This window comes from Malus sylvestris, chromosome 13, assembly GCF_916048215.2.
Source record: "Malus sylvestris chromosome 13, drMalSylv7.2, whole genome shotgun sequence".
NCBI classification, from domain to species: Eukaryota; Viridiplantae; Streptophyta; class Magnoliopsida; order Rosales; family Rosaceae; genus Malus; species Malus sylvestris.
In genome coordinates, this window is record NC_062272.1 from 25,768,384 (window position 1) to 25,904,678 (window position 136,295).

Here is a 136,295-nt window from a genome sequence, read left to right on the forward strand (position 1 = left end):
GCTGTGGCTCAGATCTGCAAGCCCAGCCGTTCCGCAAACCTTGATAGAAGTAGGCAATGACGAGGTACGGAACTCTTGGATGATTATTTTGTCCGTAACAGTGCATTCCCTGATACATACTTTAGACGTCGTTATAGAATGGAACGACATTTGTTCAACAAAATCATGATTGCCATTTGCAACCATGATTCTTACTTTGTGCAAAAGAATGATGCTTTTGGTGTTATGGGTCACCTTCATGAGCAAAAAATTATTGCTACCTTTGCGGATGCTTGCATATGAAGTATCTGCAGACCAAGTGGTTGAGATAGCGAGGATGGGGAAATCAACCATTCTTGAGTCCCTGATGAGGTATTGCGGAGCAATCGAATCTATCTAAACCGCAGAGTACCTCCAAAGACCTACTGAGATGGACTTGCAAAGGCTTCTGAAGAAGGGCGAGATGTGAGGTTTTCCTAGGATAATTGGAAACATCGAGTGTATGCACTGGACCTCGAAAAACTATCCAAGTGCATGGCAAGGAGCTTATGGGGACAGAAAATGAGCAAAAAGTATCATTTTAAAGGCAGTGGCATCTTTTGATACATGGATTTGGCACGCCTTTTTCGGGATTCTGAGAGCTCAAAATGACCTCAATGTCCTTGCCCAATCCCCAGTGTTCAATGATGTCCTGCAAGGAAAGGCACCAAAAGTCACATACTGAGTCAACAGACATAAGTACGATAGGGCATATTATCTAGCAGACGGCATTTACCCAAGGTGGTCATCGTTTATCAAAACAGTGCCATGTCCACAAAGTGCAAAGGAAAAACACATTGCAAGCTGTCAACAGGGGTGCAAGAAGGATATGGAGTGTTGTTTTGGTATCCTCCAAGCTCGCTGGGCAATTGTCAGGAGTGTTGCCAGAATGTTTGATTTAGAGTCGCTTCGATCCATCATAATGACGTGTATAATTCTTCACAACATGATTGTGGAAGATGAGTACGATTATGATGCCGTTGATGAATATGAGCCAGACACAAAGAATAATTCCAAAACATAAATATATTGTGCTCATGACGCCACCGAAGAACTCTTGCAACACGAGCCATTAGAAAAGGATGGATGTAACAATGAAAGGCTCATTCAACGATATACTACACTTCAAAAGGCATATATGCACAATTCCTGGCAAATTGACTTGATAGAGCATCAGTGGGAATTGAAACAAGCTCAAGATACTTAAGTTCATTTAGTGTGTTTGTTTTTATTTGGTGTGTTTATTTAATTTTATTTGGTGTGTTTTTTTAGTTTATTTGGTGAGTTTTTTTATTATTTGGTATGTTTATGTAATTTTATTTGGTGTTTTTTTTTAGTTCATTTAGTGAGTTTTTTTATTATTTGGTATGTTTATGTAATTTTATTTGGTGTGTTTTTTTTAGTTCATTTAGTGAGTTTTTTATTATTTGGTAAGTTTATGTAATTTTATTTGGTGTGTTTATGTCATTTGAATAAAGATTCTCTTAGTATAAATAAATTACCAAATTAAATAAATTTACTCTCACTTTAAATAAAGTATTAAATTCAATAAATTGGAAACAACATAAAATACTCTACTCAATAAATAATAAATTACAACTCAAAGTGATTGGAAAAATATGGGCTCCGATTACAAAAAGTACTCTATTCATCGTCACTTAACCAATTTGTGGTGCTAGGATGATCTTCTCTTGTCGTGCTAGGATCATCTCCTCTTGCTCTCGCTTCTCTTGCACACCGTCCACTTTCTCCAACTTCCAAAAATATTTAAAATTTGGAGACTTCCCTTCTAAAGGCGTGTTTATAATGTCACGATCTCGTTGAGCCATTCTTTCTTCTCTAACATGTTCCCTTTCTTGCCTAAGTAGCTCTCTTTCTCTCTCATTAGCTTGAAATGCTCTCTCAATAGCTGCAGCTTTTGCCTCCTCTCTAGCCTTATCAGCCTCAAATTTTGTCATTTCCCGCACCAAAGTCAATTCACCTTGGCTGCAAGTTCTTCCATATACTTTGCATAATCATTCTTGGAAGCACTCCCTTTTCTCTTTGAAGCCTTCTTACCTTGAGGCCTAATTGGATAATGGGTCGACCCCAACGCTTGTTCAGGGGGGCGTTTCGGGCATTTCTTCTGTATCATCTTCATGAACATGCGAGGCATGATCAAGTGTAGAGTGTATAGGGGTGATGTTCATGAAAACTTTTGAACCGACAAGCACAACTCTGAATTTAGGACAATCTTTGACAATATTCCAACATTTCCACCGGTTGAATGATTTGTTTTTGCTTTTGGTTTTGGCATTATACCAAACTTGTGCTTGAAGTTCCTACACAATGCGGGAGAAGATATAATTATAATGAAAGTAGGTAACAAATAAATAATACAAACAAATAATTATAATGAAAGTAGATAACAAATAAATAATACAAACAAATAATTATAATGAAAGTAGCTAACAAATAATTATAATGTAAATTTGGGTATAGTACAAACAAATAAATAATATATTGTTACCTGATCCGCTAAATTTTCCCCACTTCGAAGATTACTACTAGCTTGTGCCAACGCATCTCTCCACATACTAAATGATTGGCTAAGTAATTTCCAACGACTAGACATCGATTCTTTGGTTCTTTTTCCACCAATTTTCTCAAGAAAATTGGTATGAATAAGACTCCATATTTATCGCAACTGCATCTCATTACCCGTAATCAGATCATGAGTAACTTCAACCAAGCTAGTACACAATGCAACATCTCCAATAAGCGTCCAATTCGTACCTGCATCAGTAGTCATTTTGTTGGAAAAAAATTGAATTGAAACTTTGAGAGAAAGACAGGAATGTCGTTGAAAGTAGTTGAGAAAATATGAAATTGTGGTGTAAGGTTGAAGATAATGAGAAGGTATTTATAGAAAAGTAAAATCTTTTTTTTTTTAATTTTTCAATTTCTTTTCAGATTTTTATTCATTTTTTACATTTTTTAAAATTTTTTATTCACCTAATTAATCTCTGTCGTTGGATTAAAAAAATTTTGAATTCCAACACTCCAGATTGTGCCATGTGTGACACACCCTGACCTGGAATGTCCACTAAGACTTCGAATCGAGCTGGGCTGGCCGACACCTAGAAGGTGACGAAGTCATAAAGTGTGATGATGTGGAAAAATGTGAATAAATTTAAACCTAAGAGTGCCTAAATACCAAAGTGCGCTGGTGAGCGGGAAGAAACCCACTTCACACGTGACGTTAAAGCATAAGTAATTACAGTAGAGTGGATTAAGAATTGTACCCTCGAAAGAATCTCCAATACTAAGAATCGCCACAAATCTTCGACGATAAGAAAGCTCAGCTAATAAAACCTTGAGGGTGTAAACAAAACAAGGGTGAGTGGCCCTAGAAATGGAATTTTAATAGAAACCATCTAAAGTATTATAACCCCTCGCTGCAACACCTGTATAGTTTTCATAAAATCATACCATGTATCAATATGAAATCAAAAGTATATCAACAGTAAACCATAAATATACCACAACACAGCATCTCATCAGCAATATCAATAATCATGTGATTAATAACCCATACTAGCACGCACGTCAGAGTCACTTTTGGTGACCTGTACCACTGCACCCATAACTTATCAATCAATGCTACCTCATAAGTCGAAGTCACCTATAGTGACCTGTACGACTTATCCATATCTCATCACATATGCTAACTCATAAGTTATGAGTCACCTCTAGTGACATGTACGACTTATCCATATCTCATCACATATGCTAGCTCATAAGTCGAGAGTCACCTTTAGTGACCTGTACGACTTATCCATAGCTCAATAAGTATACATGCACATGAGTCGGAACCACCTAAAGTGGTCGGTACGACAGGACTGGTGTAATTAAATACGATCACGTGAATACTGTGCTAATAATCGCGGGTCACCTATGAGTCAGAACCACCTATAGTGGTCTGTACGACAAGACTGTGCACCTACCTTGGATTCAAGGTGAGTGTAAGGTGCGGGAGGTGAACATCACGTGAAAGACTGTTCCCTGACCACGAGCGGGAGCACTAACACCGGGATGCAGGTTTATGAGCTCTAAATGCATCTCATATGACATATACAACTCATAGGCAACATGTACGACAATGTCGGAGTTGCCTAAAACATAATATAGTCATGCCATCACTCGATCATTTCAACTAATACCATAAACTCACCTGAACTTACCTGGGTGTCCTGCGTTAGCCTTTGCACTTCAAAGTGTTTACAATAATTATGTGCAGGTAATATACATATAGATAAACCATGATACAATCTAATACTCAACCATGTTATAACATTTTCCCAATATATACATATACATATATATACATATACATATATATATAATGTGGCATAAAATGCACAATCGATAACACCCGACTGCCGAATTATTTATTTTCGAAAATAATTCTAGGGGATAAGTCCAACTAAACACTAGTTTAATTAACTATCATTACTTACGTTTCCTTATTTCAATTTCTTGATTCCTTCCACATTGATTATGACCAACATCCAATCACTAAAAACATACGGTTAAATCTCATATTTTCACCAATTTCCTTCACTTTAATCAATTCCCAAATAAGGTTTTTGTCTCAATTATTGTATGGCTGCATCTAACGTCTTGTTAGACTGCCTACGTACCCTAAACAGGGATCAAGCCATTCGTAGTTCACAATAGTATTTCAAAGCATTCACATTAATCATAAGCAATAATCGATTTATAAACATTTATGGAATTGTCTACCATATATATATATATATAAAATACACGATAGAATGGAAAAGACCCACTCACCTGAGGTTCATGCCACGACTCCCTAGCATGCATGTCGAGACATCACGAACCATCGTCGCTTATGACCAATTATCAAATCACATCTCAGAGTTCTAACCGATAAAATACACAATTTACATAAAACACATCCCTACGTAATTTAATTTGGAAGAGCTGCACCACGGATTTCTAATCTGTTGCTTCCAAAGATCCACATTATACCTCTAGAACAACATCCTAAAATTCCATTACGATCCAACGGTCGGATCTCCGCCAATTGCCAAAACTGAGTGGCGGTTAACGTTTTATTTCATGAACTTACAAATCCAATTCGGGAAGATCCATATATCGTATTCCCGATCCGTAAGTTCCTATGGTCCACAAATATTATGTACTATAATGTATTAAAGTTTGGTGATGATCCAACGGTCGGATCGTCGATTCATGTTTTTACCAAGTAACATATCATAAAGAATTTAGGTTCAAACGATCAACCAATGTCATACTAACATCAAAACTGAACTCAATACATCTAATTTAGCCTAAAAATAACATCGACGACCCCTTAGCCACGCGCCGCCGCACACACTGTCGTGGGTGGCGGTCGACCGTCCCGACTTGCCGGAAAAATCAACTATTTCTAAAAATTCTCAAACTTCACAGAAATAAATATCTCATTGAGTGGAACAACTTTTATACCTTCCACGAAGTCCAAAAGTGGACGAAAGATGATCAATTTTGCCCACAAAGCCGAAGGGTGCCTAAAGCTTCCCGGTGTCGATTCGTCGTCTACGGTGCTCCTCAAGGTTGGTTGGGTTTTTCTCTTGGGATGATGGGCTACAAAGCCCAAGTGGTGGCATCGGCCATTGCTTTGCCGATTCGTCGGAAATTTGAAAAAGGTGGCTGGAGTACTATTGATGTTCGTCGACTTTCGTGGCCTCAAACCGCCACATACCGTGGTTAATCAAGGTGGTTCTTGGGTGGGTTTTGTAGAGGGGAATGAGAGCTTCAAGATGGTGGTGGTGGCATCAAAAATCTCTGCCGAAGTTGGTCAGAATCGGCCTTGGATAATGGGAGCTTGCGCTGGGTGTGGGTCGACGAGAAGGCTACTTCCTCCCCTTTTTTTTTTTTTTTATTCTTCTCTCCTGATTTCTGATTGGGCTTCTACCTTTTTTCTACCTTTTATCCAATTAACTAACTTTAAATAACCAACTTCAAACGTTCGTAACTATATCGTTATAATCCGAACTCGCAAACGCTTTTCGCCTATGCGTTCGCACCAACGAATACTACTTAAATACGACAAAAGAATAAGTCATACATTCCTCTAGACGATGGTCAACAAAAATCAAAATCTTTGCCTCTAGACATTTTTGTCAATTCCCTCGATTAAAATAAATTTAAAAAAAACGAAATTTTAGGGACGGGTTGTCACAATGTGGCACAACGGTAATATTTCAGAATTTATAAATTGTTTTTTCTTTTTCTTTTTAAATTTATAAAAGCGAATAACGTGGACCGTTGATCTCAGTTCCAACGACTGAAATTAAATAAGGTTTTTAAATTTTTGTTACTGTTGGAAATCCAACTGTCCACAAATTGTTGTCGTTGAAATCCAAATGACAAGGGGAAGCCACATGGCCTTCCAACGGTAACATTTTCAGAGTGCACCGCAGGCCCCAGCTTCTGAAATCATGTCGGACGACGTGCGCCAACGCGCGCTTGAAGCCCACGCGCCTTATAGAAAAAAATATATAAAAAGTGGATGACGTATGGGCGACGTCAGCCTTGCATTACGTTGCCTTCGGGCTCTCAGGCTAGCAACCTGTGTCGGGCCTCTCCATCGGGCCCGCTCGGGCTCCATCGCCAGCACACGCTAGACCAAGTCGCTCGGGCTATCTGGCCCTGTTCCAACGCCAGTCAACCGGGCAATAGCCCACGGTGGAACTGCTCTAAAGGGTGGGAGAGTTGGCTAAGTACTGGTTTGATACTGAGGTGCTTTTATAAAAAGTGGGTATAAAAAAAGTTGAACTCAAAAAGGTATTTGGTAAACACTTAAAAACAGCTTATTTTCACAATTTTGGGTGAAAAAAAAGCTGAAAACGTGAAGCGGCAAAAATGACAAACCAGAAGCAGTTTTTTTTCAAAACAGAAGCAGTTTTTTTTCAAAACAGAAGCAGTTTTTTTTTGTGAGAATCAGTTTGGCTAGCAACAACAGAAGCAGTTTTTTTTCAAAACATAGCAATATCAAACCAGCCTCACAATTGGCTAGCAATAATGTGGTTCTAATTCGTCTTTGGTGAGAATCAAATCTAAAATTTCTCACTTACAAATGAAGAAGAATATAACTAGACCACAATACCAAGTGGCTTGTATTTTTTATTTACCTATGCACTAGGTTTCTGTGCATAGTCTACATGTAACACAGATTAATTGTATTTCATTTTTTTTTTTCTTTTTATAAACTACCTTTATAACAAAAGTTTGAATTTAAACTTTTTAAAAATGACAAAGTTGATTATATATATATATATATATATATAATTAGATAATTGATGCGTAAAATAACTAAACACACAAATTAAACCCTCTTTTTATCAATTGTAGTAAAGTATGTAAGTAGGGATCATTCTAGGCCGGGGATTAGGAGGGATTGCTAAATCACTTGGAAACTGACTTGAAAACGTAAAAACAAAGTTTAAAACACTAACTAGACTCAAAGAATGCAAAACTATACTTTAAAACACTAAAACAAACCAAAAGACTCAAAACAGCCCCTAAACACTCAAAACTACCTTAAGAACACAATCTGGGCAATTTTGGGACTCTCACACAAACTTGGACAAATTTTGGTTTTCTAATGAACTAAAACACTTAAAAACATAATCTAAGACAAGTTCTAATTAATATGACTCAAAGAAATAAGATGGGGTTGATTTTCGACGAAAATAATTAAATTAAGACAAGAACAAAGTAAACAAATTCTTAGACAAATTTGGGTGAATCAAAACACTCTAACACACAACCAAAACAGAAATTAAACACTTTGAAACAATAAAGTAAAAGGGAGATTTTGGTTTTAATGAATTTGAAAACAAAACAGATTGTAAGTGAATTTGAATGAAACTTATGGATGGAAGATTAGCTAGGAGGTTCTTCTCCACATATGTCACACTTGCATACAAAACGATTTCCAGTTGCTTTTCGATAAGCTATGAATACTCAACGCCCCAAATTAACCGTGAATTGCACTAATTAACCCTCAATTTTTTCCACAAGTTATTAGGTTGGATGATTGCATACGACAACCCAAAACATTCCCTACAAGTTCCCTACATGAATTGCATAATAGAGATACAAGCAAGAATCATTAAGTTCTATGAAAAACATAAGCATTGACGAGGCACTCGTTACTATGGTTTGCATGAAACTTATGCCAAGAGTTTACTTAACGTGATTGTGACTAGCAACCTTCACTACTTGTGAATATAAGTTTATAACGATTAGGTGAAACTCCCTTATATTCTAGCGTCAAATTCATGCATGAAAATTAAGCATGCACTCTTAACCAACATACATAAATTAGTTTTTATATGAACGGATAAGTAAATTGAATTCACAACTTATGAATCACAACTGGATGTAATCAAATCATATTGCAAGTATGAACATAGTTTCGAATCACCCCCTAACTAAGAGGGGTTTAGTTCCTCATACTTACAAAGCAAAGATACATAAAATTAGACATTAAAATCAAAGGAAAGAAAACACCTAAAATGCTCCAACTTGGTAGCAAGTGCATCCAAGATTCCTCCTTTCCCTTGCTTGCGGCAGATTGGGTTATGGACAGATTTTGGGTAGTTTTATGATGTAGAATGGATGGGGAATGGTATGGAAGGGTTTAGGGTGAGTGTGGAGGAGTGTTTGATGGTTGGAGGGTGGTGGAGAACTAGGCAAAGAGGGTGGAAGAAGGTGGAGTGGCTGTTATGTTTTCTAGGCATTAGAATGGTGTTTTTTGGGTGTTTTGCTTCCTAGGGTGTGTATGGACAAATTTTTGTGATAAAATGATAAATATGGGGGATTGTCCTTTGGCCAAGGGGTGTAAACATGTATTTATAGGCCCCAAAAACCTTAGAAAATCAGGTTAGGTTAAGGATGAAATGCATGGCAATTTGTGTGTGTGGTGTGCAATGGTCCAAGGGTGAAAATGAAGTAATGATGCAAAGTGTGAAGGGTAAAATGGAGTGGTGTTGTAGCTAGGGAGCATGAATGATTGTGTACATTGCATAGAGATGGAAAGGGAGGTGAAATGTGTCAACAAATGGGTCAAAGGTGCAACAACATGTGTTGCACATGGCATTGGATTCCAAATGTGAATGATGGAGCATCAATTGGTGCATGCAATGGATGTAAATGTTGTCTAAAATCTAATGAGTGAAGGGAACAAGAGGTATCAAGCAATTGAGTGTAATAATTAAATGAATTGAAGCATGAAATTAGAAATTATGTAGGGGACAAGAGTGATCAAGCATGGCATGGAATCCAAAAGGAATTCTATGTGGTTTGCATGGCAAGGAATGCAAGTTGGGGTGACAGATTTTTAGGTTGTTTTCTTCATCTTTTGGACCATAATTCTTCATATTCTTGGCCTCTTTAGTTCTCAAATTCGTCCATCCACTTGGCCCATGCATTTGCTATCCATTCCAAGCCCGAAACATGCTCCAAAGGCCTCCAAAATGCATATTCTTGCATACTTTGTCCATAAAATCTGAAAACATACGAAAATGACTTTAAACATTAAAATAACTAAGGAAACACGACATAAATGCACAAGAACAAGCCAACTAAGTCGCATAAATGTGCTCCTATCAATAATTGAATCTAGTATAAAAAATAACCTATATTTTTGAACTTAGGTCTAAAAACCCTTTTAAAATTAGGAACTTTAACGAAAAGCTCCCGGTACTGTTAACTTTAACGAAAAACCACATTTTTATACTAAAAAGTCAATATTGATACTATTTATTTTACCATTTATTTTGTCTTTATAGTTAATCCTTCCAAAAACTTATTCGGGCTCGAGACTAATTAAAATCAATGTTCCTCAACTAAAAATTCATTATTATTGGTCCCTCAACTCAACAAAATGCGCAACTATGGTCCCTCAACTAAAAATTCATTACCATTGGTCCATCAACTTTAATTTAACTAGAGAAATTGTCCCTTAACTTTAACCCAATTGTAGCAATGGTTCTTCCAACATAATTTGTTTTGACAAAATTTTTGATGTAGTTGACGAAAATGACCATAATTACACACTTTGATGAGTTGAGGGACCCTAATTATATAAATGGATATTCCAACATAACTTATTTTGACAAAATTTTGACGAAAATGATTATAGCTACACATTTTGATAAGTTGAGAGACCAATGATAATGAATTTTTAGTTAAAGAATTATTACTCTAATTTAATTAGAGTTAAAAATCATTACTACTATTTACTCATTATTATAAACTTAAAAGATGACTATAATTATATATGGAGTCTATCAAAACCCACACAGAAATGCTCTCCTCATCTCTCCTCTTATCCAAATCCAATCTCCTCTGGCCGGTCTTCAACTCCACACCCATGTAGCTTCATCTCCTCCACTGTAACAAAACCCAGATATCCCATTTCTCTGGAACAATGGAAGGTACTCTCTTTCCATCTCGACCTGTATATCCCATCCCAGCAAACAGACCAACGCAGCCAAACCCTCCTGTGAAATTCAACTCAACGACGCTGCCACCGCCTCCTCAGTCGCGAGCTCCGCCGTTTCCTATAGACTCTCTCCTGCAGCACCTTCTGAGCCTCTCCTCGCCTCCCAACACTCCCCACAAGCTCAAGCCTTTAAACCCACCTCACTAAACCAATGGCAGTCTCCTTTCTCTTCAAATTTCGGTGGATTCGACCTCCAAACAGCATCAAATGAAGAAACCCACCTCAGTTTTGGCCCCAAATTTTGAGGACGATCGAGAGCTGGTGGAATCGGGAGATGGGGTTCTTGATTTTGTTACTATAAAGGGTAAGTTGATGTTCGATTCCATTGTAGAGCAGCCTTTGCACGGTTTGGATGATTTCTTTGGTTCTGTGAAGTTTGAGTTATTTGAAGTTGATTTAATTTGTTGAAAGCATTAGATCTTTCTGGCAATTGGGAAAGAGCCCTTTTGTTGTTTGAATGGATTCTGTCCAACTTAAGCTCTGAAAATTTGAAATTAAATAACCAGATGATTGAACTAATGGTTAGAATTCTTGGGAGAGAGTCGCAGCATGCTATTGCATCGAAGCTGTTCGATGTAATTCCCATAGAAGAATACTCGCTGGATGTCCGAGCTTACACGACTATCCTTCATGCGCACTCTCGTAGTGGTAAGTACGAAAGTGCAATTGACTTGTTTGACAAAATGATGGAAAATGGTATGTCACCAACTTTGGTGACTTACAATGTCATGCTTGATGTATATGGGAAGATGGGTCGATCTTGGGATAAGATTTTAGGACTCTTGGATGAGATGAGGAGGAAGGGATTGGAATTTGATGAGTTTACTTGTAGTACGGTGATATCTGCTTGTGGGCGAGAGGGTTTGTTGAACGAGGCAAATGAGTTCTTTGTCGGGTTAAAGTCACAAGGCTATGTACCTGGAAATGTTACCTATAATGCTTTGTTACAAGTTTTTGACAAGGCAGGGGTATTTACGGAGGCCTTGAGCATATTAAAAGAAATGGAGGATAATAATTGCCCACCTGATGCTGTTACTTACAATGAGCTTGTGGCAGCTTATGTGAGGGCAGGATTCTTTGAGGAAGGTGCATCTGTCATAGAAACGATGACCCAAAAAGGAACAATGCCAAATGCTGTTACATACACAACTGTGATAAATGTATATGGTAAAGCTAGAAAGGAGGAAGAGGCTCTAAGGTTGTTCAATCATATGAAGGCGACAGGTTGTGTTCCTAATGTTTGCACATTCAATGCTGTTCTCGGAATGCTGGGAAAGAAGTCACTGCCCGAGGAGATGATAAAGTTACATTGTGAAATGAAGTCAAGTGGATGTGCCCCCAACCATATTACATGGAACACAATGCTTGCCATGTGTGGTGATAAGGGTAGGCACAAGTATGTGAACCAGGTATTTCGAGAAATGAAGAATTGTGGTTTTGAGCCAGACAGACACATTCAATACCTTAATCAGTGCATATGGACGGTGTGGATCAGAAATAGACGCTGCACAGATGTACGATGAGATGATCAAAGCAGGATTTACTTCATGCGTTACAACTTACAATGCACTTCTAAATGCTCTGGCTCGGATAGGGGACTGGAGAGCAGCAGAAGCTGTTATGCTAGACATGAGAAATAAGGGCTTCAAGCCTAATGAAACATCATATTCATTGATGATCAACTGTCATGCCAAAGGAGGGAATGTCAAGGGGATCGAGAGTATTGAGAGAGAAATTTATGGCTATCATATTTTCCCCAGTTGGATTCTTTTGAGAACTCTTATTCTTGCGAATTTCAAGTGCAGAGCACTGGACGGCATGGGGAGGGCATTCCATCAATTGCAAAACAACGGATACAAACCTGACTTGGTTGTATTCAACGCTATGCTTTCAATTTTTGCTAGAAACATGTATGATCGGGCCAATGACATGCTGTACATGATTCATGAAAACGGCCTTCAGCCAGATCTCGTAACTTACAATAGCTTGATGGACATGTACACCAGAAAGGGAGAGTGTTGGAAAGCAGAAGAAATCCTCATGGCCATACAAAAATCTGGTGGGAAACCAGACCTCGTCTCTTATAACACAGTCATCAAAGGGTTTTGCAGGCAAGGGTACATGCAGGAGGCCATAAGAATTCTCTCTGAGATGACAACTAGAGGGTTTCGACCATGTATTTTCACCTACAATACTTTCATCACAGGCTATGCAGGGCTGGGAATGTTATCAGAAATAGATGAAGTGATTAGCTATATGACTCAGAACAATTGCAGGCCAAATGAGCTAAGCTACAAGATTGCGGTGGATGGTTATTGTAAAGCGAAAAAATATAAAGAAGCCAAGGACTTTCTGTCGAAGATTAAGGAAATTGATACTTCTTTTGATGGTCAATATGTGCAAAGACTTGCTTCTCGCATTCGGGGCAATTTGCATTCATGAATTATTGATTGTTCGCTGATGGTTTCTTTTTGGTCTTTTTGTCTTAACACCGGCATATATAGGGTTTCCAAGGCTAATGTAATTGTAAAAGAATGTAAAATCGCCTATTTGGCTGTCCTGTTTCAAACCTTTGTTGCTTCGTTGTTGTTGTTGTTGTTTTTTTTTTTTTTAAATGAATTATGTTAGATTAGTCACCGATGAAGTTTGAAGTTCTTAATGTAAGGAATGGTGCTTTCATTGTGACAGCAAGCGTTTGTAAATACTATTTCCAAATTTGAAACCGTTCATAATGTGGTTTATAGGAATGCTAGCTACCTTTCCCATTTACTCTCTTCTTCGTGCCCTACCCACTTGTTTGTACCATACTTAGGGCATTCGTATTTAGATCTCATATAAATACTCAGAGGATTTAAATGTAATTATCTGATAAATGAAGGAGCAAATATGTAATAAGGGAGGAGCCATTATTCTATAAAATGACTGCTCACTCTCCTCATTAGGGGAGGTCAAGATTTAGGCCATGGGAGGGAGAAAATAGGCTAGAGAGCACATTGTCTTTAGCCTTCTTGTATATTCACCATTCAAAGTGAAACAATATCAACATCAGTGTGGACGTAGCCCAAACATTTGGGTGAACCACGATATATCTTGTATTCTTTACTTTCTTACAGATTCACGATCGGATTTACGTTGTTCCAAGACCCTCCGGTTTTGTGCATTAACATTTGGCACCGTCTGTGGGAAACGATACGAAAAGTTATGTCGGTTCTCTTTCATTTTTTCATCTCACCACCGTGAAATCTCACCACACTCCACCGTGAATCTGCAAAAACCAAGAAAACCAAACCCCAAACTCTGACACTTCTACCTCTACATTCCACATGACCACATACAGGAAGAGCCTGGCCTCTCTCTGCTAGTAAACATAAAAATCCCAACTCGCTCTCTCTCTCTAGACTCTCTGTTTCTCTTCCCAAGGGTTAGGGTTTAACCTTGCTCTTCTGCCAATGGACTCAACCAAGAAGCGAAAGATGGACGAGAACGGCGTTGTTCTGGACACGGATCCTACCTCCGCCCCCAAGCTCTCCCCCGAAGACGCTCGTAGGCTCATCGAATGATAAACCCCCGCTTATCCTCTCTTTTCCGTAAACCCTAAATCCCTAATCTAAGCAGCTGAATCAAAATCTCGGATATGGCGACGGTTCTAGGGCAACTGATATGGGAGATAATGAAGAAGAACAACTCTTTTTTGGTGAAGGAGTTCAGGAGGAGTCACGCCGGCGTACGGTTCACCAAGGAGCCCAACAACCTCCTCAATCTCCACTCCTACAAGCATTCTGGGTTGGCAAACAAGAAAACCGTGACCATTCAGGGTGCGGGCAAAGATCAATCTGTGTTGCTGGCGACAAGTAAGACCAAGAAGCAGAACAAGCCTGCTACTATGTTGCATAAGTTTGTGATGAAGTAGAAGTTTCGCAGGATGGCCAAGGCGGTTGCGAATCAGTTTTATGCTGCTGTGATAACTTTCGTCATGAAGGAGTCAGAGACTGTCCCGGTCCGCCGGGTGTGTAACACTGGGGATTTGGATTTGCAGACGATCAATAGCATGCATAGTAACGGGGGCAAGTGGTACATCACTTGCAATATGATGGTTATAACAGATCATCATAAAGTAGTCCCCCGGCTTCATTTACAGACAATCATCATAAAGCTGGTCTTATCACATCCATAATAGTCACAATGGCGGGAAAAGTGGTGCCTTTAGCTTCAGATTAGGTTTTTCAAGTCGTTCTTCTTTAGAGGCTGAGCAAGTCTCCGCCGGCTGGCCCTTTTGGCTCAGCGCCGCCACCGGCGAGGCCATATACGGGTAGATCCCCCTCAAAGCTAATGCTTATGAGAAGTTAGAAAAGAACGAACTCTTTGGCAACAACTATGGAGCTCTGTGGCCCTGCGATGGCATGCCAGGGCTTTGTGCATGACCCCATGCCTATTTTTCTGAAAAAAGCCACGGAACAGAACAAAGGGGCAGTTGTCAAATACTTGATTGAAAAAACTTTAAAGGTACCACTTGAGCTTGCACAACAAGAGGTGCCGACACCAAGTCTTGTTGGAGCTGGCAAATGACCCAAAACTTGATACTTTACAGTGCACCACTACACTGCACCAAGGTCCCCCATCCCACTTTCTGTTGGACCAAAAGATGCCCACTCTAAAACGATAAGTTGTCTTATAATCATCCTATTATTAATTCTATCATTATTCCGTCTGCCATCTGACAAAAGGAAAAAAAATAAAGAAAGCTTTACTTTTCCTTTTCAGCAAACATCATTATGTTTTCTCAATATCATTGTTTATTTAATATCTTATTATTTTATTTGTGTCATGCTGACTAATTATAAAATAATAATTTTATTATTTTTATATCATGATGACTTATGATTAAATAATATAATTTCTGATATCATATGATTACTACCACGTTATTGATTTATATAACATGTGATTTATCAAACAATTGAATAAATCATTTATTCATGATTATATATATATACACACATATTTAGGCAATACCTAATATATTATTGATTTATGCAGCATGTCATTTATCAAACAATTGAATAAATCATTTATTCATGATTATATATATACACACACACATTTCGGCAATACCTAATATATTGTTGATTTATGCAACATGTCATTTATCACACAACAAAATAAATCATTTATTCACATAAGGCACATAATACAATATTTTTCCTTGACAAACTTTATCATTTTGATTTATTCATTATACGGTCGTACTTATAATGTCATTTATTGTAAGGAATTATTGAGCAACTAGATCCACTGATCAACATTGTTGCTGATTAAAGAAGTCTACCAACTTATAGACTGATAAGCCATATGCTCATAGTGATCTCTTGTCTGACCGGACACCCACTTGCTTATTACTAACCAGGTGATCAAAAGTACGTCAAGTACTCCAAAATTATTATGCACCCTGCCGCTATTATCACCCACTAGGTGATCAAAAGTACGTCCAGTACTCCAAATTTATTAGGCACCCTGCCACTATTATCACCAACCAGGTGATCAAAAGTACGTCCAGTACTTCAAAATTATTCGGCACCCTGCCGCTATTATCACCAACCAGGTGATCAAAAGTACGTCCAGTACTCCAAAATTATTCGGCAACCTGCCGCTATTATCACCAAACAGGTGATCAAAAGTATGTCCAATACTCCAAATTTATTCGGCACCCTGCCGCTATTATCACCAACCAGGTGATCAAAAGTACGTCCAGTACTCCAAAATTATTCGGCAGCATGCCGCTATTATCACCAACTAGGTGATCAAAAGTACGTCCAGTACTCCAAAATTATACATGAGGATCACTCATGTCAATTATACATAAACATTCATGAGCATCACTCATGTCAATCATACATAAACATTCATGAGCATCACTCATGTCAACATCCATGAGCATCACTCATGTTAATCAACATAAACATTCATGAGCATCACTTATGTCAATCAGCTTCGAAAGCTTCATTTACAGAGTTCCAGCTTCGAAAGCTTCATTTACAAAGCTCCGACTTCAAAATCTTCATTTACAAAGCTCTAGCTTTAAAGCTTCACTTTCAAAGCTTCACCACAAAGCTTCAGTGCATGGTATACAAAGACAGCCTCCGAACAACCGCCACTTCGGCCCATACATGGATTGAATTTGAAGTCTCCAGCCAACAGACTCTATTGACTGAAGACTTGGAGCACTACACTATGTACCATATATTGGGCTTCCGCAACTGGGTCTCATGAAAAATACTTGGGGGACTTAGACCATCATTTATGTATTGAGGAGCGAACCCTTATTCTATAAAAGGGACTCCCTCACTTTTATTAGAGAGCACCCATTATTCATGTATTGAGGAGCGAACCCTTATTTTATAAAAGGGACTCCTTTACCTTCATTAGAGAGCATCGCCGCCAGCTGAGCAACTGCCTCGCCACCAGCATCACTCCTAACCCATCACTTATGTATTGAGGAGCGAGCCCTTATTCTATAAAAGGGACTTCCTCACCATCATTAGAGAGCATTGCCGCCTGCTGAGCAACCGTCTCGCCGCGAGCATCACTCCTAACTCATCACTTATGTATTGAGGAGCAAGCCCTTATTCTATAAAAGGGACTCTCTCACCTTCAACGCCACATGCCGAGCCAACCAATGCAACATAAGCCACAAGCCGAGCAGCCTCGCAACATGTGCTACTTCTAGTTGAGCATCATTTCACATTGAGCACCGCCTTATATCGAGTATTCAGTTCTAGACGACATCTAGTTACTTCGGCTCACACATGGACTGAATTTCAAGTCTCCAGCCAAAAGACTCTCTTGACTGAAGACTTGGGGGCCTACTGTTTGTACCATACTTAAGGCCTCCGTATTTAGATCTCGTATAAATACTCGAGGGACTCAAATGTAATTATCTGATAAATGAAGGGGCAAATATGTAATAAGTGAGGAGCCCTTATTCTATAAAAGGACCCATCACTCTCCTCATTAGGGGAGGTCAAGATTTAGGCCATGGGAAGGGAGAAAATAGGCTAGAGAGCACACTGCCTCTAGCCTTCTTGTATATTCACCATTCAAAGTGAAACAATATCAACAACAATGTGGACGTAGCCTAAACATTAGGGTGAACCACGATACATCTTGTGTTATTTACTTTCTTGCAGATTCACGGTCGGATTTATATTGTTCCAAGACCCTCCGGTTTTGTGCATCAACACCACTCACCTTTTTAAACATTTATTTTCAGATGAATGCGTAAGAGTAGACCCTATAGTTTCTGATACAACACGGTGACACGACACGAAAATAACGAGTTTCGGGTCAACATAACTAATCGGATCATTATCGGGTGACCCGCTAAGAACCCGTTAATAACGGGTACACACGTGAGTAACCTGTTTCGACCCGTTAAGAAAAAAAATATTTTGATAATTTTAAAGTTTAATTACTAAAAGATTTATTATAAAATACAATAGCCATATTAATATATACAATATATTCTATATTAAATATATAGTTTTGTATTATTATTCTATATAAGTAAAAAAAAAAAGTTTTTGTCATTATTTATTTTTATTATGAGAGTTCCTTATTATCATTACTAGGATAAATTTTACTTAACATGTTGTTGTCCAAAATTAAAATCAACTAGTATAGTATTTGCATAGGCAAGAACTAAGAAGACATACATACAAGTATAAAAAATGTGAAAAAATATATAAACACTCGTGATTTATCATTATTCCTCCACGAGCAGATAATGGTTACACTTACATTATCCTTTAGATTTTTAAAATCCTCCAAACCCTCATGAATAATGTTTTTTATTCGAGGGCAAAATTAATAATAATTATTGTAGAAGTGTAATGTAAAAAAAAATATACAACCAATCATAATGACAAACTTTACAACTTTCATGAAGGGATCAGCTTCGAAATCCAACACTATAACCCATAAACCCTACATTTATACCGTTAATTGTCATCTAGCTTTATTCTTTTTACTGAATTTCATTTTTAAAATTTTCTTTGTTTTTTGAAAACATGATCATTTGGCGGATGTAAGAAGATGAACGGTTCAGATCTTTGATATCACTTTTCAATATTTATGGTTAACTAAAATATGAGTTGATGTCATATAGTTTGTAAAAACTTTATAAACATTAAGCAATATTTTCACTAACCGTAAAACACCGAACGTAATATCAACGATCCAAACTGTTCATCTTCCTGCATCCTCTAATAGATCATGTTTTCAAAAAAGAAAATCTGAAATTAAAAAAAAAACAAAATTTGATGAGAAAAATGAAGCGTAAATGTAAACAACAATCAACGGTTAAATTTTGATCTATGATTTATATGATTGGAGTGACGAATTTCAAGTTAAGCTATTCACGAAAGTTGTAAAACTTGTCATTACGAGCGTTTATATATTTTTTCTATATTTTTTTACACATCTACATTAATTAAAAAACTATTAAATACTTTTACTTAAATAACAGTTGTAAGATAAATGAGAGTAAATATGTATGATTGGATTCTATTTCACTTATATTATTATAACTTTTTTGGACGAAAAAACCCCTTCTCTATTCCATTATTTTCCAATTTTACCATTTGTTCAAAACAAAAGCCCTAATCCGTCTCCCCACTCCCGTAACCCTCTCCTCTTCGGCAACACCACAGCCGCCGACGACACTGCTACCGTAAGTCTACTTCTCCAAAAATTGAAAAGCTGGGATTGGCTCCATTGGGATTGGGATTTGGATTTCAATATGAGTAGGCAATTTTGAATTAAATTGGAATTCGGATCAAGAACTGCGTTTTCAGATTTGGGTTTTTTTTGTTCTAGTTTTTGTTAAGGTTTTGTGTTAATTGATGCTTAAACCTGCCAAATCTAAACCTCTGACGTTAATTTATGCTTAAACCTGCCAAATCTAAATCTAGTCCTTCCCAAATTTTGCATTATTTCTTGTGCTAATTGTTATCTGGGATGGATTGGGATGTATGTAGTTTAATCTATTGGGAGGTATGTAATTCTATTGTGGGTTTTCAATTTGAATTGGACTGTAGTTCTTGAGCTAATTGTTATTTGGATTTCATTCTTCACCCAAGGCATTTTCTCATTCTTTTCATTTGAATGTCAATATTATACTGAAAATGATCATTTTTATCAAATAATTAGACTTTCTCTTATAATATATTTAGCATCAGTAACAAATTATAAGGGAAAAGTGAAGTACTTGTAGAGAATACCCAGAGAAGGCTCCAGGAAATTGCTCAGCCATGATATCCATGGCTGGAAGAAATGCCACAACCTATTCATAAATTCATACCAAACAACAATTAGGATATAGTAGGACAAAGCTTAAGCAAACTGAGGTAGACTGTGAGTTCTTGAAGAAGTTCTGTGAAACACTAACAGATTAAACCAACCTTTGTACATGCATATGCCAACAACCACCCTCACTATGTGTCCATCTTGTGAAAGAATCGGATGTGCGGAAGAAAATGTGCAAGGTTCCAATGTTCTAATGTTCCAATGTCCTTGATTTTGCAAATCTTTTGAATATTTGATATTTTATAATGTTCTAATGTTTTTTTATTATGCTCTTATTTTGGGTATGTAAATATATACTTAAAATAAAAATGCTATTTTATGTTTTAGATGTGACAATATGGTATGTATATACTTATTTAGTATTATGTTTTTCATTTGATTATTTATTAGTTTAAAATATATTTTCCTTAACGAGTAACGGGTTGGGTCATATTATCTGTTAATATTATCGGGTCGATTTCGGGTTGGGTTATTTTACCCGTTTATTTTAACGGGTGTTACACGACACAACCCGTTAAGATATCAGGTATTACACAAAAATGACACGAACACGGAAAACACGACACGAATGCCAGGTCTATGTAAGAGGAGTCCACATGTCAAAAAAAGGCTAAATCGCGAAAATGGTCCCTGAGATTTGTATAACACATCACTTTGATCCCTGAGATTTCAAATCAATAGAAGTGGTCCCTGAGATTGTCCACCATCCATCATTTTCGTCATTCCGTTAAAAATTTTGTTAAGTGTCCCGAAGCTCTTGGCCGGAAGTTTGGGCAATTTTTAAAGTTTTGTAACTCAATCGTTTCTTAACCAAATTTGACCCATAATATATCAAAATGAAGGTAGGAAAGTGTAGAATAAGATTACATCTATTTGAAAGCCCAATGGTTGCCGAAGATGGTCGGAAAATGGCCTCAAAGTTGACTGGTCTGAGGGAAAACTGGAAAACTTGCTGAAAACTGGGTAAATTTTAAACGTTCATAACTTCTTCAATACTCAACGAAATCAAGTGATTTAAAAATGAAAATCATACTTCTCGACGAGACGAAGATAATGGTGCCTTTTTTTTTTTACTGCTAACTCGTCGTGGTTTGGCCGGAAAACGGCTCGAAAGTGGCTAACTTGAGACCAAGACAGCCAATTTCGAGCCGTTGTCCGGCCAAACCAAGGCGAGTTAGCCATAAAAAAAGGTACCATTTTTTTCGTCTCGTCGAGAAGTATGATTTTTGTTCTTGAATCACTTGATTTCGTTGAGTATTGAAGAAGTTATGAACGTTTAAAGTTTACCAAATTTTCGACAAGTTTTCAAGTTTTTCCTCGGACTAGTCAACTTTGAGGCTATTTTCCGGCCATCTCCGGCAACCATTGGACTTCCAAATAGGTAAAATCGTATTCTACACTTTCCTATCTTCATTTTGATATATTATGGGTCAAATTTGGTTAAGAAATGATTGAATTACAAAGCTTTGAAAATTTGTCAAACTTCTGGCCAAGAGCTCCATGATAGTTTTTAACGGAATGACAAAAATAATGGATAGTGGACAATCTTAGGGACCACTTCTATTGATTTGAAATCTTAAGGAACAAAGTGATGTGTTATATAAATCTCAGGGACCATTTTCGCGATTTAGCTATCAAAAAATGAGTGGAAAAGGCACAAGGGCGAAGACAAATGGAGAAGGTATATAGCATACCCCTTACCGGATTTTACTTATCAGCACATAGCTGATAAGCATTGTACAATTCTGAAAGAGTTACACCGTTACATGATCAAATAAAGCTTTCGGAGGGAACTATTTGATCGAAAATTTTCAACGCAGATCAAGAAAAGGTTAATCTTGGCTGAAGCCGTCATTAGATACTAGGTACCTATGGTTATTTCCTAGTATAAAGGGCACTGGTGCCGTTTGCACTTGAAAGATAGTAAACTGGAGTTGCTATAATGTGCCTGTTAGTCAGACCACAAACTGCTAACAATTGGAATAATTAAGAGTGATAAAGATTTAATACTCTGAAAGGCATCTGGAACCCAGGGCTCAAAATTGTCTTTGGCTAGAAAGTGATTCTTCTAGTGTTATTTTTATTCTTCCGATCGACTGATTTTGATCCTCATTGGTCTCATTGCATGCAATAGTTTATTTGTTTGGACTGCATTTAGAAGATGACTTTCTTCGCCTCTCACATATGTCGCTAAGGAAATGTTGTTGAGGACAATTTTGTTAACATGAGCTTGTCCTCTCAAACTATGGTATGACATGATTCCCCTCCGTTGAGGATTCATCCTACTTTGTTTTCGGACTACGTTGACTTTCCTAACTTCTTCTCAAATTAATGTGCATCACATCAAATAGGTTTATCTCACTTTTTTGTTTCTTGACTTTGTGATATTACTTGATCTACTTTGCGCGCACTGGTGAAACCCGACCCGGCTCCCAACAACTCCAGCCGGTCCAGAGAGTTTCCATTTTTACGATCAAGGCAGTTAAAAGTCCAGCCGACCATCCGTTAGGCTTTAAGCTAATTTCCACAAACACTTGCCACCACTCGTATTTCTCAATCTTTACCCACACCCACACCCACACCCACACCTCCCACCTCCCACCTCCTCCGCTCCCCTTCCATCTCTGCCAACAACAATTCCAATCGAACTTTCCATTGGTTGAAGGAGGAAGACGACGATTCAAATTCTTCTGGCCGATTGAAAGCAATATCTATGGAGTGGGATAGCAATTCCGATCTGAGCTCCGAGGAGGAGGAGGACGAGGAAGGGAGCTTGATTTTCCCTGACGACGACGACGTTTCTGCCCCTGGTTCGCTTCCGCTTCCGTTCCCCGTCGAGAATTTGCTCCAAACGGCGCCGTGTGGCTTCGTTGTGACGGACGCTCTCGACCCTGACCACCCCATCATCTACGTCAACACTGTGTTTGAAATGGTCTCGGGGTACCGTGCCGAGGAGGTTCTTGGTCGCAATTGGTCAGTTTTCTATCTTGGGATTTTGATATTAGGGTTTTGAATGGGGGTTTTATTGGTGCGTCTTTGTTTTGGGTGCTTTTGGTGGGAGATTGATTTGGGGTTCTCAGAAATGCTTAATTTTTGTTGAGAAAACCGTGGGGATTGTATTTTGCGTTATTAAAGAAGCTGCGTGATGGGTATTTTGGATTGAATAGATTTTTTTCTGTGGTGATTGTGGTTGGTATTGGGCAGCTTATTGGGTTTGTGAGTTCTCGAGGGTTTTGTTTGTGCTCGGAAATTGGATGAAAATTAAGCAAATTGGAGCTGGAAGTAATTGTTCTGTTGATTCTTTGTGGTCATAAACCCAGTCATGAGACTAGTGGTGGCGTGTTGTGTTTAGTGTTACTTCCTGTAGGACCAATACAAATTTCTCATGGTGTAGATGTCAAAGCAAATGATAATCTCAGGATATAATTATAACAAAATTTGATGCGACAGGTTTCTGTTGAGTGTTTGGGTGTTGCCTTGTTGCTCTATTTTATTGAAGTTTTTAATTTTAATTTTTTTTCATAAGAAACGAGAAATTCATATAAAGTAGAAAATAATTGTAAATGGGATGGACAAGTAGCCCTTCTAGGTACCCCAATTAGAAAACACTACATAAAAGGAATAAAACAAGCCACACTCGATACAGGACTCCACTGTAGTTGATGAACCACACCAAATACATCTCTAGAGTGCTCCAGGAGGCCAAAAGTCTGGCTCTCCTAAATGAAAACTCTAATCATCCTCTGTATCTTGAAAATTTATTTTATTTTCTGAATATGTGTATTTTAATACAAAGTCTTCTCCGCCTCTAATCTAGGGTATAAGCTTGGGGAATTTGATTGTTGCTACTATAATGCTTGAAATCTATTAGTAAGTTCATTGACACGAGTTGTATAATAGGTTTGTTTAGCTAAAATCTATAATATTGTTGAATTGAATGCTTTTATTTTCTTTCCATTAGTCATAATATGAAAGATTATATTGTAGGGATGTTTTTTGGTGCTTTACCTGTTAGTTGAAATATTTTTATGCAAGGGGTTCATGCTTTTTATTTATTTATTTTTTTTTTATGGTTTTGTCTCCTGGTTGTAGCATCATGAGTAAATGTCATACAATGAATACATCAAATTGCAAGCATCAAGTTAACTTTTGAAGATTCATATGCTAGATGGTATCTAATATGATCCATCTATTTTTCTATCATTGTCCTAACTGGTTGAGTAGTGAAATGCCTAATGTCGCTCAAAAGTGTTTAGATTTTCCATGATTACAAGCAGATAAAGAAGAAAGAGCATAAGTCTCTTATAATATTACAGCCACCATAATTGGCCACTTTAAAGTAGGATAAAGCTTAAATATTCACCACTAAATTGTCATTTGATAAACCTGTTTGAGCATAGAGATTGTGTCAGTAGGGAAGATTACCTAAATTCTACGCCAAAATTGAGTTGTTGGAGGTTGTACATATCCAACTTGATTGAAGTAAATTTTCCCTCAAAAGATTCCCTCAGGGTTTTAACAAAGTATGTATAATAGAAACAGTTACAACAACAACAACAACAAAGCCTTTTCCCACTAAGTGGGGTCGGCTATATGAATCCTAGAACGCCATTGCGCTCGGTTTTGTGTCATGTCCTCCGTTAGATCCAAGTACTCTACGTCTTTTCTTAGAGTCTCTTCCAAAGTTGTCCTAGGTCTTCCTCTACCCCTTCGGCCCTGAACCTCTGTCCCGTAGTCACATCTTCGAACCGGAGCGTCAGTCGGCCTTCTTTGCACATGTTCAAAATCACCGGAGCCGATTTTCTCTCATATTTCCTACAATTTCGGCTACTCCTACTTTACCTCGGATATCCTCATTCCCAATCTTATCCTTTCTCGTGTGCCCACACATCCCACGAAGCATCCTCATCTCCGCTACACCCATTTTGTGTACGTGTTGATGCTTCACCACCCAACATTCTGTGCCATACAACATCGCTAGCCTTATTGCCGTCCTATAAAATTTTCCCTTGAGCTTCAGTGGCCTACGACGGTCACACAACACGCCGGATGCACTCTTTCCATCCAGCTCGTATTCTATGGTTAAGATCTCCATCTAATTCTCCGTTCTCTTGCAAGATAGATCCTAGGTAGCGAAAACGATCGCTTTTTGTGAGCTTCGCTAGATTGCTCCGGTCATTAGTGTGGATAAGTATATAAATGGATAGAGATAGGAAAGCAAACACAAGATGTACGTGGTTCACCCAGATTGGCTACGTCTACGGAATAGAAGAGTTCTCATTAATTGTGAAGGGTTTACACAAGTACATAGGTTCAAACTCTCATTTAGTGAGTACAAGTGAATGATTTAGTACAAATGACATTAGAAAATATTGTGGGAGAATGATCTCGTAATCACGAAACTTCTAAGTATCGGAGTGTGGTGTCGTCTTGACTTGCCTTATCTGTCTCATAGGTAGATGTGGCATCTTCTCTGGAAGTACTCTTCCTCCATCCAGGGGTGGTATCTTTAACTGGTGGAGATGCACAAGGTAATGTATCAATTTCACTTGAAGCTTACTTGTAGTTTCAGGCTTGGTCAAGCGCGATACAGACCATGTAGTAGGAGTCCCCCAAGTCGCCGAGCTAGGGGGTCTTCTGAAAGAGGTGACAGACAAGGTAAGCAATCAGAGCTCCGACTGATTGTTCACCTTCTCCCCATCTTGCAGCAGCATGAAGGATAAAGAGAAGAAAAATGAGAAGAGATGATATGAGATACTTTTGCTTTTGAAGAAGTAACTTTCCACAGGCTTATTCTTGAACTGAGCTGGAGGGTTTTCTGAGTATAAGGCCGACTGAAGAATTTGAGGGTCAAAACAAGTCCATCAAATCTAGAGTACGTTCCACCCTGCTGATATGGGATACTTTTGCTTTTGACAGAGTAATGAATGTATCGGCACGTGTGCTGTTACGCTTGTCTCCACATGCTTCCTTGTATCCTTCGCACTTGCCCTATCTGTTCCTCAAGCAGATGCGGAATCTTCCCTGGAAACATAAGATGTTGAAGATGAGTACTCGAGAGCAATGCCAGGTAAGTAATCAGGTAAGGGGTTCCAGGCAGTCAGTTCCTGGCTGGAAGCTTGATTCCAAGTGCTGACTGATTGCTCTCTTTCTCCTTGTCTTGCAGGTAAAAACAAGGCCAAAAGAAAAGACAGGGAAAAAGCATGATATGGGATACTCTTGCTTTTAACCCTGATGATATGAGATATTCTTGCTCTAGTATAGCTTGTTTGCAGAGGTATTATCGGGGGGAAAGAAAGCTGAATATTTCGAAAGGCTTCGTTGGGAGTGCCCTCTCAGATATGATGAAGGGTTGAGCATTTTTGCAGGTCTGCCTGTCCGTTGGGGATGGAGGTCGACATATATAGGAGTCTCCCTAACAACAAGTAGTAATGCTATTCCTTTACCCTGCTTGGTCATAGCACGGTAGTGGGAGCTGCCAGTTTCACATGTTTTAACTCTGTCAGAGCACTTTGAAAAAGTGGTCTGTGGTATCTGGCTCTCGAGATTCGGAGAACGATGCCTCTTCGATTTTTGAGAAAGCAATCATGCTGGGGGTATGACTCTCGAGATTCGGAGAGCAGTGTCTCTTCGATTTTTGAGGAAGTAATCATGTTGGGAGTCTGGCTCTCGAGATTCGGAGGGCGGTGCCTCTTCGATTTTGGAGCAAGCAATCTTGTTGGGAGTGTTGTCTCGAATGTGAGTAAAGGTTGGGCATGTTTGCTAGTCTACCTTGCCACGAAGCACAAAGGTTGACACACAGGGACTTTCCAATTATCCAGCAATGGTACTGTTCCTTTACCCTCTCTTCGATTTTGAGAAAGTAGTCATGTTGGGAGTCTGGCTCTCGAGATTCGGAGGACGGTGCCTCTTCGATTTTGGAGCAAGCAATCTTATTGGGAGTGTTTTCTCGAATGTGAGTAAAGGTTGGGCATGTTTGCTAGTCTACCTTGCCACGAAGCACAGAGGTTGACACACAGGGACTTTCCAATTATCCAGCAGTGGTACTGTTCCTTTACAGTTGTGGGTAATAATATGGTAGCTAGACCTTCAAAATTTATGTGTCTAAACTTTTGTTAGTGCTGTTTCTTTGCTATTCTTTTACCTTTCTTGGTCAGAGCGATGTAGTGGGAGCTGCAAGCTTCACGTGCTCAACTTTGGCAGAGAACTTTGGCAAAGTTATTTGTGGTACCCATGAGCTATTGTTGCGTGTGGGAAGTGGGTGATTGAACAGTAAGATTCATGTGCTTTCTACTTCACCAGAAGTCTTCGACAGAATGCCCATAATTTCTGCAAAGCTGAGTGTGCGTGTGACAGGTGCTGACAAGGCTAGAAAAGTAGGTGCCTCTTCGATTTCTGAGATCGGCCCTCGTGGTCTCTGAGCAGCCCATCTTTTGAGAAAGCGAGCGCCTCTTCGATTGATTCGGAGAACGATGCCTCATCGATTTTTGAGAAAGCAATCATGCTGGGGGTCTGGCTCTCGAGATTCGGGGAGCAGTGTCTCTTCGATTTTTGAGAAAGTAATCATGTTGGGAGTCTGGCTCTCGAGATTCGGAGGGCGGTGCCTCTTCGATTTTGGAGCAAGCAATCTTGTTGGGAGTGTTTTCTCGAATGTGAGTAAAGGTTTGGCATGTTTGCTAGTCTACCTTGCCACGAAGCACAGAGGTTGACACACAGGGACTTTCCAATTATCCAGCAATGGTACTGTTCCTTTACCCTCTCTTCGATTTTTAAGAAAGTAGTCATGTTGGGAGTCTGGCTCTCGAGATTCGGAGGACGGTGCCTCTTCGATTTTGGAGCAAGCAATCTTATTGGGAGTGTTTTCTCGAATGTGAGTAAAGGTTGGGCATGTTTGCTAGTCTACCTTGCCACGAAGCACAGAGGTTGACACACAGGGACTTTCCAATTATCCAGCAGTGGTACTGTTCCTTTACCCTTGTGGGTAATAATATGGTAGCTAGACCTTCAAAATTTATGGGTCTAAACTTTGTTAGTGCTGTTTCTTTGCTATTCTTTTACCCTTCTTGGTCAGAGCGATGTAGTGGGAGCTGCAAGCTTCACGTGCTCAACTTTGGCAGAGAACTTTGGCAAAGTTATCTGTGGTACCCATGAGCTATTGTTGCGTGTGAGAAGTGGGTGATTGAACAGTAAGATTCATGTGTTTTCTACTTCCCCAGAAGTCTTTGACAGAATGCCCATAATTTCCGCAAAACTGAGTGTGCGTGTGACAGGTGCTGACAAGGCTGGAAAAGGCTGGAAAAGTAGGTGCCTCTTCGATTTCTGAGATCGGCCCTCGTGGTCTCTGGGGAGCCCAGCTTTTGAGAAAGCGAGCGCCTCTTCGATTTTTGAGATCGGCCTTCGTGGTCTTTGAGCAGCCCAACTTTTGAGAAAGCAAACGCCTCTTCGATTTCTGAGATCAACCCTCGTGATCTCTAAGCAGCCCAGCTTTTGAGAAAGCAAACGCCTCTTCGATTTCTGAGCAGGCGCCTCTTCGATTTCTGAAGCTTCGTCGAGTGCAGATTTTTATAGGGGCTGGCATTAAGTTCCAAAGCACACTTGAATCTCCACCAGTAGAAGCTTCATTCTTGCACTTCTAAGATCTTGATTTGTCCGACCTCTTCTCTCTTCAACACCTTTGAAAATGTCTGGCCCCTCCGACCGTCGTTTTGACTTGAACCTTGTTGAAGAGGCAGCCCCGCCTTCTCCAGACAACATATGGCGCCCATCCTTCGTCTCCCCTACTGGTCCTCTTACCGTTGGGGATTCCGTGATGAAGAATGATATGACCGCTGCGGTGGTGGCCAGGAACCTTCTCACTCCCAAAGATAACAGACTACTTTCCAAACGGTCTGATGAGTTAGCTGTTAAGGATTCGCTGGCTCTCAGTGTTCAGTGTGCAGGTTCTGTGTCTAATATGGCCCAACGCCTATTTGCTCGAACCCGCCAAGTTGAATCATTGGCGGCTGAAGTGATGAGTCTCAAACAGGAGATTAGAGGGCTCAAGCATGAGAATAAACAGTTGCACCGGCTCGCACATGACTATGCTACAAACATGAAGAGGAAGCTTGACCAGATGAAGGAAACTGATGGTCAGGTTTTACTTGATCATCAGAGATTTGTGGGTTTGTTCCAAAGGCATTTATTGCCTTCGTCTTCTGGGGCTGTACCGCGTAATGAAGCTCCAAATGATCAACCTCTGATGCCTCCTCCTTCTAGGGTTCTGTCCAGTACTGAGGCTCCAAATGATCCCCCTCCGGTGCCTTCTCTTTCTGGGGCTCTACCGACTGCTGAGACTTCTCCTAAGCAACCTTTGTGAAGGCTCCCTCTTGTGTGCTTATTTTGACTCATGTATATGTACATATTTGTAGCTTATCGGGGATATCAATAAATAAGCTTTCCTTCATTTCAACGTATTGTGTTAAATACACCAAAGCCTTCTTCGCTAAGTTCTTTGAATTTTCTTTTGTTAAAGCTTGTATGTTGAAGCTTTCTGAGTGGAGCATGTAGGTTGGGGTAGTGTTCCCTTAATTTCCCGAGTGAGGAAAACTTCTCGGTTGGAGACTTGGAAAATCCAAGTCACTGAGTGGGATCGGCTATATAAATCTTAGAACGCCATTGTGCTCGATCCTGTGTCATGTCCTTCGTTAGATCTAAGTACTCTAAGTCTTTTCTTAGAGTCTCTTCCAAAGTTTTCCTAGGTCTTCCTCTACCCCTTCGGCCCTGAACCTCTGTCCCATAGTCGCATCTTCTAATCGGAACGTCAGTAGGCCTTCTTTGCACATGTCCAAACCACCGTAACCGATTTTCTCTCATCTTTCCTTCAATTTCGGCTACTCCTACTTTACCCCGGATATCCTCATTCCTAATCTTATCCTTTCTCGTGTGCCCACACATCCAACGAAGCATCCTCATCTCCGCTACACCCATTTTGTGTACGTGTTGATGTTTCACCGCCCAACATTCTGTGCCATACAGCATCGCCGGCCTTATTGCCGTCCTATAAAATTTTCCCTTGAGCTTCAGTGGCATACGGCGGTCACACAACACGCCGGATGCACTCTTCCACTTCATCCATCCAGCTTGTATTCTATGGTTGAGATCTCCATCTAATTCTCCGTTCTTTTGCAAGATAGATCCTAGGTAACGAAAACGGTTGCTCTTTGGTATTTCTTGATCTCCGATCCTCACCCCTAACTCGTTTTGGCCTCCATTTGCACTGAACTTGCACTCCATATATTCTGTCTTTGATCGGCTTAGGCGAAGACCTTTAGATTCCAACACTTCTCTCCAAAGGTTAAGCTTTGCATTTACCCCTTCCTGAGTTTCATCTATCAACACTATATCGTCTGCGAAAAGCATACACCAAGGAATATCATCTTGAATATGTCGTGTTAACTCATCCATTACCAACGCAAAAAGGTAAGGACTTAAGGATGAGCCTTGATGTAATCCTACAGTTATGGGAAAGCTTTCGGTTTGTCCTTCATGAGTTCTTACGGCAGTCTTTGCTCCTTCATACATATCCTTTATAGCTTGGATATATGCTACTCGTACTCCTTTCTTCTCTAAAATCCTCCAAAGAATGTCTCTTGGGACCCTATCATACGCTTTTTCCAAATCTATAAAGACCATGTGTAAATCCTTTTTCCCATCTCTATATCTTTCCATCAATCTTCGTAAGAGATAGATTGCCTCCATGGTTGAGCGCCCTGGCATGAACCCGAATTGGTTGTCCGAAACCCGTGTCTCTTGCCTCAATCTATGCTCAATGACTCTCTCCCAGAGCTTCATTGTATGACTCATTAGCTTAATACCCCTATAGTTCATGCAATTTTGTACGTCGCCCTTATTCTTGTAGATAGGCACCAAAGTGCTCATTCGCCACTCATTTGGCATCTTCTTCGTTTTCAAAATCCTATTGAAAAGGTCAGTGAGCCATGTTATACCTGTCTCTCCCTTCATTTTATATAACTTAGAATAGTGCAATCTTATACACATCATAAGGTGTTAGTCATCGAAGCTCAGCTGTAAAGCATAAGAAAAATGTTTTTTCTTATTGCACCATAGTATTGGCTCATATAAGTCATAAAATATAAGTGTTGACTACTAAGGAGCTGGGCATTCTGAAATTCGTGTATGTTTCTGTTTGTGAGCTTCTTGGTGTTTGTGGCTTAACTAGGTTATGAAGATATTGAACAAGCTCTAAAAATGATTTAATCCAGTCTAAGAATGTTTGATCATCACATTTAGGTGTAACTAAGCTATCAGGATCATAATCAAGAACGAGTTGGTGTGTATTTGACTGCTTACGAATATAAAAACCTGATATAAAAGGGATTGTAATTTTGGGTCCCACTTTACACTGTTGTCCAATGATGCAAAGTGTCTAATTTGGATTTCCATTTAGGAAGTATCCATGTGGAAAATCAACAAAATCAAAATTTAAATGGGAAAGTTATAAAGAAATCTAAAAATTAGTCAAGTTGGACACTTGGGCCACATTGCTGGGTGGCCCTACCAATGCAACCCCTTTTGGTTCTTATCGAAATAGATCCCTCTTAAGAAGAGGACTATATGTATTTATGTACAAGTGTATATATATTATATAATTATATATAAAGAAGGAAAAATTATGTGCTAGGGTTATTGTTTGGTTACATGTAACATTGCATTGAGGATAGTGCTTCAAGTTTTATTGCTAAATGCTTGTTTATTTTTCTTTTCTTGGTCTTTTTTAGTATTAGTACTAGACACGTTTAATTGTTCATCTACTGGCTATTTTATAAGGTTGGCCATCCATAGTGAATGCAACACATTCTTCACTCTTGTCAGAAGAGAACCACACTTGGATATGTGAAAAGAACAACCAAAATCAAGAAACCAACTACTAGAACACTCGATAGAATCTGAGTTGAATATTTTGACATTATGGGCACTGTATCAATGACTTGAGTTGAATCGATGGCTCTCTTGTACTGGATGCGACTAGCATTCAATTGAACCTGAGTTGAATCATTGAAATTATGGTCACTGTATAAATGACCTTACCTATTGCCTTTGCCCTGAGCTTAGGATAGTAATATTGTTTGGCCATATGTCATGACAATAATAATTTATTTGCCCTTGTGATTCCTAGTATTTGATCCATCAGGGGCCTTACGAATCACATGGAGTGTGTAGTCCAAAGTTCAAACCATGGGGAAAAGATTGATTTCATTATATGAGTAGCCGATTCACCTTGAGGGGAAACAAAAGATTGAAGTTTCATAATTTTTGGTACTTTTGACAGTTTTAAACTTTTATTATTATTTATTGATCTGATAAAATAGTTGCTTTCACTTTATAGTATTGCAAAATCAAGATTAAGTTAACAATGACAGTAATTGAGTCAAAATTACAATAGCAAAGCTGCAACATGCGAATTATTACAAAGTTTACTGCCGTAAGATATCCTGATTTTTGGGGAGGTAAGTATAAACTTTGCTACATCTTTGACATTTGGTTCTATTGTGTTTAAACCTGACCTTATTGAAGGCAAAACATAAATAAAAATATGATTTAGTTGCTATATACTAGAGTGTAATTTTTTATTTTTGTTTTTATATTTGGAGACAAACCAAATAGTCTTTGTGTTTCTTTTAGTTTGAGGGCTCTCTTTTGTTGGAGTTGGATGTTAGCTAAAGAAATAGTGCATCTTTCTTTCTCTTCCTTCCTCTGCTTTGTTCTGATGTAGGTGCTTTTTTTTTGCAGCCGGTTTTTGCAATATAGAGGACCATTTGCAAAAAGAAGGCATCCACTAGTAGACTCTGCAGTAGTTGCAGAAATTAAAAGATGTCTGGAGGAGGGTATTGAATTCCAAGGTGAGTTATTAAACTTTAGGAAAGATGGATCTCCAATGATGAATAGATTGCGGCTGACACCAATCTATGGGGATGATGATGTGATAACTCACATCATCGGGATTCAGTTCTTCACGGAGGCAGATATTGATCTAGGTCCCGTGCCTGGCACTTCAATCAAGGAGTCAGCAAAATTTTCTGATCGGTTTCGTTCTTGTCTTTCTGGTTTCCGTCCTGCTGCCTTCCTGGGGGAGCGGAATATGTGTCGTGGGGTTTGTGGAATGTTGCAATTGAGTGATGAGGTACTTGCTCTCAAGATTCTATCGAAATTGGCACCTAGAGACATTGCATCTATTGGTTCAGTCTGTAGGCGGCTGTATGAGCTTTCGAAGAATGAAGACCTTTGGAGAATGGTCTGCCAAAATGCATGGGGTAGTGAAACAACTCGGGTTTTAGAGGCCGTGCCTGGTGCGAAGAGGCTAGGTTGGGGTAGGTTGGCACGGGAGCTGACTACTCTTGAAGCAGCGACATGGAGAAAGGTGACTGTTGGAGGTTCTGTTGAACCCTCACGCTGTAACTTTAGTGCTTGTGCAGTTGGAAATCGTGTTGTCCTTTTTGGTGGTGAAGGGGTTAATATGCAACCGATGAATGACACCTTCATATTGGATCTAAATGCCAGTAACCCAGAGTGGCAGCATGTCCAAGTCAGCTCTCCTCCACCTGGTCGTTGGGGCCATACACTATCTTGTGTGAATGGGTCCCATTTGGTGGTATTTGGAGGCTGTGGAAGGCAGGGCTTGCTAAATGATGTGTTCGTACTGGATTTGGACGCAAAGCCTCCAACTTGGCGTGAAATATCTGGGTTGGCTCCTCCACTTCCTAGATCATGGCACAGTTCCTGCACTCTTGATGGCACCAAGTTGATAGTTTCAGGTGGCTGTGCAGATTCTGGAGTACTCCTTAGTGATACTTTTTTGCTTGATCTCTCAATGGAGAAACCTGTGTGGAGAGAGATACCAGTAGCATGGAAGCCCCCTTCAAGATTGGGCCACACCCTGTCTGTATATGGTGGTAGAAAAATTTTGATGTTTGGGGGCCTGGCCAAAAGTGGTCCACTTCGTTTTCGTTCCAGCGATGTGTTCACAATGGATCTGAGTGAGGATGAACCGTGTTGGAGGTGTGTTACAGGGAGTGGAATGCCCGGTTCTGGAAATCCAGGGGGCATGGCTCCTCCTCCTAGACTGGATCATGTAGCTGTGAGCCTTCCAGGTGGGAGAATACTGATCTTTGGAGGGTCTGTTGCTGGTCTTCACTCTGCGTCACAACTTTATCTCTTAGATCCAATGGATGAAAAACCTACATGGAGGATATTGAATGTACCTGGGCGGCCCCCAAGATTCGCCTGGGGACATAGTACTTGTGTTGTTGGAGGGACAAGGGCAATTGTCCTTGGTGGTCAAACTGGAGAAGAGTGGATGTTAAGTGAACTCCATGAGCTTTCACTGGCAAACTCTGTAATCTGATTAAGAGTATATGGGAACACGCTGTAACCACACATTAGCCTTCAAGTGCAAGATTGGGGTTCATTCGGAGGAATCGGCCAGGCAGAGGTTGCTGCTTCAGTCGCTAATAGCTCTTGACAAAAGTTACTTTAGTCGGGGCTTGTTTTGGGTGTTAGAGGTAGTGCACATTTCTTATATGGAATTGTCCTGGCTCGAGATGAACTTTCAATAATTTCATGAGTGACTTGAACCATGTTTGTTTTTTGTGAGGTTTGTGTGACTACCCTTCAGTACGGAGAGTGACTTATTCTTCCTTGGTCAGGTTAGTAGTACATAGTGGATAGGTAGGTTTATATATGTAGGCCTAGTCTTATTATACCTATGTGTTGTTTTACGTTCTGTAATTTGAACCAAATGTAAAAAATGATGCATGTTTATAGTAACGTATTGCTAGTCCTCTCCTCTATATGTAGTGAATCCTTGTTCAGCTATCCTTCATTTGAGTAAGACATGGCATCCAGCTTAGAAGATAGACAAGTAAGGATTGTGTGGCAGATTTGTGTAGAAGCCAGCCTTCAACTCTGCAGAACATGGCGGTCATATTTGGGTGCAGACCAAGTTTTCCGACTGAGTTTCAAGCATTTCCAGTCTCGAAGGAATGCGGCTTCTTTGGTTTGCTGCCCTGAATCTTTGCTCTTTGGTTTCTCTTTGATTCCGTGTTATCTTACATTTTCCTCGTTACCCGCAGCCAGATACATTTGTTATATAAAGTTGACTGCTGCTGTGACTTGATATCGTTTGTATGCGCTTACCGAGTTTGTGATTGGAAGGAATATGGCATCTGCTTTTGCTTTCGCTTTGTTTTGGCATATGACTACTTGTGTAGTGTGAGTTAAAAGAGTAATCTTGTATTTTGATAGCTTTCATTCCACATTCTTTCTCCCACTTCACAAAATTTACCGTAAAGTTTGCGAATTTACTGCTTCTGAATTTAGTTTTTACTTGGAGGTATGGACTTGATTGTATGTAGAATTACATGCTTAGTGCTCTCTCGTATCGGTAAAGTATACAAATACGCCTCAGTCGTGTATGTTTGATGATTGTTGATGCCTTGATGGTATGGAAAATGATAATCTTGGCTTCTTCATGCGGCAGTAGAACCGGTTACTTGGAAATTAGTTTGTTTTGTTTACGAGGCAAAACTTGATAGTTCATTTGTTAGAGCATCTTCAACAGGGTGGCGTCCTATGTTAATGAAATAAGAACATGTTAACAACTTACACGTGTTTATTTTATTGGCACTGAGACATCACCGTAGTATTATACTTGCTACGTAAGCCCTCTTACAGGCTAGCTATTTTATTAATTTTAGCTGAAAACTCGCGAAAATCAAGTGGAACGACTCTCTTTCAATGCTACAAATAACCTTTGGGGGCTATTCTTTGTATTTTTGCTACAATTCATATGCAATTATGTGTAACTAATACACTGACAGGTTGTTTGTAATATACTTTTAATTCTTTTGGTATTTCTCTGGCCATTGCAGGAATACAAAAGGCTATTGTTATTCACTCCCAATAAACTCTCCTACTTCCCACTAAGGATTGGTTTGGTATTGCTATGTTTTGAAAAAAAAATTGTTTATGCTGTGCTGTGAGAATAAGCTCATTTTTGCTACTACACATTTTTAGTTTTTTTTTTCACCCAAAACTGTGAAAATAAGTTGTTTTTAAGTGTTTACCAAACATATTTTTTAGCTCAGTTTTTTTTTTATACCCACTTTTTATAAAAGCACCTCGGTACTAAACCAGTACTAACAACTTCTACTTCCTTGAATAGATTTTGACTCTTTCAAACTCAACAATGACGAGAACCAAATCAAGGTTTACTTTCTTTCACGTGTAGTTATTTTGTCGAATGAAGTTTTTCACCGGGGAGTGTCCTCGATAATGTACTTTACCGGACATAGTGCGCCACATCCTTTTTCCTTTCGATCAAAATGTTATCCTACTCCGTTTTCATGTAAGGTGTAGATAAATTTTTTTAGACCCAACATGGTTCACCACCAGTGATATTGTTCTAACTCAACCATCTATTACTAGATGTTGAGCTTTATCACAAAAAGTCTCGGTGATATTTTGGAATCTCTCATATATTAGTTGTATGTTATTTTGTCATACAACCGATGTGAGATCTTATACTCTAACATGCCCCTTTATGAGTGGTCTCCACTGGGTCACAAGAGAAACCAATTCCCATATTGAGAACTGTTCAAGTCATTATACTAGAGCTAACACCAATCTTTTTGAGAGTCCGGTTAGTTAGTCGGTATTCAATCTTTGGAGTCCATGCTAATCTTTTCAAAGGCCCAATTTTCTCAGTTAGTATTCAGTCATTTGAGCCAATGCCAACTTTTTCAAGGGCCCAATTGTTTAATTAATACCCTTAAGGTGGAGTTAGTGCAACTTTTAAAATTTGAACTTGAGGAAGCATGATTCGTGCTAGTAACTTGGGCCCATGATGTGTTGAGAGAATAATCTGCTTTCATACTATGATAAACTTTTCAGGTCAATATAGTCCACCACCAACATCATTAATATTATACCTACTTAACAATCTATTACTAATGGATGAATTTTATCACAAAATGTTTCAGTGATATTAGGAGTGAAATCTCTCATATATCAATTGTATACTATTTTTCATACGACCAATATGGGATTCTATAATTCAACAGGTTTTAGTAGGGCCAGCTATAAGTGTGTCCAACACCTTATCAATTATTCACAAAGAGCTTGTAGTAATTTCCCTTTGCTTTGGTTTTATCCACTAAGTTTTCCTATCAAGGTTTTTATGATGCAACAACCCTTGACTGGTGGACATGGGGAGTCTTGTAAATATTGTTTTTTATGTGGTTGTTCACTTGGGTCATTATATTATAATATATATATATATATATATATATATATATATATATATATATATAGATGTTTCATTCTTTATGATGTAAATAAGGAAATTTCTTTATGAAATTATGATGTAAATAAGGAAATTTGAGCTTGTAATTTTTTATGTGGTTGTTCACTTGGGTCATTATATTATAATATATATATATATATATATATATAGATGTTTCATTCTATATGATGTAAATAAGGAAATTTCTTTATGATGTAAATAAGGAAATTTGAGCTTTGTGTACAAGTAAACCCCAGGGAGGATTTCTTAAAAGACTACAATGATGCTTATATTTTTATATTGATACTTGAATTATTGTACGTAGTCATGCATTATGCTATTGTAGGAGATTTTACATTGTTATATTATTGTGCTACTTTTCTATCTTTTAGTTATCTGTTGTCATCTGTTCTAAGCTTCTGTCATGTTTTCAATGTTGCTTAGCTCTTTTTCTGACATATTACTCCAAAATTGTTCATCTCCTTCTGAAGCAAAAATTTGATTTTACTAAGTTCATTTGAATAACATCTACACATGCAATTAGTAATTAAAGGCGGAACCATGCTTGTATGTACTCAAATTTAAACTTTACCCATTAAATTCAAAGCCTAGTAGTTGTGACTCAAGACTCAACTCAAATATTAAAGAAAGGAGTTGAGATTTATTATACATTTGTTGAATCCTCTATGCATAAGCAAATGTTAATCACCCATGAGAGATGGCATTTATTCATAATTTCTTTGCTCCATGGATTTCTTGGTGGATGATAGAAGAATGGATTCTCCAAGTTCCTAGGAAAGGAAACCTCTATGTATCCACATCCATGAGGTGAATGAAAAAGAGATGAGTGACTTGGAAGTATTTTGATGCTAGTTAAAATCCGCCCAAGTGGCCGTCCTCCTAGAGGTGGAAGGAGAGCATTTTTGTTCTCTCCAATTCCCTCATGTAACCCCAATGAAATTTGGCATACAAATTTTCTTTTATAGCCACTCACGTTTGAGTGGCATGAATGTAATTATCCTCAATGACCGGGGCATTAGGTGTTAGTGAGCCTTTTGCTCTTTTGTGATTTAAGTTGTCATACAACTCAAGTTATTAGGCTTGACTATTTAAAGCCCAATGAACCTTGGGGCCCGAAACTAACATGAGATCTAAAACGAACTTATCCATTTGATTAATTAACATATTAGTTAATTCTAGCAAAAAACAATTAAACTATCTAGTCGTCCTTACTCAACTCCGTTGTTTCTTCAATATCAACCTCACATGGTGTAGATCCATTAAGTTCTTATTACTAATACTCGCAAGTCCGTCTCGGCATGAAACATATCCTTAAGGATGCAACCAATATCTTCGATTCCTCCACTTTGTACCTCCAATAAATCCACTTGTTTACTTATGGCAATATTCATCTTTGCAATTTTTTCAATCATCACCTTCTTTGCCTATAAACATTGTTCAATCATCACCTTTTTTGCCTTATAAACTTGACGATAAGGTTTAAATAAGTGTGAGGCGCTTGCCATATAGTAGTTATGTCGCTCTTTGAAAACTGTTACAACAAACTAATCATGATCATTTGCCTTCGACAATTCAACTTTTGCCTTGCAGTCAATCCTAGTGTCTGGCCTCTTACCTTTTGGATTGGGTTTGGTAAGCATCCACCTTCTTTAACATGATTTGCAACTAACAAGGGAAGAGCAGAGGTTGCTCTTAAAACCCCAAGAAGTTGGAACTCAATCTCAAAAGGGAGAAGGAAAGTGCAGAGGTTGCTCCTAAAACCCCAAGAAGTGCAGCGCCACAAACAAGCACGCTCCAAAGCTAGACAATGGCCGTGACGATGACAAGGGAATTTTGATAGGCTTGGGCAATTTGGAGGAACCAAACTCGTGTGAGCAGATGGAGATGTACTCATGTACGTCACTGCCAAACGCTATAGGCTGCCTGTCAAGTGGAAGCAAACTCCCGAGTTATACGGGTACAGATGGGTACACTCCCACCGGTCCATTCCACATCTACCAACTAGGAAAATTACTTTACTTAAAAATATACCCACAAAGACAAAGATATGACCGCTTGGGGTTGCGTGCAGTCGACACCACTCCTCCTCCCATCCACCAGCTCACTACTTTCACTCGGTCTCTCTAACTTAAAGCAACTCCACTCCCCTTCTCAGTTCTCACTCAAAACCCACGAAGATCCCTTACCTTCCCTCTCTTTCTCTCCCATCTTCCTCCAAACCAAACACAACCCAGATGGCCATCAACAGGGACTCCACTCCCCCTCCAATGATCGGCAAGATTGGGCCCTACACTGTCTTTATGACGCCGCCCGAACCGGTTTTTGAATCTCCCCGGAAGGTGGCCGCGCCGGTCTTTGAGTCCCCCAAGAAGGTGGCCCCGCCCCCGGTCCAGCCGCCGCCTCAGCAATTGCTGAAGCCCATTGCCGTATCTTCGGATTCCTCGTCCGATGGCTCGGTGTTGGGGATTTTGAAGAATGCGGTCACCAAAGTGCAGAAGGGTAATGCGTGTCTTTGTTTTACTATGTTTTTGTGTGGTGTTTGGTTGTTCTGTGGTTGTGGGTGGGGGAGTGGAGGAAAAGGAAGGATAATTTGGGATTTTGGCATGAAATTAATCAAGGAAAGCCAACCAGATCTTATTGTGAATTGTGGGGTAAATAATTTTATTTGTTAGGAAGATTAAATTTCCATTGGATCGATGTTTTTATTGTTTTCTTTTTGCTTGCCGAAAGTATGCAGGGACCATTGGTGATCTTACAACCCCTGCTAGGTTTCTGAGAAACTAGATAGGAGATTATACAGTGTCTGGTTTGCAGAAACTTAAAACAAAAGTTCCGCAAGCTGAATTTTGTTTTGTAGTTTCGCCAATCCTGCATCTTGTGAAGTCTTTTAGGCAGAGTTTTGGTGAATACTTTTACTGATATGTTCTTCCCTAGTGAACTACAGCTAAGGGTGGCTCTTTGGTTATGTTGCAGCTCATTCAAGTTTGGACGACCATTTGGCACGCTGGTTTGGATTAAATCAGTCAAAATATCAGTGGGCGCTAGATGATTATTACCAGAGCAAGGGAGTGGTAAGCATTCGTTTGCTTGCATTCGTAATGCTTGTTTACTTTTCGTTGCGTTTTTATGTTGTACTGTTTAGTGGCTTAGATTGATATGTTGTTGGATTGAGCATTTAATAGATTGAAGTGTGCAGATGTTTATTGATGCTGATATAAGCAACTGAGTTCAATCAATGGATTATTTTTCTTGTCCTGAGTTCTTCGTTAATGTTCCGGTTTTGCATTTATAAATGTCTTCCTAGGACAAAGGTTCTAAAAGACGTTAGGCGCTAGTTGGGCGGTGGGCAGAGCCTAGTGCCTAGGCGGGGGCCTAGGTGGTTTTATTTATTTATTATTATTATTATTATATATTTTAATTAAATTTATTATATAACATATAATTAAATGTCTACTTATACTGAAAATAAATACATAATTGGATTGAGATACATAAATTGCAAAATTGAATGACATGTAGATTATCAAGTATTAGGACATATTGAAAACATGGGAACAAGCATATAATGAGTGATCATTCAAGTATTCAACAAGTTTCTTACAATTTATTGAAAAAATAGAATGCAAAATGAAAGTTATCTATTTTCTATCTAAGTGAGATTTATGACCTAGGAGGCGTCTAGGTGTACTGGGCAGGCGCCTAGACAGGTCTATGCGTCCTTTCTTAATTTTCAAACGCCTAGGGAATAATCGGGCGGTGACTAGTCGCCTAGGCAGGGCCTAAATGACACTAGGCTGGGATTCTTAGAACAGTGCCTAAGACCAGTGCCATGAAAATCAAGGGTTTTAAGTCATCTGGTTAGAAAAAAGGTTGTTATTTTGTTTTTTCAGAACGTCCTTTATTTTTTATTAGAAATTTACAACTGGGAGAGTATGCAATGATGAAAGAAAGGACATAAAATTAGGATATACTCACTTGTTGGACCAAGAGTATCCAACTTAAGACTAGCCTGTTCTAATAAAATGATTCAAATATACGATATAGAATATCAAAGATCCATTATAATGTAGTATCAGTTCCTCATACTTTCGATGTCGTAAGGGAAAATTAATACTCAATTGTAAAATATTTTACAAGAACAACCCCCACGTCCCCATTTTGTTTTGTGATGTCAGAACATGTCTGAGATGTAATACAAGTATTGAAATTGTGACCAATGAGTGATAAACTTGTGTGAATAAGACATTCAGCCTTATAGCAGCTGATCCTTAAGATTGTTCTTATGAACCTGTGTTACATTATTATTATTTCTGCATCATCTTCGGCATTGTTTCTCAACTTATTCTGATATAAATCCTGAGGTGACATGGAAACCCGTGTTTGCCATTGCCTACCGCTGAAGTGACATGGAAACCCGTGTTTGCTGTTGCCTACCGCTGAAGTGACATGGAAACCATAACAGATACTTGTCCTTGATTGAAATCCCTATCCTTGGTATAACCCCCAGAAAACTTACTGGGGCAGGTTGATAATGTAAGGGTGCCTAGTCTAACAACCATAACCCCTTGAACCCCAAACTTGTTTGGAAATAAGCATGTCTAACTCTTAAGTTGGTTTCCTTATCTCCAAGGATTTTGTGCATATGTTTTTCATTTTTGGGTATGTTTTTGCTAACTTGAGTACAACGGTACCATTTAGCTTACTTGATTACAAATGACCTTTGTTGCTGTTATCTGTAACCAACAACTTGATGCTTTTACTTGATTACAGGAAAAGGACGATGCAAAACCAAAAGAGATATCTAGCAAAATGCAGAGTGTGTAACATGGTTTCTGGACGGGTGAAGATAACATGATGTTTAAATACCCCCTTATGTTTCAACTGGGAATTTACGTTGGTTTGCAGAATTAATTGCAAGAGAGAGCTCGTGCAGACATCTTTTGAGTATACTATATATACATATATATGGAGTAGAAGTGCATCTGAATCTGTAGAATCCAACCAACTTCTGGGTTTCCGGTTAATGCAATTATCCGCCTGCTGCAACAGCTGAATTTGGTTGTCTAACAATTTATAAGCCATCTGAGTCCATGGTTTCAACCGAACTTTTCTTTATGTACTCCTTTAAGCTGCCAGCTGATTGTTGTTGCTGTTGTACTTGTGGGTTCTGCACTTTCGGCTTATTGGTGTATTTGTATTTTTCGTGAAAGCCATAATTTGTGGCTTGTGATTGTAGGAGATGCTTTTATTGTGATCTATTTGTTGTTTGTCATCATTGATTCACTTCTAAACGTCAGTCACATAAGAGCTGGGTCAGTCCCTGGAAATCTCGTTTCCATCAACTAAATCAGTCCCTGGAAAGCTCGCTTTCATCAACTAGATCATAACCATGCACTGTCTTAAGTCTTTTAGGAAGGCGGGGGGCGGGGTGTGTTTCGTTTTTCTTGGATCAAGCGATAGATTTTGTAGATTAGATGTTATTAGATGGTCATTCACAGGGTTTGAACTCACTCTCATGCAAAGTGGATGAGGTAACTTAGTGCATGATAGAGTGGTGAAGGTGATAAATTATTCCGAAGTATCACTTTAATCTCGGGACCTCTCTGAACATCGGAAAGAGAAAAATCACTAGACCAAATAAATACTTGGTTATCAAATTATCAAATATTACGCTTGGAATGGCTGTTTCTCAGTTGCAGTACTTGTATTTTTTTTTGTTTTTGGTTTTCCCCTAATGGTCGTGGCCCCTTCCCAAGAATCCTTTTACAACATCAATCGTGGCCTATGACAGTTGTTCATATGCTGGTCTGAGTCTGACAATTCGTGTGCTTCCTGAAACTCGCATAACGCTATTACTTTAGTCTAAAGGAGGGGACATTGCACTGTACAAATGAACAGTGATTTGGAGTGAATTTCACTTTATTTACGAAGCTGATAATCGTGGAAAGGCAGGGGTGCGATGGTCGTTTTAGTCTGCAGGGTTTTGAACGGATTGGGTGGGTTAGGGAGACTTTCATTTCCCTTCCTTCTGTGAGCTGCAGAGGGACTCGGTGAGACCATGCCGTTAGGAGAGAGATAGGGATTTGGTGAGGGGAAGGCATGCGGCTTGCAGAGAGGCAGAGAGGAGGAGAGAGAGAGAGAGAGAGAAAAGCTTACAGGTAGGAGGTTGAGTCATGAATGGCAAGCTTACACGTACATCTCGGACTCATAAATTGCGTAAAGTCGTCTTTGTATCTGTCAAAGACATATATTATCAGGTTTGGTTATGTACTGTACACTGCTTATCAAATCTTCAACCGTACATTTTATGTTATTGTGTTATTTGGCCGAGGTTAAGGGGCAAAAAGTCACACGGTTGACCCCTCACCCTTTGCAGCAAGTTTTGACTCATGATATTGATTATATTTCCTACTTCGTATTTCTTTTTGTCCGTTTTCAACCTCTATTCGATTCCCGAGTGGGAGTTTGATAAAGAATGTGACTTTGTGATGACACAGTTTTTGAAATTGTGTTGTGGCCATGTGTGAAGCTGAATGATGCAACCTTTGATCTCTCCCATCTGAATAAAGCTAAATTTTACATGATTTTGTCTAGACTTCGTTTAAAGATTTAAAATTTCTCTTCACTCTGTTAATGGCTTTGATTTTTCCCCATCTGTTTTGCAGTTTGAGTCTACTGAGTTCTGCGGATTCCCTCAATTGCAGTCATCTCTTTTGCAAGTAATCTCTACCTTCATTGTTATTCGCATATGAATGTTTGGTTTTATTTGGATGTATTAATACTTGGAATGTGCTTCATCATATTGCCAGTGTTTGCTTATTTTTACAGCACTTAAACCGTGAAGTTGATGAAATCGGGTTCCATTTGTCCAGTTTATAAAATTCCATATCGACGCAGAGGTATGAATCATGATAATTTTATGCGTGCAATGATCAATTGGTGATGGATACATCAATCTTTTGTGTTTCGGTTTCTTTCGTGTTTGTGTAACTGATCCTGGGATGTTTGTTGCAGGCACTGGGAAGACGACTCTGTCTACGGATCATAATCGGTATCTACTTGGAGATGATGAGCACTGCTGGAGCAACAATGGTGTGTCAAACATTGAAGGTGGTTGCTATGCCAAGTGTATTGATTTGTCAAAGGACAAGGAACCAGATATTTGGAATGCTATCAAATTTGGGACTGGTACTTAACATCATGATATAATTGAACATTCTACTTTAAAAATGACAGTTAGCGCGAAATGTTTATGTTCTGTGTTTAGCGCGAAACGTTTATGTTCTGTGTCATGATTGGAGTGATATTTCAAATTCTTATCAAATATGGTTGCATGTGTCTGGCAGTTTTGGAGAATGTTGTGTTCGAGAAGTTGATTACTCAGAGAAATCTGTTACTGGTAAGTAATTTAAATTATGGGGTTATTCAATTGAAAGTTTTAATTTGTTTAGTTTAGTTTTTTTTTAATTTTATTTATTTATTTATAATTTTGGTATTTTGTTTGTGTTTGATTATATTGAATTCGGATTTCAGTGGACTTATGTTTGGGTTTGATATTTTCCTACAAGTCGTGATTGAGGGAGCTTGAAATGGCAATTGGATTTCATCGTCGTTGGTAAGGAAGACCCTTCCAGCGTTTTCCATTTTGTTCCATCGCTTTTCTGCTTCTCTTCCTCCCTCTTTCTCTTCCCCTCTCTCTGCCTCAAATTCAATCCGATCATCTAAAAACGTAGTTCCTCTATTTTTCTCCGCCGTTTTCCAGAAACCGATCAGGCGTTTCAGATGCTTTGCTTCATTAACTTCTTGATCTTCTGTTTGGTTCAGAAGAAAGTTTCCAAATAGATTAGTATAAAATTCAAGCCTTTGCCTTTTTGTACTGAGTATTCTGTTATTTTTTGGTGTTTCTTCCCGATTTTCTCTTATCTTATTGAAATTTAGCAACAATACTCATCATGCGAAGTCTATTGGATCATGGATTTTTCTAGGTTTATTATATGCAGTGACGATTATTTCAATCAGGAACTATATATTTAAATTTGCTGTTAGCAGGACAGTAGTGAGGCCTTTTTGTACTCACTATCAGTCCACAACCATTTTCTGTGTTTCAATCTTCAGATCTGCGAATGCCCTTTGCTATGGTATGGGGCGTCCGAGAGAATTGGTTTCACGATTAGGTTTGGTTGGATTTCAAGGATTACGTTTGGGGTTTTGTTTGTAAGATTTGTAGAGAGATGGGGGTGTTTCAGATAAGATTTAGGAGATTTGGTTTAGGAATTGCAGAGAGGGATAGGGAGTGTCCGAGAGAAGTGTGGGAAGATTTAGGTGGGATTTGAGGGATTTGGTTTAGGCTTTGTTTTCTGCGATTTGCAGAGACACATTTTAACAGCTTTATCCGAATGATCAATGAGAACATTATCAAGTATAAGGCCATCTCTAACCGAGGGCTGGCCAGAGGGCTCGTTTTAGCCCTCTGGCCCTCCAAGATTCCTCAAGATATTAATATTTTAATGAACAGTACAGGGCCATATTTGCCTCTGTATCCAACTGAGGGCCCGAGGGCCAGAGGGCTCGTTTTAGCCCTGTCATAAAAAACCGTCTCCAACCGAGGGCCAAAGGGCTATAGGGCCAAACATAATTTATTATTTAAATTTAAAAACTACAACAACTTAAATTTAAAAACAACAACTTATATTTAAAAACTACAAATTAAATTTAAAAACAACATTAACTTAAATTTAAAAATTACAACGACTTAAATTTAATATCCATAATCAACATCATCTTCATCATCCGCCATTGTAGGAGTATAGTTAGAGGTAAACAATTGCCGCCGAGACATAATTTAAATTTCATTGCAGATGAGGCCATTTTTTTTGAAAAAAATGAAGGAAATATTGAAGGAAATTATTGAAAAAAATATTGAAGGAAATTATTGAAAAATTGAAACAAATATTATAGATGAAGGAAATATTGCAAATGAAGTGAAGAAATATTATAGATGAAGGAAATATTGAAAAATTGAAACAAATATTATAGATGAAGGAAATTATTGAAAAAATATTGAAGGAAATATTGGAAAATATATTGAAGGAAATATTGAGAAATATATTGAAGGAAATATTGAAAAATATTGAAGAAGGAAATATTGCAAATGAAGTGAAGAATTGAAAGAACTTCACCATATTTATAGAAGAAAAGAAATGTTTAAAATTAAAAAAAAAAAAAAAAACCAATGGCTAGATGCAACGGCTAGCTGACTATAACCGACACTAATAGTAAAACTATAAAAAAAAAAGAATTTTTCTTTAATGCTATCGGTTATAACCGACAACAATAGGAAAACTATAAAAAAAACAATACGAAAGCAGCCAGCCCTTTGGCCCTTTGAAATTCCGTGGGGCCCTCCCAGATTCCCGAGCCCTCTGGCCTAGCCCTCGGTTGGAGACGGTTTTAGGGCTATTTTCGGCCCTCTGGACCCTTCGGTTGGAAATGCCTAAATGACTAGTTGTCAACTGGCAGTGGAACCCCATCACTGTAACTGGATAGAATAATTTAAAACCCATAGTGGGTTAGAGCTTTGCCACACACCAAGCAAAGATGTCTCAATATGATTTGTTAGTTTTGATGATAAAATTTCAATTTCTTTGCTTTGTTTGGAAATTTATACGTTTATCTTTGGTCAAATGTAGGGGACAATGTGAAAATTGATGTTCTGAGACTTACCCTTGTGCGCTTTCACAGATTGAGTCCATTATACCGTCACAATTTAAGTTACTTTTATTGTATCTGTATGTTTGCACTTTGAATTCTTAATCTCAGTCTCACTGCTTTTTCACAGGAGTGGTATGTATCCTACGCTGTCCAATGTCATTTTCTTAGTCGAAGGTTTAACATCTCAACCCTAGCAGCCAGAACCCCAAAGGTTGCATCTTCCAAGTCGGTATGTGACAATCTTCAATCCCTTCTGTGCAATTTCTCTGATTAGAATCTCGGATGGTTCCTCAGGAGGGCATATTTGTGGGTTTTTGGTTTTTGGGGTTTTTACAGTAGTGGGTTTTTGGGTTTTAAGTTTTGGAAATTTTCTTTCTTTTTCGAATAATTTTGACAATTGGGGAATTACGTTAGGGTTTCAAATCGGGAGATGCATATTCGAACTCTAATTCATGGTTTGTGTTTGTGATCTTTGCGATTCGTTCGAGGAACCAATATTTCGTCATCTAGCGGTTAAGGTACGCATGCTATTGAGTTGATTAATTTGAAATTTGATGTGATTTTTGTTGTTTTTACTGGCAATGCTAAAAACTTCTTCAACCAGATAGACTCATTAGCTTCTTTGGAAGGCAATAAGCAAGTACTAACTTCTTTTTTTTATTGAATTGCATCTCCAATTATTTTCCTTTGTTTGGTGAGAAAGTGTCTTTTAGTTATGAGATCCATGTTCCTATAATACACTTTTAATGTTGATTGCACATTCTTCATTTATAGTTGCTGCTCTTACTTTTTTCTAAAGGTCGATGCTGGTATTTATTTAATTTGCTCACTTTTGCTTCTTGCAGTGTCTCCATGGTCAATGTCCCATTCTTCATTGTTGACAATTTTATCATTTGATATACTTCAACTTATCATTCTTCATGATTCATACTTTCAGCTATATGGATTAGTACTGAGTGAAGTACGAGTGGCAGTAGAGAATAATGTGAAAAGATTTGTTACGGGTTAAGGGTGAATCTGAGGTAAGTTGCTGTCCAGTTTTTTCGACGAGGTTTTCCGAGTTTCCGGCAAGTTTCTTATTTAATTTTCATTGTTTTTGCAAGGAACCAGAGCAGGTCCAGCGACGGGGAAGGCCATGAGGCAGCGCAGAGGAAAATCCTTCCCACCTCTTCCATACTTTTAAGTTCGCGACCTCTGCTGCTTCCAGCTCCGGACCCGGATCTGAAGCCCTCATGTGTAGATTCCCTCACACTTCTCCCTCTCTCATTTCCATGCTAATCATCCCAATTTTCATTTTTGTGTCGAATTCTAAATTTTAGAATCAGGGTTTAGATTAGAACCATGTGTTACGCAATTGGGATTTTGAGTACAGTTACTATTTCATGTTCTCCCTCTTTTTTTAAGAGATAATCAACTATTATTAAGCTGTTTTGGTAGTGATTAGAACTTCCTTTAGAAAGAATGAATCAAGTGATAGAGAGATAAGCTAATCGAAACAGTACAAATATGAAGTAAAAAAGGTTTTGCTTTTTTAAGGTTTCAATTTTTTTGAAGTTTGGAGGCTTATGTCAATCTATAACAATTGTTTGAATGGTTGTATCTAAGTATGCATTATACATTCAATTGAGCCGATGATGCATGTGTGCCAACGAATTTTGAAGAGTTCGGCTTGGTTTTCTCTCTTTGGTCTTTAACATGAAAGGTGAGGCACCTGTTCGTTGACTAATTGAGTCTCTTCTCCAAGTTTTTAGTATATATTGGGTCGCTGTAATTTGCTTTTATGAGCACATCTGTGACTAAAGAAAATTTAAGCTGTCAAGTTCCCACAATGTCTAAGGATATATCAAGTTTAACAAGTCACGAACTGTGATCAATCGAAATGCAATGAAATTAGGGATTTTACACTAAAAAACTCAATTAACTTTAGACCATAGGATTATCATTTTGCACATGTGAGTATCATTAACTTGCTCATTTTATTTTTCTGGATAAGAAACAAACTGTCATTGAAGGGAGCAGACACTGTACAAAAACAAAGTTTATGTAAGATTTATATACGTGAGATATTTGCTGCTGTAGTTTTTACTTGCTATATATACTGGGTCATAGTGGATAGCTGGGATAACCTCACAATAAGTATGTATTCTTCTTCTATTTAATCAATTCTATAGCTGTTGTTTTTTCCTGATCCATATTTGCATTCTACATGTTATCTTTGTGACTGACTTATCAGGTCACTAAGCAGCAAGCGGATGTGTTGTTTTTTATTTTAGTCAAAGGGAACAAACTAATGGTCTAAGAGATTGCCTAAATGGATCCTAGAATTGTAAAAAAATGCATATAAGTTTGAAATGAATTGAGATCGAATATTATGAGTTGATTATCAGTACCATACATAAAACAAAGGAGTTCTTCTTGATTCAAAGGTGAACTGGTTCATGAAATTATGATATTCTGAACAGTGAATTTGTGTTTTCAGGTAAACAAGAAGCTAAAGCATAACTAACGGATTTGTCGACCTATTGTGGAAGGTGAGATGCCAACTTTGTTTCCCAATACTTTTATGGAAATTTTAATATTTTATATTTTGAAACTCTAAACTGATAGTTCTTCACATGTTTTATGTAAATAGTTACACATCTATGCACAAATGCTTACAATCAGTTCATCCAAATCTTGGTTATTTAAATTCTTAAGAGATGCCTATGTTGATTTGTGATTTTGTTGCCCTGTGTTTTACTTTGTTGGCTGGCAAGAAGCATGTTCAGTTGATTCAATTTATTCTTTTACTTTCTATGACAGAGCAATCCTTTGGCATCAAGGTTTTTTTTTTTTTTTTGAATCTGGCCTGCTACGTGCAATTACATGTGTGAGAGACTTTTTAAATTAGACGCACTACACGCTTCTCACGGATTTTATAACGTCAGATTCTCTTTTAGTTGCTGTTTTAAATTTGGGCTTCCATTTGGTTGAGCATCCTTCTCTCCAAAAGGTAACATTGTTTCTAATGCCTAATCAAATTTTGATTTCTTGGTCTCTCACATCTTGAACCAGATTACTCTGGGTTTGGCAGGTATGAATGATTCTAGCCTTTTTTTAGAGGAACTATGCTTTCCATATCAAACAGAATATTCTGTTATCAGAAGCAATTACATAGAGTTAGGCCAACTAAAATGGCTGGACAGAAAAAATGGTCCTAATTGTTCACTCTCTAATGATGTTGGCAAGTAACGTTGATTGTTCTAAACACTGGCAGTGCTTCTGTTTTCCACAATGTAAGCCCAAGATTATGCGATGGTGCTCAATTTGGATTTGTTGCATAGCTAGAAAGATGATCTTGCAGTAATTGTTGAAGACAGTTATGCCAAGGTATTGATTCTTTCAATCCCAGTTTAAAAAACAGTCAGATTTATATATATTTTGCATCATTATAATTAGTCTACTTGGGTTAGCTTAACATTACAGAGAACAGCCTACTACACATCCATATATAGCAAGCAAAGTTTCACTTCGTTGGTTCTTAGGCACTAGACCGTCTTTCCTTTAGCTTATAATTAGCTGCTCATGAATTCTTGGCATCTTATTTTATTCTTCTTATTGGGGTGTTTTACAGTACCGTAGATTTTTTCAAGGAGCTTCCTTAGTTTGTTGTCAAGGCTGGTTCAATTTTAAGTAATATTTATAGTGTAGATTGGGAAAACAAACTTGAGGTATTAATTTTTCAGAGATAGTTTATGCTTGAAATTAGCCCTGTTTTTATATCTTCCAACATTCTGTTTTCGTGGAGTTACTATGTGCTTGAAAACTTGCTGAAACAACAATGGAACAGTGTTTTTGTTATTTGTTAACTGCTGAAACAGGTGACAGGCCTACAGGCCATATATTTTGCCACCTTAACTGCAAGGGTAAAATATGTGTGGACTGCATCTTGCTTCTGTTTCTTACGGAAATAGGTGTCCTGCATTTTTTTTTATTTGAACATTAGTGCTTGAAAGCTTAGTTGCTGAAACAAAAACAGAACACTTTTAATGTTTTTTGTTAACTGCGAAAACGGGCGGCTAGCCTGCAGGACATATATTTTGCCATCTAAACTTCAGAGGCAATATATGTGTGAACTGCATGTTGCTTCTGTTTCTTATGGAAACAGTGGATTTTTTGCAACCACATCTTTTGTAATAAAAAACGTTCAACTTCGTCCTGTTAATTGTACAATGTCTTTTCATATCAGTTATGTTGAATGTATATAAAAACCAAGCTGCTTATCTTACCGACCCCTTTCACTCATCTAACCCTCTGTTATATAGAATTGTAAAGAAAAAGAAGTTAATTGTGATGAAAAATGACCTCAGGCACAGAGAGCTGTAAACGGAACTTGGGGCCATCATAGTGGTAGAGTATGCACTGCAGGAAGCTGTGCACTTACTTCAACAGGAGGTTGAAAGAGCTCAAGCCGAGAATTCCAATCTCAAGAAAGGTAAATTTTTTAGAATCCTTCAGACATTAAAAATTTAGTATTGTTAAGTAAGCTGTTGAAATGTTAATACTTTCTTAACATGGGTGGTCTCTGGAATTTGGTACTAAACTACTAATTGATGAAAAACATATTAGCGAACGGGGTACCTTCGATCTTCATACGTTGGCTTTTCTTGGTCTTTTCGTGATCAAGACACTAGGCGGTAGATAGGGTACGTTGTTTGCTTCTCTTGTCTCATTTGGTTTTGTGTTCTGTTTGTTTCTTTCATTTGTAATCGGAACATGACAGAGCAAACCAAAATGTTCCAGCTAATAATCACTTTGTAGCTTGCCTTGTTATCTCAACACCCAATGTCATGGAAACTCCAGAAAGGTTTAGTATATTTTGTCATTTGTAATATAAACTTTGATACTCTTTGGTGACGTCATCGGAGCGTGTAAGATTTCTCTCCGTTCTCTTCCTTGTTCTAGTGTAATCTATCTCCTCATAATGTCAAATCAAGCATTTGGTGCCATCATTGGAGCGTGTAAGATTTCTCTCCGTTCTCTTCCTTTCGGTCTTGGTTTGTTAGTTGTTTGTATTTTCGTTCAGGAGAAATAATAGTGATTTGTTACTGGTGTTCTATTGACAGGTATTGGTGTTGTGCTCTTGGGTAAGATCTCATCTCTCTCTCTCTCTCTCTCTCTCTCTCTCTCTCTCTCTCTCTCTCATCCCTTCATTCCCATGCTTTCCCATTCTGATCGTATTGTCAATTTGATTCGTTCTTACTGCTATTCCTTTCTGTTTTGATTCTAAGTAGCATGTTGTGAATTCATACATTTTGCAGTAATCATTGTCATCATTGTTGTGAAGGTCAACATCTTTGTTGTAGCATACAAGAAAATAAGAAAGGAAGTAGAAGTCCCGTTAATATGGAAAGAGCGAAAACCATCAGGTTTGATGCTCAACAACTTCAGACTATAGCAAATAATTTTACCAACTTGTTAGGTTCGGGAGGTTTTGGTGCAGTTTATAAAGGGATATGTGGCAATGGAGTCCTTGTGGCTGTGAAGGTTCTAAATGGGAGCTCGGACAAGAGAATTGAGGAACAACTCAAGGCGAAGTTATAACTGTTGGAAAAATTCATCGGGTCAATCTGGTCCGTCTTTATGGTTACTGCTTTGAGAGAAACCTCAGAGCACTGGTTTATGAGTATATGGAAAATGGCTCGCTTGACAAGCTCTTATTCGATAGCAACGAGGATTTAATATTTAAAAAGCTTAATGAAATTTCGGTTGGGACAGCCAGAGGCATTGCGTACTTGCATGAAGAATGCCAACAACGCATAATCCATTATGATATAAAACCTGGAATTGTTCTTTTGGATCAAAATTTCCTTCCTAGAGTTGCCGATTTTGGTTTGGCCAAGGTAAGTAACAGGGACAATACTCATATATCGATGACAGGAGGGAGGGGGGACTCCTGCTTAAGCTGCACTGGAGCTTTGGCTGCAATTCTCTGTAACACCCAAATGTGACGTCTACAGCTTTGGGATGCTATTGTTTGAGATCATTGGTAGGAGAAAGAACCATGACATCAATCTTCCTGATAGCCAAGAGTGGTTCCCAGGTTTGGTGTGGAAGAAGTTTGAATCCAAAGAGCTAGGAGAGTTAATGGTGGCTTGTGGGATAGATGAAAAAGATAAAGAGATAGCAGAGAGAATGGTAACCGTAGCTCTGCGGTGTGGTAAAAGTGTTGGAAGGAGATATTGAGATTCCCAGACCTACAACTAACCCTTTTCAGCACTTTGATTCCAGGCAATCCATACCCTAATGCACCTATCTACAATTCTTCAGTTGCAACAAATAGTACTTGAGCTTTGGATTCAGAGTTATCTATCCCATACTGTAACTGGATATAGCGGTGTGTGCGCTACTCCTCTCATGAGGAAATATGAGCTGGAAATAGCGTCTACCTAGGTAAGCCGATGTAAATCCCTCATGGTCTCTCTCTCTCTCTCTCTCTCTATATATATATATATATATATGTATATATTTTGAAGGGTCATATATCTGCAATTGTGAACAATAATTAATACTAGTGTGCCAACTTTTTGTTTGATTAAAATACAGTTACTCTATTCTTTCTACAAGGAGCTGCATAAACCTTTCCTGATTAGTTTCATGGAAAAGTACCTTCTTTGGCCTATAAATTATATGGGACAGAAAACTGGTGTAGCCATGTCGATTTTTAATTTCTTCCAGTCATACTCGTAGGATTGTATCCGCCACAAAAAAAATCTCTTTGTTCATTCGCACCAGAAATTTCCAACTCTGTGATGTTGCTCCTCATTTCACTGACAAATGGTTGCTGAATTACATGACCAAAGAAAAAACTGACTCTACTGACTTGGATTGACTGGAGTTAATCATGCTCGTTGCTCAATCTGAAGCATGAAGGCATTTGCGAGGCTGTGAGAGGTCGGGTGGCCTACCTGTGGATTGTCAGTCAACGGACAATGTTGCCTCCCTTGTCAGAAAAATGGACGTTTACATTCAAGGTTTGCAATCTTACCCGTAATTCGGTAGATTTCTTTTTTGAAAGCGTGATCTAGACAACCTAGTCATTCAAGGTTTAGCAAAGTAAACATAATCATAATAGAAACAGGTATCAGAGTCAAATTTTCCAAACCATGCACATTAATGTAAGGTCGCCTGCTACTTTAAAAATGTGCTTTGCAACACTTGTTCTCTATCATCACTTGTTCTTTAAATTTTATTATTAACGGGACGGGTGAGAGTCAAACTCTTACTACGCTGGTAAATTGCTCATGCCATGAGTTTCTCGAACCTAAACTCTTGACTCTGACCTTAGGATGAGCCCTAGAACTTGGAGATTCGTTGCCCCCATCACCAAGAAAACCTCTTTGTGCGGGTTGACCAAGAAAATCTGTATGATGGTTTTCTACCTAGGACATTTCCTTGTAACGAGACTAGGCCGTTTGTCGTTGGCAATGTTTCCGTTCTTGGCTGTTTCCTTATCGCTCCGGATAGTTGAGAGGGAGGTTCTGTCTGTTTGCTCATATACAGCCAAGAAGGGATACAAAGCAAGGTTTTGGATCTTTTAATATGGTCTTAATGCTCTCTTATTTAAGTTTATTTTTAGCCGGCCTCGTTATCTCATCCTCGTCAAGAAATACCCCACACGCTTTCATTAATCGTATATCCATGGAATCATGGGAAATTAAGGATAACATTGATATATAAAACGTAACGGAGACTTCACCAAACTTTAACTTTTTGTTCTTTTGTACTTAATCTTTCTCTCTAATGCATCTTCTCATGTGTAATTATCTGAATTCTGCTATTAGTCTCTTGCACATTTGAGAGTTTGTTGAATGCTTTTCATAACTCTATTGAAATCGGTCTACCTCCTCTCTTAATGTCGAGTTACCAGAGTCCACCGCCACCTTCAAATTCTGGAGCGACAGCAGTTATTGTTGTTAGCTTGGGTAAAGATATATCTCACTCCCCGTTTCCTTTCTTTTCCGCATTACATTCTTTTTTCTGAAGTTGATAATGGTTTTTCATCAATGCGTTTTGAATTTTTCCAGTAGTGATCTTGGTGAAGATCGTTATCGTGGTGGTCGTTTGCATGAAAAGGAATCAGAGAGGCAGCTCTGTTAATCCAGACTTTCTGACGCTCACAATGAACAAGTTTCTAAACGATATGGAAAGAGAGAAGCCCATCAGGTTCACTTCTCAACAACTTCGCATTGCGACTGATAACTTCACCAACCTGTTGGGCCAAGGAGGTTTTGGTGCAGTTTATAAAGGGATATTTAGCAACGGAACCCTTGTGGCCGTTAAGGTTCTAAATGGGAGCTCAGACAAAAGAATCGAGGAACAATTCATGGCGGAAGTTAGTACAATCGGAAGAATCCATCACTTCAATCTGGTCCGTCTTTATGGATTCTGCTTTGAGAAACACCTCAGAGCACTTGTTTATGAGTACATGGGAAATGGATCGCTTGACAAGTACTTATTTCGTAGCAACGCGGTGCTCTTAGGATTTGAGAAGTTACATGAAATTGCTGTTGGGACGGCGAGAGGGATCGCTTACTTGCACGAAGAATGTCAACAACGAATAATCCATTACGATATAAAACCTGAAAATATTCTTTTGGATGCAAACTTCTTTCCAAAAGTAGCTGATTTCGGTTTGGCCAAGTTGTGTAACAGGGACAATACTCACATAACCATGACAGGGGGGAGAGGGACTCCGGGTTATGCTGCACCGGAAGTTTGGCTGAGGTTTCCTATAACACACAAATGTGACGTGTACAGCTTTGGAATGCTATTGTTTGAGATCATAGGAAGGAGAAGGAATCTGGACAACAATATTCAAGATAGCCAAGATTGGTTCCCGAGGTGGGTATGGAAGAAGTTTGAACCGGGGGAATTAGGAGAGCTGATGGTAGTTTGTGGAATAGAGGAGAAAGATAAAGAGAGGGCAGAGAGAATGGTAAAGGTAGCTCTGTGGTGTGTACAGCATATGCCCGAGGCAAGGCCTTTGATGAGTGCCGTGGTTAAAATGTTGGAAGGTGCAGTTGAGATTCCTACACCTTCAACTAACCCTTTCCAGCACTTGATGCCGGTCGCTCCATACCCTACTGCACCTGTCTATGATACTTCAAATCCAACATATAGAACCAGCACTTTTGGTTCGGATCCTTCTCAGACTGTTACTGGATATAGCGTCGTACGTGGTACTCCTATCATGAGGAGATATGAGATTGAAATAGCGTCTACCTAGGCCGGAACTGCATCTGCTCATCCTGTTGTGCAGATTGCTGAGAATAAATGTATACTAGTGCATGTAAAGCAACTCCTTTTTCACGGCAAACTACTCCATAATAATTATTTCCATTTAGAGTCAAAGTAAAATTTATATCATCCTGATGTGAATGTTTATAGAATTTTTAGTTCAGAGGTCCAGGATTTCTTCAAGTGACGCAGTTTAAACATTGAATTCGGTGGCAGCTACTGATTATTTATTTCCATTCCTCGATTTACCGCATCGATTTTCGTCTAATCCATACGTACGATTGCGAAATGTTTAGGGTTAAACCATATTAGATTAAACTGTCTCAAACCGTCATATCCATATAACAATACCAACTCTGGAAATTTGGATCAAACTAACTAGCAATCTTACTTGCAGGTTTCCAGTCGCGTACCTATAGCTTTTGCTGTGGATTTAGTTTTGTACTAGTAATAGGCCAGCGCGATGCTGCGGGACTTGAATGCACAGCCTTAACAACATGAATAAGACACATTTAACATGAAAAAAATTCAACATAATCATGAACGAACAAAAGGGATAGCTGAGTGAACAGTGTTTGTAAGTAAAACAGCTTAGCTTTTATATACATTCAACCAAGCTGATTACAAAAGATGTGATTGTAAAAAATGTTCTGCTTCCCTGAGAAACAAAAGCAACATGCATTTTACACATATAAGACATCTGATATTAAACCTAAAATCATGTAATTCTGTATGAAGTGGAGAATAATGCAGAAAGATGGTTTTCTATAGTGCTGCCAATGACAATTAATTTCTCATGAAAAAAAAGAAAAGAGAAACACAGGTATAAAAGAATATTATTTTTTATAGTTGCAAACATTATGAATTCCAAAAAGAAAAACTACAGATAACACTTCAATCACAGATCTAAGCATCTAAAACGTGACAACCCAGATACCATTCAAGACATTGCTCAGCATCATGGATAAACTAACCTATCTGTGTCCCTGTGCTCATTGCATGTCATATACACCCGACCAACTGGGCATAGGAGCATAATGAGGAAAACTTTCAGCACCACTCCGTACCTGAAAAATGAGGGAGGAACTAATTAAAGCGTTCCTCACTTAGAATAAATAATGCATGCATAATAGCCAGATGGACATCGCGCATATAAATTGTTGTGGCAATAATTTGCAATAGAAAACGTAGTTAAAAATAAGATATACGAAATACCAACATTGCAATGGTATTTTTTTTATCCATTCGATTGTACTAAAGCATGCATCTTAAATTAGGTACTACGTGAGGTCTCTATAATGAAATGGGAGATTGAATACACTTGAGGAAACTGAAAATTCAAATATGCACACGCTCCATAGTGTATCTTCACAACCAAAAGAAACGTTTATATATACGACATATATTTCACATTGTTTTTCCCCACTCAAATCGTCTTGAGAAAATTTGACTACTAAAAACTACAAAACTTGGATTAAAGAATCAAATAGAATAGCATGAGAAAGTTATTATTACACCATACCTGACTTTTTTGCATATAAAAACACCTGTATTTCACCTGATTTTGTAATGAAATACAGATGCTTATAGTTCACCAGTACATAGCTGCCTGTCATTTGTTGTCTTCTTCGGGTTCAAGATCCTTATATTGTCTGAGACGTGAAAGAATAAGAAATTGTATACAGTTTGATAATGAAACATGTAATGTGATTATGTGACAACAATGCACTCCTCTCTCAGAGAGATAAACAAAGATATCAAAAACAGAGAGGCAATGTTAAGATAAACAGAAAGGCAATGTCACATTGTTTTGCATGATCTTGAAAATTGGGGATAAGGTATTCAAAGTGCTAACAAACACGTGCAAATGGGGACAAAAAAGGGGATAAATTGAAAAATATATATGCTCTTAATCGAGAACTTCATCAAATAAACAATAAAATCTAATGTAATCTGTCAAAAACCAAAGAGAGTGATAATTTGAAGGCACTATAATGTATTGGGCATCGCATACTTGCGGTATATGATTGATGCATCTGTTGCTCAATCAAATCATTTGCTTGGCTAAAAAAGTTATTTTTACAATAAATAGATTCGCATCCAATTTATGAGAAATCATGCAAAAGTAAATGTAAATGATAACGGAATCATGAATGCGAATAAGAAACACAAACATGCCAAAAAGAAAACCTACTATAGTGTGTCAAGTTACTTGCAACATAATTTTTTATGCCACTATCCATTTCGCAATACTTTAAAAAAAATTCGTTTGAAAAAGCTTTGCTATGATTTTTAGGTTTGGGAAAAATAATACCATAAAAATTAAAAAACAATTACTACAAATCATGGCCTGTTAATAGCAAAATACACTCCTCAACAATGTATATGAACATGTGAGTTGAAAATTTGAAATATTCAACAACTAAAAGAAAGAAGCAAAATCAGAAGAAAAGAAATAGATACTCACTCAAAAATAAAGATGTAATAATGCCAGGCTTCTTCTCCTCGGCATCCTGAATTCCATTGTTGTCTCCATCTTCAACCTTCAATGTATTTAAAATATGAAATGGAAAAAACCCAGAAGAAATCATTACATAAAATAAAATTATCCAAGTAAAATTAAAGGATGGATAGAAAAGAAATGAAGGCAGTTTATTCGGACTTAATTAGAGACTTACTGAATAAGCTTGAAATCTATCTCACACATCTCTTAAACTTCAACCCCTATCCTCCTTGCCTCTGTAATATGCACACATATAGAAAAAGAAATCGACTTTAGAACCTGCATTGATACATATCTTGTGTGAGTAGGTCTTTCCTGCTTTTCCCCAATCATGCATATCAAAGAAACGAAAAAGAAGGAAATCACCCATATATATAATACTTTAAGTTTAAATGCATCCCAATTTTGGGTTCCAATGTCACAGAAAGAATGTCTTCTACATAATTTAACAGTACACCCGACATCGGTCCATCCATTCGTATTAATAGTTATTGTCTGCACAAACCTCAATTACCTTACAATCTATCATTATTGACATAAAGTTCATACAATATGGGACATCATGACCTCTCTTTGGCCAACACCAGTTTTTCCAAAATGAAATCAACTATTACTGCATTAATTATGGGTCCATCTGGCCAATTCATTGAATTTGCAGGCCCAAAAATTTCACCAATTAACTGAATTTACATACAAATGGGAGAAATACAAAAACAAAGACAATGACATAAATTATACCATAAAAATTACACTACGAAAAATTTAGAGACCAAAATCCTTGTTAACAGAATTTATTCACATTAAAAGACACAATTTCGGTTCAAAAAACTATCAAATTTAAACTTTGATATCATATGATAAAATCTTAATTAAACTCACAATCTCAAGAAGTTGAAACCATGTTAAGTAAAAGAAACAAATTGAAAAAAATTAAGATGTACATATTGATAAGAACAACAAAAGTGGCAAATACATTATACACAGATAGGACCATGAAATATCGGAACCAGCAGCAACAAATAGAATTAAGAAGAAAAAGGATTAGCAGACTTAATAAATGAGAAATAGGATAAGAGGTACAAACCAATGATACGAACTCAATTTTTCCACTATGAATAAGAGATCCAGTGGCATAACCTAACATTAGGTAGAATCAATGCTGGTTGATTGAATTTTCATTCCCTGAAAATTCAGAAAATGATGTGTTTTGATCTGCAGATAGAAGCATTCTATATATATATAAAAAAAATATATGGAGACATGATGAGGTTCAGAAACCAAACCATGTCGGTAAAATCCTCTTGGCAGGTTGCTCAAGGTTGACCTCCTAGCCCTTGGACCAGTCAGGAGACTTGGCCTCCTGCTTTCAAGTTTGGAAGGGAAGTAAAAGGTTCAGCCAATAAGTAAAAGAACTGATTCAGAGGATAGAATCAAAATTTCAAAAATATTATTTGATGCGATTAAAACTATTCCCAATGATAAAATGAATAAAAAAAATCCATTGGAATAAAAGAAAAAGAATGATTAAAATTATTCACAACCCTTGTTGTTTTTACCTAACCATTTGTAGGATCCATAAAGGGCCAAAAAATGTTTTTTACTTCTCCTCTAGTCCCATAAATTTGGATTCCATCTCGTCCAAGCAAACTAACAATCATTACTATACTTTGTTTTAGCATGCGAACACAAATCTCAAAAAAAAAAGATAATTCATTTACAAATTTAAATTCAATTTTTATATCTCGATATATTTGTTTGTTAAACTCAGTGATCAAACTTCAGACTCATGCCTTCCAAAAAGAAAAGAAAACGAAGAAGAATCGAAAGCACTTCCCATTCCAAGGAAAGAGCAGCCATTATTAGGATCCAAAACTCATTCTTTAGTCTCCTCATCTGAAGCTATATATAATCATTGAACAAAAACGTTTAACGTCCAGCAGAAAGCAAACTGCAATCAAAATTTCAAAATAGCAAAATAATGCGCAGATAATTGACAGCTGCAACAAACAAAAAATAGAAAAATCAATTGCAGATTGAAGGAAAAATCGAGACCGCAGTCGAAACTCATGCTTGTATGGGTAATTAATTGTAGATACCGAATCATCAAAAACCACTTGTCTACACCAAATTGCATACAAAAGATATTGGGGCAACTCAGATTGCGCAATGAAAAACAAAGTCAAACTACGACGTAGATGTCTATCGGAATTTCATTCAAAGAATGATTAAATAAAGACAATGGCATGCCAAAGATTAAATACCCTAAGCGACAGTGTCAGCCATGAGCTTCCCTCTGTGAGAGCAGAGGGGTGTAACTGCAAAAGAAAGTCGGAGACTGAGGGCAGACTGTAATTTCGTCAAAAAGGAGGAAGAGTACAAAGGAGAAGTGACAGCAATAAGCGTAGACACCAAGGACGAAGTAAATATGTATTTGTGAATGGGGTTAAGCTGCTGCTAGCTTTGTATAGTGTAATAATGCAACTGCAAATAGACCAAGTTACTGCTACTAAAAGCTTTTGCAAAATCATAAAACTCTTAACAGTTTGAACCCTACTGAAAAGTTTATATGAGTTAAAGAACAGTTGTACTTAAGTGCAGCAAGATCATAAGCTCTTGCAGCTTCTCCTCCATATCAGAACCACTTGCAGTCCAAATTAACCAAGATTCAAGGCCAAAGCAAGAACAAATTAGTGATAATTTAAACTAAAGTCCCTAATTATTGTTGCAGAGAGAATTCATATCAAGATTAACTACATTATTTGATTCGAATGGAATCCAAACGCAGCATAAACATGAAAGGTAAAAAATTAATACCAAAAGTCACATTTAAGCAGCCATTAATAGCATAAATCAGATTTTAGTGGCATGGACCAAAATAATTCAGTAAAAAAGAAACAATCCCAAACAAATAGAAAGAACTGGAGAAACAATTCGAAACAAATTTTTGGAAAGCAACCCCATCCCTCCCTCACCCTCTCTCCTTCCAATTCCAACTTGTCCCTACATCTCTCTGTCTATAATAGACGTGCAGTTTTATTAATCTTTGTTGCCGAAGCATGCAAGATAGTGAAAAGACTGTTTATCTAAGAAAAAAAAGGGTACATTGTCCATCATAGAAAGCAAGCTTGGAAGGAGAAGAAAATTAATCATAATCCAGAATATATATTCGGAATACTGGTGTATAAAACATAATTTCAAATTATATCTAAGCTAATTAAAATGCCAAACCCTTTCAAGTAAGCTTGGCAGCCACTGATCAGGGTGTGTTACAAATAAGAAAAACAAAACCAGATGAACAACCAAATGTAAGTCGTAATCTACAGAAGATTAATACCTTCACTAACTAAATGAACCAAGAATGAATATATCCAAGATTAATACTCTCCCATCAACCCCCCTCTCCACCTGCAACCCATCAACCCCTTTGTGAACCATGCCTCTGACCTCTCTCTATGCGTTCTTCCCTCTGTGCAAGCCCATACTCACCAACTCCCTCAATCAACTCTCTCTCTCTCTCTCTCTCTCTCTGCCTTCTCTGTCCATGAATCCCTGTGCATCAATAATCTGAAAACCCAGTTCGATTTTTCATTGCTCGGATGGAGAAAACTGAGGAATGAAAGAACAAATTAGGGCTAGGACTAAAGTTGAGAGAGATGGAGAGTTGGGAGAAATGGAGACTCTGAAAGAGAGTGAAAGAGAAAGGGCTAGAGAGAGGAGTGTGACAGAGATGAGAGGAAAACACGGGATGGGTTTGCCAATTCCTGAAATCACTCTCCCTACCCCCAAATACCTGAAATCTCTCATTCTCACACTGTCCCCCTCCCACTCACCCATGCCAGGATCGGCATGGCTTTGTCTGTGCCGAAGACAGAACGAAGTGACGGGGCAGTCTCATGATAACAAGACGATTCTACCCATCCATCTCATCATCCTCACCGTGGGATCTGAAGATGAGATGGGCAGTCTCGTCATTCAACACAATAAAAAATTTTTGAAGCAGAGCAATCCTGGTAAAACCGTAAATATTTTGAAATATGGTCAGAGACAAAATTAACCTCCTAACTTTTAAAAACTACCTTCCAACCCAGCCCCAAATCCCACGGTTTTGTTGTAAATAAAGCAAAATCGAAGGGGGAGGAATTGACCTCAAAAGACAAAATTACCCTCCTAACTTTTAATACTACCTGCCAACCCATCTCCAAATCACATGGTTTTGTTGTAAATAAAGCAAAATAAAAAAAAAATGAACAGTGCCTGCCCTCCCCCCTACTTTAGAATAGATAACTAGAAAATAAAAACTGCAATATAAGTGCAGATAGAAACTCTCTCATATCTTTTCCTATGAGATATGTACCGCATGACCCGATAGAAAATTATGCATATGAACAACATCTCATAAACTTTGGAGCAAATAGAAATGTGCTTTCAAGCACTATTACAATATCTGCCAGCGGTGCATACAGATACAGGAAATACACATAGACACATATGGTTTGGGTTCGGACGTTTTTGCATGGCTCATTCTGTAATGTATTTCAACTATCCAACCGTTTATATTTCAACTCATCATTCATTGACCATCCTTGCAAACAATGATATAAATCAAAACCATTAGAGCATCGGAAAGTGAGACCCTAAAGTAAAGAGACTCACCAAATACTTAGTGTATGTACCCACATATAGGGACCAAAATGATGGAGCCCAATGACAATTTGAGTGTTGTGATTTTTAATGGGTGATGTAGGACGCCGGTAATTGCAAGGTTAATTAGTTGTTGATGATAACATACCCAGTTAGTCAGTTACCCACTATCGTTTGCATTAAGAAAAATGTAATATTATCTATTCTAAAATTGAGGATGAGGCTGCCAAAAAGGGGGTGGTTAGGGTTGATTTTGTCTCCTCAAATCAAGGTTTGAACCCACCTTCACTCCCTTCCTCTTCCTCATCTTCTCAGCCGCAGAGGGTTGAACCCGCCGCCTCCAGAAGCTACTCCAAACCCCCAAATTTTATCCCAAATCCAAAGAAGCCCCGAAATCCCAATTCAGTTTCACGGAGTCAGGGTGGCCTGCTGGTCAAACTGCAGTGAAGAAAACTGAGGTGGGTTCGTCCAACGGTCAACTGGTGTCTGTGCGTATTGTTGAGACAGCAACTGGGCAGCAACAAGAACATGAAGAGAAGAAGAAGAGAGAATCGCTGTTGGTGGTGTTCCGGGGGAAGACGTTGGGGCATCGGAGTCCAGCAAAGCCCATTACGAGGATGATGATTGTGATGTGGTGAGTAGAATGGAAGAGTTGTAGGTCGTTGTCGAATTAATGATCAGGCTTAGGAGGATGAGGTAATCTGAGACTTTCAAGTTTTTTTACTTTCTCATTTAGTGTAGCTTAAATTTTAGTTCAGGATTGCTTATTTCGCTATACTCTGCTGGAATCATGAGAATTACCGCCCCAAAAAAAAAAAAAAAAACGACAGAAATTAAATTTGTCTTTCATTGTTTCATAGATATTTTTGTAAACAAAAAAATAAAACGGAAAATTTTTAAAAAAGAAGAAATTATAACGTGGAACTCAAAAAAAACTCTTATCACTTTCAACACATAAAAGTTTATGTACTCTTCTATTTGGCTTTAATTGGTGGGAAAGGTCATGAGTTTTTTGGTGTCATGAGCCCTCATGCGTCTGTTCTCGAATTTAGGCGCATAATTTTTCTATTTTAGTAGTTTGTGCTGGGCTTATCTTGGATTTAGGTTATTCAATATATAGTTTATTGAGAAAGGTTTTAATCTTCTGGGTTCATAAAGGTTGAAGCTTTTGCAGTTTTTATGTAGACCCATCTGCTCAAAACTAATGGATTTATGATGTTCTTTTGATTTGTAGGTCCACTTGCTGATTGGAAATCCCAGCACCTGCTATCAATCTATCTACCGGAAGTTCTTATGGTTAATCAAAGAGAGGGAAAAAAGTCGACTTTTGTATCTCTCTCCAGTTGTTTTGGAATTCATTTGCATAAACACTCATCTTTGATTTGTTCATTTTCTCATTACCTCTTTTCTATATTTGATCGTTGAGGTGGTGTGTGCTTTAGTTTGGCCTTTTGTTTATGAATTTCATAAAATAAAAAAATCTGCTGTGTGCTGAGTTTTATTGGCGTAAATCTATTGGTGCCTGGTTTTTTTATAACTTCATTTTCTACATTGCTTTTGTTTTTAATGATGTTTTCTTGCTTAGTGATTACTTATTTCCTTGGATCAATTGTATATGTCTAATAGAGGAGGTAGCATGCAATTTCGTATTATTTACACACGTATACATATTAATGGAATTAGTATTTAATTAGCTACAATCACTAATTTGGAGATGCATAATGTGCGTGCAAACTCTTCTCATGTGGAACAAGTAAAGAAGGTGAATCCCATCGGGTGGAGTGGAATGAGAGCGAAGGGGCTATCAAAATGACATATTATGGTTTTAGAAAACGCTCTTTAGACGTTGTTCAGTCAAGTTAGATATCATGCCAGGTTTTGTTAGATTACAGTGATGATTATGAATTTCTAGAAGAAAATGAGTATTTCAGAGAGAGAATTCACAGAGGAGAGTGAGCTGATTTCATTTCTTCTTCATTACTCTATCGGAATGTAACCGATTGCAAATTCATACAGAGCACTATCACACTCTCTCTCTCATAACAGAAAGTATACATCACAGCCATTCATTTCATCTATCCTATGAGATAGCTACAGCTGTCACTCTACATTGTTAACTCTCATTCAATCTAGAGCATTCATTTTGGAATGTAATCCAATGGCTCTAATTAAAACAAGTAAAATGAATTTATTTATTTAAGCTAAAACACTTAAACACTAACACTCCCTTCTAAGTTTTTAGTTGAAATTGTTGTACTTTTATGCACAAATGGAAACGAATTATAACAAAGTACCAAATATCAACGTCGTAGATAGAAAGCTAAAACAAACAATCTCAAACTAACATAAGAGATTTACGTGGTTCGGCGTAAAGCCTACTCCACGGGCGAATCACGGAAATGAATTTCACTAAACAAACGGAGATTACAAAAGAGTGTTTAAACTCTCACAACCTAAATCTCACAAATTACAAACCCTAAACCAAACGAGTAGAGAACTCAAAACAAAAGGAGAAGATTCTCCCAAATTGCTCTCTAACTCACAAATTGACTCTCACCAAATTGCCACATGAATGAGTCACACAAAATACACTAACCTTAAGGTCCTATTTATAGTGCATAGGACTTAGGTTACAATAGGAATCCTAATAGGAAATAAATCCAAATTCTAATCAAATAGGTAATTAACAAAATCTCTCCACCAAGGAAACTAACTAAGAAGTTAAAACCAAACCCAAATAGGACACTAAAACCAAATAGGTAACACAAACCTAATTTATTGCATCATCCTAATTTTGAGCCAAAACCCAACAATTTCCACCTCGGCGAGAAATTAGCAAACTTCCAAATTTTGGGATACCAAAATACAAACACAAACGTGCACCAAATTCTTTCGAAACTGATCTCCACCTAGACTCAAAAAATCCAAAAGTCTTCAAACTTGAAATTTCCTCCAACGCCTTCTCCAACAAATTCCATAATGGAAACTGACAAATACGAAACAAAATCCAAGTAAAAGCTTGAACATACGAACAAAAAGTGCGAATTGCACTCCACCCAAAGAGCTTGAGTACCAAGCTCCACCTCTTCACATAACCTTTAGAGGAGTTCAGAACAACGATCTTCTGCAATGTTTGCATCAACACTAGCAAAAGATTTATCAAACAACTTCTTTTTGCCCTTGAGTTTAGGGCAATCTACTTTCCAATGACCATCCTTATAACAATAGCTAAAAGTGTTCTTTCCAAGTTTGCTCCTTTCCTTATTCCTTCCTTGAACTACCAAAGCTCCATCTTGTATGTCAGACATTTTATTCTTTAGCTCTTTAGAATTCAAAGGGACTTTAACATCTTCCAAACTAAGGCTTTCTCTACCAAATAGCATGGTATCGACAAAGTGTTCATATGAAGGAGATAAAGAACACAACAAAGTTATCGCATAATCCTCATCACTAATTTGGTTGTCCACACTTTTCAAATCCATCATAAGTTTATTGAATTCATCAACATGCTTATGAATTGACGTACCTTTATCCATACGAAGAGTATGCAAACTTTTCTTCAAATACAACCGTTTAGCAAGGGATTTGGTCATATACAAGCTCTCCAATTTTATCCATAACTCAGGTGCAGATTTGATGCTACCAACTCCACGCAAGACTTCATTCAATAAAGTCAGCAGGATTGCTCCAAGTGCCCGTTCCATAACGTCTTCTTTTTCTTCATCAGTCCACGAATCCGGCAAAGCCTTCACACCCTTTAGCGTTTTCAAAAGCCCTTGTTGAACTAACAAAGCATGCATCTTCAATTGTCAAATACCATAGTCATTGCCGTCGAACTTTTCAATATCAACCTTCACCGACGACATAGAAGGCTTCATAGTGACTGCCAAACAAAGCCCAAGCCGAAACCTGGGCTCTGATACCACTTGTTGTACTTTTATGCACAAACAGAAACGAATTATAACAAAGTGCCAAATATCAACGTCATAGATGAAAGCTAAAACAAACAATCTCAAACTAACACGAGATTTACGTGGTTCGACGTAAAGCATACTCCACGGGCAAAGCATGGAAAGGAATTTCACTAAACAAACGGAGATTACAAAAGAGTGTTTAAACTCTCACAACCCAAATCCCACAAATTACAAACCCTAAACCAAACGAGTAGAGAACTCAAAACAAAAGGAGAAGATTCTCCCAAATTGCTCTATAACTCACAAATTGACTCTCACAAAATTGCAGCACGAATGAGTTACACAAAATACACTAACCCTAAGGTCCTATTTATAGTGCATAGGACTTAGGTTACAATAGGAATCCTAATAGGAAATAAATCCAAATCCTAATCAAATAGGTAATTAACAAAATCTCTCCACCAAGGAAACTAACTAAGAAGTCAAAACCAAACCCAAATAGGACACTAAAACCAAATAGGTAACACAAACCTAATTTATTGCATCATCCTAATTTTGAGCCAAAAACCCAACAGAAATCACTCCCAAAGCCTTCCTCAAATACTCAAATCTATCCCTTGCCAATGCTTTTGTAAAAATATCAGCAACTTGTTCTTCAGTTTTGCAATAAATCAGATCAACTTCACCATTCTGCAGTGCATCTCTGATAAAATGGAACCTTCTGTTTATGTGTCTTGTCTTATGATGTGCCACTAGATTCTTAGAGATTGCAATAGCAGAGGTATTATCACATAGGATCTGAGTAGGCTCCACTTGTTCCTCTCCAAAATCTTATAAGACAAACCTTAACCAGATGGCTTGAGCAGTTGCTTCTGCAGCACTAACATACTCAGCCTCTGCAGTGGACAAGGCTACACTGCTTTGTTTGATTGAGGCCCAAGAGAATGCTCCAGAACCAAAGCTAAAAGCATATCCGGAGGTGCTCTTCGTGTCATCTTCACTCCCTGCCCAGTCACTATCACAGTATCCAATAAGCATAGCATCTTTTGCCCTTTTCATATGCAATTCCATAGTCCAGTGTGTGCCTTGGATATACCTTAGCACTCTCTTTGCAGTTCCCATATGTTTCCTGGTTGGATTATGCATGAACCGAGCAAGTAGACTTGCAACAAACATGATATCAGGTCTTGTAGCTGTTAAATATAATAAGCTACCAACAATTTGCCTGTAAAGATTCTCATCAGCTGTTTCACTTCCATCTTCTTTGCTTAATCTTTCATTTGTTGCAAGTGGAGTTGCAACAGGTTTGCACTCCTTCAATCCAAATTTCTCCAACAAGGTTCTTGCATATTTCTTTTGATGCAGAAAGATACAACCTTCTGTTTGAATGACTCCAAGTCCCAAGAAATGATGCAATAGTCCCAAGTCAGACATTTCATACTTTCCCATAATTTCTGCTTTAAACTCATCCATTAATGTACTGGAACTCCCTGTGTATATAATGTCATCAACATACAAAGAAACAATGAGTATTCCTGCCTCAGTTGCTTTGATGTAGAGAGTTGCCTCACTTGGACTTCTGTGAAAACCAGAACTACAGAAGTATGAGTCAATCTCCTTGTACCAGGCCCTTGGTGCCTGTTTCAACCTATACAAGGCCTTCTTGAGCTTGTAAACCTTGTCCTCCTTGCCTTTAATCATAAAACCAAGTGGTTGATCTACATATACTTCCTCATTTAGAACTCCATTCAGAAATGTAGACTTTACATCAAGTAGGAATAGCTTCCATCATTTCTGTGCAGCAAGCCCAATTAGAGTCCTAATAGTGTCAAGCCTTGCCACAGGAGCAAATGTCTCATTGAAATCAATCCCAGGCTTTTAAGAGTATCCCTTAGCCACTAACCTTGCCTTATTCTTCTGTATAGACCCATCTAGGTTCAATTTTATTTTGTAGATCCACTTGACACCAACAACTGGCTTATTAAATGGTCTATCAACAAGTTCCCAGGTACAATTCTTCTCTATCATGCCAATTTTTGCTTCCATTGCCTTTTTCCATGACTTATCTTTTGCTGCTTCCTCAAAGTTCTCAAGCTCAATAATGCACATATTGCATTTTGCATATATTTCTGTCAAGCTCTTGAACTTCAAAGGAGTATGATCATAGTCTTGAGGACTTGTGTTATTCTGCATTTGCACCAGCCTTGAGCCATTTTCAATTGACTCATTGGTTTCAGATGATGATGCTAAGGATTCATCATTTACATCACTTTTATCACTTGAGTTCCCTTCCACACTTTGCTCACACATTTTCTTTCCAGGTATAGATACACTGATGGTTTTCTCAGGTTGAGACTTCCAATCCTAGCAAGCATTTTCATCAACTATTACATCCCTTGACATAATTATTCTCTTTGAGATAGGATCATAGAGTCTATAACCTTTCTTACATGTGCCATATCCCAAGAGAATGCATTTAGTACTTGTTTCATCTAACTTCTGTCTAATTTGTCTTGGAATGTAAGCATAACACACAGAACCAAAAATCTTTAAGTGTTTGATCCCTGGTTTTCTACCACTTATGCCTCGAAAGGAGTCTTCTTATCAAGAGACTTGGTGGGACATCAGTTCAAAATATATACTGCTGTATTAACAGCTTCTGCCCAGAAATCAAATGGAACACCCTTTTCAATCATCATACACTTTGCCATTTCAACTATGGTTCTATTATTCCTCTCAGCTACACCATTTTGCTGAGGTGTGTATGCCACTGTCAGTTGTCTTTCCATGCCCATTCCTTCACAAAATTCCCTGAACTCATTAGATACATATTCTCCTTCTCTGTCACTTCTCAACTTCTTCAATTTGTAGCCACTTTGCAGTTCAACTGTGAGCTTAAATTTCTTGAATATACTAAACCCCTCTGACTTGTTCCTTAAGAAGTAAACCCAACACATTCGAGTGCAGTCATCTATAAAGGTAAGAAAATACTTATTTCCAGCCTTTGTAGAAGTCTACACAGGTCCACAGATGTCAGAGTGAATGAGTTCAAGAGGTAGTGAAGCCCTCCATGATGCTTCATTTGGAAATGCATCTCTGCAATGCTTCCTAAGAGCACATCCTTCACATATCTCATTGGTCATTTCAAGATCAGGCAAACCCAACACCATATCATGTTCTTTGAGTTGCTTCAAGCTGCTTAAATTCAAATGTCCTAATCTCCTATGCCAGATTGTAGAAGACTGATACACACCAGCCTTTAGAGCAACCTGCATCTCAGGTTTAAGTCTCAAAGGAAAACTTCTGTTGCCCTTCATTGGTATTCTAGCTATCAGATTTGACATGGAACCATCATCATATATTTCTGCAGTTGTACCTCCAAACACAAGAAAGTAACGTGTTCCATCATTTGCCCTATACTGAGCAAATTTTCTTTTAAACCTGGAATTAACATCACCTCCTTGATATACCTCCTTCCCATTTTGGTATCAACTACTAAACTTCCTTTCCCTGTAACTTCAATGAGCTGTCCAGTACCCATTTCTTCCTTAGCAGTTATAGTTCTATCAATGTCAACCAGTAAATCCTCCCTTCCAGTCATATGGTTACTGCAACCACTGTCTACTTACCATATATCTTCACTTTTCTTAACAGTGACATTATTGCAGACATAGAACATAGTAGGAGTGTCATTGACTTGATTAACAAAGTTCACATGTTGGTTAGCCTTCTCCTTCTTGCCTCGGCAATCTCTTGCAATATGCCCCAACTTATGACAATTATGACACCTTGGCTTATCTTTGAACCAACATTCACCAAAATGCAGTTTATCACAATGTATACAAGGATTCTTAGCTCCTTCAGAAGTACCTGCAACTTTTCCAGTTTGATTTGCAGATCTATTATCCCCCTTTTTAAATTTGGACTTCCAATTCTTCTGTGGTTTGAACCCTTGATTCCCATTGTACTTATTTTGTTTTGGAGCAATACTGAGACTAACAAATGCTTTCTTAGTGTGAGTTTCATCATGCCTGTCAATTCGTAGCTCATATCCCTTGAGAATAGCTACAATATCTTGAACATCAACAGTATCTAGATCCTTAGTATTTTCAATCGTAGAAGCAATACTATCAGAGGACCTAGGTAAACTTATCAGCAACTTTTGAACAATTCTCTGATTACTAATATCCTCACCATAGCTTCTCATTTGACTAATCAAATCAAATAATCTAACTAGATATGCAGAGAAAGCTTCATTTTCACCCATTCTAGTATACTCGAAATCACGACGTAAGCCTTGGAGTTTCACAGCTCGTACCTATTTATCTCCCACAAATTCTTGTTTCAGCACATTCCAAGCAGCATTTGCAGTCTCTTGGATGGCGATTCTCGGAAAGATCTGATCAGAAACTGCCCCTTGAATGATTCCAAGTGCCTTTGCATCTCTGACTATATTCTCCTTCAATAGCTTGCTCTCAGCTACAGTGAGTTCTTCATCCTTCTTTGTCGGAGCATCGAAACCCTTCTCGACGATATCCCAGAGCTCATGCGATCGGAATATTGTCTTCATCCGAATTTGCCAGAAGTCAAAGTTGTCACCATTGAATACCGGCGCACAAAGATCTGCACCACCCGATCCAGCCATATGAGACTAGATCCAAGATCACTGCGATTTCTTCTCCGAGTTTTCTTCAGTGAGGAAGCTTGACGGTCAGTTCGAGTTCTTCACTGCGAGCTTCACAGATTCACGCCCAGTTGTAGATGATGCAACCTGGCTCTGAGGCCATGTTAGATTATAGTGATGATTATGAATTTTTGGAAGAAAATGAGTATTTCAGAGAGAGAATTCACAGAGGAGAGTAAGCTGATTTCATTTCTTCTTCATTACTCTATTGGAATGTAACCGATTGCAAATTCATACAGAGCACTATCACACTCTCTCTCTCATAACAGAAAGTGTACATCACAGCCATTCATTTCATCTATCCTATGAGATAGCTACAGCTGTCACTCTACATTGTTAACTCTCATTCAATCTAGAGCATTCATTTTGGAATGTAATCCAATGGCTCTAATTAAAACAAGTAGAATGAATTTATTTATTTCAGCTAAAACACTTAAACACTAACAGGTTTTTTTCTATAATTTTGAGGCATTTGGGTTCCATCTTAGTAATCATTGTGGTTTTTATGTTGTTCAAATATCTTTTTTTTTTCCTCTCATTGTATCAAGCTATTCAATAGATTGATATACTTTTGCTTTTTGTATCATTCTTATCATATACGGTTACACCCATGAGTTGGTATCAAGTCAGGCTGTGCACTAAATTGTTATCATTTTTGCAATGAATGTGCTTTATTAACAATGTGTTGGATATACCCCAAGAGGGCTATCAAATTAAGTTATGGAATATGGATAATACCAAAGTGTTGACATCTGTGGAATCAGATGGCAATTGCCTGTGAGTAACACCCTTTTTACATTTCATAAACACCATTCAATAAATTTGAGTTAGGGTTTTGTTCAATTCAATTTCAATAGTTTGATTCTAATTTGGTGAATAAATTTTCTTTCATAGTTCATTCAATTTGTTTCATTTTCTGATTTGGATTTTGAAAGTGAGTAAAGTTTCTGTTTGTTTGCTTGCTGCAGTTATTGAACTTATGCCATTACAATATTTGTTTCCTTATGTTTTGTCTTCTGCATTATGTCTATGTAGAACTACCATTTGGATAATGTGAATGACAACTTTCATGTATATTTTTGTAGCATCTACACATGATCAGGATGTCTTTAGCTTCTATGAAGACGAGCAACATTGTAATGGATTCGAAGAAGTATTGACACGATATGGAGACATCGTTCCCCATCTTTGACTTGCAGCTCCTGCAACCTCTAGCCACCGTAAGGGTTAATCTATATCTTTTTTGTTCCTTACTGCAGGACCTACATCTTTTGCACCAACTATTAAGATGGCCATGACAAAAACAGAAACCTCACGTTCCATTTCCCTCAAAACATAAACCTCACCTTCCATTTCGAATTACATCCTTCGTTTGAACCGCTGCTCAGTTCTCTCGCAGAAACTACTAACGAGAACATCTTCTGAAAACCGCAAATTTGGTGCACATTCAAAGAAAAAAAATCTTAAACCCAGAAAAGGTTGGGTTTTTTGGTGAGTTTTTGGCCGATTTCGCGTTGGTCATTTTTTGGTTTGAATATTATGGCTTTCGAATTGTAATTGGTTTTCTGTGCAACTTTTGTTTTAGTGATTTGGGGGTTTTGTTTTCAAGAGGAGACCAGTTTGCTGGTGATGAGGATATGCAGCAGCAAAGGTGTTATGATGATGCATCTGCATTTGATAATAAATGCAAGGAAATTGACTGGTAATTAACAGTATTACCATGTATATGTCTTCAGTTGTTGTTACTGAAAGTATTTAGTTGAATTCTACTATTTATAAAAAAAACATCTAAACAATGATATGTAATCTGAGAGAAGAGATTTAATGGCATTACTATGTTTTTAGTTCGATTCAGTGATGCAAACTGTTAATTTCCTTTGCAGTTACTTTTATTTCAAGATATTGCACTCTTCTTTCAATCCTGCAACATCTCGCGGGCATTCCTTGCTAGTAGTTATATATCTTTGACTTTTAAGACTATAAACCTCCTTTTTTAAAAAAAAAAACAAAAACCCTCCTGTTTCTTTTGTCATCGTTGAATTATGTGTGTGCATGTGTGAATTAAAAATAAGGCCATCTTAAATTATGTAGCAATGCATCTTTTTTTCAACTAAGTATTAAGTTAATGTTTTGTTTATTAGGGATTGATTCAATGTATTTCTTTTCAATAATAGTAAGCTAATGTCATCTTTTTGTGTCTCTAATTATTCTTATATTTTCTATATTGACCTAGTTTAATTATAAAAGAAAAATGAGATTAACACACTACAATATATGAACCCTAGGCTTTTTATCATTATGTGCCCAACTACTTACCTAATCAATTTGCAAGGACATAATATAATAATGAAGTAAATTTCTAGTTATGTTTTTTAAAGAAAAAATGTTCACAAAAATATTTTATAAGAACGTAATATTAAACTAATTAAAAAATGTTAACATAAACAAAAATGCGCACAATAACATTTTTTTTAAGCCTAATTAGTTCTTGGACATGGTCTTCCATGCTTAAATATCTATTTTTAGACGTTCAATTTCTCCATTTATTATCCAGTACTTTTTAAATCTAGGATTTTTTTTTCGCTTAGTTATTTGATGGTTTTAAATTTATGAATACAGGTTTGTGTTTTTTTGCCCAGATACTATTTCAAAGCTGAAGGAAACATTGTTCGTGAATAGCACATTGTCTACAAAGACGACATAGAAGACAGTTTACTTCATGTGAAAAAGAAGGGTTAGTTTAGTTCTCACTAGAAAATAATCGGATGAATGAAACACATTTGAGTTGAATAAATGTAACACAATTATGAACAAACAGAGGGATACATGAGTGAATGAGGTCGATAAGATACACTTTATGCTACCTTGTGCCAAAGAGTTTATGCTACCATGCCCTCTTATGTTTAAGGAGCAATTGAAAGAAAATAGTTCATGAATGTCGCGCTTCTGCTGGCAGACTCATATCAGGATCACTACAGGTTCTGGGAAAGGATTGCCAAAAGAATGCATGCATAACTTCTCCTACAATTACCTAAATGAATGCATGCATACTTCTACAGTAAATTTGTTCACCTGAGTCACAATCCCCTTGCAAGGATTATAAAACTCAAAGCTTACTGTCCAAAACCAAATCATTTGTACCATTTACATGCTTGTGCAACATATGCCTTACACTGGAAAAACATCAAAAATCAAATACAAATTTGTAAATCATGGACGGATTTTGTTTTACATTTTTATAATCAAATCAAGTGGCAGTGTAGCACGTAAAATTACAAACTTGAAGTAACCAGAGAGCAGAAATTAAGATGTAGAGATATCCTCAAACTTGCAACATATTGTATGGAAGCTAACCGTAGAGGTTTGTGAAGCAAACTGCGGCATGAGTTGCAGTCAATTGAACAAAAACATAGTAGTTTAACTAAAAAATGCATGATGAAATGCATTCATAGTTTTCATGCATGACACAACCCTATATTATTCCGTAAGTCAATATCATTCCACAGTGAAATTATAATGCTTACTTGTCGCAGAAAGGGCAATGCCACGATGAGGGCATATGGCGAAACTTAGTAACCTGTAGCATTCATTGCACTTTGTAGCCGATATGTTTTTGCCTATCTGATGGCATCTGCCAACATAAAAAAGGCCACAAAAGGGATGCCAAGTCTACTTTGATTCTTATATCAAGCGATAAATAGAATAGATAGATGATGTTTTCCATATCAATAGCATACTAAGAAATCTGAAGGACACAACACAGTAGCTTACTAATTCAAAAGATTAAATGAACTATAAATGGACTAATGGTTAATCGAACAAATTCAATACAACTGAATCACATTCTAATTTTAAGCTAAGCACTATATTGCCAAGAAAAGTGCTCATATTGTTGTGAATGTAAAAAAAAATGAGTTAGCACTATCCACTGCTCATTTTGCTAAACAAAACGCCTAGAATCTATTCATTTCAAGTAAGTAAAAATCCAGAACAGGGAGATGGAGATATTGAATGTTGAAAAGTGATTAAATTGCCATCCTAACAATCGATTTAACTTATATACACCTATAGGTATCAAATTCGATCTTAGATAAAAATAAAGCTGCTGATGAGATAACTGATTCCTGGTGTGAGTCATCACTTCTACTTTTGTATGGCAATGATTACTTGAAGTTCTCATGCATACCAGCTCTCAATAGACTCAACAACACATGGAGGTAAGGACCAATCCAGTAATCTTGAGAAAAGGGGATCCCTGAACCCTCAAAACCCACATACATCTTTTGGCAAGGTAAGTCATATTGCCAAAGCACAAAGGAAAATAATACTAATAATAATGTATTCACACATTTAAAGAGAAATTTCGAACCTATTGTACAATGCAAGAAGGTCTGGGAGTATTGAAAAAAAATGTCTATAAGAAGTATTCAATTTTTTCTTTACTATGCTCAAATATGTGGATGTGCATTGTACTGCTATAATGATGACAATTATTTGTCAAATGCAAATGGATTTCTACCATTTTATCAGAAAATGTTAATATCAAAGGAAAGTAAGTTTGTATGGAATAACAATCGTTTAAAATTAATGACCATATTAAGAACGGAAAAGTTTCAGCAAATAATTGAATGTAATACAATAGACATAGATGAGAGGATTGAGTAATTAGGAATTCTATCGTTCATGTGAAAAAGAAAACATGCATTATAGTTGAAACAACTCTTTACCTTTTCAATTGTTATCGGTATTACATGGACTAAAAGAACAGGAGAAGTAAGATTTCATGTAGAAGATCGCTTGTATAAACTAAATCCAGTAAATTAGAGATAAATGTAATACAACAATACACGACTGGAAAAGAGAGAGTACAAAATCCAGTCTACTGCTTAAGCATGACTCTATGTAAGATTCTTTTCCCTTCCGTTAAAGTTTGAACAGACCAACATATCACATTAAGGAAAACAAATCACCTTCTCAGCGGCAAGTTGACCCTTCAATTTCTTATCTTTCAAGCCCTGAAAACACAAAATCCAAGATGCAGTGACAAATAAACATGTATAAGTTTCATGAAAACTCAAAGTTTCTAGGCCATACCTCCAAATTTGCTTCTGTTCCTCTAAGAAACTTCTTCACTCTCTTATCTAACTCATCAGAAATCTTCTCCTGCAAATTAAGGTACTGCCCATTTTATTTTCTCATTCTCTTTTTATGAAAATTATGTGCACATAAGAGCCTAAAGTTCGGCTCTCACGTTGGTGAGTTAAATAGTGCAATGTACAAAAGGTGAGAGCTTAATCCAGAGCTATTATAACTACAACAACAAACAACAACAAAGCCTTTTCCCACTAAGTGGGGTCGGCTATATGAATCCTAGAACGCCATTGCGCTCGGTTTTGTGTCATGTCCTCCGTTAGATCCAAGTACTCTAAGTCTTTTCTTAGAGTCTCTTCCAAAGTTTTCCTAGGTCTTCCTCTACCCCTTCGGCCCTGAACCTCTGTCCCGTAGTCACATCTTCGAACCGGAGCGTCATTCGGCCTTCTTTGCACATGTCCAAATCACCAGAGCCGATTTTCTCTCATCTTTCCTACAATTTCGGCTACTCCTACTTTACCTCGGATATCCTCATTCCCAATCTTATCCTTTCTCGTGTGCCCACACATCCCACGAAGCATCCTCATCTCCGCTACACCCATTTTGTGTACGTGTTGATGCTTCACCGCCCAACATTCTGTGCCATACAACATCGCTGGCCTTATTGCCGTCCTATAAAATTTTCCCTTGAGCTTCAGTGGCCTACGACGGTCACACAACACGCCGGATGCATTCTTACACTTCATCCATCCAGCTCGTATTCTATGGTTGAGATCTCCATCTAATTCTCCGTTCTCTTGCAAGATAGATCCTAGGTAGCGAAAACGGTCGCTTTTTGTGATTTTCGCTAGATTGCTCCGGTCATTAGTGTGGATAAATATATAAATGGATAGAGATAGGAAAGCAAACACAAGATGTGCGTGGTTCACCCATATTGGCTACGTCCACGGAATAGAAGAGTTCTCATTAATTGTGAAGGGTTTACACAAGTACATAGGTTCAAGCTCTCCTTTAGTGAGTACAAGTGAATGATTTAGTACAAATGACATTAGGAAATATTGTGGGAGAATGATCTCGTAATCACGAAACTTCTAAGTATCGGAGTGTGGAGTCGTCTTGACTTGCCTTATCTGTCTCATAGGTAGATGTGGCATCTTCTCTGGAAGTACTCTTCCTCCATCCAGGGGTGGTATCTTTAACTGGTGGAGATGCACAAGGTAATGTATCAATTTCACTTGAAGCTTACTTGTAGTTTCAGGCTTGGTCAAGCGCGATACAAACCATGTAGTAGGAGTCCCCCAAGTCGCCGAGCTAGGGGGTCTGCTGAAAGAGGTGACAGACAAGGTAAGCAATCAGAGCTCCGACTGATTGTTCACCTTCTCCCCATCTTGCAGCAGCATGAAGGATAAAGAGAAGAAAAATGAGAAGAGATGATATGAGATACTTTTGCTTTTGAAGAAGTAACTTTCCACAGGCTTATTCTTGAACTGAGCTGGAGGGTTTTCTGGTTTCCTCCAGAGTATAAGGCCGACTGAAGAATTTGAGGGTCAAAACAAGTCCATCAAATCTAGAGTACGTTCCACCCTGCTGATATGGGATACTTTTGCTTTTGACAGAGTAATGGATGTATCGGCACGTGTGCTGTTACACTTGTCTCCACATGCTTCCTTGTATCCTTCGCACTTGCCCTATCTGTTCCTCAAGCAAATGCAGAATCTTCCCTGGAAACATAAGATGTTGAAGATGAGTACTCGAGAGCAATGCCAGGTAAGTAATCAGGTAAGGGGTTCCAGGCAGTCAGATCCTGGCTGGAAGCTTGATTCCAAGTGCTGACTGATTGCTCTCTTTCTCCTTGTCTTGCAGGTAAAAACAAGGCCAAAGGAAAAGACAGGGAAAAAGCATGATATGGGATACTCTTGCTTTTAACCCTGATGATATGAGATATTCTTGCTCTAGTATAGCTTGTTTGCAGAGGTATTATCGGGGGGAAAGAAAGCTGAATATTTCGAAAGGCTTCGTTGGGAGTGCCCTCTCAGATATGATGAAGGGTTGAGCATTTTTGCAGGTCTGCCTGTCCGTTGGGGATGGGGGTCGACATATATAGGAGTCTCCCTAACAAGTAGTAATGCTATTCCTTTACCCTGCTTGGTCATAGCACGGTAGTGGGAGCTGCCAGTTTCACATGTTTTAACTCTGTCAGAGCACTTTGAAAAAGTGGTCTGTGGTATCTGGCTCTCGAGATTCGGAGAACGATGCCTCTTCGATTTTTGAGAAAGCAATCATGCTGGGGGTCTGGCTCTCGAGATTCGGAGAGCAGTGTCTCTTCGATTTTTGAGGAAGTAATCATGTTGGGAGTCTGGCTCTCGAGATTCGGAGGGCGGTGCCTCTTCGATTTTGGAGCAAGCAATCTTGTTGGGAGTGTTGTCTCAAATGTGAGTAAAGGTTGGGCATGTTTGCTAGTCTACCTTGCCACGAAGCACAAAGGTTGACACACAGGGACTTTCCAATTATCCAGCAATGGTACTTTTCCTTTACCCTCTCTTCGATTTTGAGAAAGTAGTCATGTTGGGAGTCTGGCTCTCGAGATTCGGAGGACGGTGCCTCTTCGATTTTGGAGCAAGCAATCTTGTTGGGAGTGTTTTCTCGAATGTGAGTAAAGGTTGGGCATGTTTGCTAGTCTACCTTGCCACGAAGCACAGAGGTTGACACACAGGGACTTTCCAATTATCCAGCAGTGGTACTGTTCCTTTACCCTTGTGGGTAATAATATGGTAGCTAGACCTTCAAAATTTATGTGTCTAAACTTTGTTAGTGCTGTTTCTTTGCTATTCTTTCACCTTTCTTGGTCAGAGCGATGTAGTGGGAGCTGCAAGCTTCACGTGCTCAACTTTGGCAGAGAACTTTGGCAAAGTTATCTGTGGTACCCATGAGCTATTGTTGCGTGTGGGAAGTGGGTGATTGAACAGTAAGATTCATGTGCTTTCTACTTCACCAGAAGTCTTCGACAGAATGCCCATAATTTCTGCAAAGCTGAGTGTGCGTGTGACAGGTGCTGACAAGGCTAGAAAAGTAGGTGCCTCTTCGATTTCTGAGATCGGCCCTCGTGGTCTCTGAGCAGCCCAGCTTTTGAGAAAGCGAGCGCCTCTTCGATTGATTCGGAGAACGATGCCTCATCGATTTTTGAGAAAGCAATCATGCTGGGGGTCTGGCTCTCGAAGATTCGGGGAGCAGTGTCTCTTCGATTTTTGAGAAAGTAATCATGTTGGGAGTCTGGCTCTCGAGATTCGGAGGGCGGCGCCTCTTCGATTTTGGAGGAAGCAATCTTGTTGGGAGTGTTTTCTCGAATGTGAGTAAAGGTTGGGCATGTTTGCTAGTCTACCTTGCCACGAAGCACAGAGGTTGACACACAGGGACTTTCCAATTATCCAGCAATGGTACTGTTCCTTTACCCTCTCTTCGATTTTTAAGAAAGTAGTCATGTTGGGAGTCTGGCTCTCGAGATTCAGAGGACGGTGCCTCTTCGATTTTGGAGCAAGCAATCTTATTGGGAGTGTTTTCTCGAATATGAGTAAAGGTTGGGCATGTTTGCTAGTCTACCTTGCCACGAAGCACAGAGGTTGACACACAGGGACTTTCCAATTATCCAGCAGTGGTACTGTTCCTTTACCCTTGTGGGTAATAATATGGTAGCTAGACCTTCAAAATTTATGGGTCTAAACTTTGTTAGTGTTGTTTCTTTGCTATTCTTTTACCCTTCTTGGTCAGAGCGATGTAGTGGGAGCTGCAAGCTTCACGTGCTCAACTTTGGCAAAGTTTTCTGTGGTACCCATGAGCTATTGTTGCGTGTGGGAAGTGGGTGATTGAACAGTAAGATTCATGTGTTTTCTACTTCCCCAGAAGTCTTCGACAGAATGCCCATAATTTCCGCAAAGCTGAGTGTGCGTGTGACAGGTGCTGACAAGGCTGGAAAAGTAGGTGCCTCTTCGATTTCTGAGATCGGCCCTCGTGGTCTCTGGGGAGCCCAGCTTTTGAGAAAGCGAGCGCCTCTTCGATTTCTGAGATCAGCCTTCGTGGTCTTTGAGCAGCCCAACTTTTGAGAAAGCAAACGCCTATTCGATTTCTGAGATCAACCCTCGTGATCTCTAAGCAGCCCAGCTTTTGAGAAAGCAAACGCCTCTTCGATTTCTGAGCAGGCGCCTCTTCGATTTCTGAAGCTCCGTCGAGTGCAGATTTTTATAAGGGCTGGCATTAAGTTCCAAAGCACACTTGAATCTCCACCAGTAGAAGCTTCATTCTTGCACTTCTAAGATCTTGATTTGTCCGACCTCTTCTCTCTTCAACACCTTTGAAAATGTCTAGCCCCTCCGACCGTCGTTTTGACTTGAACCTTGTTGAAGAGGCAGCCCCGCCTTCTCCAGACAACATATGGCGCCCATCCTTCGTCTCCCCTACTGGTCCTCTTACCGTTGGGGATTCCGTGATGAAGAATGATATGACCGCTGCGGTGGTGGCCAGGAACCTTCTCACTCCCAAAGATAACAGACTACTTTCCAAACGGTCTGATGAGTTAGCTGTTAAGGATTCGCTGGCTCTCAGTGTTCAGTGTGCAGGTTCTGTGTCTAATATGGCCCAACGCCTATTTGCTCGAACCCGCCAAGTTGAATCATTGGCGGCTGAAGTGATGAGTCTCAAACAGGAGATTAGAGGGCTCAAGCATGAGAATAAACAGTTGCACCGGCTCGCACATGACTATGCTACAAACATGAAGAGGAAGCTTGACCAGATGAAGGAAACTGATGGTCAGGTTTTACTTGATCATCAGAGATTTGTGGGTTTGTTCCAAAGGCATTTATTGCCTTCGTCTTCTGGGGCTATACCGCGTAATGAAGCTCCAAATGATCAACCTCTGATGCCTCCTCCTTCTAGGGTTCTGTCCAGTACTGAGGCTCCAAATGATCCCCCTCCGGTGCCTTCTCTTTCTGGGGCTCTACCGACTGCTGAGACTTCTCCTAAGCAACCTTTGTGAAGGCTCCCTCTTGTGTGTTTATTTTGACTCATGTATATGTACATATTTGTAGCTTATCGGGGATATCAATAAATAAGCTTTCCTTCATTTCAACGTATTGTGTTAAATACACCAAAGCCTTCTTCGCTAAGTTCTTTGAATTTTCTTTTGTTGAAGCTTGTATGTTGAAGCTTTCTGAGTGGAGCATGTAGGTTGGGGTAGTGTTCCCTTAATTTTCCGAGTGAGGAAAACTTCTCGGTTGGAGACTTGGAAAATCCAAGTCACTGAGTGGGATCGGCTATATGAATCTTAGAACGCCATTGTGCTCGATCCTGTGTCATGTCCTTCGTTAGATCCAAGTACTCTAAGTCTTTTCTTAGAGTCTCTTCCAAAGTTTTCCTAGGTCTTCCTCTACCCCTTCGGCCCTGAACCTCTGTCCCATAGTCGCATCTTCTAATCGGAGCGTCAGTAGGCTTTCTTTGCACATGTCCAAACCACCGTAACCGATTTTCTCTCATCTTTCCTTCAATTTCGGCTACTCCTACTTTACCCCGGACATCCAACGAAGCATCCTCATCTCCGCTACACCCATTTTGTGTACGTGTTGATGTTTCACCGCCCAACATTCTGTGCCATACAGCATCGCCGGCCTTATTGCCGTCCTATAAAATTTTCCCTTGAGCTTTAGTGGCATACGGCGGTCACATAACACGCCGGATGCACTCTTCCACTTCATCCATCCAGCTTGTATTCTATGGTTGAGATCTCCATCTAATTCTCCGTTCTTTTGCAAGATAGATCCTAGGTAACGAAAACGGTCGCTCTTTGGTATTTCTTGATCTCCGATCCTCACCCCTAACTCGTTTTGGCCTCCATTTGCACTGAACTTGCACTCCATATATTCTGTCTTTGATCGGCTTAGGCGAAGACCTTTAGATTCCAACACTTCTCTCCAAAGGTTAAGCTTTGTATTTACCCCTTCCTGAGTTTCATCTATCAACACTATATCGTCTGCGAAAAGCATACACCAAGGAATATCATCTTGAATATGTCTTGTTAACTCATCCATTACCAACGCAAAAAGGTAAGGACTTAAGGATGAGCCTTGATGTAATCCTACAGTTATGGGAAAGCTTTCGGTTTGTCCTTCATGAGTTCTTACGGCAGTCTTTGCTTCTTCATACATATCCTTTATAGCTTGGATATATGCTACTCGTACTCCTTTCTTCTCTAAAATCCTCCAAAGAATGTCTCTTGGGACCCTATCATACGCTTTTTCCAAATCTATAAAGACCATGTGTAAATCATTTTTCCCATCTCTATATCTTTCCATCAATCTTCGTAAGAGATAGATTGCCTCCATGGTTGAGCGTCCTGGCATGAACCCGAATTGGTTGTCTGAAACCCGTGTCTCTTGCCTCAATCTATGCTCAATGACTCTCTCCCAGAGCTTCATTGTATGACTCATTAGCTTAATACCCCTATAGTTCATGCAATTTTGTACGTCGCCCTTATTCTTGTAGATAGGCACCAAAGTGCTCGTTCGCCACTCATTTGGCATCTTCTTCGTTTTCAAAATCCTATTGAAAAGGTCAGTGAGCCATGTTATACCTGTCTCTCCCAAAACTTTCCACACTTCGATTGGTATATCGTCTGGGCCTATTGCTTTTTTATGCTTCATCTTCTTCAAAGCTACAACCACTTCTTCCTTCCGGATTCGACGATAAAAAGAGTAGTTTCTACACTCTTCTGAGTTACTCAACTCCCCTAAAGAAGCACTCATTTCATGTCCTTCATTGAAAAGATTATGAAAATAACCTCTCCATCTGTCTTTAACCGTGTTCTCTGTAGCAAGAACCTTTCCATCCTCATCCTTGATGCACCTCACTTGGTTTAGGTCCCTTGTCTTCTTTTCCCTTGCTCTAGATAGTTTATAGATATCCAACTCTCCTTCTTTGGTATCTAGTCGTTTATACATATCGTCGTAAGCCGCTAACTTAGCTTCTCTGACAGCTTTCTTCGCCTCTTGCTTCGCTTTTCTATACCTTTCACCATTTTCATCGGTCCTCTCCTTGTATAAAGCTTTACAACATTCCTTCTTAGCCTTCACCTTTGTTTGTACCTCCTCATTCCACCACCAAGATTCCTTTTGGTGTGGGGCAAAGCCCTTGGACTCTCCTAATACCTCTTTTGCTATTTTTCGGATACAACTAGCCATGGAATACCACATTTGGCTAGCTTCCCCCTCTCTATCCCACACACATTGGGTGATTACCTTCTCTTTGAAAATGGCTTGTTTTTCTTCTTTTAGATTCCACCATCTAGTCCTTGGGCACTTCCAAGTCTTGTTCTTTTGTCTTACTCTTTTGATATGTACATCCATCACCAACAAGCGATGTTGATTAGCCACGCTCTCTCCTGGTATAACTTTGCAATCCTTACAAGTTATACGATCCCCTTTCCTCTTTAGAAGAAAATCTATTTGTGTTTTTGACGACCCACTCTTGTAGGTGATCACATGTTCTTCTCTCTTCTTAAAGAAGGTGTTGGCTAAGAAGAGATCATATGCCATTGCAAAATCTAAGATAGCTTCCCCATCCTCGTTTCTCTCCCCAAAACCATGGCCACCATGAAAACCTCCATAGTTGCCTGTCTCCCTGCCCACGTGTCCATTTAAATCTCCTCCTATAAATAACTTCTCCGTCTGAGCAATTCCTTGCACCAAGTCTCCAAGATCTTCCCAAAATTTCTCCTTCGAACTCGTATCCAACCCTACTTGAGGTGCGTACGCACTAATCACATTGATAAGTTCTTGTCCTATTACAATCTTGATTGCCATGATTCTATCTCCTACCCTCTTGACATCTACAACATCTTGTACCAAGGTCTTGTCCACGATGATGCCAACACCGTTTCTTTGTTCTATTTGTGCCCGAATACCAAAGTTTAAACCCTGAGTTTTCTAGATCCTTTGCCTTACTACCAACCCACTTAGTTTCTTGTAGGCACATAATATTTATCCTTCTCCTCACCATAACTTCCACTACTTCCATAGATTTTCCCGTTAAGGTTCCTATATTCCACGTTCCTAAACGCATTTTGCTCTCTTGAACTCTACCCTTCTGTCCTAGCTTCTTCACCCTCCCCCGTCTAATAGGATCAAAGTACTTCTTTTGTGTGTCCCGGGTAAAGTTGATAGGAGCATATGCTCCCAAACAACTTTGAGTGGAGTCGTTCGAAAAGAAGTTTCTATGGCCCCCTTGCTCATTTAACACTGCATCCGGGTGCCGATGGAGATCATGACTGCAAGCAAATCTTGTGGGACTGCTACAAAAAATATAAACCAGTTGATTTCCGTAATAAAATATAATTAGTTGATTTTCAGGCGTACCTGTTCCTTTGCAGGCACAGTGTCAATAGTGCCACCAGCTTGTTTCACACCCATTTAGCTTACAGCAGTTTCGAATCCTTCAAACGCACCTTGAAACTTGATGAGTAATACAATTCAACGATGACATTCAAATTTTATTTTTCCTAAGAAAAAAAAGATAAACTGGTCCACAAAAATCTTTTAGCTTGAAAATCCACACCCACAAATCAACCCAATTCAAATGGTGAATTTGTTATAAATGAACACTACGATTTGAGGATCGATCACATACCAGCTTAACAGCCACCTCTTCCCCACTGTGTACATTTACACCTAACACTAGAAGAGCAATTTCATTACAAAACACATTAAATTAACACAATGAGTAATTTTCTAAGGAAAAAAGGATATCAAGCACTGATTACCATACCTAAATAGAGTTCTCCCAAAGACCCACTCCCAATCTTCCTCCCTAGCTTAAACTTCTGAGCAATCACATGCTCCATGATGCAACAATGTCCAATACGATTCGACCCACAGACTCAAACTGGCTTTATTTCACATCAATTTGTGCAAAATTCTTCCTTCCCAATCAAATCCAGCTGCACAGCATGCTCAACTGACGAAAATATGCATATCCCCTTCTGATTCATCCACTTTGAAATCTGCAACCTATAACACATTATTACTAAAGCAGAGGAATTTTCAATTACTTATGATACAAACAAACACATTAACTAACAAAAATCCTAATTCCCTCTTTCACTCACTTTCTTTAACTAAAATTTAATTACTTTGATGCTTCTTTCAATTTTCTTTCATTTTCTGAGCAACCAAACAGGGGATAACACAAATTGCAAGGTAAGAAAGAAAGATGGAAACCTGTATGGCTTGGGAGAAGCGTTTCCACTTTCAGAGGTCGTGAATGATGTGCTGAAGCTCGGTGACTTGGACTTTGTTGAATTTGGGGCAAAATAAGAAACTTTAACGAAAAACTCCAGTACTGTTCATTTTAACAAAAAAAAATCATATTTTTACACTAAAAAATCAATTTTGGTACTATTTACTTTATCATTTATTTTGTCCTTATCATTAAAACTCAAAGTTTTCAAGCCATTTTCATTAGTTTTCCTAAAAGAAAAAAAAACAATCAATAAACCATGGCTTGTCATTTTTCAACCTATCCAATTCAAAGTAGCACATCTCTAATTCAACATATCCAATTCATATCAGCACATATCCAAATTCCAGTTCAATAAACCACATATCCAAATCAATTCAAACTCACATATCCAATTCAAACAAAATGGCTAATATTCAAGAACATGTCCAATCTTTAAGCACATTTACAAAACAAATTTAGAACACTATAAAATCCTCTTAGTAGCAGAACATAAACGTCAAAATCCAACCGAAAGACAAAGCATCATACCAATTCTCTATCTTGTATGCTGTTTTCAGGTGGATCTTCCTAACTCGTCCTAAAAAACCGTGCATAAAGTTCACCTGCAAGCATCATCCCATAGCCAAAAATTAGATAGAACCAAGGAATACATAAGGAACCAAGAAATGGGAAAAAAAAAATATCAACCAATAGAGGAATGAGAAGCGAACACCAGAAAATTTTGAAGAAGCATAGAAATGAGCACATTGAAACCCAAAAATTCGAATGATGATTCTAACAAAGCAAACAAAAAGCAAAACAATAAAAAATTATTTTCAAACAGTGCATAACCTATTGAATCAGAGGGAAAAAATAAAAACCCATACCCTGCTATACACCCCTCTGTTACTCTCTCCTCACTGACCCTGTGCACTAACCCATTAATTAACCCCAAAAAATGCACACAACCGTGCTTTCTATATCTCTATCTCCCTATCCATCTTTCTCTATAAAATCAGAAATCCCTGAAAACCGGACCTAACATACTAAACAGTTAGAAAATCTAAGGCACCATTAAAGAATACAATTTAAAAAAGAAACTTATCTTTGGATTTGAGGCATGCAGCGCAAGATTCGGCACACCCCACTCTCAGTAGGGTTTGTTGATGACCCTACCCTATTTCCCTGAAATCCCGACGACCCATATGGTCTTCTCTGACCATACCAACCCTCATATATGCAGCAACAGTGTTGAGACCCCTACCACTCCCCCTTGCTCTCCTTCCATCGCCATGTCTCTCTCTGTGTCTCTGTGTGTGTGTGGTAGGTTCCAGAAGGGCTAAGAGGAGAAATTGCAGAGAAAAAGGAAATGACAGAGAAATTATAAGAACAGCTTTTCATTCATATCCTAAAAGGGTACCACCATGGGCATTGTTTACCCACATCATTCACTACAGACAAAGAGTTAGGTACATTATTGCTGAGTCACTATGTTCTACTATTCCACTACTAGATAAGGATTAAGCAAAAGGAAATAAGCTGAGGTGGATTAGAATCCTAACAAGGCACCCCCTCGAAGAAGCCTGTCTTCAGGCGTTGAAGTCCGGAAAACGACTGATGATGGAGTCTGCGTCTTCCCACGTGGCATCATGTTCGGGCAAGCCTTGCCATTTGATTAGCCAACGAGTTATAGCCTGGTTGCTCCGTTTGAACATGCCGTGTTGGAGTATCATTTCTGGAAACCACAAGAAGGTGCCATCTGCCGCGACGAGTGGCAGCGTTGGGGACGCAACAATATGGGAGCCAAGTTTAGGCTTAAGGAGCGAGATGTGGAAGTTTGGATGAATGCGGGATTGAGGGGGAAGGTCCAATGTGTAAGCAACTGGGCCAACGCGGGTTAATACCTGAAAGGGGCCGTAGTAACGAGGAGCGAGTTTGGGACAATAAGTCTTCGACACTGAGGTCTGTCGGTATGGCTAGAGCTTGAGGAAGACCCAATCCCTGACATGAAAGGTTCTCTCCGAGTGGTGCTTGTCTACTTGTTGACGTATTCGATTCTGAGTGATGTGTATATTCTTTCGCAGGTGCTTGAGAAGAGTGTCTCTGTCCCTGAGAGTGATATCAACCAGATGGACCGGCGAGGAACCTGGAAGATATGAGGACATTGTTGGTGGGGGATAGCCATAAACCACTTGGAAGGGCGTCATCTTGATCGTTGCTTGAAAGGTAGTGTTATACCACCATTCCTCCCATGGAAGCCAATGGAGCCAAGTAGTTGGTTTGTCCATGACAAAATTGCGCAGATAGTGCTCCAGTATTCTTTCAAGACCTCAGTCTGTCCATCCGATTGTGGATGGTAAGCTGAGCTTTTACAAAGTGTCGTTTGTTGGTTTTTGAAGAAGGCAGTCCAAAATGCACTTAGGAAAATTGAATCATGGTCACTAACAATGGATGCCGGCATCCTGTGCAACCGAAATACCTCATGAATGAACACATCTGCAATTTGAGGGGCGGTATAGGGATGCTTAATAGGAATGAAGTGGTCGTATTTGGAGAGACGATCCACGACCACCAAAATAGCATTCCGACCATTTACCGAAGGAAGGCCTTCGATGAAGTCCATGGCGATATCTGTCCAAACTTGGTGCGGAATGGGAAGTGGCTGTAAAAAGCCTGGTGGTTTAATTGTTTCGTAATGGGTGAGTTGACAAACATCACAAGAAGCCACGAAACGCTTGACATCTTTTTTTATGTCGGGCTAGTTGAAGTTATGAGTGAGGTGCTTATAGGTGCGTAAAAATCCGAAATGGCATGCGGATAGAGAAGCATGGAATTCCTTGAGGAGTCGGCCACGCCACGGGGACGTAGCTGGGACAAAAAGACCCGACTTGTAATAAAGAAGGTTGCCCTGCACCTTGAAGGAGACTTTACTGTTGGGATCTTGCTGCAACGCCTTATTGACCTCATTGGTGTGCGGGTTTGCTGCATAAAAGGTCTAGATGTTAGCCACACAATCAAAGAGTGGTTGGGAGAGTCCTATCAAGGAGAGGAGTTTGGGCCGACGGGATAATGCATTGGCTGTGACATTAGAAGTTCTGGGACGATACGCCAAAGTGTAGTTGTACCCCAGTAGTTTGAGCAGCCACTTTTGTTAAGCTGGAGTGGTGATGCGTTGGTCCAAAAAGTATTGGAGTGTTTGGTGGTCCATGAGAATGGTGAAGTGGTGCCCGATTAAATAGGAACACCATTTTTGGACCGCAAACACCACAACTAGCATTTCTTTGTCATACATCGAAAGGGATTGGTGTTTGGGTGCCAATGGTTTGCTTAAGAAGTCGATTGGGTGGTTGTCCTATGACAGCACTGAACCAATGCCAACATTGGAGGCATCGCATTCCAAGGTGAAAGACTTGGTGAAGTCGGGAAGGGCTAGGACCGGTGTAGATGACAAAGCCACCTTGAGGGCCGTAAACGTCATGTGTTCTGTGGAGGACCATGAGAAGTTATCCTTCTTCAGTAAGTCTATCAGAGGCTTGGCAATGAGTCCAAAATGCCGTACGAACTTGCAGTAGTAGCCGGTAAGACCTAAGAACCCACAGAGAGCTTGGACGCTAAAAGGAGTTGGCCATTTTGCAATGGCTGCTATCTTGGAAGGGTCAACAGTAACGCCACCAGCGGATATAATATGGCCTAAATAGGTAATAGAGTGTTGTCCAAAGAGGCACTTCGACGGTTTCAAATGGAGCTGATGCTGATGGAGAATATCAAAGACAACAGTCAAATGGGAAACATGATGGTCCAAGGAGTCACTAAAGACCAAGATATCGTAAAAAAAAGAGAACAGATTTCCGGAGTAAGGGTTTTAAAATAGAGTTCATCATAACTTGAAAGATGGTCGGGGCATTGGTGAGACCAAAGGGCATGACGGTAAATTCATAGTGGCCCCTCATGTATGTGGAATGCAGTCTTGTGGATGTTCGCCTCATACATGTGGATTTGGTGGTAATTGGAGCGGAGGTCCAATTTTGAAAAGATGATCGCACCTTGTAATTCCACTAAAAGTTCATCAATAATAGGAATCGGAAAATAATCCTTGATGGTGACTGCATTGATTACTCTATACTTAACACAAAATCGCCAGGACAAGTCGGTTTTAGCTACCAACAAAGTTGGAGAAGAAAAATGACTCATGCTGGGACGGATGAGGCCGGCTGCCAACATCTCTTCAACTTGGTGCTCTAGTTCCGCCTTTTGGGCATGGCCATAACGATATGAGCGAACGTTAATTGGGCCTGTGCTGGGGAGTAATGGAATGCGGTGATCAATAGCACGATTGGGGGGGGTAAGGATGTTGGTGGTTGAAAGAGCTCGTGATACGCTGTGATGAGTGATTGAATGCTTGTTGGTGGTGGGGAAGGTGATTTATCCATTGCGGTGATATTAGCTAGATGTGGAATGGATGGGTGAGGGAAACCAACAGAAGGTGAGACACTCCGGTGCACAGAGGAGAGAATCACAGCGAACGTGGAAGAGCCCACCAACCGGTAGTTCGTGCCGTGCACCGATAACTCCATGATTTTAAGTAAAAAGTTCTAACCAATGAAGCCCAAAGCTTCCAACCAATCCACGCCTAATACTATGTCACAACCCGTCACCGTGAGGAGGTGGAAATCACTAGTGAAGGTATATCCTTGGAGACGGATTGGAACTTGGGGAGCTACCCCTTTGGTGCGAAAACAACGGCCCGTGGCCACCATGACTGCCTTGGTTCGAGACATGTCGACGTGGAGTCTCAAGCGAGTCGCCACCTGTGGGTTGAGGAAACTTTGGTCAGCCCCATAGTTAATGAACACTTGAATATGTGTGTGTTGAATGAAGCCTTCCAAACGCATCGCTCGGCAGCGGGCACGCTTGGTGGTTGATATCGTGTTAAGAGGGATGGGGTGTTCCGGCTGTTCAACCAGGGTAAGAGGCTGTGGGAAGGTGTCTGCAAGGTCTGGAAGAGGTGCCAAATCTTCCTCATCGGCCAGTAACATAAGAATATGGGACTGTTTACAGTGATGGTCGGGATGATATTGTTCGTCACAGTTGAAACAAAACCCTTGTTCTCAACGGGTGCGCATCTCGGTCTAAGTGAGCCGGAGGATCGGCTTTGTTGGTGGAGGGTTGGGTGTTGTGAGGGAGGGTCGAAAGGTAGGGTTGAGGATAGGTGGGTTGGGTATGGGTGAAAGTAGGGGTTTAGAGGTGTAGGGGGAAGTACGTAAATTGTCGGAGCGCACCATCGACCGGTGACCTTGTTTATGCTCGTAAATGCGAGTGAGTTCAATGGCACGCTCTAGAGTGGCTGGTGCCAGGGCCACGACATCGTCCTATAACTCATCTTTGAGGCCGCCTAAGAAGGCTCCTAGAATTTGTGCATCAGTTTAATCGGGAGTATCGCATGAGAAACGAATGAACTGGCCCACATACGCATCCACTGTTGTGGTCTGGGAAATGTGCAATAGGGCCATGTTGAAGTTCAAGGAATCTGTTGGGCCAAACCGTTGTAGCAGTTGGGCCATGAAGGTGGCCTATGACGAAAGCGGAAACCACATTTTGAACCAGCAGAGCCAATAAGCCGCATCATCGCTAAGATGAAGTCCTGCCACTGTGATGCGGCGATGCTCGGCTATTTTGTGATAGTCTAAGAATTCATCAACCATTGCAAGCCAGCCATATGGGTCGTCCTTAGAAAAATGAGGAAGTTCGATTTTCAAGGTTTTAGGCGCTGAGAAGGTCGGTGAAGAGGGTGGGTAGTGGCAGGGAACATGGAGGTTGGGGTTGAAGGAAGAAGGGTTTGGGCTGGTAGAGGATGAGGGAAGGTAGCGAGAGGTGAAGGGGCAGCTCAAGGAGTGAAGTGGAAAAGAAGTGGATGAGGGACTCGCGGCGAGGTGCGACCTTAGAGGGTGGGTGGATATTATCGGTTGGGAGGAGGAGAGACCCTATGTGGGTGGTGGTACAAGAGTGTGGACGAAAGAGAAGGGGGAAGGGCCGAGGGAAATGGGGATAGAACCAATCGGAATTTAGGGGCTGGGTTGGGGTGGGGTATTCAGAGCACGAATCTCGTCGAGAATCGTCTGTTGCACTTGATCTTGACGGAGTCGGTGGACAGAGAGATCGGCCATGGCTTGTTGGAGGTCTTCATTGCAGACGATCATTATGGACATGGCCTCTTGAAACTCCTGAAGCTGAGTGAGGATTGGATGTTGTTGAAATTCACGGTCCATCTCATCCTCCATCACGTCGGCCACCGTGATCGACGCCTTACTCTTGCCCATGGATGTAAACCTGGCTCTGGATACCAAATGGTAGGTTTTAGAAGGGCTAAGAGGTGAAATTGCAGAGAAAAAGGAAATGACAGAGAAATTATAAAAACAACATTTCATTCATATCCCAAAAGGGTACCACCATCGGCATTGTATACCCACATCATTCACTACAGACAAAGAGTTAGGTACACTATTGTTGAGTCACTATGTTCTATTATTCCACCACTAGATAAGGATTAAGCAAAAGGAAATAAGCTGAGGTGGATTAGAATCCTAACAGTGTGCATGTGTGTGTGTGTCTCTCTCTCGCATACCCTACCTCTCCCCCTTGCTCTTTTTCCATTGCCATGTGTGTGTGTGTGTGTCTCTTTCTCTCTCTCTCTCTCTCTCTCTCTCTCTCTCTCTCGCAGACCCTCCCTGAAACCCTAATTGAACGACAACAAATGTTACCTACCCGGTGACCCCCTATCTCTCCCAAAACAGAGAGGACAAAATTGCCTTTCGTAATAGACCATCCCCACCATCGGATTGTAATCTTTGATGGGCAAAAATGTAATTATATAATTTGGGCCTTACTGAGGGCCAGGCTTCCTAGCTAAAACCAACACATTTGGGCCTGGCTGTGGGCTGGGCTGCTAACCCAAAACCAACACAAAGACCAATGGCATGGTTGTAATTAATCTGAAATTCGGATTGAAAAATTGTTCATTTGAATAGTGCCAATTTCAAACCTTTCTTTAGAGCAACTCCAATGTATCAAAGGCCCCATAGGGCAACTTCTTATTCAATCCCCTCCAGTGAATAGTAATTGCCTTTAATGAACAGTAATTGCCCTTTACATCTCCACCCCTAACTGAATAGCCATGGCAATACGCAATAAAATATTAGTATTTTTTATAATAAAAAATAATTTTATTTGTAATTTCAGGATTTTTAATCGTTCTCATTGTGCCACATATCATTATCCGAAAAGATAATTTTTGGTGATAGATTTCGATAAGATTTTTATCCAATGCCGTCATGCCACGTGTCGTTACCTTTTTCAGAATCATTGAGAATAGATTTCCGATAAGATTTTTAACCAATCACGTCGTGTCACGTGTCACAATCTGTTTACAATCTTTGAGGATAGATTTCGATCAAAATTTTAATGAATGACGGCGTGCCACGTGACATTATCTACAACCTAATCATTCTTTTTTCCTCCTTATAACCCACCATCCATCCTAAGAAATCACACACCAAAATCAAAATCTCTATCATTATTCATAGTTTCTGCTTCTTTCTTACAATGTCTTCTTCAAGGATGTTGTGGGAAATCGATGAGCAAGAGAAAGAATTGTTTAAGCAAGGGGAAGAAATGTTCAATTTCCAAGTGGGGGCAAATGAGATGGAAGAGGAAGAGGATGAGGAGTTTAGAAGGAGAGATGACAAAGTAAGAAGCCAAAAAGCCTCACATTCCCGTCGAGTCATCCAAGTTGTGGCTCAGATCTCCAGGCCCCAGCTGTTCCGCAAACATTGATAGAAGAAAGCAATGAAGAGGTACTGATCTCTTGGATGATTATTTTGTCCGCAACAGTGCATTCCCTAATATGTACTTTAGACGTGGGTTTAGAATGGAATGACATTTGTTAAAAAAAATCATGATTGTTGTTTGCAACCATGATTCTTACGTTGTGCAAAAGAATGATGCTTTTGGTGTTATGGGTCTTCTTTCTGAGCAAAAAATTAATGTTGCCTTGCGGATGCTTGCATATGGAGCATCTGCAGACCAAGTGGATGAGATAGTGAGGATGAGGAAATCAACCATTCTTGAGTCCCTGATGAGGTTTTGCTCTGCAATCGAATCTATCTACACCACAGAGTACCTCCGGAGACCTATTGAGATGGACTTGCAAGGGCTTCTGAAGAAAGGCAAGATGCGAGGTTTTCCTGGGATGATTGGAAGCATCGACTGTATGCAATGGACCTGGAAAAACTATCCAAGTGCATGGCAAGGAGCTTATAGGGACATAAAAGGAGGAAAAAGTATCATTTTGGAGGCGGTGGCATCATTTGATAGATGGATTTGGCACGCTTTTTTTGATGTTCCGGAAGTTCAAAATGACCTCAATGTCCTTGCCCAATCCCCAGTATTCAACGATGTCCTGCAAGGAAAAGTACCAAGAATCACGTACTGGGTCAACGAACTTAAGTACCATGGGCTATACTACCTAGCAGACAAGATTTACCCAAGGTGGTCATTGTTTGTCTAAACAGTGCCACATCCGCAAAGTGCAAAGGAAAAACACTTTGCAAGCTGTCAAGAGGGGTGTAGGAAGGTTGTGGAATGTTGTTTTGGTATCCTCCAAGCTTGTTGTGCAATTGTCAGGGGTGCTACCAGAATGTTTGATTTAGAGTCGTTTTGATCCATTATGATGACGTGCATCATTCTTCACAACATGATTGTGGAAGATGAGTACGATTATGATGTCGTTGATGAATATGAGCCAAACACGATGAACAATTCCATAACACAAATATATTGTGCTCATGACACCACATAAGAACCCGTGCAACACGAGCCATTACAAAAGGATGAACGTTATAATGAAAGGCTCATTCAATGATATACTTCACTTCAGGACCCATATATGCACAATACCCGGCAAATTGACTTGATAGAGCACTAGTGGGAATTGAAACAAGCTCAAGAAACTTAAGTTCATTTAGTGTGTTTGTTTTTTTTGGTGTGTTTATTTAATTTTATTTGGTGTGTTTTTTAAGTTCATTTAGTGAGTTTTTTTTTATTTTTTTATTTTTATATTTGTTGTGTTTGTAATTTTATTTGGTATGTTTATGTAATTTTATTTGGTGTGTTTATGTCCTTTGAATAAAGATTCTCTTAGTTTAAATAAATTACCAAATTAAATAAATATACTCTTAGTTTAAATAAAGTCCTAATTCAATAAATTGAAAACAACATAAAGTACTCTATTCAATAAATAAGAAATTACAACCCAAAGTGATTAGAAAATTATGCGCTCTGATTAAAAACAAATTCCCTAATCCCTCGTGAATGGAAAATCATCACCTAACCAATTTGTGGTGCTAGGATCATCTCCTCTTGTGGTGCTAGGACCATCTCCTCTTGCTCTCTCTTCTCTTGCACACCTCCTTCGCACCACGTCCGCTTTCTCCGAATTCCAAAAATATTTAGAATTTGGAGACATTGCCTCTACAGGCTCCTGCATAATGTCATGATCTTGTTGTGCCCTTCTTTCTTCTTTAAGGTCTTCCCTTTCTTGCCTAAGTAGCTCTCTTTCTCTCTCATTAGCTTGAAATAATCTCTCAGCAGCTGCAACTTTTGCCTCCTCTCTAGCCTTATCAGCCTCAAATTTAGCCATTTCCCATGCCAAAGTCAATTCACCTTGGTGAGCAAATTCTTCCATATATTTTGCATAATCATTCTTGGAAGCACTCCCTTTTCTCTTTGAAGCCTTCTTACCTTGAGGCATAATTGGATAACGGGTAGACCCCGATCCTTCTTCTGTGTCGGTTTCATGAACATGCGAGGCATGATCGTGCGTAGAGTGTAGAGGGGTGCTGTTCATGACAACTTTTATTTTTAAACTAAACGATCATGCCTCGCATGTTCATGAAACCTACACAGAAGATTACTACTAGCTTGTGCCAAGGCGTCTCTCCAAAAACTAAACGATTGGTTGAGTATTCTCCAACGACTGGACATCGATTCTTTGGTTCTTTTCCCACCCATTTTCTCAAGAAAAAAGGTATGAATAAGACTCCAAATTTCTCGCAACTGCATCTCATTACCCATAATTGGATCATGAGTAACTTCAACCTAGCAAGAACACAGCGTAACATCTTCAATAAGCGTCCAATTCGTACATGCATCATTAGTCATTTTGTTGGAAACCAATTGGATTCAAACTTTGAGAGAAAGATTAGAATGTGGTTGAAAGTATTTGAGAAAATATGAAATTGTGGTCTAGGGTGGAAAGATAATGAGAAGGTATTTATAGAAAAGTAAAATCAATTTTTTTTTTTGGATTTTTTATTAACTTAATTAATTTCTGCCGTTGGATTAAAAAAAATTTGAAATCCAACCCTTCAGATTGTGCCACATGGCACAACGGTAACATCTCATTTTTTTTCAGTTTTTTCTTTTGTTTTTAAAATTTTTAAAGATGAATAACGTAGACCGTTAATCTCAAATCCAATGGCTGATATTGAGGAAGGTTTGAAATTTTTTTTGACCGTTGGAAATCCAACTGTCTAGAAAAAAGTATCCGTTGAAATCCAACGGACGAGAACATGCCACGTGGCCCACCAACGGTAACATTTCAGTTGTCTGCATCGCGAGCCCCACCGACTGAAAAGCTGTTGGTGACTCGCCCCCACGTCCACGTGTGCGACACGTGCCTGACGCAAATTTGGCCTTAGGCTCTCAGGCCACTGATTCGAGCCGGGCCTCTCACTCGGGCCCCCCCTCAGTCCAATCGCCTGCATGGGCTGGAGTAAGGAGCTGGGGCTATAGGGTAGGTGGTCTCACCGGTCCATCGGGCTGGATCTCCCGCTGGAGCTGCTCTTAGACTAAATTAATAACTTTTTTACATTATTTGAAATCAAATTTCGTCTCATTGAGCTTAGCTTAATCATTTTGTTGCATACATTGAATTGTTGGCGCTAATTGCTGGAAAAAAAAAAAAAACCATAATTTAAAATTTTTGAATGCAGATTTGTGTTTGTTTATCCAGATACTATTTCAAAGCTGGAGAAAGCATTATTGATTAATACTAGAAAACATGATAGTCTGCAGTGTTTGGAAATGCTCAAACTGCTTGCACATTGTATACTATAGACTGCAATGAGACAAGAGTGTATTTCCAAAAGGCATCTAACGAGGTACTTTCACCAAAAAACTTCAAATAAATTGTATTATTTTTAAACTTTTTATGTCTAATAAGTACTATATGTTATTTTTACAAAATCCAGGTGATTTTCCATCTGTCTATTCTGATTGATGTCAAAATTTGATTCTTTGCCCAATTCAAATTTGATATCAACTCAATTTTAGCTCACTCAATTGCATGTAACTTTTTAATCTCAGTTTTCCATAATTTTTCTTATATAAATATCTCATAATTATTTTCCTTTGGCTACGTCGTTGTGAACTCAGTGTTTGATCATTACTCTATACCTTTTAAATAGTTTGTGTGATCAACTTATACATAGTACCAATATCATTATTTATCTGTGAGTACACTTAATATATAAAGTCATCCTTTCGCTGCCTTACTCTGCTAATTGAATTTCTATCATACGTTCAATGTTGCCATTTCATTTTTTCATTCAATTTAGTATAAAGACTGTATGGTTTAAGTTGCCAAGACAGATGATGATCCCGCATTTAATAGTTATTTGTTTTCCTTGGTTTAGGTTTAAACCAAAACAAAGTCACAAAGGAATGATGCACAGTGATATAGAATACTTACATTACAACTTCAGCTATACAACTTTTCCCACTCCAATTGATCAACAGGTATATAACTTTCTGTTTACACCCTACCAAACAATATTTTCTCCTACGTTTCATCTAGCTTTTATATGATATACATTTATCTTTTTGGATCTTTGTTATACATTTAAAATAGTGAGACAAAACAAATCAGTGAGGCAAACGCACAAAAGTTTCATAAGAAGATATAAAATTGCTGAGAAAGGTAACTATACTTAATCCTTATTTTCTTTATAGTATAATTTCATTGTCATATAAATTTATTTCATGTGTTTCAATATCCCCGTTTTCTCAATTCATCTTCATGGGCTAAAGTTACTGGAGTTGCCATCTTGCACTACTCCAATTCTCAAGGACCTGCATCAGGTCCTCTCCCTGATCCTCCTAATGATTACAACACATAATACTCAATGAATCAAGCAAGATCCATAAGGTTGTAGTTGATTATATTTCTTTTTGGTTTACTAACAAACACTCATTCAGTTACTCCCTAAATTTTAATGGCAATGGGGATAACCTTCATATGTACATAAATTGCTTACCCTATTATCAGTGTTGTCAGTCATTAACCTCCGACAAAAAAAATTCTTTTTTCATAAGCGTTTGTTTTATATTAGAGTTGCAATAATCTTTCCATACATGTTGTCATACCCCCATGAGCTTGCCAAAGGTACTGACTGGTTGCTGATTTTAGGTTCACGTACAAATGTGACTAGCGGGTCAAGTTCTATAAGAGCAAGTCCACCGGGAGTGGATTGCCCAGCACCCAACACCAAAAACAGGTCGGCCCCCAGCCAAATCACTCCACCCTAGCTTAATAGGTTGGCACCCAGCCCAAGCCAGGCAAGAAACCGACCCAAAATCGACAGACCCAACAGCCGAGCCATCTAACGTGAGCAATTCCGTGCTCGGCGGCTGCGACGGTGTTGGCCATGGGGGCGTTCACCACCAAAATAGGAAACCCCAATAACACCCTTCATCAATCACCTTGCCGCACTTAAATCTCACCCCAAAATAAGAAACTAGACGTGTACCTCCAGGAACGACACCCAAACAACCCAGATCATCCAACAACCATCCATGCCACCCCAACAACTTTCACTTTTGGAATTTCACCGCGGAATCTAACTGTCTGCGCTCCTACCCGATGTAGTGGACCAGGATTGAGACTGCTTTCGTCGACAAGTCCGCTCGTCGTTGGACCAGGACTTGCCGAGCTATGTAACGGTGGCTATGGGGATAAAGGGGCTGGGAAAAAAAGGCTTGAGATGAAAGGTTGGGGATGGTGAACAGGCTTGAGCAAAATTTTTTATATATTATTTTATAATAAAAAATAATAATATTTTAATAAGATTGACTAGGATATTTTTTGTTAGGGATGAATATGCATTTGGTCTATTACTATCCATTGATGTCTATCACTGTTCACTGAGTGGATTACGTAGGCTGGGTGCTGGCGTATTTTTTTAAGGGTGGACTTGCTTCAAGGAGGTGGAAGCAGAAGAAGAATTGGCGTCACCCTTCAATTTTTCAACCAAAACACTAGTAGAAAAAAGCCTATCTACCACGGTTGATGCCCGTGGTAAATTGCAATCCACCACGAACACTGTGCCCGTTAGCATTCTGGATGTGATAAAAAGTCTCAGTTTCTATCACGGACTATGCCCGTTGTCAAATACAATATAACCACGGATTGTACCCGTGGTAATTTGGAATCTAACACCACATGCTATGGACCGTTGCCGATTATTAATTGACCACAGCCAATGCCCGTTATAAATTATTTTCCAAAATAAAAAAAAACTATTTAACAAATATATTTATATATCTGTATGTATACATTTTAGTACAGAATAACCAACAATATTCCATATTTACTACAATATAATAACTACCTAAAAAATCACAAATTCAAATATTACAAGTAGTACATTGTTGGCCCTCTTCCCTTTCTCTTTTTGCTTCATTCACATCATCACTTGAGTGCATCTCGTCACTGTCTAGCAAACCATCAAAATCTAGACACCTAAAAATTGAAACCAAATTCGTAGAGAGATTAACAAAGGAATGTTTTGTATCCTAGAAGAAAAAATGAATTTAGAGAGAGATTTCGCGGAGTAACCAAATGCATCTAGAAGACCACTCAATTTATACCAAATTTATAGAGAAGCAAATAACCCAGTTTACAAATGCGTTCCAAAATGTCATAACTCTTTGAGATATTTTGTCAAACACTTAGTGGTCATACTACACTTACCCCAAATTACTTGTAGCAAATTTGATAACCACTTTAGGTTCTCTCTCCTTCCTGGAAGAAAAAAGATGATCATATGGGTAAGAAGGCTCACTAAAAACGAAGTGTCATTAGCGTGCAAATAAAAGTATCTTCCCTTTTGCACATACAATGTATGTAGCTCCTTCATCACCCCTTCATATAGCTTTTTCATCACTCCTTCATCACTTGCAAGTTCAAATACTGGAAAACACATTGCTCTCAGATAAAACCCATGAGATCCTGAATCATGTAATACATTAAGTTGCATGTTGAACCTAGTTAAAGTGAGACTATGATTACACAACCAACAAAATTTCCTCCAATGGCAGCCATGACTTGGTGACAAAAAGATAACATTCCATCAAAGTCTTTTAAAGAATACAAGAAAAAAACTTTGAACAAGAAAGAGGCAAACAAGAATTTCAAAAATTGAAAAACATTTAATCAAAATTTTGGCTTATTTGTAACCCATTGCAGTTGGCCCTGTAACAACCTACAGAAAGCTACCGTATAAGCTTCCTTATATACAAAGTAAATCCCTAGATTCTAGAGTGATGACACAAATGGCATCAAACTTTAGCCTAGATTCCCTGTTCATCTCCACTCCAGTATAGAGTCAAAACACTTGCTATTACTTGGGAAAGAATCCAAAACAAAATCCAGAACTATAACCTGCTCATTAGCCAAGGGAGGAAGCCCACCAACGTATGCCCTATGTGCATGCCTTGTAGCCTGCAAGAGAGAAATATATACACACTGCTCATCGACCAATGAAAAAGACGCTGTTCATGTATTTATGAGAAAAAAAAATTGTGCAAATATATATATATGAACATAAATACAATAAATTTACTTGCTGAGTCATGGCTTGAGCTGGCATCAATGGAAGAGCCATCTGTAACAAGCAAAAGCATATGAAGTTATTCACAAAGAACACAAAAGAAAAATCGAACTCAAGATCCCATAGAAGCTTATACTGGTGAAACGTACATACAATGCCCCAAAAGGTAATGAATTTTGTACAACTCCAGGCATCGTTTGTGGAATACCTGACAGTTGTCCTGTATTATTATTATTGAAGAGATAACAGAAGGATAAGTAGTATAGCTTTACGGAAAAATTATGTCACAATTACACTATTAATGAAATCCATCTGAAAGCCCAGAAGTATCTTTTACATTGAAAAACCAACCAAATTCTTTTACCTTAAATCATCAAGAAAAACCTAAGAACTCAGGAAAAAACCAACCTGCAAGTTCATATCAAACAAAAAAATATTCTGGAAAAAAAAAAGGACCAAATAATTAAGAAAAAACTACACATGTATAAATTAATCGGGTAAACAATTTCAACATTTTGTGAAGAAAAAAATAATAATTTCAACATTACCCATAATAATAAAAAAAAAAAAAAAAACTATTTTACCCAAACAGAGACTTTGGAGGGTGGATCCGTAGATGCAGAAGTGAAGGGCTACTGGAAGCTCAAGATTGGAGGTAGGTACCTATGAATCCAACACAAAAATCATGATTAGAACAAAAGGAGAAGTATTGGGCGACAGATCGAGGTATTCTGGGTGTGGATTTGGCTTGTTGGCTGAAAGGGTCTCTATGGTTTTTGGTTGTGGAGAGTGACATAGAGGGAAAGGATAAGAGAGGGTTTTAGCGATTGGCTCAAAAGACCCTGGTATTGCCGTAGTAGAGAGAGAAGAAGATTGAGAGATGAGATGGCGGTGGCTGCCATGATGTTGGGTCACGATGATGGAGAGAGGGAGAGGGAGAAGTCTGAGAGAAAGAGAGAAAAACAAAATACAGGGAGTTGAGATTTTGGGCACCATGCCAAATTTTTGGCAGCCCTCCAAATTTTTAATCTCCCGCCTCCTTCAAATGTTTTCAATTATGTAGGATAAAAACATCCACCACGAACCAAAGACGTAGTGAATTCACAAAAGGCAATATTGTAGTTTGAAGTGACCATTACGAGTATATCTCGTGGTAATTATGATATTCCATCATGGATTTAAATGTCTGTTGTAAATTATTCGCTTTTAACAATAGGTCAAAATCTGACCGTGATGAATTAATGTTATCTACCACGAGTTAAACTTGATCGTGGTAATTGAATAGTTTTTACCACGAGCTATATATGTCCATGATAGAATTGATGTGGTAGATGAAATGTTTTGTTCTAGTGAAAGGAGGTAACCTTTATAAATGATTTATACAAGCTTCTTTGTTTTGTATCTCTGAAATTTGAGTTCTTTGACTAAAACTGTGAATAGTGATTGGTAAATATTTTGCATTTTTTTTCTATGGGCCATTTGTGTTCTATTTGGGTTGTATTTTGAGTCATGTAATTTAAATTGCAAACAAAAGGCCGAAGAAGATAAAACCAGTACAAGCTCTCATGGGAAAGTTGAAATTGAAACTACACTATGGAATGTTAAATATTTAGTCTAAATCTGAAGATTGAAAATAAAATAACTACTGAGCAGAGTTAAATTTTTAGCTTCAAATATCCTTAAGCCTGGTTTGGTACTGAGGTGATTCTGAAAAAAGCTGGTATCAAAAAAAGCTAGGAGCTTTTTTGTGTTTGGTAAACATTTAGCTTCAGCTTTTTTCACAGTTTTGGGTGAGAAAAGGAAAAAACAGAAGCTGCAAATCCCAGTTTGAAAAACCGGTTTTTTTTCACATTCGTTTTACATAAAAGTTTACCAAACACTATAATACTGCCTTTTTTTTTTCAAAAGCATTTTTACAAAAAAAGTTTACCAAACACTCTACAGCTTTATTTCACAACCGCTTATTCTCATAGCACAGCAGAAACAGTTTTTTTTCAAAGCACAACAATACCAAACCAGCCCTTAGGCGGACACAAAATTTTGACCCCAACATCCAATTTAATTAATTTAATTTTGATAAGTGAGTTAAGAGTTTTTCTATGACTGTATTACTGTGTTTGATAAATGAATGACAAATTGGAAATAGTTTATTACTTGTGTTTTTCTTAGGTGTGTACTAAATTGGATGTTGGTTTGGTTATTTCTGAACTTTTCACATGACTTTCATTACCCAATAGAGAATATGAAAACCCTAACCTTAATTTTGTAAATTGATTTTGGTACCTGCAAATGAGGAAAGGGTAAAGTTTCTTATCCATTTAGTGTTTGATCCTGAAATTAATTTATCTGTGAGTTCTGGATCTCCGTACATTTTGGGTAAATTTAAAAGACTTTTTGTTTTCGAATGCCTTTTTGTTTTCTATTTTTGTCTTTGAGCTTTTGCTTTTTGGGCATTTTGGGTTGTATTTTCTATTTCCCAGTAGAGAGAGAAATTGATCTTCAATAAGAGCAAGTCCACCCATGGACATTGCTCGGGGGACAGGGGAGAGGAAAGGGCCCGAGGCCCTGTGAACTTGCTCCAGCGTTGAAGGAGCCCAAGCAGAGGTGAGGCCCGAGCTCCGGGCCTGTGAATAGTTGACAGCCCGAGAGCCTGAGTAGGTGTGACACTTTACTAGAAATGACAGCTTTACTTGATTGATGTTTTTTTTTTAATCAATTTAGGATGTGCTTGTTTGGCATCACTAGCCCTCACTAGACTAGACTGGACTAAGTTTTAGTCCAGTCTTGTGTTTGTTCCCTACTCGGACTAAGTTTAGTGGGATTAGCAGGGACTCGCCTCGACTGAGTCCCTCGTTAATAGGCCTTAGCGAGACCCCCGATTCAGAGAGGACTGCTAAGCCGCCCTCTAATCCCGTCATCTCCCTTCACTTTCACACATTCGCACATCAACCGCAGCAACTGCAGCTTGCTCCTCGTCCCTTCGCACCTTCGCCCTCTCCCTTCTCCTTCCTTGTCGTACCACCTCGTAGTCGTCCAACATATAAACAATCGACGACGGACCAGTATCGTTGTTAGTGGTCTGATCAGGTGAGCTTCATTTGCCTTGCATTTCAATGGGTAATTTTTTAATTTTCCAAATTCAATTGCTTTTTGTTCATTCCTTTCAGTTTTGTTTATGCATTTCAATGGGAGTTTTGAGTTTTGTTTAGGGTTTTTGGTGATTAACTATAATCCAACATTCATAATTATTTAATTTAGTAGAACGGCACTGGGTCACTGACTGCAGCTTGTTTTTTGGATATACTTATGAAGAATTTGACATTCAGGAATCCATTCGCAGCTTATGGATGTTTTCAATTTTTGTGGTTCTTCGAGTGTAATGTGTGAGAAATTCACCCTTATATGGAGATCTTAGTAGTGGATTAGGGATGTATCATGTCCAGGATGACTGGTGTTGTATTGGCAGTGATGGGGTATCTAGTTGGATTGGATGTGTTGAACAATTATGCTATGAGCTAAGATTTAAGAAGAGGCCTCTCTACCTATTCTGATCATACTTGATCTTTTTCGAGCTTTGTATTCGAATATTTAACCGTTTCTTCAACTCCAAACCTAGAAGGAAAACCATTTCTTTAGCCCTTAAGGGTGCCACTTGTTTTCTAGTGAATATTTAACATATTGGAAGTTTCTCTTTGGAAAATTTTGTGAGTAATCGTTTTCTGAAGCTTTCATCAATGTTTTGTGAGTAACCATTTCTTAACACAGTTTATATTGGAAAGAAAAGATTGGGGGTATGAATACTATGTATGCGAAAAGGAAATGCTTGCAGTCGCTTATACCTTTTTGGAAAATCAGCGTGATCTTTGGCAGGGCTTTTTGGCAAAAGGAAAGGTCATATTAGTTTATGGTATGCAAAAGTGGCAGTTTTGAATGCTTTCTATGGTCCTTTCCCATATTTGGGGTGTTGCCATGAGTCCCATAGAGCTGATGTTTTTGTTCTGTTTTCTTTTGTGTATTTTTTTTCTTTTTTTATTTCGTTGCCTTTTTCGTGATCGTGGGATTGAAAATATCACTTTTATTCCTCATAATGCGATGGTTCTCACATATTCGTTGTTGGGTGGGCGAGATGTATTTTTTTCCTTACTTTCTGTGTATAATATGTAACTGTGAGTTGTATTTGGGTTTAGGGGTTGTGAGTAGCAAATCAATGCTCCCTTGTATGAGTTGGGATGGAAACAGCTGTTTGACTATTGTCTGTTTTTCTTTTTGGGAGACATATTCTGTGCTCCTTATGTACATTTTACTGGACGTAGTTTTGTACTTCTCTTCATAGATTTCATGTTGTCGATTTCTCAACAATGTATCATTTAGTCAAGTTGTTTGAAATGGTTGTTTAGACAAGTTGTATTGTTTCTCAACAATGTATTTTAGAAATTTGGTGTGTAGTCATGTTTAGTGTATGAGAAGTTGCATCGTCCTTGAAGAAGGCGTTCACTGGAGGTGATTTGATTTACATGTCTTCCTGCCAGCACTACCTTTTTAATGAACCCTTGAAGGATTGTGCTTTGCTCGAATTACTATCATATAAATTATATTCTTTGCTGTATCTTGATTCTGTTAGTATAAGTAATTCTGCATGTACTTTGTAGTCCTGTTGTTGTTTGAGCTCTGTCATTGTAAGTTTTCGTTTTAAGCTTCGTAGTTGGTTTTTCAATTTGAAGCATTGAAACTCTACGCAAGCGGAAAGCTACATTTTGTTTCAGATTTAGTCTTTTGAGCGATGGCTTTTATCTTGAAGCTCTGTTTGTCAGTACGCAATAGTTGAGACCATTCATGTCGGTTTTTCTGTTGCATCATAGTTCTTAGCTGCAACTGTTAAGACTAGAGGAAGACAATGATCTTTGCATATGCTAGAGTTTCAAGTTTTTTTTTTTTTTTTTGGCTTATGAACTAATCTTTGCATATGCTTACTTTTTGGTATCAGGTTGGACTAGCCATTTGGGAAGCTTGAAACTCTGGTGGGAAAGTTGCATGTGGTAAGAGAGATTTACACTCACTCCTACGACAAGATAGAGTTCAACTGCTACCCAAAACGCAGGCCAGGTGATATGAAATGCAGCTAAAAGAGTAAGCAAATGCAAAACCAAAAGGACCCAACTACTGAGCCTATACCCACGATGTTCCATTCCCTGATAAGCTATAAGCCTACCAAAACTAAATTCAAATGGTTCTCTTATCTTATCCAATCCATGCAAGAGAATGTTTCAACTTAGTTTGAATGAGTCAACGATCTTGGAAGTATGAATTTTGTAATTTATGTATTTAGTTCTTAGTTATCTGTTATGTTTTAATTTGAAGAGTTTGATTTCATCTCAAACTCTCTGTCAACTCTATATATATAATGAAAATATACATATGGCTAATTCATCTAGCCTAATTATACCTAAACTGAGATTTCTATCTTGGTATCATCCCTCTTTGCGTCTAACGACAAACTTTCTCTCAACTTTTCCCATGGATCTTGTTAATCGTACAACCTTAGGATATGGATGTATTTTGTTCGGCCAATGCTACTCTTGAATCATGTATGTTTCTTTTGTTGGCAAGAGAATTTGGTTTTTGTATTTTTATTGAGTCTCACTCTCATCCAATATTATTAATTTTAATAATATCTTTAATAAAAAAGCAATTAAAACAAAACAATAATGTAGTCCTAGTCTGAGCAAACACCAAACTGGTGACAATACTGTTTTCATTATCCTGCTTCTTAGTCCAACACTGCACCAAACGTTTCACTAAGCTAGTCCAGCTTAGTCTAGTCTAAGCCAGTCCAGCTTAGTTCCTGAAGATAGTCCAGTCACGCACCCTTAAGGTACTATGAATTGGGACCCGACAATCCACCATATGCTGACAAGTTCTACGACGCACCCTTAAGGTACTATGAATTGGGACCCGACAATCCACCATATGCTGACAAGTTCTACGACTTTTGTGGGGCTGAGGTTCCTGAGGCATCCAGCTGCACTACCAGTTTCCATGTTTCGTATGATGACGATTGATCCATGTAATATCTCTCTTTTAAGTTTCATCATTTCATTCAATCTTGCTCTTGCACTCTAACCAAGGTTTTGTATTTCCAATAATCTCATCTCTTTTATATAAACATGAAGTTGATTCGTAATTGGTTTTTTTTTTCTTAAGGTCTGTGTTTATTTTCATTACTGTATTAATGTTTTCTGCTGTTGTTTATATAATTCTAAAAGGAGAGAGATTAATGGCAATATGGCATGAGGGTAAAAAAGACAAGCGAAGGAGGGAAGGATGAGGAATGCACGGGTTGGCCTATTTTGGCCTGAGTTTTTTTTTTTAATTGGTTTGGGATTTCGTTTATGTTTGCGGTTCTTTTGCTCTAATTAATATTGTTTGGAATTCATTAGAATTTTGTTTATGTTTGGGGTTGTCATGTTCGAGTATTTAATTAGGATAAACCTAATTTGGTAGTTTACGTTACAGTTGTTAGTTTTCTTAAAGGATAAATCCAAGCGATAATGCCTTTTCTGATATATGTGCAAATGTTAACACTTTGTAGATTTTCAGTTTTTAAACAATAAGAAAATCTAACCGTTCAGACTCCAGAGTGCTTTGTCATTAAGGTAAATGATTTTCATTTTTTGCTTTGTGCCTTTTGTGATTAAGAAAGTTTAGTCATTTGTTTATTCACTTAGTAATTAACTCGTGAGAGGATGAAACATTTCACTGCTGGTTACTAAAAAACTAACATAATCTGATAGAAGAGCTTTCGTTTCTTTTTCTTTGCTTGCATTAATTTTGTATTGTGTTTTTTTTTTTTTTTTAGAATTTTTTGTGCATATTTTTGGGAATTTTTATTTGGTTAGAGAAAGGGGAAGAATATAAGGAGAGGAATTATATCCTTCGAGTTTTTGGAAGTTTTAATGCGATTCGCATCTTGCATTTTTGTAACGTCTGTACAAGTTGTCACTTAGATCTTTTGGTTTTTGGCTACTTTAGTTTTTGATCATTAAATTGTAAGATTAAAGTTTGTGATTGAGTTCTTATTTAATTCCAGATTGGAATGGGTGCAATCTAAGCACTCCTAAAATTGAAAAGTTCTCCGAAGATTTTGAGAATGGCTGTGTCATATATGGTTTATCATCCATGCAAGGATGACGTACCACAATGGAGGATGCTGTGAGTGCATTAAACTTTTCTCTTCCTATTAGAAGAAGTTTTCAAAACATAAATTCTTTTATGTCTGTTCTTAGAAGTTTCTATTGTTGTATCATTTTCCGTTTTTATTTAGCATGCTATAGTTTGGATTCAACTTAATATGATTTTACTTGACATGTTCAATTGACTGAATAGATCTAATTCCATTGGCGGATTATTATCTATCCATAGTTTGCATGCATCAGTAAACATCGTTTTTTTCACCACCAAGTACGATTACTGAAAACATATATAATAGAGAATTTATTTACTTTTTGATGGACATACTAGAGAATTCGTAAACATGCTAATAGAAAATACTCTTGATAAGCACTAGAGAATGATGTGATGCATATTCTGGGTCCTATACATATAGCTAGTTGCTAGTGATTTTGTCACCAGAAAACTCAGTGGGTGACATCTTGCCTTACCAATAGACATGTGATACACTTTTTTAAGACTAAGAGTATGTTCTAATTTACGGTTGGGAGCATTAATAGTTGTTTTATCTAATTTTAAAGGATCCTTTGTTTGGATGAACCTTATCTGTGTGGTGCTAGGTCATGGTGGGTACAAGAAACGAAATAGAACTGTTTCTTCCTTATGTATAAGTGTCTTGATTTAAGATATTGTTCTTTGTTTGTTTTGCCATAAAGTTTGTTTAGTTAAACACTTGCCTTAGCCATGAATCTTAATTTTCTGTTAATATTGCATATACTTCATTCCAAGTTTGACTCAAATTTAGATGTCAGTACGTCAGCCATGAATCTGCATTTCTTTGTGATGGTTCAATTACAAATTTTGATTCCCGGTTGAGTGGATTTGATATTGGTGCTTGCGTAGAGGTAACTTTTAACATATTTTTCTTTCAAACCCGTCTTTAAAAAGTTCCGCCACACTGTTTTTCATAGAAATCAAGTGCCCCCGTTGTACTGTAATTGGTTCATAATGTTGCTTACTCTTCTATTTAAATTCTGGAAAAACTTTGTATGTACTTTAACCGGTAGTTGTTTTAGCTCAGGACAAACTTTATAGCTCTGCAATTACTCTGCTTGCTTGGAAATTATGTTCCTTTTCATGCTCTTTGTTGCCCAAACTGCGTCGTTTACTTTTTGCTGCAAAAAGTTTGCATATTTTGTTCTTCAATTTTGCCAAAGTTAATTTCAAATGCCAACTTTCCTTTTCCTTTTTATAGGTAATTGATCATCATGCGGTTTGTAAGTTGGATTTTTCTAACTGGTGGGTTATCGAATTGATAAAATTGGCGAATTTGATTAATGTAGTGTCAAATTGGTGGAGCATGAGTTATGACAGCGAGAAGAGAAGGGGTTAATTGGTGTGTTGTCTCAAGGTGATTTCTGCTTATTTCTCCATTTGTTACGGATGACTGGATGCCTATGATTAAGTGAAAGTGAAATCTAAGAGGTTTTTTTGTTGTTATTGTTGGGAATTTGCCTAATTTTAGGAATGGGAACTGATTTTGGTGAACGAAGCTCTAGAGTTCAAGTCATGTGTTGTGACTGTTTTTATTTCAATCAGTTTAACTGCCATTTTAACCATTGAATAAGCCATGCTTAGTTGAATGTATATAATAGTCAAGCTGCTTATCTTATCGACCTCATTCACTCATGTGCCCCTCTGTTCATTCATGATTATGTTGAATTTATTCAGGTTAAATGCGTCTTATTCATGCAGTTACACCTGAAACAGTTAGTTCTCGCCGCAACGCCCGGGCTTAATATCTAGTAGGTTCTAAGGGAATGTTGAGAGAGAAGATTTCCCCAATAAATGAACGAGAGTAGATGAATTCCATGAAGAACTAAGAACTGCTCTCTCTCTCTCTCTCTCTCTCTCTCTCTCTCTCTATATATATATATCTTCTAATTAATGTCGAGTCCAGATTCATCATCAAATGGGAGCAATAACATCTATTGCTATAGTCATGGGTAAAGATCAATGTCTCTCCTCTTTACCTTTTTCTTTTCTGCATTCACTACTTATGTTTATAATTCATTTGTCAGTAAGGAGTTCTCAATTTTGCAACTGCAGTGTGCAAGAAATGTAAGGAACTCACAAGAAAGAAACAAATTCAGAATGGCAGCTTAGTGAGGATCACAAGTCTAGACTTTCAGACACTTGCAATGAACAACCCTTGAGCTGATATCTTGGAGGCAAAGTTACAAGTTTTGAATTTCAATTTTTTATGTTTACTTTCATATGTAATCTGAGCCATTGGATCATAGTCCAAGTGGTCTCTTCTCTAGCCTAAGATTTAAGTGATAGATTATGACAAGTGTAATCACCTCATAGGGTGATAGAATCAAAGGCTAGGATTTAATCTTGGTGTAAAGTTGTTAGAGAAGAATCTCACTGCTCTCTCTCCTCTAACGGTTATATTTGGTTAGTGGAGTGTGAAATTCAATTAGAATCTTCATCACTCTCGCAGCACCATAGCTGCATTTTCTTTGCAATTTTCCTTCTTCCCAAACACTCAAAACCTTCATAAAACTAAATACCAAAAGCTATAAACTCTAACATGGCATCAGAGCCAGGTTCGGTTGCCTAAACTGGGCGTGAATATGTGAAAAGAAAACTAGAATCGATTCGAGCTGTGATCGAGCTCATTTGAAGATCGAGGTGGTGTGATTTATTGAATCCAATGTCTAATATGGTAGGATCGAGCACCGCTGAGCTTCGCACGCCAGTTTTCAATGGAGAAAATTACGATTTCTGGAGTATTCGAATGAAAACCATTATGAAATCTCATGGTCTGTGGGATCTTGTTGAAAATGGTTTCGATGGTCCAGATCCAAAGAATGAGAATGAGAAGATAGAATATGTAGATAAAAAGGAAAGGGATCGCTGGAGTGGAGAAGCTTACGATGACTGAAATCCTGATGAAGGATGCTCGCGCACTTGGGTTAATCCAAGGTGTTGTCTTAGATAAAATATTCCTCAGAATTGTGAACAAGGAAACCTTAAGGGGTGATTGGGACATTCTGAAGCAAGAGTTCAGAGGACATAAGCAAGTAAGGAGCGTAAAATTGCAAGGTTTGTGATGAGTAGATTTTATATTATATATTTTACCCTAAGCTTAGTATATTTTGGTTAATATATTGGAAGAATTTTGATACTTTGAATTGTATTTTCAATATAGGACTTTCGACTTCCTCTGGAGCAAAATAGGACCAAATGGACGAATTTTAGAGTGATTCCAGTTGGAGGACGTTTGTGAGTCACTTAGCTTGATCGTATCAAAATTTGGGATTTTTCCATAAAGCGGTTATTTTCTGGCGATAAAAGAAAGAAGCAGTGCGCAGTGCTGGAAAATAACGTTTTTGGGCTTAAATGGCGTTTTTGGAGCCTTATATGACTTCGGATGGGTTCGTGGCCTTCTGGAGAAGTGTTCAGAATATTCCAAACATTAAATCCAGCTATATTGGGTCAGTTTTGGAGCAGCTTATGGGTCCAAAACGTGGGTGTTCAGATTTTAGGCAAATTTGACAATTTAATTTAGGGTTATGTTTCCTATTTTATTTAATTATTATTATTAGTTTCCTAGTGGGAAGAAATGACCTGTTTTTAGGGTTTGTGAGGGGGTTTAGCAAATATATTGCTTGGCCGTCTACAGTTTTAGACGACGCTTTCTTTTATACAATTTTGGAGACAGAGATAATTGTTAGGGTTTTGGAGACTTTTTACTTGAAGGTGCTTTCAATCCTTTTCTTGAATATATTTTCTATGATTTCAATTATGAGTATGCGGAACTAATTTCTTTTGCTAGGGCGAACCCTTGAGCCTTAGCATGAATAAGTGATTTTTATTTAATTGCTTATGATTGATTGCATGCATACTTTGAATTGTTAATCACCGGGATAAAAACTATCTAATTGTCTTAATGCCTGATCACCATTAGGATCTTTAGAAAAGTAATTTGATGCAATTTTGGTCGGAAGGTTCCCTGAAATTGACGCTGGCTTCTTGTGATTAATAATTGTAATTTCACTTAGGATGAATATCACGTCTTAAGGATTGCATGGTTTTTCAAAGGATTTTCATAAAGCATAATGAGTCTTTCATGTTCAGATTTGATCCGAACGTCAGGACGGGTTGCATGTTAGATATACGTTCTATGTTGGAGGTTCCAAGTAGAATATGAATTAGGAAAATCTAACCTTCAAAGTGGCATGTATTGATCATAAGTAATGGGTAAAAATTCATAGGATTGCTAGGTGATGGTGGAACCCTAGTGTTTTCTTAATTTGATTTCTCCCAAAACTGTTTTTTTTTTTTCTCTCTAGCTCTAATATTGCAGATTGTTTATTTTAATTCTTTAATTTCGTTTTTATTTTAATTAGGTTATAAAATCAATCACCTGAACTTCTACTTTACAATAATTAAATGGAATCTGATTAGTTTCGAATTATTTAATAATCCCTGTGGAGACGACCTTGCGAGATCCGTTTATACTACAATAACCTTGTGATTCTTGCAAGTAAAATAGGAGATTTAAGCCCGTTCACATGAGTAGTAAAAATCCTATCAAGAAAATGGCGCCATTGCCGGGGATTATTTAAAATAATCCCTACTAATCAGATTTTCAATTAGTTATTGCTGTTTATACATAGAACCAAAAAAAAAAAATTTATTTTTCATTTTTATTTTATTTTTACGGATTACAACAGTACAGCAGTGCAGATTTCAGAAATCTGTGCATGGTCAGCACCCGTTCAACAGTGCAGAAATTGATTCCACTTAATCCAGAACTTGAGCAGAATTTAAGGAGGAGACGTAGGGAGCAAATTTTGCAGTGGGTTCCTCCTCTGCAGGGAACTTTTCTACAGCCTTTAAATTCTGGAGACCTGCACAGTAAAGGAAAAATGACATTCGTTATTCCAGAGGCGGGTTTGCCTTTGGGTGATTCTTTAACAGCCCATACCACAAACATACCAAGTTGCATTACTTATCCGGCAGTGGAGGAAGGGTCTACATTTGAAATAAAGCAGCACATGTTGAATATTCTACCTACATTTCATGGGTTATCATCTGACGATCCAAACATGCATATTGCAGAATTTTTAATGGGTTGCAAAAATATTTTGGTGAGGGGATTTTCAGCCGAATCTATTAAGCTTTGTTTGTTTCCATACACTCTAAAAGATCAAGCAAGGAGATGGCTTCTCACGCTCCCATCTGGAAGCATTACAACTTGGGCCCAACTCAGTGAAATTTTTTTAAACAAGTATTATCCAGCTTCGAAGACTCTTGACATGAGAACTCAGATTTTATCATTTGCCCAAAAGCCAAATGAAGAGTTTCATGAGGCGTGGGAGCGGTTCAAAGAGTTGATTAGAAAATGTCCACATCCGGGTATTAACACTACTGATCAAATGCATATATTTTTTAGAGGGTTAAATATGACTACAAAAACTCTTGTCAACGCTTCATGCGGAGGTTCGTACAAAGATAAAAATGCACAAGAGGCTTGTTTATTATTTGAAAAAATGGCAGCAGATACACAACAATGGGCAGTTGAGCAGCCACAATCTAGATCTGTTTTTGAGATGTCAAATGGTTCACCATATGTGCCGGCACAAATTGAAAAAATGGAGAAAAAGCTTGAAAGATTTGATGCAAAATTTGACATGTTATTACAAAGAATTTCGGGTTCACAGGTTGTTGTACAACAGCCTTTACAAGCTGCCTGCAGCATTTGCAGCTTGACAAATCATGATTTTTTGAGCTGTCCACATAAAGATGCTTATCCGGAGTTTATAGTGGAGCAGGTTAATTCATTTAATAATTTTCAACGTCCCAGATATGACCCGTATTCAAATTTCTACAACCCAGGTTGGAGAGATCATCCTAATTTAAAGTGGGACAAAGATCAGCACTCTTGGCCTCAATTTCAACAGCAGGTACATCAACCTGCTGCACCTAAGGCTGCTTGGGAGGTTGCAATTGAAAAATTAGCAAATATTACCACTCATGAAATCCAAAATCTGCATGCATCAATGAAAAATATGGAAAAACAAATTGGGCAAATTGCTGTGCAGGTTTCAGAAAGAGCTCCTGGTACATTTTCTAGTCAAACAATACCTAATCCAAGAGGACGAGAAGAATGCAATGCTATACAGACTTTACGGTCTGGCAAAAGTTACAACAACATACATGAAAATTTTGTTGGAAATTCGCAGGCAGTAGAACTGCCTCAAACTACATCTGCAAATTTTACAAATTCTGAAATTTCTGCAGATTCTGGGCAGTCCCAAGACAGATCCGAAAATACTGCAGAAGCTACCACAAAAACTGCATAACGTGTTTATGAGCCTCCTATGCCTTATCCAGAAAAGTTAAAGCCTAAAGCTAAAGATCAACAGTTGACAGATTTTATAAAGACTTTGGCTAAAGTTCAGATAAATCTTCCATTAATTGACACAATGAAGAACATTCCATCTTATGCCAAGTTTTTGAAGGATGTTTGCACAAAGAAAAAGAAGCTCGTTGATTTTGAAAAAGTGATTCTTACAGAACAATGTAGTGCAGTTCTATTACACAAGTTGCCCCCAAAGAAAAAAGATCCTGGGAGTTTTACTATTTCTTGTACTATTGGCAATTTTGATTTTAAAAGTGCTTTAATTGATTTAGGTGCTAATGTAAACTTAATGCCTTATTCTGTTTTTAAACGTTTAGGTGAAGGAGAGCTGAAGCCAACCTCCAACATTATTCAATTGGCTGACCGTTCAATTACCTATCCTAGAGGGATCATTGAAGATGTTATTGTGAAGGTTGACAATTTATATTTACCAGCTGATTTTATGGTGTTGGACATGGATGAGGATTTGACAACACCCATCATTTTGGGCCGCCCATTCCTAGCAACAGCCCGCACTCTTATTTATGTTGAAGCCGGAACATTAACATTCTGGGTTGAAGATCAAACTGTTGTTTTCAAGTTGTTTGAAGCAAGCATACATTCAGGTGATAAGTACGTGTTGATGCATTGGATGGTTTACCAAGTGCCGAGTTTATGAGCAGATCATCAATTGACCATCTGTCCATAAAGCCTCCAAATTTGACTCGAGATTGCATAAGTCCTAAACCACAGCAGCAAATGGTGCTACATGATGACCAGCCAATTAACACTATGAAAAAACATGAAAATTTGCCAGGCAGCCCAGATGTTAAGAAAATACAGCCTGGTAAAAAGGTGTGGCTGTTGAATACCAGTTTCAAGTTAGTTCCAGGGAGACAAGAATCTCGGTGGAAAGGCCCATATATGGTTAAGCAGGTTTTTCAAAACGGTAACGTGGACATTGAACCAGAGGGCAGGGGTTGTTTGCTCAAGGTCAAGAAATATGAACTAAAACCATGCATAGGGAAATTTGGTGAAAGTGAGTCTTTGACTTTGAAGGCACCAGTGATCTAGCCACCGAAGTTCTGCAACGTCTAGCTACAGACTTAAAATAAAGCGCTTGTTGGGAGGCAACCCAATTTTTCTAAACTCTTTCCTTATTTTATTTTATTTTTTCGTTTGATTTTTTTTTATTATAAGTTAAATTTCTAGATGCATATATATATATATATATATATATATATATATATATATATATATATACCTAAGTTTTCAAAAAAAAAAAAAAAAAAAAAAAAAAAAAAAAAAACCATGAAAAATAAAAAAATATGTCGCTTTTTTTATTTTCGCATGTTGATTTTAACTCCATTTTTAATATTTGCATTTATTGGTTAATTGCAGGTTGAAAACATGGAAAATAAAGAGCGTCCTATGCTGGAATCCTACACCCAGCAGCAAGTCTACGTTCACATCAACCACATCTACACTATGCTGGAAATTTAGAGCAATCAACATAAAAAGTCATTCACAGATGCAAGTTTGGGGGGAGATTGTTGCAGATCTAGCACAGAGACATAATTTTGAGCAGTTAATTTTCTGCAGCTCAGTTTTGCGATGCATGGAGGAGAAGCACAGTTAAATCACAGATCCATACACCACAAAACTGAGTACAACTTTTATTACCAGATCTACAACAATTCCACTTGCAAGGATATGAAATTTTACGTCCCAGATGCACTGATCTGGGCTCTTGGAAGCTTGTGTCGTTTTGTTTATTGAAGCTGATGTTTGTCCATCCACTTTCCTTCCCATCGGTTTTATCATGGATCTGCATTTCCTGCACAGTTCACAACAGAAAGACTAGTGACACTTTGATTTTCATGATCCAGGTTCTATATCACTTAACACACAACATTGTGAAAGTCATTCTAGGTCTGCAGGGATGAGTGTATACCCTCCATATCGACAGATCAAGACCTTTGCGAGGGGGTACTGAGGCTGCATGACTCGGGTCCGCGATGTCTTCAATGTTTGTTTTGTCTTTGCTATTGTTCAGCTTCCAGCTTGAGAACCTTTGCACCCTAACGCGATGTACAGATTTTACATATGCCGGGTGAAGTTTATATGAGACATGCAGTAAGAGATTAGTATCTGAGCTAATCGAGTGCTGCTCTCCCTTTTGCCCATTATGTCTTCCGCGGATCCAACACCTCCTACACAAATCAACCAAGCCTCTGTTAGTTTGGTTCTTTTCTGTATAAAACATCATCAGATGGATTACACAAGGCCAGGTGTGATGTTTACCTCAGTGGAACGATTGGAGCTTAAATGTGTCTACATTTCCATGGTAGCACTTGATTTGGGTTGTTGCAGAAAAGAGTGTGTGGTTGCGTGGCTAAGGCTAAGGGTTTGTGTCGAGGTGCAAGAGAAGGGTAAACCATTGAAGTCGAAATGGTGAATGTGGTGCAGCTAGGTTCTAAAATGTGAGAACGGGAGAGCAATTTCTGATTTTAGTGAGAAAGAGGGCTGAAAAATAAAAAATAAAATGGAAGGTTTGTATGAAGAGGGATGCCGAACTGAGAAGACAATGGAGAGATTAAAAGCCTTTTCAGATTTTCTAGAGAGAGCTAGATGGGCACATGGGGTTAATCTTAACCCTTGATTTGGAATCCTATGGAGCTACCCTTCCTGATGCATGACACGGGTGTGCATCATCAGTTTTTTATGCTCCTTAGGACATAGTTTGAAGAGAGGGGAGAGAGCCGTTTGGGCTCTGGGTTTGATGACTGACATGTACTGATGCTTGACGCCAATTTCAACACGGCATGCTAGCTGCATGCCTTTCAAAGAAGGGAATCCAATGTTTTCAAATGTTGGTGCACAGGTTTTGGTGCACATGTGCCGTGCACATGGACTTGGTGTGTGGTATGGGTTCTCAATGAAGTGGGCTCTTTGTGGCTTTTTATTTGGCTACCCATTTATTAACCAGCAACTTCATTTTCCAGCCCAGGTAATATCTTTCTTTTTCTTTGGTTTTGTTAATCATTTTCACTTTTGTAATTATTATATTTTAGTTTAAGTTTATTTCATTTTTGTCATGTTTCTTTTATTTTCCACACCTTGAGGACAACGTGTGAAATAAGTTTGGGGGTGGGAAAGTAAAATTTTAGGATTTTAATTTTTTTGTCAAGTTAAAATTTTTCTTTTTAAGTTAATATCCATAGATTATTTTAAACGTTGGAACAAATGGACATGGTGAAGATTAATCCCACAGTAGAGTCTTTTCTATTTATCGTTGCTTAGACACTAATTCATGAATTATACTTTGAACTTTGCACATCACACCAACATGGTTTGTGGGGAGTGAGATTGAAACACTTACTTTTAGTCTAAGTTTATTTTTAATTTTTGTTTTAAGTAAAGTCAGTTATTATTGTGAATAAAGTAATAATTGTCTCACCCGAGGTTTTGCCTAGTAACCGGGCCAGTCCCGCCTAATTAGCAGTGATTCTTGTGTCAAACGGTAGATTTTTGGCATGGGGCATGGTGGTTAGTTGGTTTCGTAGCCTTTTCAACTCGGGTTAATAAGTCCTTAGGGGTGTTCTACACCTAGTGCCCTAAAGCCCTAGTGGTTTGGGAGTCATTGACCTAAAGCTCGCTACATGGGTTGGATTGAAAGCTTAAGTGAACCGACATTGCACGACCACTACTGTTGCTAAAAAAAAATGTTATAAATGAAAAAAAAAAAAAGAGAAAAATTGAAGAGAAAAAGAAAATGAAAAATAGTTATATTTAAAGTTAGTATGTGTGAAAGTGTGAAATAAAGAATCACGAGAGGTAAGGGTTTTAGTTGAGTCTCCTTAACTATGTTGGTTCACTTTACACCAAACGAAGTTTGTGAATTCTTTTCTAATTGATTCTAAATGGTTTAGACTCTGTGGTGGGATTAGTTGGAACTTTTGAAAAGATGTTCTAGTTTTTAAAATTTGCTATGGATTGCAACTTAAAGATGGAAGTTTTGTCTTGGTTGAGTTTTAGCTAGTTGTCTAGTTTGTTAAGTTTTTATTTTTGTTTGAGTCTTGTTTTGCTTGAGGACAAGCAAAAAGCTAAGTTTGGGGGTATTTGATGAGTAGATTTTATATTATATATTTTACCCTAAGCTTAGTATATTTTGGTTAATATATTGGAAGAATTTTGATACTTTGAATTGTATTTTCAATATAGGACTTTCGACTTCCTCTGGAGCAAAATAGGACCAAATGGACGAATTTTGGAGTGATTCCAGTTGGAGGACATTTGTGAGTCACTTAGCTTGATCGTATCAAAATTTGGGATTTGTTCATCAAGCGGTTATTTTCTGGTGATAAAAGAAAGAAGCAATGTGCAGTGCTGGAAAATGGCGTTTTTGGAGCCTAAGATGACCTCGGATGGGTTCGTGGCCTTCTGGAGAAGTGTTCAGAATATTCCAAACATTAAATCCAGCTATATTGGGCCAGTTTTGGAGCAGCTTATGGGTCCAAAACGTGGGTGTTCAGATTTTAGGCGAATTTGACAATTTAATTTAGGGTTATGTTTCCTATTTTATTTAATTATTATTATTAGTTTCCTAGTGGGAAGAAAAGACCTGTTTTTAGGGTTTGTGAGGGGGTTTAGCAAATATATTGCTTGGCCGTCTACAGTTTTAGACGACGCTTTCTTTTATACAATTTTGGAGACAGAGATAATTGTTAGGGTTTTGGAGACTTTTTACTTGAAGGTGCTTTCAATCCTTTTCTTGAATATATTTTCTATGATTTCAATTATGAGTATGCGGAACTAATTTCTTTTGCTAGGGCGAACCCTTGAGCCTTAGCATGAATATGTGATTTTTATTTAATTGCTTATGATTGATTGCATGCATACTTTGAATTGTTAATCACCGGGATAAAAACTATCTAATTGTCTTAATGCCTGATCACCATTAGGATCTTTAGAAAAGTAATTTGATGCAATTTTGGTCGGAAGGTTCCCTGAAATTGACGCTGGCTTCTTGTGATTAATAATTGTAATTTCACTTAGGATGAATATCACGTCTTAAGGATTGCATGGTTTTTCAAAGGATTTTCATAAAGCATAATGAGTCTTTCATGTTCAGATTAGATCCGAACGTCCGGACGGGTTGCATGTTAGATATATGTTCTATGTTGGAGGTTCCAAGTAGAATATGAATTAGGAAAATCTAACCTTCAAAGTGGCATGTATTGATCATAAGTAATGGGTAAAAATTCATAGGATTGCTAGGTGATGGTGGAACCCTAGTGTTTTCTTAATTTGATTTCTCCCGAAACTGTTTTTTTTTTCCTCTCTAGCTCTAATATCTCAGATTGTTTATTTTAATTCTTTAATTTCGTTTTTATTTTAATTAGGTTATAAAATCAATCACCTGAACTTCTACTTTACAATAATTAAATGGAATCTGATTAGTTTCGAATTATTTAATAATCCCTGTGGAGACGACCTTGCGAGATCCGTTTATACTACAATAACCTTGTGATTCTTGCAAGTAAAATAGGAGATTTAAGCCCGTTCACATGAGTAGTAAAAATCCTATCAGTTTGCTTCGAGAATTTGAATACACTCGTATGAAAGATAGTGAATCCTTATCTATGTATCTTGCTAGACTGTTTAATATAATGAATCAAATGAAGAGTTATGGTGAGAATCTGACTAGAGAGAGAGTTGTGCAAAAATTATTGATTAGTTTGGCTATATCATATGATCCTATTAGCTCTGTGATTGAACACTCTAAAGACCTTGAAACTCTTGAGGTTTAAAAGGTAACTGCTTCTCTGAAAAGCTTTGAGCTCAGATTGGATAGACATGCTGAAAACTCCACAGAGAAGGCTTTTACAAGTCTAAATGTAGGAGGTAAAAATCCTAAGGGTGGAGGTTATTCTGGAAATCAAAAATTTCAGAAAAACTGAAAATCCAAAGGAAAGAAATGGGATAATAAGCCTAATTTCACTCCCAAACCAAATGTCCCTCATGATTGAAACAAAAAAGCTTGTAAACACTGTGATAAACTGCATTATGGCAAGTGTTGGTTTGAAGGGAAGCCTAAATGCACAGGTTGTGGGAAGTTTGGGCATATGCTCAGAGATTGCAATGGAAATAAAGGTGTACAGAAGGTGAACTATGCAAATCAGATAGAAGAAACTGGTTCCTTATTCTATGTATGCAATGTTGTGACAGATGTGAAGGTGAACCACTTATGGTACATTAATAGTAGTTGTAGTAACCACGTGATAGGTGATGAAAGGTTGCTAGTTAATATTCAAAGAACTTTGACTTCCAAAGTGAAGATGGGAATTGGAGAAATTGTTTAGGTGGCAGGAAAGGGAACTCTAGTGATAGAGACCAAATTAGGAAGGAAGCACATTTAAGAAGTGATGCTTATTCCTGGACTTGAAGAGAATCTTCTTAGTGTTGGACAAATGATGGAGCATGGGTATTATCTGGTGTTTGGAGGAAATGTAGTGAATATCTTCGATGGCTGGTCCCTTGACAATCTTGTAGTTAGAATGCAAATGACAAACAATAAATGTTTTCCCCGTACTTTTATGCCTGCAAATCAGTTGGCCTTGAAGTCAAGTGTAACACACTGTTTGTATATATGGCACAAGAGATTTGGGCATCTAAATGACAGAAGCATGAAATTGCTTAAAGATCAAGAAATGGTTCATGGGTTGCCTCATTTGGAGAAGACTTCTATTATGTGTGAGGGTTGTATGCTAGGGAAGCACTATACAGACTCTTTTCCATCATAATCTACTTGGAGAGCTAAACTTCCATTGGAATTGGTTCATACAGACATGTGGACCAATGCAAATTGAATCTATCTCTGGAAATAGGTACTTTTTGTTGTTCACAGACGATTGTACTATAATGACATGGGTGTACTTTCTCAGGAACAAATCAAATGCATTTGAATGTTTCAAAAAGTTCAAAGCTATGACTGAGCTACAGTGTGGATATAAGGTGAAATGTCTAAGAGGTGATAGAGGTGGAGAGTTTCTGTCAAATGAATTTAACAAGTATTGCAATGAGCTTGGAATTCAAAGACAATTAACTATGGCATACTCTCCTCAACAGAATGGAGTGGTTGAGAGGAATAATAGAACTATGGTGTAAATGTCAAAGTGTATGAACACTATAGTCTACATACTTAATAGATGTCCTTCTAAGTCTCTTAAGAAAATAACTCCATTTGAAGCATACATTGGCAGAAAACCAAGCATTGCACAGTTGAAAGTCTTTGGATCACTATGCTATGTGCACATCTCTACAACACTAAGGCATAAGCTTGAAGAAAACAGTCACAAATGCATTTTTGTGGGTTATGGACTCTGTGAGAAAGGGTACAAGTTATTTGATCCAAGTTCCAGAAAGATCATCTTGTCCAGAGATGTAGTCTTTGATGAAAATGCATCATGGAAGTGGGAGAACACTGAGAGAAGTGAAATGAGAGTTCCTATGATTGCTGAGGGTCAAATGGCAGGATGCAGTGAAGGACATAAGCAATTTGAAGTCAGTGAACCAAGTCAATCCTTGGATACATCAACTCAAGTGGATGAAGTTATTACACCACTGAGTGAGGAAGTTCTTGGAGGCCCTCAAGCAATCGATCACACACCACAAAAATGGAGAAGCATCAATGAGATCATGGCACAATGTAACATGTGCATTGTGGAACCAGAGAATTATAAAGAAGCAGTTCTAGATGAGTCATGGAAGGATGCAATAAAATCTGAGCTGGAAATGATTGAGAAAAACAACACATGGGAGCTAGTTGACAGACCATTTGACAAGCCAATCATTGGTGTTAAGTGGGTCTATTAAGCCAAGTTGAATCTTGATGGACCTGTGCAAAAGAACAAGGCTAGACTGGTGGCAAAAGGCTACTCCCAAAAGCCTGGGATAGACTACAATGAGACATTTGCTCCAGTGGCAAGGTTAAACACAATCAGGACATTAATAGCTCTTGCTACACATAAGGAATGAAGCTTGTACCAATTAGATGTAAAGTCTGCCTTTTTGAATGGAGTCTTGAAGGAAAAAGTTTATGTTGAGCAGCCACAAAGGTTTGTGAAGGAGAGTGAAGAAACCAAGGTGTATAGGTTGAACAAGGCTTTGTATGGGCTGAAGCAAGATCCTAGAGCCTGGTATGATGAGATAGACTCCTAGTTTACTTGCAAGATTCATGCATAACCCCACAAAGAAACATACGGGAATATCCTAAAGAGTGTTAAGATACATTCAGGGCACTCTTGATTTTGGAATTGAATTTGTGAAAGGAAAGACAACCACTCTAATTGGCTACTATTATAGTGACTGGGCAGGAAGTGAAGACGATATGAGAAGCTACATCAAACAAAACACAGTGGCATTGTCCACTACAGAAGCATAATATGTTAATGCTGCAGAAGCTACATCACAGGCAAAATGGCTAAGATTTGTGCTTGAAGACTTTGGGGAGGAACAAGTGGAAGGCACACCAATTCTATGTGATAACACATTTGCCATAGCAATGGCAAAGAATCCAGTTCTCCACCAGAGAACTAGACACATCAGTTGAAAGTTCAATTTCATCAGAGAAGCCATTCAAGTAAAGGAAATTGAACTGATTTATTGTAAAACAGAAGACCAGATTGCTGATATCCTAACTCAAGCTCTGCCAAAGGATCCGTTTGTTTGTTTGAGAGGATTGGTTGGTGTGAAATCAGCTAAAGGGTTAGAAGGGAATGTTGATGTGTAACCCTTGAGCTGATATCTTGGAGGCAAAGTTACAAGTTTTGAATTTCATTTTTTTATCTTTAATTTCCGATGTAATCTGAGCCATTGGATCATAGTCCAAGTGGTCTCTTCTCTAGCCTAGGATTTAAGTGATAGATTATGACACGTGTAATCACCTCATAGGGTGATAGAATCAAAGGCTAGGATTTAATCTTGGTGTAAAGTTGTTAGAGAAGAATCTCACTTCTCTCTCCTTTAATGGTTATATTTGGTTAGTGGAGTGTGAAATTCAATTGGAACCTTCATCACTCTCGCAGCACCATAGCTGCATTTTCTCTGCAATTTTCCTTCTTCCCAAACACTCAAAACCTTCATAAAACTAAATACCAAAAGGTATGAACTCTAACACAATTATCTATATGATATGGAAAGAGAGAAGACCATCAGCTCCAATAGCTTCGGATTGCAACTCCAGACTTTGGGACACTCACAATGGACAACTTTCTAAATGATATGGAAAGGGAGAAACCCATCAGGTTCACTTCCCAATAGCTCCGGATTGCTACTGATAACTTCACCAATCTGTTGGGCCAAGGAGGACTTGGTGCAGTTTATAAAGGAATATTTAGTACTGGAAACCTTGTAGCAGTGAAGGTTCTGTATGGAAGTTCGGATAAGAGAATCAAGGAACAATTTATGGCCGAAGTTAGTACAATCGGAGCCCATCACTTCAATCCGGTCCGTCTTTATGGTTTCTGCTTCGAGGAACAAGTCAGAGCGCTTGTTTATGATTACATGGTAAATGGATCGCTTGACAGCTACTTATTTCGTACCAACACGGTGGCTTTAGGATTTGAAAAGCTTCATGAGATTGCTGTGGGACAGCAAGAGGGATCGCTTACTTGCACGAAGAATGCTAACAACGAATTATCCATTATGACATAATGCCAGAAAATATTCTTTTGGATGCAAACTTCTTTCCAAAAGTAGGTTTGGCCAAGTTGTGTAACAGGGAAAATACTCATATAACCCTGACAGGTGGGAGAGGGACTCCGGGTTATGCTGCACCGGAGGTTTGGCTGAGGTTTCCTATAACACACAAATGTGATGTGCATAGCTTTGGAATGCTATTGTTTGAGATCATAGGAAGGAGAAGGAATCTCGATGTCAATATTCAAGATAGCCTAGATTGGTTTCCGAGGTGGGTATGGAAGAAGTTTGAGCAGGGGGAATTAGGAGAGCTGATGGTAGTTTGTGGAATATAGGAGAAAGATAAAGAGAGGGCAGAGAGAATGGTAAAGGTTGCTCTGGTGTGTGTACGGTATATGCCCGAGGCAAGGCCTTTGATGAGTGTCATCGTTAAAATGTTGGAAGGTGAAATTGAGATTCCTACACCTTCAACTAACCCTTTCCAGCACTTGATGTCGGACACTCCGTACCCTACTGCACCTAACTATGATACTTCAAATCCAAGAGACAGTACCGCCAGTGAGTATTCTTCGGGTCCTTCTTAAACTGTCGTACATGGTAATCCTATCATGAAGAAATATGAGATTGAAATAGTGTCTGCCTAGCTAAACTGAATTCTGTTTCTCTCTCTCTCTCTCTCTCTCTAAATGTTTCATATCTTTTTGTTTTATGAACACTGATAAGGGTGACTACGTAATTCATCATATTCTGTAGATTCTGGAGAGTAAATGTATGACATCTCCTTTCATCAAATGGCATCTTCTTTCATCAAACTACTCCATGAGGAGTTCCATATATGGAGTTAATGTTAAATCCTTCTGAAGTGAATAAATTTTTTGGAGGTTTGTGGAATTTACAGTTCTGATTCATGTGGTAGCTACTTATTATATCCATGCCTCGATTTACCGCATTGATTTGCGTCTAATATACACATACAACTTCGACTTGCTATTATCTTGGCTTGTTATATCACACAGCCACTTCACTATTAGGCAAGTCTATTAGATTATCACAATCATAAACATACAAACTCGAGTTTTGTATCAAAATAACTACTAATTAATCTTACTTCCAAGTTCCCAATTACATACCTAGCGTTTGCATGGGTCTTGAAACACCATTTTCAGAGAAAGGACCCAAGCTAATGAAGGAAAAGAAATGGTAAAGTAAAAGAAACAAGATGTGTGAAAAAAAATTAATTATTATGTGATTAGAAGAAAATTCTATATTATTTTATTTTTGGAAAAAGAAAATTTTGTTGTGGCCTATATTTAACTGAGAGAAAGGGAAGAGGCATGGCATGTAGAGAAAGAGAGATAGAAAATAGACTTGAGGAATTTTATGTGTTATTCTCTAGTCCTTATGTGTTTATTTATAGTAATCCGAGGAGAATTTCTTACCTTGCAAGTAATACAAAGTTTAATAGGAAAGATCTTCTAGATCCCGAAGGATTCCTAATTTATCTCTACTTAGGATTTACACAATCACACATGTATTAGCATGTATATCACAAAAAATTTGTATATTATTAAGAGCATATCAATTTAGTGGAGTCATGGAATACATGCACAGTACATATTGCTAAAAATTATTTATATGCTTTCTAAAAAAAAAAAAAAACCTTTACATGCATTGCTGATTATATATAGTGGATGTAGCCCTCAAAAGGTCCGAGAATGTTTGTGCTAAGGGCATTGACTCAACCACGAATAAGCAATGGAAACATGAGAAAAAGTGTGGTCTTCCACTTGGCTTAAGATTTGACAAAGAGAGAGTGGTGAGATTTGTACATTGCTGATGCATATTATGGCCCTCTAGTTGTTGGCCCTCTAGGAGGACTTGCCACTTCTTTGTCAACTCATGTGGGAAGGAAGCCTATACTTTATGCAAATGACCTTGACATCCACAAGAATGGCTCTATTTTCTTCACAGACACATGCAAGAGATACAACCGAATGTAAGTATAAAAGTGCTTCTATGTTTAGAATTGCTTTTGTAGGGAGCATTTTATGTTCATAAACTTTTTTATGTGAAAATATTATAAGAAAAGCACATCTTGGAAAACACTTAAAAGCACTTAAAATATTGTTAGGTATTTCTCTTGAAAGTATCCCAAAAAAAAAAAAAAAAAAAAAAAAAAAAAAAAAAAAAATTTCTTTTTAAAATACAGATGCACTTTTTAACTTTTCTTGGCTGAACGCTTTTAAAAGTGCTTTGAGATATATGAGAACGCTTTCAGCCCTTCTAAGATGATTGCATTAGTAATCATATAGTTTATGTGCCTTCACATGTTAATGCTTGGTAACGATACTAATTGGTAACCAAATGAGGCATTAATGGACACTAATCAAATTGCAGGAATCATTTCGTTATACTATTGGAAGGAGAATCCACTAGTAGGCTTCTGAGATATGATCCTCCTACTAAAACAACTCAGACAATGTAAGAATAAATGAGAAAGGCGGGTAGCAATAGATTGTTGCAGGACTCAAGCACAAAAGAGAGAATAATCCATGCATATAGAGTGTCTACTTTCGCTTGCCCATCCGAATTACCTACTTAGCGTGAATTATGGGGATGAAGATGTACACATTGATCTCACTCTTCAATGAGAAGGGAGAAATTTTGGAAGTTCTTGAGATAGAAAGGTGTGGTTATGAAACTTGTGAGTGAAGTTAGAGAAGTAAAAGGCAAACTGTGGATTGGAACTGTAGCTCATAACCACATTGCCATCCTCCATTACCCTTAAGAGATCATTATTTACTAGCTGTTGGAATCAAATTTGCGCACCGCCACAAATGGTGGGGACACGAACTCGAGCAATCTGTAAAATCGAAAACAATCGTAAGTTTGAGACCCGAGGCGGAGGTGTCTGTGCCAGCCAAAGCCTCTCTAACGGTCAAGTTAGTAAAAAGTTTAGTCTCAAACAATGGGCAAAAGAATTCAAGTATTGGGATTGCGTTACTAGAGACGAACCTTAGATGGGCGTATTTATACCGTGGGGAGGGAGACATTTTTAGGATAGAATCCTCATTCTAAGCTTGGAAATTCCTAAAGGATATCTAGAAGTAGACATTGCATCTTCTTAGGAATTGTGATTACTTGTGGTGCACGCCAATTCCTAGATTGTAGGAATTCCATGACTCATAAGGATTTGATTGAGTCCATATTTGGATCGAATCGCACGTCTTGTGGAAAAGCATGGTCACCTAGCGGAGTCACTAGGACTTCACCTATTTCCCTGGAACAGGGTGATGGTGGCACCATGCTCCATCTGATCTAGCTTCACTTGAAGTTGTCGAGTCAATGAACGGGCTTCTGAGGTAATAGTATTTGGTTCAGCCTTATTCTGGCCCTAAAAAATCATAGTTCCACAATTGCCCTTAACTATATATCGGAGAAGGCAACTTGTCCCCCTTGAGAATGAATAGTTATCTAAAGAGCACACCTTTCAGAGTAAGCTGGAATACGTACCATTAGTCTTTTATCTTCTTACTTTGATCTGACCTTTTCTAATGAAGTGGTGACGCTTAATCTAGAAGTATAGTGGCGAAGCCAGGAATAAATTAGGGGAGGGGCAAAATTCAAAATCGTAAAAAGTTAAAAAAAAAAAATAATAATAAACATAGACAACCAAATCTTTTTACATATTAGACAATATCAATATCGTTTATAATGTATCAATATAAAGAAGTTACAATTGTTGTGGGCAAAATTTCAAGTCATAAAAGCATCGCATAATAGGCTCATTATCAATAAAAGCAAAAATATCTCTTTAAATATAAAAAACCAAGCTATCACTCAACCATTAATTTCCATTTTGTTACGCAGTGGTGTTTTGAGAATATTCATAGCACTGTTTCTTATAGTTTTGTCTCATTATGTAACTGTATAATGGAAAAAGTCTTAGACTATCAATTTTAGAGTAGAGTCTATTATATGACTAATAACTAATATATTAAACTAACAATTTAATTAATCAATATCAATAATCATATAAATTATTCAATAACTATTAATTTACTTCATCAATAATCAACCATTTCATTTATCAATAATCATATAATTCATATCAGTAATTAATAATCAAATAACATACACTATAATTCTATATCAATTAAACACAATTTCATATTAAATTATCAATTATGAATTCAACCTTAAAAAAAAAGCTATAAAATCCGGCTTTGAAGCAGAAGCTGCTGACTTGGTTTGGAACTGGAATTGCTAGCTACGGCTTGGCTTGAAGGCTAGAAGGGAAGGGGGCAATTTGGGCAGAAGAACTCTATCTTCTCGTGCAGCTGTGCTTGCTAGCTTACTGATTTGGGTGGGGCAGATTGGGACAGGGAATGAAGGATTAATGGGGCCTAGTGTTCCCCATATTGTATTATATATAATTTTTTTGATGGAATAAAACGATGTTGGGTTAATGGGGATAATACCTACTTTTTTTTAATTGAATAAAAACGACACCATCCAGCTTAGGTCTACCTTTCGTTTTGGGCTTGGATTTTTAAAAAAAGAAAGAAAAGCCATCGTGCGCAGCAGCAATAGAAAACAAAACCCTTACCTGCAAATTTTTCGGTGGACCAGAGGGGCGGCTACTCGTTCCTAGGCTTCATTTTCGGCGAGAGGATGGGCAGCTGGCCCTCCTTGCTCCTTTGTAGCTTCACCTATATCTGGACGTGCTTTCTTGAATATCGTGTCATAAAGTTTGTAATGATGAGGCGTGCATTTGTTGCGTGTGCACAAAAAATGAGAAATTATCTTCGATATTCTGCCTTGATGTTTAACGGTTGGATTTGTTCATACCAAGGAAAACCAGTCCATATTCAACTGCTGAGGTGATTTGAAATATCTCCTTAAATACTTATTGGATCCTTGTCCTCATTTCTTCATCAAATCACTAATTTCTTTGTCTGTCCATGAACATTCTGACTGTTTTTTTTTTTTCAATTCACACTTGCCTTTACCGTACTTTCCCAAAATTCGTTCCCTTAACGAAGACATGGCTGCCACTTCATCTGTTCATCCCGCTGCTCATGTCAACTTCGATACTTTCTCTGAACCCGATATGGTCAGAGTTCGTAATAAAGAAGATGAGACAACATTTCTCTCAGGTCGATGCCATTCGTTTAATGAATGCAAAGTCTAGTGGGAAGACAATCATGATGTGACCAACGATCTCCCCAAGCCTTCAGGCCATGATCCTCCTTGTACTAGAATACATCCTTATTATTTGGATTTAGGGCTAAGGTTCCCTTTATTGCCTTTGTTGAAGGAAATCTTTATCTTATACCAAATTGACCTCTGTAATCTCACCCTGTCTTCCATGTGCATTTTCACCTGCTTCAAGCATTTAAACGACTAGTACGGAGCTTTCTCAATCTGACCCAGTACTATTTTTAGTCCCAATCTGACCTCCGGTGGTCTGTTTGCATTATTGATCTGCCCAGGCAGGACTAAGATTGGTATAGAGATATTCTCCTCATTGAGGGGAATTGAGATGAAGATATATCGGGGTTGAGAGTCCCCAACAAACGTATCAATAATTTTGACTACAAAATAGATATATTAAGAGCCTCCACCTATGTAACAACCCATCCCGGTTATTTAAACGGATTTTAAATCAGGAGGATATTTCTGTAATTTCATGAAAAAGGGTATATTTTCTAATTTTAGGTTTGCTTTTGGGACCTAAAATGGTGAGCCAGGTGGGACCCTTTTCTTTTTTTGGTTCCCCGGTCTCCGTTCCTTTATGGCTGCCACTTGGCAATCCTATTTCTTTCCCACTTCTTCTCTCTTTTCTGTCTCGAATCCTTCTCTTCTCTCCCTTACAAACTCTCAGCTCTCTCTCACTCTCTTTGTAAATTGTCGTAGCTTTCTCAATTCTCTCATCTCCTCTCGGTGAACCCTCGCACACACATAAATGCCTACAAACCAACCAAACCACCATAATCACCTGTGACCTCCCTTCCCTCCTTCACCCCTCCTATCTCTTCGTCAGCACTGTGCAGCGCCACTGTACACGTCGCTCTCCAATGAGCTAAGTCAAAACTTGCCCTAAATGTTCCTAAATTGGGTTTAGTGAGTGTGTTGGTAGTGTTTGAAGCTTGTTGGTAGTGTTTTAATGCAGGAACATCTCGGAAACACCTTTGCCATATTTTCCAGCAAGGAATTCGGCCTTTGTTGGCATTTTTCGGCCGATCTCGACGTCAACATAACCCCATCTTGGTATATTCTTATTCCTTGCCTTGATATCTACATTTTTGGTTTTTACATCATTGAGAATTGTTAACATTCGAGCTCCACCGAAGCTCAGGAATTATCTTGCCGATTTCTGACCTTCTTCCTTGGGTCCGGTGACCCACAAACCTTAGACCCAAAACCCTTTTTAACCAGCCCAATCCCTTAACCTTTTAAACCAAAGGACCAAATTAAATAATCGGGCTTTCAAGCCTAAAACTCTAGTTTAACTAGGCCCTTAGGCTGTGCACCTAGGCCTAGGCCCGTCATTAACCCAGCCTAGGAACTTTTTTTAAACCCAAACCTAAGCTTTGGCCCAAACCCATAGAGCCGACCCAAAGTCTAGGCCCATAACCGGTTGGAACCTTCCAAGGATATTCCTGGAACATTCCTTAGAATATTCCTAGTAATATTTCCCTGTTGACTTTTTGTTGAGTTTTTTGAAATTTACCAGGGACCCTTCTTAGGGTAATTCGACGTCCTGGATCTGTATTTGAGATCCGTTTTCCCAAATCCAATCATTTTAATATATTTTTATAATGTGCTTAGGGGCAATTATTGTGGCGTTTCCATGTTCGCTAGTTTGTGTGGCTCTTCAACGATGAAGTATCTGTGAGTAGACTATTTCTAAAATCTATTTTTTAATAGTAGAAATGCATACATGAAAAGCATGATTTGGTGATCATGTTTTAGATAACGTTTTATGAGTAAATTGGATTTACCTTATACGATTATCATGCTTACTTAGAATATTTTGGAATACCTTATTTTCTATCGAACCCATGTTCCTTGTAGGATATCTGATGGATGACGATATACTATTTAGAACATGTTTTTACAAACTTCTTTATAGTATACATGATGGATGACTTTATACTATGAAGATGTTTTTCAGATATATGTACCTATGTTTGGAAAGATTATATTCAAAGGTTTTGTGCGTAGCTAGTAGATACATATTGACCCTCAGGTTGGGTGCTGTTGGAGCCTGCCGGTGATGATACTAATATTGACCTGTGGGTTGGGTACGGTAGGAGCCTACGGGCGATTGATACTTGTGAAAGAAGTGTTCTGAAGGAAATGTTCTGAAGGAAGAGTTCTGTATGCCTTCGGGCACTACTGATACCACTAGTTAGCACACTATATACAATATATGTTTTATGAATGTTTTTATGGCATGCTAGGGTTTCGGAAAACCTATCACATATTATACTATTGGGTTTTCATAAAATTTTGGGGGTTAGTATGTTGAATAACTATTTCAGTATTATGTATATATTAACTTGGTCTACTTATGTTTGTTTTGCACCCCCTCAGGATTTAAAATCGAGGCGTACAATCCCTCAAGGCACATCCGCATCGGCATCTTCGAGTCCTCTCAGTGTAGGACCCACTCCTTGTTCATTAAACTTTACATTATTTATTTTTAGTGTTCTGGTTAGTTGTGTGGTCTAAACACGTTCTTAAGTTGCATATTCATTGTATTTAAATTTATAAGTCTTATTTATTCTTCTTTTTCATGCATTATAATATGGCTTCATCACTTTCGGGTGTCGGCCAACACATGCCTACCCTGGTGTTTGGGAGAATATCGGGGGCGGGCGTGTCAGCCTATGTCGACCTGAGCTCATTGTTAAAGTTTTCCATATTATCTCCTCTGCATACTGAATTAGTTTGTTACATGACTTTCAACATCGGATCGATACTCTGTAATCTGCATTCTCTAAGAATTGCGGTCGGAGTTTGATCTACATAGGAGTGTTGGGAAACAGAAAAATCTTAGTGGTAAAAGTTGGTTAAGACCAACTGGGGATCTGAAGCAGTGTTGTACTCTACGACATGCATTCCCCAAGAATGGCGGCCATAGTCATGTCTTAGTAGTAATTACTCGAAACTTTCGAAGTGCGTGTTGGAGAAAACGAGTAAGCACTAGTTGTGATGAAGTTAGTAAGTGGTAATTGGTGGGATCGAATTGATGTCCTCAGACTAATTCCAATTGAAGAAATTCGTGTGAATCTTTAGAGCAATTCTCTACGATTGTCCTATTGATAACCTTCTTGCTTACTCCAACGATGAAGTCAAGTTCCTTAACCATCGACTGTTAGTTTCACGCCAAATTCTTTGAGCGTTGACTTCATTTAGACTAAATACTTTCTTGGGAGACTATTCGGTAACATACGTCATTCTCATCAATTTCCAAAAAGTTTGCGACCATTGGAAATTGAAAACCCTCACAATGAGTTGTGAAATGCAAAGTATCCTTGGTCTTGTGCTCTAGATTTGATGGATTTGTTTTGACCCTCAAATTCTTGAGTGTTCTTTTAGCCTTCTCGACATGGTTTCTCGCTCAATCAGTGAGGAATTCAAGATTGATCGATTCGGTGAAAGTGTGCACCTAGTTCATATTATGACAGGAACGTTAGGAGCAAAACCTTTTCACAAGCTTACCAGACTTACCGGAAAGAGTCCCACGTGGATGTGGGGTTTGAGCCGTCTTTTAGTAAAAGTTTGGTGAAGGTAGTAGTACAGGTGGTCAGCGGATTGCATCACAAATCACTATCTTCACGTAGAAATGAATAGTCATCTCTTATTATTTTGCTGCAATTCATAAACATCATAATACTTTGGTAGATATTTTCCAACAATATGATGCCTATGAATTGTAGCAAGATGATGAGATGTGATCGCCTCAACGCATCTTTCCATTGCTTCACTCTAGGACCTTATTGTTCATGAATACGTAGATATGATTGGTACCCTCTTGAATGGTACCACAGCGTGGTCGAGGTAAGAATTGGATGATCTTTGCACTTATGTCGAAAAATGTGTACTCTCATGGGGTTTTTAGGTTGATCACTTGTGAGTCCTTCTTCTTTCCTCCAACATTGACCTTGTTTGACTAGAAATCTACAACTAAGCAAAAATGGAGAGGTGGATTGAGCACTACAACAGTCCCGAAGAGATACTGCTTGTTAAGGAAGGTGACTTCTCATTTTTTTGCTTGCTTGGCTCGAGCTTTTGGGACTGCTATTAACATGGTAGCCACTTCTTTTGAATCCCAAGATACAGTTTTCAAATGGGTTCTTTATTGGCAAAACACTGGAGTAGTTGGTCACATTTGGAAGAATCGAGAATGATTGGGTGCTTGATGCTGGATGGAGTTTTTACGACGACAACTTTTATTTTGTTTAGTTTGGGGTATGACACTTTTTGTGACATGGTATGAGAGTTTCTACAGACAACACTGGTTGACAGAGGAGTTTTACCAACTGGTATTCGGAGGATCGAATTTACGATGTGGGAATTTGTGCACCCTTCGGAAATTACTACTTGCTTATCGAGACAACAATGTGTGGTCGATATCGCGGGTAGCCGATTGTGATATCGATAGCTTATTCATTTGGTTCGTTAAGCAAGTGGGCAAGTAGACCCATCTGCGGTAGCTGTTACTATGTTGTATTGTTGGGGCTCGACCCAAAGATAACTATTCTCGAAGTACGCGACGTTACGTATGCTTGGGCAAGACCCACTTTCCTTTGCGGTTTTGGTTTTTAGTACAAGTATTTTAACTTACCATATTATAGTTATACTTGTTTTTTGGTGTTACAAATGTTTTGGGGGAAGTATTTTCGTTTTTAGTTTTAAGTTCAGCACGAGTTTTCGACCTCTATGTTATTACATATCTATTTTGACTTTATCATATTCTACGTACTTACTTTTGACCCTATGCTATTATATATTTTCGGCTTTATATCTTTATAAAGTATGTCTTCTACTTTTTCACTGATAGGGGAAGAAGGTATGAGCCTAGAGGCACGAAAGATGGAATCATTTCAACCCTAGCGCGATGAGGTGGCATTTTCCCTTTCGTGCAACTGCTCTGACTTGATTTCTTCTATATATATATATATTTTTTTTTTCTTCTCCCTATTTTTGAGTTTTTCTGTGTATCAAGTTATTTCAAATTTTGGGACGAAATTTTATTTAACGGGGGTATATTGAAACAACCCGTTTTGGTTATTTAAACGGCTTTTGAATTAGGAGGACATTTATGTAATTTCACGAAAAAAGGTATATTTTCTAATTTTAGGTTTGCTTTGGGGACCTTAAATGGTGAGTCGGGTGGGACCCCTTTCTGTTTTTGGTTTCCTGGTCTCCCTTCCCTTATGGCTGCCACGTGGCAGTCCTCTTTCTTTCCCCCTTCTTCTCTCTTCTCTGTCTCGGATCCCTCTCTTCTTTCCCATACAAACTCTCAGCTCTCTTTCTCTCTCTTTCTCTCTCGCAGCTCTCCCAATTCTCTCTTCCCCTTTTGGTGAACCCTCGCACACACATACATGCCTATAGACCAACCAAACCACTATCATCACCTGTGACCTCCCTTCCTTCCCTCACCTTTCCGATCTCTCTGTCGGCACTGTACGCGTGGCTCTCCGATGAGGTAAGTCGAAACTTGCCCAAAATGTTCCTAAATTGGGTTTAGTGAGTGTGTTGGTAGTGTTTTAATGCATGAACACCTCGGAAACACCTTCACCATATTTTCCAGCGAGGAACTTGGCCTTTGCTGGCATTCTCTAGCCAATCTCGGCATCAACTCAACCCCATCTTGGTATATTCTTGTTCCTTGCCTTAATATCTACATTTTTGGTTTTTACATCATTGAGAATGGTTAAAATTCAAGCTCCATCGAAGCTCAGGAATTCTTCGATCGGTTTTCGGCCTTCTTCTTCCTTGGGGCTGGTGACCCGCAAACTTGAGACCCAAAACCCTTTTTAACCAACCCAATCCCTTAGCATTTCAAACCAAAGGACCCAATTAAATAACCGGGCTTTCAAGCCCAAAACTCTAGTTTAACTAGGCCCTTGGGCCATGTACCTTGGCCCATGCCGGTCATTAACCTAGCCCAGGAACTTTTTTTAATCCCAAACCCATAGAGCCGACCCAAAGTCTAGGCCCAAAACCAGTTGGAACCTTCCAAGGATTTTCCTGGAACATTCCTCGGAATATTCCTTGGAATATTTCCCTGTTGACTTTTTGTTGAGTTTTTTGAAATTTACCAGGGACCATTCTTAGGGTAATTCGACGTCTTGGATCCGTTTTTTACGTCCGTTTTCCCAAATCCAATCGTTTTAATATATTTTTATTAATTTGACCCTTTATGTGCTTAGGGGCAATTATTGTGGTGTTTTCGTCTTCGCTAGTTTGCGTGGTTCTTTGACGACAAAGTATCTGTGAGTAGACCCTTTCTAAAATGCATTTTTTAATAGTAGAAATGCATACATGAAAAGCATGATTTGGTGATCAAGTTTTAGATAACATTTTATGAGTAAATTGGATTTACCTTATACGATTATCATGCTTACTTAGAATATTTTGGAATACGT

The 136,295-nt window shown here is 38.4% G+C and overlaps 7 protein-coding genes, 4 long non-coding RNA genes, 1 other non-coding gene and 4 pseudogenes across 39 annotated transcripts; 11 read left to right on the forward strand and 5 right to left on the reverse strand.

The window, feature by feature from the left end:
* Positions 1–10,388: 10,388 nt before the first annotated feature.
* LOC126597260 (pentatricopeptide repeat-containing protein At2g18940, chloroplastic-like) lies at positions 10,389–13,332 on the forward strand (annotated as a pseudogene).
* A 9,041-nt stretch (positions 13,333–22,373) lies between these two features.
* LOC126597748 (adagio protein 1-like) lies at positions 22,374–35,271 on the forward strand. Its single transcript, XM_050264558.1, has 2 exons — positions 22,374–22,933; positions 32,750–35,271. The coding sequence occupies exons 1-2, from the start codon at positions 22,674–22,676 to the stop codon at positions 34,359–34,361; spliced, it is 1,872 nt and encodes a 623-aa protein (XP_050120515.1). The 5' UTR covers positions 22,374–22,673; the 3' UTR covers positions 34,362–35,271.
* On the forward strand, positions 26,755–82,422 carry LOC126597751 (uncharacterized). Of its 8 annotated transcripts, none has more exons than XM_050264578.1 (3): positions 26,755–27,882; positions 79,627–79,801; positions 80,499–82,422. In XM_050264578.1, the coding sequence occupies exon 3, from the start codon at positions 81,494–81,496 to the stop codon at positions 82,166–82,168; it is 675 nt and encodes a 224-aa protein (XP_050120535.1). In that variant the 5' UTR covers positions 26,755–27,882; positions 79,627–79,801; positions 80,499–81,493; the 3' UTR covers positions 82,169–82,422. The 8 variants fall into 8 exon arrangements, with proteins under 8 accessions (XP_050120535.1, XP_050120537.1, XP_050120536.1 ...); XM_050264580.1 differs by having other exon boundaries at positions 26,755–26,967; XM_050264579.1 differs by lacking the exon at positions 79,627–79,801 and having other exon boundaries at positions 26,755–27,840.
* Positions 39,363–42,594, forward strand: LOC126597753 (uncharacterized). Its single transcript, XM_050264585.1, has 3 exons — positions 39,363–39,818; positions 40,293–40,390; positions 42,090–42,594. The coding sequence occupies exons 1-3, from the start codon at positions 39,554–39,556 to the stop codon at positions 42,141–42,143; spliced, it is 417 nt and encodes a 138-aa protein (XP_050120542.1). The 5' UTR covers positions 39,363–39,553; the 3' UTR covers positions 42,144–42,594.
* LOC126597752 (uncharacterized) lies at positions 42,694–45,178 on the forward strand (annotated as a pseudogene).
* Positions 46,882–56,492, forward strand: LOC126597749 (rust resistance kinase Lr10-like). 17 transcript variants are annotated; one of them, XM_050264564.1, is made up of 12 exons: positions 46,907–47,548; positions 47,968–48,052; positions 48,134–48,266; positions 49,510–49,561; positions 50,287–50,399; positions 51,380–51,504; positions 51,639–51,876; positions 51,975–52,030; positions 52,136–52,156; positions 53,873–54,043; positions 54,940–54,994; positions 55,097–56,492. In XM_050264564.1, the coding sequence occupies exons 10-12, from the start codon at positions 54,002–54,004 to the stop codon at positions 56,296–56,298; spliced, it is 1,299 nt and encodes a 432-aa protein (XP_050120521.1). In that variant the 5' UTR covers positions 46,907–47,548; positions 47,968–48,052; positions 48,134–48,266; positions 49,510–49,561; positions 50,287–50,399; positions 51,380–51,504; positions 51,639–51,876; positions 51,975–52,030; positions 52,136–52,156; positions 53,873–54,001; the 3' UTR covers positions 56,299–56,492. The 17 variants fall into 17 exon arrangements, 16 of the variants coding, with proteins under 16 accessions (XP_050120529.1, XP_050120527.1, XP_050120528.1 ...); XM_050264565.1 differs by having other exon boundaries at positions 51,639–51,715; positions 51,793–52,030; XM_050264566.1 differs by having other exon boundaries at positions 51,639–51,715; positions 51,813–52,030.
* LOC126597755 (uncharacterized) lies at positions 56,806–61,748 on the reverse strand. Its single transcript, XR_007614318.1, has 8 exons — positions 61,401–61,748; positions 60,369–60,760; positions 60,096–60,172; positions 59,897–59,994; positions 58,988–59,091; positions 58,777–58,852; positions 57,284–57,961; positions 56,806–56,967 (listed from the first exon to the last, which is right to left on the reverse strand). It is a non-coding gene; the product is annotated as an uncharacterized LOC126597755 (long non-coding RNA).
* A 4,379-nt stretch (positions 82,423–86,801) lies between the features above and the next one.
* On the reverse strand, positions 86,802–87,204 carry LOC126595894 (uncharacterized). Its single transcript, XR_007613745.1, has 2 exons — positions 87,024–87,204; positions 86,802–86,984 (listed from the first exon to the last, which is right to left on the reverse strand). It is a non-coding gene; the product is annotated as an uncharacterized LOC126595894 (long non-coding RNA).
* A 785-nt stretch (positions 87,205–87,989) lies between these two features.
* Positions 87,990–89,023, reverse strand: LOC126595396 (uncharacterized). Its single transcript, XM_050261704.1, has 3 exons — positions 88,639–89,023; positions 88,407–88,546; positions 87,990–88,304 (listed from the first exon to the last, which is right to left on the reverse strand). The coding sequence occupies exons 1-3, from the start codon at positions 89,021–89,023 to the stop codon at positions 87,990–87,992; spliced, it is 840 nt and encodes a 279-aa protein (XP_050117661.1).
* A 729-nt stretch (positions 89,024–89,752) lies between these two features.
* Positions 89,753–92,717, reverse strand: LOC126595397 (uncharacterized mitochondrial protein AtMg00860-like). Its single transcript, XM_050261705.1, has 2 exons — positions 92,526–92,717; positions 89,753–90,151 (listed from the first exon to the last, which is right to left on the reverse strand). Exons 1-2 carry the CDS (start codon positions 92,715–92,717, stop codon positions 89,753–89,755), a joined length of 591 nt encoding a protein of 196 aa, XP_050117662.1.
* Positions 92,718–102,686: 9,969 nt separating this feature from the next.
* On the forward strand, positions 102,687–103,600 carry LOC126595635 (uncharacterized). Its single transcript, XR_007613637.1, has 2 exons — positions 102,687–102,777; positions 103,365–103,600. It is a non-coding gene; the product is annotated as an uncharacterized LOC126595635 (long non-coding RNA).
* Positions 103,601–107,275: 3,675 nt separating this feature from the next.
* LOC126595634 (uncharacterized) lies at positions 107,276–111,009 on the forward strand. 5 transcript variants are annotated; one of them, XR_007613635.1, is made up of 6 exons: positions 107,276–107,409; positions 107,935–107,998; positions 108,433–108,554; positions 109,856–109,923; positions 110,244–110,518; positions 110,622–111,009. It is a non-coding gene; the product is annotated as an uncharacterized LOC126595634 (long non-coding RNA). The 5 variants fall into 5 exon arrangements; XR_007613633.1 differs by having other exon boundaries at positions 107,935–108,554; positions 109,768–109,923; XR_007613634.1 differs by having other exon boundaries at positions 107,935–108,554; positions 109,768–109,923; positions 110,268–110,518.
* A 2,278-nt stretch (positions 111,010–113,287) lies between these two features.
* LOC126595398 (uncharacterized) lies at positions 113,288–114,889 on the forward strand. The gene has a single exon (XM_050261706.1). It carries the CDS (start codon positions 113,288–113,290, stop codon positions 114,887–114,889), a length of 1,602 nt encoding a protein of 533 aa, XP_050117663.1.
* Positions 113,840–113,944, reverse strand: LOC126598255 (small nucleolar RNA R71). The gene has a single exon (XR_007614767.1). It is a non-coding gene; the product is annotated as a small nucleolar RNA R71 (small nucleolar RNA).
* Positions 114,890–124,173: 9,284 nt separating the features above from the next.
* LOC126595399 (rust resistance kinase Lr10-like) lies at positions 124,174–125,213 on the forward strand (annotated as a pseudogene).
* A 1,010-nt stretch (positions 125,214–126,223) lies between these two features.
* Positions 126,224–127,417, forward strand: LOC126595400 (protein STRICTOSIDINE SYNTHASE-LIKE 13-like; annotated as a pseudogene).
* The last annotated feature ends 8,878 nt before the right edge of the window (positions 127,418–136,295 follow it).

What these genes read in the sequence shown, in the direction of transcription:
- LOC126597748 (XM_050264558.1), top strand. Translation starts at nt 22,674, where the DNA reads ATGGAGTGGGATAGCAATTCCGATCTGAGCTCCGAGGAGGAGGAGGAC. An exon ending in GAGGTTCTTGGTCGCAATTG is followed by an intron (nt 22,934 to 32,749) that starts GTCAGTTTTCTA and finishes TTTTTTTTGCAG; the next exon opens with CCGGTTTTTGCAATATAGAG.
- LOC126595397 (XM_050261705.1), bottom strand. Translation starts at nt 92,717, where the DNA reads ATGGGCAAGAGTAAGGCGTCGATCACGGTGGCCGACGTGATGGAGGAT. An exon ending in ACCGACTCCGTCAAGATCAA is followed by an intron (nt 90,152 to 92,525) that starts GTGCAACAGACG and finishes ATTCTCCATCAG; the next exon opens with CATCAGCTCCATTTGAAACC.
- LOC126597751 (XM_050264578.1), top strand. Translation starts at nt 81,494, where the DNA reads ATGTCTAGCCCCTCCGACCGTCGTTTTGACTTGAACCTTGTTGAAGAG.
- LOC126597753 (XM_050264585.1), top strand. Translation starts at nt 39,554, where the DNA reads ATGGCCATCAACAGGGACTCCACTCCCCCTCCAATGATCGGCAAGATT. An exon ending in GGTCACCAAAGTGCAGAAGG is followed by an intron (nt 39,819 to 40,292) that starts GTAATGCGTGTC and finishes GTTATGTTGCAG; the next exon opens with CTCATTCAAGTTTGGACGAC. An exon ending in ATTACCAGAGCAAGGGAGTG is followed by an intron (nt 40,391 to 42,089) that starts GTAAGCATTCGT and finishes ACTTGATTACAG; the next exon opens with GAAAAGGACGATGCAAAACC.
- LOC126595398 (XM_050261706.1), top strand. Translation starts at nt 113,288, where the DNA reads ATGGTCAGCACCCGTTCAACAGTGCAGAAATTGATTCCACTTAATCCA.
- LOC126597749 (XM_050264560.1), top strand. Translation starts at nt 51,427, where the DNA reads ATGCACTGCAGGAAGCTGTGCACTTACTTCAACAGGAGGTTGAAAGAG. An exon ending in GAATTCCAATCTCAAGAAAG is followed by an intron (nt 51,505 to 54,939) that starts GTAAATTTTTTA and finishes TCGAGTTACCAG; the next exon opens with AGTCCACCGCCACCTTCAAA. An exon ending in AGTTATTGTTGTTAGCTTGG is followed by an intron (nt 54,995 to 55,096) that starts GTAAAGATATAT and finishes GAATTTTTCCAG; the next exon opens with TAGTGATCTTGGTGAAGATC.
- LOC126595396 (XM_050261704.1), bottom strand. Translation starts at nt 89,023, where the DNA reads ATGGACTTCATCGAAGGCCTTCCTTCGGTAAATGGTCGGAATGCTATT. An exon ending in CTTCCATGGGAGGAATGGTG is followed by an intron (nt 88,547 to 88,638) that starts GTATAACACTAC and finishes CATATCTTCCAG; the next exon opens with GTTCCTCGCCGGTCCATCTG. An exon ending in ACTCGGAGAGAACCTTTCAT is followed by an intron (nt 88,305 to 88,406) that starts GTCAGGGATTGG and finishes GGCCCCTTTCAG; the next exon opens with GTATTAACCCGCGTTGGCCC.